The following is a 144,179-nucleotide window of genomic DNA, read 5'->3' on the forward strand; positions in this document are numbered from 1 at the left end:
GAAATGTAGAAAGGAGGGGCACTACAAAAGGGATTGTAAATCTAAAGCTCCTGATAAAGGAAAAGGATCTAATGATGCTCCTTTTGCAGAGGCAAAAACCACCTCAGATGAAGGTGGGGATGTGTACTTGGCTTCTTCAAGTACACATGTAGATCATGAGGCATGGTTGATTGACTCAGGTGCATCCTTTCACTTCATTCCCCATAGAGAGTGGTTCTGTAAGTATGAAAAATATGATGGTGGTGATGTCTTCTTAAGGGATGACAGGAAGGCTAGAATCATTGGTCGCAAAAAACTAAACTTGAAGTTGCAAGGTGAAAGGGTTAGAACACTTTTGGGTGTTTTTCATATCCTTGCATTAGCCAGAAATCTAATTTTTGTAAGCAAGATGGATGATGCAAGTGTAAAAATAGTGTTCGAGAAGGATACCTACAAGATGGTTCATGGGGCAATGGTAATGATGTGGGGAGTTCGAATTGGAACTCTGTACAAGCTACAAAGTAGCATTATTGTTAATGGGTGCAATAGTTCTGTGGTTCCTGAAAGTGGAGTAGAAAATCTAGTGGTCTCTAGAGAGAAGACCATGTTGTGGCATCAAAGGCTTGGACATATTGGAGAGAAGGGCCTTCGAATACTTCATGGTAAAGGTATGGTAGAAGGTATAAGTAATAGCTCTCTGGACTTTGGTTTCTGTGAAAAATGTGTATATGGGAAGCAGAATAGGGTGAGTTTCCCCTCTGGTGGTAAGAGGGCGAAACAGATATTAGAGCTTGTACACAGTGATGTGTTTGGACCTGTGAAGGTTCCATCACTGGGTAAGTCTATGTATTGTGTATCATTTATAGATGAATTCTCAAGGAATACATGGATATATTTCCTTAAGAAGAAATTTGAAGTCTTTGATAGGTTTAAAGAATTTAAGGCTATGGTGGAAAACCAGACAGAGAAGAAGATAAAGGTGTTGAGGATAGATAATAGTGGAGAGTTTTGAAGTAAGGAATTTGAATAATTCTATAAGAAGTGTGGTATAGCACGGCAGAAGACTACTCCATATACACCTCAGTAAAATGGACTTGCATAAAGAATGAACAAGACATTGATGGAAAGGGCAAGAAGAATGCTCAGTGGTGCCAGGTTATGATAGGAATTCTAGGCAGAGGTGGTCGAGACAACATGTTACCTAGTCAATAGATCACTTTCATCAATGTTGGAGGATAAGACTCCACAAGACGTATGGACTGGTAAGAAACCCTCTCTTTCACATCTGAGGATATTTGGATGTGATGCATATGTACATGTTCCAAAGGAGAAATGAACCAAGTTGGATAGTAAATCTGAAAGGTGCATCTTTATTGGGTATAAGGATGGTTTAAAGGGTTATAAGATTTGGAACCCAGTAAAAAGGAAGGTTGTGTACAACCGAGATGTGGTGTTCAGAGAGTTGAAATATGTTATTAAACATGAAGTCCAACCAAAGGAACCTGATAAGATAGAGTTTGAGCTAAAGGAAGAAGAATCAGACTCTACAACGGAGGACAAATCAGAAGATGAAGAGGCACAAACTTCGGGTGTGAGAAGACCTGTTTGAGAAAGAAGGTAGCCAAAAAGGTATAGTCCATCTACTTTCTATTCAAAATTTGCTTTATCTTTTACTGATGACAATCCTAGAACTGTGAAGGAATCAGTAGATTCAGAGGATGGAAAACTCTAGAAAGAGGCCATGGTTGATGAAATGGAATCTTTACACAAAAATGAGGCTTGGGATTTGGTGGAGTTTCCAGCTAGAAGGAAACCCATTGGCACCAAATGGGTGTTCAAGAAGAAGACAAATTCAGAAGGAAAGGTGGAGAAATACAAAGCTTGATTGTAAGAAAAAGGTTATTCCCAGGTGTCAAGAATTGATTTTGGTGATATTTTTTCTCATGTTGCCAAGGTAACTTCGGTTAGATTACTTTTATATGTTGCTGCTACTTTTGATTTTGAGGTAGAACAGATGGTTCTAAAGACAACATTTCTTCACGGGGATCTGGAAGAGGAGATCTACATGAAGCAACCTGAAGGCTTTGTGCTGAAGGCTAAGAAAGTACTGGTATGCAAGTTAAAGAAGTCTTTGTATGGGTTAAAACAGTCACCAAGGATGTGGCATCAGAAATTTGATACATTTATACGGGGACTTGGCTTCACCAGAAGCAGAGCAGATCACTGTGTGTATTTTAAATTAATTGGTGACCGTGTTATTTATTTGGTCTTGTATGTGGATGATATGTTGCTGGTTGGAAATGACAAAGAAATTATCCAGGATTTGAAGACCCATTTGTCCTCCAAATTCGACATGAAAGATCTTGGTGTTGCAAACTATATTTTGGGCATGGAAACTAAAAGAGATCGGACAAAGAGGAAGATCTAGTTAAACTAGAGGAAGTATGTCGAGACAATATTGCAAAGGTTTAATATGTAGGATAGTAAACATGTGAAGGTTCCTATTCTTGTAGGTGTAAAGTTATCTATTGAACAGTGTCCCAAGACAGAAGAAGAGGAAGAGGACATCTCCCGCATTCCATATGTAAGTGCAATTGGTAGCCTAATGTATGTGATGGTCTGTACTAGACCAGACATTGTGTTATGTTGCTATACCAATAGGAGTCATAGTTTTTGAATGGATGAGGTCAAATGTGTAATATGTACATACCTTTGCTTTCTGCAAATGTTTTCCATATTCAAAAGATCAAAAAAATTAAAAAATGTAAAGAGTGTGTGTCCTAAAAGGAAAATCAAAGGACAAAAAGAATGAAAAAGGTCAAAAAAGATGAAAAATGAACCCCAAGAAACAAAAAGACTATGAAAGTGTGCAAGTACAAATGCCACTACTATTAATTTCTAGCATAACAAATGATTGTGTGCAACTTTTTATTCATGCCACAATCCATGGTAATCAAATAGTTTAATCTTGGTTATTCCATGTTTTGAATTTCATGCTTAGAGATAGAGAATAAAGTCTAACCAAATTGTTTAATCTTGGAAGATAAGTAGATAGGTAGAGTGAATAAAAGGAGCTCAATAATTTAATCTGATCCCTTAGATGTAATAAGGATAGACTTAGATAAATTTCTATTGTAAAAGAAAAGAAAAATGTTTTGATAAGGGTTTGCTAGCTTAAGTGCACCCTAATAAAGAGTAGAAAAAATGATAGGATGAGTAGATGGGTAAGTAGTTGCATATTTGTAGATTTGGATGATTGATTAGATGAAGTCATAGAATTTACTTTCATTATCAAATTGCTAAAGTATGAATGATAATTGAGCATTTACACAAAGTCAAGTGATTAATTTCCCCATTCATTTTACCCTTAAGTTTACTAATTTCCCATAATCAAAGTCAAATGTACCTAAAACCTTAAGTTTAAAGGGATCAGAGCATTTCTCTAACTTCTGAAGGGATCGAACCCTTGGCCCAATAACTTATAGGTCCTAAGTACTAAAATCCCCTCATGAAAATTCACCCCCCTTCAATTCATTCATTTTCCCCTAAAAAATCCCTTTTCCTAAGGTAAAATCACTATTTTCTTAGGGAAAGTAGTCACCCCCAAGCAAACTCCTTTTCACTCAAACAACTCATAAAAACCATCTTACCATAAGTATTTTGTGTATATGAATAAAGTGTGCCAATCATGTGTTATACATTAAACTTATGGTAAAAATCCTTTTCTCCCTTTTCATATTAATTTATTAACCTTATTATCTAAGTCCCTATAGTACCCATTTTCCCTATATTTTATTAAACCCATATGTTAATATCCCGCCCCGAAGGTTGAAATATAAAATTTATTAATAAACTAATTAATGGGTTAATTAAGTCGATTAGCGACTAATTAATAACCATGACCCATCGCCGAATAAAAGAGGTTAATTAATCAATCAGTGATTAATTAATAATCTGTCCCCACCAATGAAATCATTCCCGACGTCATTAAACCATCATAATCTGAAACTAATTAATCCCTCCACACACTAAAACCCTGTCGGGCCCCTCCATTAAACCTCATATCAAATCATCGCCCCGGTCACCATGCAATCTCACCCCTGTTGATCCAACAGTCGATGCTCATATCGGGTGGCCTCCAAAGGGCGACCTTTACCTACCCAATATGGGTGGTTTTTCTATTCACCCCACCGCTACATGGTGCCCGATGAATGGCATTGGATGGCCTCCCCCCAAATCCACTTTATCCCAAAAGTGGTGCGATACGATCCCGCTTACCTCCTCCCACTAAATGACAAAATGTCACATCCCCCGCTTAATGCCAAGTTTCCTTTTCCCAGTGTACTCGCCAAAACCATTGAATTTACGAATAAAACTAAAAAACTCATTGTTTTTTGTTTTATCGTGAAAAAGACCGCTCAAACCTCCATGCAAGCACCAGAGTATGTGCAACTGTCAACCCACATCCAACTGCCAACTTGCTAAAGCTTCTAAAACTCCAAACCACCTTTCAGTCACGTATGCTTCCTACAAATAGTGCACAGTCACCATTACTCTGTTCAAGAGCCGAAACTAGGTATTTACCAAAATTCGCCAAGAAACCGTGTTTTATGTCCAAACCTGGACTCAATTCCTTCAAATTACTAAGTAATTTAGTAAGAAAATTTCCCAGCGACCCCAATACTCTGATTTGGACCCGTTTTTCCCAAATTTCACTGAAAAACCTTTGCCCCCATCCTTGAATCCATAAGAACCAAGGATTTCTACCCCAATTGCATAGAATGTCATGCCCATTTCTACTCCTCACAGGGATTTAGACCATCTTCCACTGGCAGATAAATATTTCTAGATTAAATATACCTCTATCCAAGAATCCCCTTTGAAACTATACTGCAGGTATAGAGACCAGTACCTGAACAATGCAGAATTCATAGGACTTTGGGAATCAGGTTTACCCAAATACCAGTTCCCCAGAGTTCATATCTTCCTAAAGATTATCCACTACTGCCATATGATCTATTGTCCCAACCAAAGGGAAGTAATAACCCCAAACCAGTTTGTATTGTTTACCATCACTACTGAGTCCATAAATCAAATGTTGCAGTTACAACCAAGCCAAAACCTGACCCCTCTTTCTGTTGGAGATTTACTTAATAGATTCCCTACACTCACCTCAATCAAACTTGCTAGGTTTTTCCAGACCTTCATTAGGGAAGAACAATACACTCCAAAGGATCCGCCCCCTTACATGTGGACTATTTTCTCTGATCTTGGCCGAGACATCATAGAAATGATATCTAGTGTGTTAGGCCAAACTACAAGTGAATTTTTTGATGAAATTATTGTAGCCTTTATGTCTATCTACTCTCCTGGGCAACCCCCAGCCATCATGTTTGACTTTGCTAAGTTCATTTATGATAAGATGCATGATCAATTCATGAGGATGGATAATGAAAGAGTGTTCAAATATTCCTTAGTTTTATATCATCTTTTCCTATATTATCAAGCTGAGAAATTCCTAATCACACTCCAAAAGCTTGATACCAGAGGCAACCCTAGATCGGTAGTCTTCTGGACTTCATTGATCCACCTATATGACCCTCAATATTCTTATACTGATTTCATAGATCTCTTTGTACAACCAGTGACAACTATGTTATTAGGAAGCCCTTCCCCCAGAATCAGTGTAGATATTAGGAGGGTCCTTCAGTTGTCAAAACAATATAGATTGGGGGATTGGTACTTGTACCAAAACCACACTAAAATCTGAATCTATGGATGTGAGCTAGCTCCCTACAAACTGCCCAGATACCTCCCTATGAGATTGTTTGATTTGGAGTACTACAAGAAAATGATCAATTCAGATGAGGTGCACTTTTTGAAGGCCAAGAAGAAAGCTCAACTTAGGATAAAGGATCAGCTTGTCCCCTTCATATGTAATAGTAGGGAAGCAGGAAAGGTAGCAGAGGAAATCCTCCAAAGACTAAGACTGAAACAAAGTTTTATCTGGAGATATGACCCTTTATACTTCATTTGCAATAGGAGATAGAAGAACAAATTATCTCCTTACATCTACCATAGAATTCCTGAAATTAAACAGTATGTTAATCAACTTGAATGGGTGGAAAACACTTTGGTAGAACGAGATAGCATAGAGGTTTTTGTTGATAATGTATTGATTGATTTAGATAGAATACTTGATGATGGTTCATTTGTACAGGTGCCATGAGAGTCCGAACCTCAAAGGGAATCATAGGGACACAGTGGGAAAACAGTAGAAGAAGGACCATCAAAGTAGCCAGAAGCATCAGACTAGCTAGAGGAATCAAAATAGCCAGATATTTCAGAATAACTTGCTCAAGCAGAACATACCATGAGCAATCCTCCCATTTTGCAGACTCCTCTAAATGAGGAGAGGAATCACAAAAGAGATATAGAGGAGGTCACTCCTAGTAGACCTGTTGCCCAAACTTATGTCAAGAGGCAAAGGTTAAATCCATTTTCCGAATAGGAATTTACTAAAGAAATAGTAGGAACTACAGGTGTAGAAAGCAGACATACCACTCCCTCAGGAGGTACATGAACCTTCCACCTCATAGGCTCAAATGCTAGAAACGCAATAGAGCGTGGAATTATCCCCCTTTAGAGCTCCAACTGACCAAAGTGAAGACATTAGAGAGAAATATAAAGAAATAAAGGCAAGGAATGAGATATTGAAGGCCCAAAGTTATGCATATTACCTAAATATGGCTCCAACTAATCAGACAAGGCTAATGTTAGCCTTTGATGTGAAAGAAGGAAAAATGTAGATGACTATTATGAAGCCAACTACACAACAACCCAGGTCAATTACAGACTATTTGAAAATAGACTGAAGTATTGGCAAAGGATATCCATCCTATTGACCAAATAGAATTACATAAGCAGAGTGGGGAAATGGTTTATTCCACCTTGACCAATAAGGCAATTGCAGCACACCAACTTCAAAATTCGTTGAATAATATATTAGCGAAATTCTAGTTATAGAAGGCCTCTTCACAGGCCAAAGGTACCAGAATAAAGTCCCTAGAGGACTTATTCATAGAACTAGGCCATGATCCCAAAGATGTGAAAGCTGCAGAAAAGCTTATTAAGAAGAAAAATGATGATATAGCTGCACTGAAAAAGAAGCTCAAGATTCCTCTTTTGCACCATCCTCAGACAGCCAAAGTATTGGAAACTCAGAAGGAGGAAGAGCTTATGCACTTAGTCCTTAAGCTGAATGAATAATTAAAATAAAAAAAGAAAGAACTGGATAATTTGATACAGTCAAAACATAGTGAGTTGGCCACTGCTCCTCAGACTGTAATTCCTACAATTTCTACAACAATACCCTCCACATTGGCTGCTGTGTTAGCACCAACAGTGCCACCGGCTACTGCTCTGCTAGTTATTGGTACATCAAGCAGAGGGACATCAATAGAAAAGGCAACTAAATTGGTAAAAGTCATGGAGGAGACGACCATCCAGGCTACTGAGCTCAAGAAACTTAGAGAACAAGTGTCAAGTTTGGAAACTGATTGTAAACTTGCACAGATACAGCAAAAAGAAGAAGCTCAAAAGAATCAAAGAATGGGAGAGAGAATAAAAGTCCTTGAAAAGGACTTGACACTGCAACAAACACTTGGAGACATGAAGCAAATTTTTTGGACCAACATCATTTATTCCATCAATGATGTTTGGCCATCTATTTAGGTTATTTTTTAATAGATTGAACTAGTAAAAGTGGCTACAAAAGAAATCCGTAAAACAATGGAAGAATTGGAAGATAAGCATGAAGAAGCCAACCAATTAATAACATTCCAAAATAGTAGAAACAGGTATCAACTTGATGAGTTGGAAATAGAAGATAGAACAGGAACAATTATAGAAATCAAGAAGGTTGTCACCAAGAGAAACTTTATGCTAAACCTTGAGAAAAAATGCCAGAGTATCCAAGCAAACATTGATATATTTATGACAAAGTATGGTATTTTGAGAGAAAAAAGACTTCCCAGTCCTATGGTAATACATGATAAGCTGATGACTCAAGATGATTATATTGAGAGGCTTAACAAGCTGGCCAAAACCCAAGCTAGTACTTCAGGGGTAAAATCTTTGCCCACTGGAAAGGTATTATATGATAGTCTTGAACATCTATTTTTCATAGAACATGAGGTAAAGCACTTGTTTACCAGTAGGCCAAATTTTTCTAAGTATACAGAAGCTGACGAGATATATAGGAAAATGATAAGGATGAAATTACCTGACAGTGAATGATGGAAAAAACTGATAGATTTACTATGAAGTTATTGAAGTAAATCTATGTGGTAAAACATTGTTGCCAGGTAAAACAGGTAAGACAGAGTCAAAGCGTAATAGGTAAAGAGTATCAATAGGTAGAATACATAAAGTGAATCTAGCACACAAGTATCCAGCAACTGAAAGAGCCAAATCTGAATTACAACATCCAACACAATCACAATAAAAGGGACAACAAGAAGACAGTTCTCCATTTGTCTCTATCTTCGTTCTTGAAGATATTTTTGGTTTCCTAGAATAATTATCATATTGTTATGAGATATTTGGTAACAATTCTTTTATAAATACTTCACAAAATGAAGTAATTAGGGTGGATTAAAATACATTTCTGTAGACATTTTATATTGATCTAAAGAGCTATTGTACTCAAGACTAGACTAGTTTTGCTAGATATGAAATAAAGCTAAGGGCATTTCACTGGATTCCTGTGCACAGTTGGAACAAATAAGTATTATCTCTTCATGTTTAAATATTTTTTTCTCTTAATGTTATGAATATTCATATGTGCCTCTTATAAAATCTGTAAAGTAAACAAGGAATGATATCTCATAATTAGCTTAAATGCTCTATGTTTTAACTGTTTACTTTCTATATGTTTTCTACTAAACTATCTTGGTATGGGAATTCTTAATTGCTCCCTTACTTCCGTAGTTTACCCCCACTTTTTTCCATAATAAAGGATTCTTCATTGTCATTTGATACTGATCATCCTTCCTTTCTTCATCTTAATCCTGGTTAAGGATTATTCAATGCCCTTTGCCCTAGTTAAGACTACTTCATCCATTTGAACCTGCAGATTTTCTTTTTGTTGTGCTCGTCTACCTTGTGGACTCCTACCTTAGTGATTGATCAGATCCAGTTAGGCCTCTCTTGATTGAGTCCATAGCCCAATGGCCTGAATACTTGCTTTGCCCATCTGTCTTCTTAACTCCACCACCCAATCAAAACAAAACACCAAGAGAATCAATAACTAGCCTAAAATCCTACCCAAAAAAAGGTTAAATTATAAAGAGAGAGCCCTCTCTGGAATTAGGTTGGCTAGAACCTAAATCTAAAAGATTAGTTTTGTGGTTACCTCAGACTATTCCTTGTTTGATAACTTCTAGGGAAAATATCTGAGTGATAACATAGTGGCGACCATACTGGGGACTCAAACCCCCAGTCTTAATAAACCTTTGAGAAATTCAAATTTTTATTTTTAAGCATATTAAAGGGTTTATTAGAAGTTATTTCAAAAATACATAAAATAAAATAATTAGAAAAAGCTCAAAATATGGCTTCAGGGAGAACTCACTATACCAGGGCCAACCTTGATCCAAATCCTCCCCCTGTATTTGACAATCCCAACATTATTCCAAGAATAATCAGAAGAAAAGAAAGTTCGGTAATCCGAAGACCTTTATTCAGATCCAATTCATGCCCTATTGAGTGGTTTTTCTTAGAATACCTCCCTTTTGATGACTATTTTGACAATTCCCTATTTAGAACAAAGTCTGAGGGTGAACCTGAGGACACAGTTCTAGATCTGGAATTCACAGCTAAACTTGAATTCCACAGTGCAAGCTTGTCAATTGATCGGTACCTTCTGAATTCCCCTCAATCATTCCTTACTTCTGATAGAATCCCTGAACTTTCTGAAACTACTTCGACTTCTTTTAGATCACCATTGTTTCCCCACACTTCTGAAGATCATCCCTCATCTCCATTCATACCTTCACTCCCCCATCAACCTATCACTACCCTTCAAACACCCATTACCCCTGCTACCCCAACTCCTCCTATCGTCCCAAATCCCCCTGTTACCCCAACTCCTGTTCTCAATGCTGTCCAACTTAGAGCTATGGCACTCAGATATGTCCCCCTTATGATGCCTTCTCCTCAAGCTGTCTTACCAGCAGATTATTAGAGTAAAATTACCTTATTTGATGGCACTAGAACTTACACTACATAGCAACACACAAACAAAATGACAGATTATTTCGAACTACATGAAATTGACATAGGATATGTCCAAATGAGAATTTTGGCCCAAAGTCTAGCTGGAGAAGTGAGAACATGGTTTATATCTTTGCCTCCTAAGAGTATAGATAGTTTAGAACCTTTTTACCAAAAATGTTTACATAGGTGGGAGAAGAAAAAGAACCATCTTCAAATTCTTTCTGAATATGAAAATCTTAAGAGGGGACCAAATGAAACCGTTCAAGACTACTGCACTAGGTTTAACAATGTATATAATGCGATACCACTTGACCTTAGACCTCCACCTAGCTTAGCCCTAATTAAGTTTCCAGATGGATTTGACACAGATATGGTTTTTCAACTTAGAGAAAGGAATCCCCCTACACTAGAAGACATGCAAAGTGTTGCAGTTAGTGTAGAAGCTAATCTGCTATCTAAAAGAGCTAGGGTTAGAAACAAGAGAAAAACACCCTTGAAAGATGAAACTTCGCCCTTTGATCAAAAAATGGATGCTTTAGCTAAAGGAATGGAAAAATTTAAGGACAAAATAGAAAAAATTGAAAGGAAACCTCACCGGGATAGCCAACAGGCACCTCCATTAAGGAATTTGAACTTTTGGAAGAACCAAAGCCATAACGCTGGTAAAAATGGGCATGATCAGAACATTAGACCACCTTTCCAAGAGAATTATGCTGAAACCTCCCATCAAGAAGACCCTGAGCTAGACACCTGAATCAACTTAATGGGGTTAGATGAAGAAGAAAGTATTTTTCTGACTCAGGATGACCAAGAATTATACATGCTTCAACAATTGCAAACCCAAACTGAAGAATCTTTCAATTAAAAGCAAAGGTATTACTCTGATATTTTCAAAGTGCATAAATAGTATAATTTGAGGAGAAAAAATAACACTGATGTTCCAAACCAAAACAAGAAAGCAATACCTAATCAGCCTAAGAAGGTAAAAGCTACAAATCAGAAACCTCCAATTACAAAAACTCTGCAAATCCTTTCTAGACCAAGTCAAAATCCTCCTAGTCCTATCATTGAAGATGTAACCAACAACCAACCTTCTAATGAGAAACCTTCCACTTCAGTTCCCCTCAAGGAAATAGTGGAACAATCTCCAGAAATTGTATTAGAAAATCCAATTAAAAAGACTCCAAACAATGAAAAAGAAGGACAAACTACTCAGAACCCTGTTGCTAGGACTTCTGTTGGAAATAATACTGAGAGGGGGGGTGAATCAGTATTATCAGATCAATCAAACTTTTTCAATGCTCAGAAACATATACGCTACTTCAGTTAAGTGAACCAGCGTGTACACGCTACTGTGACTAAATAAAACAGCGTATAAGAAGAAATCTTATAATTTAGTTAGATTAATCTTCAGTTAAGTGCATCAGGACATTATTCACCACATTAACAGTAAAGAGGTGCAGTATAACAGAACAGATCAAAAGCCACACACATGAACACCAAGATATAAGGTGGAAACCCAATGTGGGTGAAAACCACCTGCTGCAAGTCGTCTCTATCTTTCTTTGATATAAAACTTCAGTTTACAATCTTTTTGTACTGGTGCAGCCTTATACCAGTACGCAGGCTACAACCTGCAGAAGGCTACAACCTTCTCTCGTTCTCCAAACTTCCTTGGAAGGGAGCTCCAACCCCCTTTTGCTCTTGTACTAGCTAAGATACTAGTACGTAGGTGCTGGCCTACAATCTTCTTTCCTTCAGGTACCACTTTTCATACATTTTCAGACTGGATATTCCTGAAGCACAACATTACAATCTGAAGACTACAATTCATTCACCTTTCACAACAGATCATTGAAGCATAAAACAACCAAACTTTGAATCACTGAACCACTGAACCCTGTCAATCACCAGTTACCAGAACACAGAGCAGACTACAGAACTCTGCAATAACAGTCAGACCCAACTGTAGACCCAAAATCAAGCTTCAAAAGATATACGCTACTTCAATGAGCAAAACCCGCGTATACACGCGCTTTTACCGAAGCCAACCTGCGTACAGATCTAAAAATAAACTCTCTCAATTTGCAGCTGTACCAGACATCAGTTAGACCCAGAACATAGCATTGCGACAGTATGCAGATCTAGAAATACGCATAATCAACCATATCATGATAGTGCATTTCAAACCATTAGATCCCAATCTATCCTTAGATCTAGTCTTCCATCAACCGATGTGATCTCTCCTTGGCTTAGATCAAGCAACCCAGAACCTGCATGTCAGATCTCTTTCTTTTTCAGATATTCAAGCCTTCTCAAAAGATGATTTTGCCTAATGATATTCTTCTCCTTATATAGCCTTAGGCCTTGCTCAATACCAAGAGCCAAAACCATAGAAATCCAAAACCATCAACTTCAGAACTAGAGATCTACACGACTGTCGAGGTACTTTGGTCCAAAGACATGGGCACAAGTACCGAGGACTAACTACCATGGACCAAAAGGAAACTTCCCGACATATACGCATTTTTCTGTTCATGCATCTGCATGTATACGCGACTTATTATATAGCTCTCCTGCGTATACGCGACTTAGTATGCATATCACCAGCGTGTATACGCAACTCTGACTTAATTAACCTGCGTATATGAGATTTCTTCTTCATTATGTAGACTGAACGGAGATCTGTCATCAAAGAGAGTTGCCATCAAGGACAACACCTGTATCATAGCGCCATACCTGAGCCAAAATGCCAACAATCTCCCCCTTTGGACTTGATGGCAACCTTCAGATCCTTAGAATCATTCTCCCCCTTTGTCATCAAGGGCAAAGGGCTGTGCTCCCCCTGAGAACATGCTGATACCTCTGCTTGGCTGTGCTGAAACATGCTCCCCCTGACTGTAGGCAAGATCTGCAAAAGATGTTCTTCAACAAGAACCAAGACTTATACACCATAAGGGACCTTTCTATCACAAAAAGACTCAATACATACATCCATACTCCCTACATCAGAAACAATCAATTATATTACATCATTCATCCCAGGCATAGTGGGGAAACCAACATAGGCCGTTACATGACCTTGACATCATAAAAGAGATATGACATAGAGACAACAGATCTAGACCAAGACTTATGAAAGTCACCAGCAGCATCTGAGAAACATCTTTTTAGATCAGCAACCAGGATTTCTTTCTGAGCTCCTTCTCCTGAACCCAACAACCAAAACATCTGAATGCCAACAATGCTTTATGAGACTTTTAAGCTGCTCCCCCTGAACCTGTGCCTGCTGCACCCCCTGAAACTGTGCCTGAAGAATTCTGACATACCCATTGCTGTTCAGGACTCCAGAGATTGCCCTTGCTGTCCAGAACTTCATATACGCGATTTCTCCTGCATGAAACTGCGTATGTACGCGGATATACTTTCTGCAACAAGCGTCCAACATACACGTGACTTCCTTTTACGTAACCTGCGTATATACGCGGATATCCCTTCCGTAACCTGCGTATACCAACTTTTCTGTAGAATAAACAAACTTCAACAGCAGGATGAAGCATCAACTACTCCCAGCTTTTGTCTGAGATATTCAAAAGTTTCCCTGGGCAGTGGTTTTGTGAGAATATCAGCAACTTGTTCCTTAGAAGGAACATACTCCAACTTGACCTTCTGCTCAAGCACTTGTTCCCAAAGAAAATGGTACTTGATTGGTATGTGCTTGGTCTTTGAGTGCATGACTGGATTCTTTGAAATGCTGATTGCACTTGTATTATCACATAAGATAGAGACAGGTGGAGTGCAAGTGATTTGAAAGTCCTGCAAGGTCTGCATCATCCAAAGAAGTTGTGTGCAACAAGATGCTGCAGCCACATATTCTGCTTCAGCTGTAGATAAGGCAATCGAACTCTGTTTCTTGCTGAACCAAGATACTAATCTGGAACCCATGAAGAAAGCACCACCACTTGTGCTTTTCCTATCATCCACACTTCCAGCCCAATCTGCATCTGTGTAAGCATGAAGAGTGAGATCTGTATTTCTAGGATACCATAAGCCATAGTTTTGGGTCCCTTGAAGATATTTGAAGATTCTTTTGACTGCTTGAAGATGAGTTTCCTTTGGGTTGGCTTGAAATCTTCCGACCATTCCTACTGCATGTGTAATATCTGGTCGAGTACCTGTCAAATAAAGCAAACTCCCAATCATGGATCTATAAGTGGGTTGGTGAACTGCTGCTGATTCATCATTTGCACTGAGGCTGCATCCTGTAACCATGGGTGTACATACTGGCTTTGACTCTTCCATGCCATACTTCTTCAAGATCTGCTTGAGGTATTTGGTTTGAGACAAGAAGATACCTCCTTCATTTTGTTGGATTTGCAATCCAAGAAAATATGTCAATTCTCCAAGAAGTGACATTTCGAATTCTTTCTGCATAACCAAGGCAAAGTTTTGACTCATAGTCTCTTCATTGCTGCCAAAAATAATATCATCTACATAAACAACAAGAATTAGCAATTTGTTATTTTCAACTTTTATATAGAGATTGCTATCTGCTGATCCTTTTGAAAAGCCTTGTTGGTGAAGATATTTGTCCAACAGATAGTACCAAGCCCTTGGAGCTTGTTTGAGTCCATAGAGAGCCTTTTTCAATCTGCATACAAGGTTTGGATCATTCCCAAGAATGAAGCCATCTGGCTGCTCAATATATACTTCTTCTTCTAAGTCTCCATTCAGGAAGGCTGATTTCACGTCCATTTGAAATACCTTGAAGTTTTGAAAGCTTGAGAGAGCAAGGAACATTCGGATGGCCTCAAGTCTTGCCACAGGAGCAAAGGTCTCTTCAAAATCTATTCCTTCTTGCTGTGCATACCCTTTACAAACAAGTCTGGCCTTGTTTCTAATTACTTCTCCATTTTCATTTAATTTATTCTTGAAGACCCATTTTGTTCGAATTACATTCTTATCTTTTGGTCTAGGAACTAATTCCCAAGTGTTGTTCTTTTCGATTTGCTCAAGTTCTTCATCCATTGCTTTGACCCAACATTCATCTTTGCATGCCTCTTTCACATTTTGTGGTTCAGTGGAGGAGAGTAATGCCAAGTAGCTTGAAGCTTCTGCAAGTGTCCTTCTTGTTTGTACTCCTGCTTCTTTCTGCCCCATAATCTGAGTTTCTGGATGATTCTTTTGAACATATCTGGATGGAGTCTTCTCTTCTATTCTTGTCTGCTCCTCTGGTTCTTCTTGAGATTCTTCTTCTTCTTGAGGTTCTTCTTCTTCATCATTCCGCCTTTGAGAGTAGCCTTCATCTTCTTCAATGTCTTCATGATGAACTTGCCTAGGAATATATCCCTTCTCATCAACCACTACATCAATACTGTCAACAATTCTGCCAAGTCTTTTATTGTAGCACTTGTATGCTTTGCTATGCAGAGAATAACCAAGAAGAATGCCCTCATCTGCTCTTGGTTCAAGTTTGCCAAGTTGCTCATCAGTATTCTTAATATAACATTTGCTCCCAAAGATTTTGAAGTGCTTCACGGAAGGAGTTTTACCACTCCAAAGCTCATGAGGTGTTTGAGTGCTGTTTACTCGGACATTTGTTTTGTTAAGAATAATAACAACAGCATGTGCAACTTCACCCCAGAAGGTTGCAGGAGTACCTGATTCATCGAGCATAGCACGAGCCATTTTTTGGATAGTTCTGTTCATTCTTTCCACAACCCCATTTTGCTGAGGAGTTCTAGCTGTAGAGAATTCTCTTCTTATCCCATGTTCGTCACAGAAATCGAAAAATTCATTTGAGGTGAACTCCCCACCTCTGTCAGATCTGAGGCACTTAATTTTGTGTCCTGATTCATTTTCAACCAATGCTTTGAAGGATTTGAATTTTTCGAATGCTTCATCTTTGTGCTTCATAAGCCCTAACCAAACAAACCTTGAGAAATCATCAATGAATAATATCAGATATTCTTCTCCTCGAGGTGTCCTTTTCCTAAATGGACCACATACATCTGTATGAACTAGCTCAAGAGGCAAGCTAGCTGATCCTTCCTTCTCTGGAAAGTTAGTTCTGGTTTGCTTTCCAAACTGACAAGATTTGCATATGGTGTTGTCTGGAATTTTGATATCTGGAAGATCGCGAACTGCCTGATATTTGCATGCTTTCCTTATTTGTGAGAAGCTTAGATGTCCCAACCTTCGATGCCATAACTAGTGCTCTTCATCCTTGCTAAGATAGCATTGTTGTTGTCCTTCTTCAAATATGTACAGATTATTTGGAGTTCTTTTGCCTTTGAGAACTGTTTTACCTGTATCAAGATCACGAACAAGACATCCATTCGATCTGAAAATAACCTCGGTTTTTTGATCACACATCTGGCTGACACTTAGTAGATTATGCTTCAATCCATCAACATACAAAACATTTCCAGCCTTGACCTTTTCTTTCAAAGGAGCAATACCTTTTCCTTTTATAGTTGCAGGAGTATCATTTCCAAAAGAAACTTTCTTTCCCTTTTCTAAAGTAGAATAAGATTCAAGTTTTTCTTTATCACCTGTCATATGTTTCGAACATCCACTGTCAATGTACCATAGATTTTCCTGTCCTTCTGCATAAAATGCTATCCCACATCTTTCTGTTTGAGGTTCCTTTATTCTCCATGTTTTGGTGCTTGTGGCTTGTTCCTTTTTCTCCTGAAACCTGCTCCTGCATTCAGAGTCTTTATGACCAAAATTATTGCAAATAGAACATTCAACTTCATTTTCAAGAACCGAAAAGTTGTTATAGGTCCTTTTTGTAATCCCTGTCATACTTCTTTGTTTTTGAGCTTCCCTAGTCATGATTGTTTTATATGCAACACATTGAGCTGCTTTGTGACCAAAGTTATGGCAAGAAAAGCATTGTCCATTGAAGAAGCTTCTGCGGTTATTGAATCTACCAGCCAACTGATTGTAATTTCTATTTTCATCTATTCTTGAGCCAAACTGAGAAGATTTTACCTGTGGTTGGTTGTAGCTTTTGTTCACCCTTAAGAAGGATTGTCCCTGATAGTTTCTGTTTGTAATTCGTCCCTGCTTTACCTGATTATCTTCATTGTTCTTCTGCTCATTTCTTCTTGCTGCATCAAGATAACCTTTTGAGGTGGATGCTTGAGAGGTTTCTCCATTATAGCCCAAACCTGTCTTGTTTAGAGGAGACCGCTGCACATTGATAATCTCATCCAAAGTCTCAGATCCTTTGACAAACTTAAGATTAATAGCTTTTGTTTTCTCAATTTCTTTTCTGAGACCAACAATTTCACCTTCTAGTTTTTCAAGATGTTTTTCCTTTTCATCAATTTGAAATTGCAAAGTATCAATGATCACATTCTTTTCTTCTATGCATCTCTTGAGTCTAGTAATTTCATTATAGAGATTATCCACATCTACAGCATCCTCATAATCATCATCTTCAAATGCCATTAACAGCTTATATTTATTACCTTGTTCATCTTCATCACTGTTTGATAAGCCATCACTATCTTCATGGGTGTAGTAGCTTTTCTTATTTGCACTTTGTTTCTTGTTCCATCTAGCAGGTTCTTTTCCTTTATCCTTATAAGGACATTTTGCAGCATAATGACCTACTCTTCCACAAGCAAAGCATTTGAAAGGTAGCTTACCTCTGAACCTTCCAGAACCCCTTTGAAGATTTCTGACAAAATTTGATTCTTCTTCCTCTTCTTCTGGAACATGGCTTGCTTCATAGTAATCTTCTTTTCCTGATGCCTTAAAAGCAGCTTCCCTTCTGTCTGATGGACCTCCCTTTCTCATTTCATAAGCAGTTAGAATTCCATGTAGCTGAGACATAGTGAGAACACGGAGATTTTCTTTTTCTTCTATTGCAGATACTTTAGATTCAAACTTGGGGGATAATGATCTTAGAATCTTTTGAACTACTATAGTCTCTTTTATTTCTTCACCCAAATTTTTCATACAATTAACAATCTCATCTACCCGAAGAAAATAATTAGCCACACTTTCATCATTATACATCTTGAGAGTCTCATATTGAATCCTGAGAGTTTGAAGTTTAGCTTGTTTTACCTGTTCATCTCCTTCATAGCTAGTGATCATTTTGTCCCATATCTCTTTTGCTGATTTGAAGTGCATGACCTTCATGAATTCTGTTTGGGATATACTTCCTAATAGAGTACTGACTGCTTTTGCATTTGTTTCATACTGCTTTTTCTCAGCTGGATCTGTAGGAGTAGCTGAAGGAAAAGCATAGCCTGTTTCTACAATGTTCCAAACTTCTGTACCAAGAGATTGAAGATATGCAGTAACTCTTACCTTCCAATAATTGAAATTTGTCCCATCAAAAATCGGTGGCCTGATTGATGCTTCTTTCTCGTAGTTGCTCATGATGAATGATCTACCTTCAAGCGATCAAGCTTCTCTGAAGGACCTGCTCTGATACCAATTGTTGGAAATAATACTGAGAGGGGAGGTGAATCAGTATTATCAGATCAATCAAACTTTTTCAATGCTCAGAAACATATACGCTACTTCAGTTAAGTGAACCAGCGTGTACACGCTACTGTGACTAAATAAAACAGCGTATAAGAAGAAAGCTTATAATTTAGTTAGATTAATCTTCAGTTAAGTGCATCAGGACATTATTCACCACATTAACAGTAAAGAGGTGCAGTATAACAGAACAGATCAAAAGCCACACACATGAACACCAAGATATAAGGTGGAAACCCAATGTGGGTGAAAACCACCTGCTGCAAGTCGTCTCTATCTTTCTTTGATATAAAACTTCAGTTTACAATCTTTTTGTACTGGTGCAGCCTTATACCAGTACGCAGGCTACAACTTGCAGAAGGCTACAACCTTCTCTCGTTCTCCAAACTTCCTTGGAAGGGAGCTCCAACCCCCTTTTGCTCTTGTACTAGCTAAGATACTAGTACGTAGGTGCTGGCCTACAATCTTCTTTCCTTCAGGTACCACTTTTCATACATTTTCAGACTGGATATTCCTGAAGCACAACATTACAATCTGAAGACTACAATTCATTCACCTTTCACAACAGATCATTAAAGCATAAAACAACCAAACTTTGAATCACTGAACCACTGAACCCTGTCAATCACCAGTTACCAGAACACAGAGCAGACTACAGAACTCTGCAATAACAGTCAGACCCAACTGTAGACCCAAAATCAAGCTTCAAAAGATATACGCTACTTCAATGAGCAAAACCCGCGTATACACGCGCTTTTACCGAAGCCAACCTGCGTACAGATCTAAAAATAAACTCTCTCAATTTGCAGCTGTACCAGACATCAGTTAGACCCAGAACATAGCATTGCGACAGTATGCAGATCTAGAAATACGCATAATCAACCATATCATGATAGTGCATTTCAAACCATTAGATCCCAATCTATCCTTAGATCTAGTCTTCCATCAACCGATGTGATCTCTCCTTGGCTTAGATCAAGCAACCCAGAACCTGCATGTCAGATCTCTTTCTTTTTCAGATATTCAAGCCTTCTCAAAAGATGATTTTGCCTAATGATATTCTTCTCCTTATATAGCCTTAGGCCTTGCTCAATACCAAGAGCCAAAACCATAGAAATCCAAAACCATCAACTTCAGAACTAGAGATCTACACGACTGTCGAGGTACTTTGGTCCAAAGACATGGGCACAAGTACCGAGGACTAACTACCATGGACCAAAAGGAAACTTCCCGACATATACGCATTTTTCTGTTCATGCATCTGCGTGTATACGCGACTTATTATATAGCTCTCCTGCGTATACGCGACTTAGTATGCATATCACCAGCGTGTATACGCAACTCTGACTTAATTAACCTGCGTATATGAGATTTCTTCTTCATTATGTAGACTGAACGGAGATCTGTCATCAAAGAGAGTTGCCATCAAGGACAACACCTGTATCATAGCGCCATACCTGAGCCAAAATGCCAACAACTTCAAATGTTCAAACAGAAAAATCCCCTCTGCCTTTCAATTTGGGAGTATAGGTGGCCAAACTTAAAATCTCAGTTCCTTTAACAAAACGAGTTAAACATGAAACTTACAGATCTCAAATAAGCAAATCTTTAAAATTTGTTGAAAATGAAGACTCTATTAACCTATTTGATGATCAACCTGAGTTAATTTTTAACCCTAATTTGTTAATGGAAAAATATCTAAACCATGTTCTCACTTCTCCAGCATTATGTAGAGTCGAGCTTCACACAACCTTATGCCTAAATCCATTATGGATAAGCTAAACGTGGATATCACTAGTCCCTACAAAGACCTATTTTCCTTCGATTCAAGCCAAGTTAAGTGCCTAGGACTTATAAAAGACCTGTGTGTTTGCCTAGTGCAGTACCCTGCTAAGACCATTATAATGGACATATTTGTTGCTGATATACCACCTAATTATGGTATGTTGTTGTCTAGATCTTGGGGTGCTAAACTCTAGGGATCTCTGCAACTTGACATGTCGTATGCTACAATTTCAATCTTTGGACATCCTAAGAAACTGTATAGAGAGACTTTGATGAAGTATGCAGTTAGTACACAACAGAGGCCTCAAAACTTTCCTATATATTCAATGCATTCTGATAATGCTTCTTTCATTCTTTATAATGTTGAATCTAACCAAGAAAATACTTCAAACAACATTATAGCAGAACCAAAAGAAATTACAGTAACAGAAGAGAATCAAAGTGTCCAAATTCATGAAATTTCAGATAATAAAGACGACCTAGATACTTTAGTCAAAAAATATTTCATTCCCCCAGAGTGAAAATTATGAGCATGAAATCCTATGGCATCTTGAATTCGATGGGTTAGTAAACAAACTAGCTGCATGTGCAGGAGTATGGATTTACGACCTAGAAAATGATCACTCTGAGGGTCATGCCTACATATTGAACATTAAATGTACAAACAACATGGCAGAATATGAAGCACTTATGTTAGGTTTGAAATTGGTCAAAAGGTTAGGAGCCATAAGAGTCTTTATTATAGGAGATCCTAAGTTGGTAATAAAACAAATTAACATTGTTTATATGACTAGGTATCCTAGGTTAGGATTTTATAGAGGAACAATTGTAGAAATACTAAATACTTTTTTAGAAACCAAGCTTGTTGTTATTCCAAGAAAACAGAATATGAAAGCTCATAGTTTAGCGATGTTTGCTAGTACTTGCAAGTTTCCATTTCAGCCCAACCATCAGTACACTGTTGAGGTTAGGCATAGACCTGGTATTCCTAACAACTTAAAGAACTGGCAAGTGTTCGATAATGATCAACAAATTAACAATTTTCTAACTTTAGATGATGAATTTGTAAATAGCAACATAGACACAGTCATGACATTAGATTTTGATTGCACTAATGAAGTAGATATTAACAAAGTAGAAGATTAAAAGATAGATAATTTCTATTCCTTAAAGTTTACAAAATATGATATTCGAAACCTAAAACAACTGGAAATTGATGAAGAAATCAATGAAGAATCTGAGGTCATCAATCTAAAAGATAATTTTTTGCCCAAGGGATTAACTCTTTTGGAGGACTTATTTGATTCAAACGATGTTCCTTAAAAACCTAAAATGGAACCCTTGAAATCAAACATTGAAGAATGTAACATAGGCTCTGAAGAAGATCCCAAAATGATAAAACTTTCAAATTCTTTACCTCCCAATGAAAAAGAGAAATACATAGAAATGCTAAAGGAATTCCAAGATGTTTTTGCTTGGAATTATGAGGACCTTAAGTCCTATGATACCAATATAATACAACACACCATCCCATTAAAATAAAACCAGAAGGATTTTAGGCAAAAGCTTAGAAGAATTAACCCTATTTTATTGCCTTCTATCGAAAAGGAGATCAAAAGAATGTATGAAGCTAAGATTATCGCACCAATTAGATTCTCAGATTGGGTTTCTAATTTGGTACCTATAAGAAAGAAAACTGGCGAAATTAGACTGTGTGTGGACCTTAGAAATTTAAGTAAAGTGCCACTCAAGGATAACTACCCTCTTCCTAAAATGGACCACATATTACAGAGGGTAGTAGGTTCAGCCATAATCTCACTGCTAGATGGGTTTTCTGGCTATAACTAGATCCTAGTCCACCTATATGATCAGGAAAAAACTGCATTTACCACTCCATGGGACAGTTTCATGTATGTGAAAATTCCTTTTGGGTTAAAAAACACACGGCCACCTTTCAAAGAGCAATGGACATAGCCTTTGCTAAGGAAATCCACAACTTCATGGTAATATACCTAGACGATATCACAACATTCTCTAAATCAGATCAACAACATCTGGATCATCTTAGGCAGGTTTTCACCAAGTGTACGAAGAATGGAATTTCCATGAATCCTAAAAATCTTTATTTAGGCTAGAAGAGGGAAAACTAATAGGCCACATAATCTCCAAAGATGGTATCCAGATTGACCCAACCCGAATTGAAGCCATTTTGGAGATACCACATCCTAGGAACATTAGAGAACTATAAGCATTTTTAGGTAAAATAAACTTTTTGAGAAGATTTATCTCTAACTTAGTTGAACTAATTAGATTACTAAACAACATGTTAAAGAAAGATTCGACTATTAAATGGACTCTAGAGGCTAAAAAGTCATTTGAAGATATAAAAATAGCCTTAACACAAAAATCAGTCCTCATTATTCCAATGTTTGATAGGGATTTCATCATTTTTTCTTTTGCCTCAGAACATACAATTGTTGCAATCCTACTGCAGAACAATGATCAGGGTTTTGAACAACCAATAGCCTTCTTTAGTAAAGCCTTGAGAGATGCACCTTTAAAGTATAATATAATGGAAACTTTTGCTCTAATTAAAGCTATTAAAGATTTCAAAGTTTATATCTTGTACTCTCATATAGTATCTTATGTTCCCAATGCTATAGTCACAGACATTCTAACACAGGATGGACCAGATGGAAAGAGAGGGAAGTGGATAACTACCATATTAGAGTATGATTTAGAAATTAAACCTGCAAAATTGATCAAAGGCCAAGGTTTAGGCAAGCTCATGGTTGAGTCAAACTGTGAGGCCCTAGACATAAATTTCATTGTAGAATTGGATAACGAAGAGGAGATGGCGACTCCACAGATCAGCCAGGCCTTTATAGACTCACCATGGTATGATGACATTATATACATTCTACAAAATCTTCAAGCTCCTCCTGAGTTGTCCAGAACTAAGAGTAGGTTCATAAAAATGAAATCTTTGAAGTTTTGCATAATTGACAATGCTTTATTTTGGAAAAATCATGAAGGCATCCTTCTTAATTGTTTGTTAACAAAAGAATATGACAAAATATTACAAGAGTTTCATGCAGGTGACTATGGGGGGACATCTCTACTAGAAGAACACAAATGATAAAATATTAAGAGTTGGATTTTACTGGCCCACTCTGTTTTCTGATGTGAAAAAAATTGTAACCTCATGCCACAAATGTAAGATTTTTGAAGGAAAAAGAAAACTATTGCCATTACCTTTGAAACCTATATCTACCAAAACACCATTTCAATAGTGGGGTCTTGACTTCGTTGGTGAAATTCAGCCCCCTTCCTCTGCCCAACATAGATGGATATTGACTGCCACTGATTATTTTACAAAATTTATAGAAGCCATACCCTCAAGAAAAGCCACTGATACTATCATAATAGGTTTCCTTGAGGCTAACATTCTGTCCAGATTTGGTTTCCCTACCAAGATCATCACAGAAAATGCAACAGCCTTTAAATAAAAAAGGATGATTTATTTTTGCAACAGATATCATATAACCCTTGGTCATTCCACTGCCTACTATCCCCAAGGAAATGGACTAGCAGAATCTTCCAACAAAAGCTTAGTGAATATCATCAAAAAATTGTTGGAAGATAACAAGAAAATTTGGAATAAGAAGCTAGTAAATGCCTTGTGGGCAGATAGACTGACTACTAAGAAATCCATTGGTACCAATCCTTACCAGCTAGTTAATGGAATGGAGGTTTTCTTCCCATCTTCCTTGGGAACACCAGTACTGGATTTCTCCAAGGAGCACGGGTTGAGCCAAATGACATTCAAAGGAGGATAAACCAGACAGTTCACTTGCTGCAGACCAAGGAAGAAGTGTATATTAGATCCCAAATTATGCAGGAGAGAATAAAAAAGGCTTTTAACGAAAGAACCAAGGCAAAATATTTCTATCTAGGAGATAAAGTTTTGAAATGGGACTCAAGAAGGGAGGAAAAAGGTAAACATGGGAAGTTTGACTTCCTATGGAAAGGCCCTTACATTATTTATGCTTTTAGAGGTAATAATGCTTATTTTCTCAAAGAATTGGATGGTGCAGAAGTAGGAGGACCAGTTAATGGTTGAGTGTTAAAGCACTACATAGATCCCAGTCAATGATTTCACTAATCACGTGTACATATTATATCCTTCACAATGTTTAGTGTTGATTGGATGGTAAACTTTTGAGTTGAAGCCCGAAGAGAAGGCCCTAAGCTTCAAAATTTTCACCGTCATAAATATCAATAGAGCAGCAAAGTAAAAAGGGAAAGTTGCAGAGTAAAACACAATAATTCAAAAGGCCATCGATCTACTAGTTCTTGACATTTCACCAAGAAATGCCATCCCCAAGAGGAGCCATTGTTATGTTCCTATACCAATAGGAGTCATAATGTTTGAATGGATAAGGTCAAATCTGTAATATGTACATACCTTTTCTTTCTGCAAATGTTTTCCATATTCAAAAAATCAAAAAAATAAGAAAAATGTAAAGAAAGTATGTCCTAAAAGAAAAATCAAAGCACAAAAGGAATGAAAAAGGTAAAAAATGATGAAAAATTAACCCCAATAAACAAAAAGACCATGAAAGTGTGCAAGTACAAATGCCACTACTATTTACTTTCCAACATAATAAATGATTGTGTGCAACTTGTTATTCATGCCACAATCCATGGTAATAAAATAGTTTAATCTTGGTTATTCCATGTTTTGAATTTCATGCTTAGAGATAGAGAATAAAATTTGACCAAATTGTTTAATCTTGGCAGATAAGTAGATAGGCATAGTGAATAAAAGGAGCTCAACAGTTTAATCTGAGCCCTTAGATGTAATAAGGATAGACTTAGATAGATTTCTAATGTAAAAGAAAAGAAAAATGTTTTGATAAGGGTTTTCCAGCTTAAGTGCACCCTAATAATGAGTAGAAAAAATGATAGGATGAGTAGATGGGTAAGTAGTTGCATGGTTGTAGAATTGTGATGATTGATTAGATAAAGTCATATCATTTACTTTCATCATCAAATTGCTAAAGTATGGATGATAATTGAGCATTTACACAAAGTCAAGTGATTAATTTCCCCATTCATTTTACCCCTAGTTTTACTGATTTCCCATAAGCAAAGTCAAAAGTACCTAAAAACTTAAGTTAAAGGGGCTCAGATCATTTCTCTGACTTCAGGAGGGACTGGACCCTTGGCCTAATAACTTATAGGTCCTAAGTAATAAAATCCCCTCATGAAAATTCACCCCCCTTCAATTCATTCATTGTCCCCTCAAAAATCCCTTTTCCTAAGGTAAAATCACTATTTTCCTAGGGAAAGTAATCACCCCCAAGCAAACCCCTTTTCACTCAAACAACTCATAAAAACCATCTTACCCTAAGTATTTTGTGTATATGAATAAAGTGCGCCAATCATGTGTTATACATTAAACTTATGGTAAAAATCATTTCCACCCTTTTCATATTAATTTATTAACCTTATTATCTAAGTCCCTATAATACCCCTTTTCCCATATATTTTATTAAACACATATGTTAATATCCCGCCCCGAAGGTTGAAATATAAACTTTATTAATAAAATAATTAATGGCTTAATTAAGTCGATCAACGATTAATTAATAACCATGACCCACCGCTAAATAAAAGAGGTTAATTAATCAATCAGTGATTAAATAATTATCTGTCCCTGCCAATGAAATCATTCCTGACGTTATGAAACCTTCATAATCCGCAATTAATTAATCCCTCCACGCATTAAAACCCAATCGGGCCCCTCCATTAAACCTCATATCAAATCATCATCCCAATCATTGTGCGATCTAACCCATGTTGATCCAACGGTCGACGCTCATATCGGGTGGCCTCCGAAGGCCGACCTTTACTCGCTCGATATGGGTGGTTTTACTATTCACCCTGTTGCTACATGGTGCCCGATGAATGGCATCAGGTGGCCTCCCCCGAAAACCACTTTATCCCAAAAGTGGTGTGATACAATATCGCTTACCGCCTCCCGCTAAATGACAAAATGTCACATCCCTCTCTTAACGCCAAGTGTCCTTTTCCCAGTGTACCTGCCAAAACCGTTGACTTTACGAATAAAACTAAAAAACTCATTGATTTTTTTTTATCATTGAAAAGACTACTTATATGTCCATGCAACAACCAGAGCATGTGCAACCGTCAACCCACGTCCAACTGCCGACTTACTGAAGCTGCTAAAACTCCAGACCACCTTTCAGTAACGTGCACTTCTTGCAAACAGTGCACAGTGACCATTACTCCGTTCAAGAGCCGAAACCAGGTATTTACCCAAATTTGCCAAGAAACCTTGTTTTATTCCCAAACTTGAACTCAATTGCTTCAAATTACTAAGTAATTCAGTAATAAAATTGCCCATTGACCCCAAATACTCTGAGTTGGACTAGCTTTTCCCAAATTTCACTGAAAAACCTTTGCCCCCATCCTTGAATCCACAAGAACCAAGGATTTCTGCCCCAATTGCATTGAATGTCATGCCCATTTCTACTCTTCATAGGGATTTAGACCATCTTCCGCTAGCAGATAAAGATTTCCAGATTAAATATATCTCTGTCTAAGAATACCCTTTGAAACTATACTGCAAGTATAGAGACCAATACCTGAACCATGCAGACTTCATAGGACTTTGGGAATCAGGTTTACCCAAATACGAGTTCCCCAGAGTCCATAATTTCCTGGAGATTATTCACTACTACCATATGAACTATAATCCCAGCCAAAGGGAAATAATGACCCCAGACCAATCTGTATTGTTTACCATCATTGTTGAGTCCATAAATAAAATGTTGTAGTTACAACCAAGCCAAAACCTGACCCCTCTTTCTATTGGAGATTTACTTAATAGATTCCCTACACTCAACTTAATCAAACTTACTAGGTTTTTCCAGACCTTCATTAGGGAAGAACAAAATACACCAAAGGATCTGCCCCCTTACATGTGGACTATTTTCTCTTATCTTGGTCGAGACATCATAAAAATGATATCCAGTGTGTTAGGCCAAACCACAAGTGAATTTGTTGATGAAATTATTGTAGCCTTTATGTCTATCTACTCTCCTGGGCAGCCCCTAGATATCATGTTTGACTTTGCTAAGTTCATTGTTGATAAGATTCATGATCAATTCATGAGGATGGATAATGAAAGAGCGTTCAAATATTCCTTAGTTTTATATCATCTTTTCATGTATTATCAAGCTGACAAATTCCCAATCGCACTCCAGAATCTTGATACCAGAGGCAACCCTAGATCGGTAATCTTCTGGACTTTATTGTTCCACCTATATGAATCTCAATATTCTTATACTAATTTCATAGATCTCTTTGTACAACTAGTGACGACTATGTTATTAGGAAGCCCTCCCACTAGAATCAGTGCAGATATCAGGAGTGTCCTTCAGTTTTCAAAACAATATAGAGTGGGGGATTGATGCTTGTACCAAAACCACACTGAAATCTGAATCTATGGATGTGAGCTGGCTCCCTACAAACTGCCCAGATACCTCCCTATGAGATTTTTTTCTCTCGAGTACTACAGGAAAATGATCAATTCAAATGAAGTGCACTTTTTGAAGGCCAAGAAGAAAGCTCAACTTAGGATAAAGGATTAGCTTGGCCCATTCATATGTAACATTAGGGAAGCACGAAAGGTAGCAGAGGAAATCCTCCAAAATCTGAGACTGAAACAAAGTTTTATCTGGAGATATGACCCTTTAGACTTCATTTGCAATAGGAGACAAAAGAAAAAATTATCTCCTTAAATCCACCACAGAATTCTTGAAATTGAACAATATGTTGATCAACTTGAATGTGTGGAAATCACTTTGGTAGACCGAGATAGCACAAAGGTTTTTGTTGATAATGTATTGATTGATTTAGAAAGAATACTTGATGAAGATTCATTTGTACAGGTTTTAGGAGAGCCCCAATCTCAAATAGAATCACAGTGACACAGTGGGAAAATAGTAGAAGAAGGACCATCTATAGTGGCACTATCAACTACAGAGGCATAATACATGGCAGCCACTCATGCAAGCAAGGAAGCAGTTTGGTTGTAGATATTGTGTTCAAATATGGGGTTAGTACAGGGAGCTATAAGGATAGACTGTGATAGCCAAAGTGTAATTTTATTGGAAAAGAACCTTGCATATCATTCAAAGACAAAGCACAATGATGTTCAATATCACTTTGTGAGGGATATGATAGAAGACAAAAAGGTGTTGCTAGTAAAGGTGGACACTTTGAAGAATAGCAAATGCATTGACAAAATCTATGAGCTCTGAGAAGTTCTCTTGGTGTAGAGAAACAATGAGTGTTACAAGGCTAGATAAATGACTAAGATCTTTTGTGGCACCTTGTGGAAAGAAAAAAACAAGTGGGAGAATGTTGGGTTGTGTTATATTCTTTCCACGACTAGCCCACGTAGTTAACTGGGGACTTAGAAGGGGGGTGAAGCCCCCCCTTCGTTGCACTAATTGCGTAGTGAGGTGAGTCATAGGGGGTTTGAGTGGTGAAGGAAACCACACTTTATAGGGTTCGAGGTAGCGCCCCGGAAAATTTTGGTTTTGGACCCTACGTTAGGTTGGGCATACCTATATATGGTTTTGTGCATGATTTTCGCACATGGTTTTGGATATGATGGTTTTTGGTCCATGGTTTTGGACGCGATGGTTTTTGGTCCATGGTATTGGATGCTTCGGCATGTATAAATATGTATTATAACATTGAAAGGAACATAATGAAAAATCAAGCTGGTAGTCTCGGTTTTCGGATCCAAGGGAAAATCTTTTTGTATATGTGTTTTATGTGTTATACTCTCACATTGTATATTTTCTATGTTTTAGAATTGGTATGTAGGTAATTTCTGTACGGGATTAAAACCTACACCTACTAGTAATGAAGAAACATCAAAGATGAAAAACTATACTATGAAAACCTTAAGCTTGCAAGCTAAACTACCATTCCCAATTTGAAACACTGTGATCTGGATAAATATTATGTTGTGTTCAACTAAGAAGGTACAAAGGGGATTATGTGTACCGATGGGGTAAGTGGGGAAGCCAAAGTAATATGCATGATGAATCACTAATCCCTGAAGGACCAAGGTCCTTCACTAAAATGAACCAAGATAGAGAAGCTGGTATTCAACTAATGTGTTGCTAAGTGTTGTAGCCGCTGCAAAAACCTCAAAAATTTTGGCCTACACTTAAATTTCAAAGCCTACTTTGGATCCTATCATCAATAGTTCCTTAGTCACTTACTGGTAAGCTGATGATCTCAAGCTCCACTCTTCGATCTTAAGAGCCATTCAAGCTATTATCTTTATATAGTATGTGTCATCTTTGGGCATCGAGATTATCGCTTGTGATGCAAAGGGAAGTTTGTTTTGCTTCAAGGGGAAATATTTGCGAGAATGGGTTATCTTCACCACATAGACATGTTTCGCACTCATCTCTCTTGCACAAGTGTCTCCTTATCCTCTTAAATTCTATCATCAGAGTCGCACTTGGCATAAGCTGCCATAAAGGTTGTTACATTAAGAAAAGTATTTATTTTACCTATTCTCGATGGTCTATGTTCTATCACTAAGTGCTCAAGGGTGTGATCATAGTCAATTTCTATCACTATTCACATTGGTTCCACTGATCCCACACTTAGCCAAATTCTTGAGTTTCCCTAACAACCTAGCCTCATCCAACTTTCCTAAACTATGCACTTCACATCTGCAACTCTCAATCATTTCCCTTGCCTACTAGAACTGCAGAATGCATAGAAATCCTAGCCTCCCTTAGCATCTAAAACTACGCAATGGCTTCCTCCAATGCCCTTCCCTCAGCTGGAACCCACTGTCTCCAAAAAATATGCAATTTTGTCCTTCAAGAATCTTAGTTGCCCAGTCTACCTTGCATCCTGAAACTGCACAGATGTGTCCTCCCAAGGCCTCAACTCGTATTAGTCACCACCCGCTGAAAATACGTAGGTGTGTCCTCCTAGGGACTTATCCCACAACAGTCACTACCTGCTTAAACTGCAAATTTGTGTCTCTTAGTGGCCACGAAGAAGGATGACATGCTAGTTGACTCTCGAGGAGCCAAAGAGAAAAATAAGCAGACCAAGGAACCCAAGGTATGATAGAAGATCAAGACCGCATGAAGACTCCATTTGATGCATAACTGTTATGAAACCAGCTCAAGAAAAGATAGATCAACGCCTTAGAACTCAGCCTCTTCGAGGGGGCAACCTCCTTTACATTACATAAATGAACAATTTTTGGATGATTCAAATGACAAAACCTCCTTTCTATATATAGGAGTCTAAGGAGTCATAGTATAACCTAGCCGACCTAACAATAATAATATAAAGCCACAAAAATAACAATAGAGGAATTCTATGGGGCACAGTAATAACAATATGGGGATAATAGGGGCACCACAATATTAATAAGGGGTACAACTACAATAGTAATGGGGTAATCACTAGTATTATAGGGACCCAAAAATAACCCTTTGGAGAGTAGGTATTGAAAATGAAACACATCATTTGAAATACTCCTCCTAGAGTAACATGAAGGTCTGCTTATCATTTTCATATCATTATGTCTTCAATGACATGCATGGTTGCAAGCAATGAAAGTCATTCCACGTGTTTCCTCTAAGTGTCTTGCTCCCTTTCGCTTGTTGGATCAATTATATTCTTTTGGCATGTTTTCTTGTTATGTCATGTTTGTGAACCTTTCTAGTGACCTTGAAGGTTGGTCCTTGTGTATACAAGTTGTCCTAGACATGTAAACACCTATCATACTCATACACAATGTTTTAAGCACTATTGTAAAAGTGTCATCACGGTCGTCCCAAGGTCTCTCTCAAGTGTTGCACTTGTCGCTTTTAGTTCTAGAAATTATCACAGAGGGTGTTTCCTTGTCTTGTTGATCTGATGGTCTATGTTGTCGTTTCACTTAAGTATGCTAAGTGTGAAATAACAATGTCAAGTTCCTCATAAATTCACTTGCCTCCCACACTTAGGAATTTTCTTGAAAATCCTCTTGACCAGAGAACTCTCTTTCACCACCCCCCATTTGAGTTGAACACTGCGCAGTTTTAGCCCTCAGTAATGTTTCTCTACTGCGTGGAACTACGCAATGCACAGAGACTGTCCCCCAAGGTAGTTGCATTGTGCAATTCCAGAGCTCAACATACAACCTTCCTTCGTAGAATTGTGTGGAGACTTCCTCAAGCCTGACCTAAACTGCACATTTCATAAGATTAGTCATCAAGCCTCCTCCCTACCTACTAGAACCCCACAAGACTTCTTTGCCTCCCATAACCATGCGTAGGTGTCCCCTAGTGTCCTCCCTCATTCGGGATGCACTGATCCCAAAAATTGCATAGATCTATCCTCTCTAGTCCCTATATTACCCAGTCCTTCCTTCCCTCATAAAAATGCATAGACATGCCCCCTAGGGTCTCATCTTGTAGCTTCCACTGATGATCTCAACTGCTTAATCCTGCCTCCCAATGGCCTCTACGCAATTTTTCCCAGTAGTGAAGAATATGCTCATGAGTTCCTTAGCCAAGCCTGAGCTATGCTCTACATAGTCTCAATGACCAATCTCCCTGCATGTTACCTGGAACTGTGAAATGTGCAGTTGTTGGGTCCTCTTCCCAGCCTGTCATCCATCTCGAGCCCAATCCATGGATTACAATGCATCATATTAGACTAGCAGGTTTTAGATTTGATGTTATCTTGTCCTGAGTGAATTACAAAAATAGGTACATTGTTAGATCATGGCGATACCATGAAGAAGGAGAAGGATGGGAAAACATGCTAGAAGACTCACTTACAACTGGATGGACAAAGAAGCTTATCAAGTACAAGCAAAGAGAGCACATGCATGCAACCACTTCCTAAGATGAAAGATCAGTTAATACCCTGCATCAACAAGCTATGCAAAGGTGAAGAGAAAGCACATCCAAGAGCACATCTATCATACATCAGTAACATCAGATTGACATCACCACCTCAACAAGATATTCATGTCAGTAGTGTCATGTCAAGTCGTGTCATGAGTTGTCAAAGGCCACACCAATATTCTGGGCCATGTCTATTGTAAATCAAGTGTAATGTAAAGTGGAATTCCAATGGACACACATGAATATGAAGAGTCATTTCACTTGAAAAGTCATAGGAAGTTGAATAGTCATGGGGTTAGTTGAAGAGTCACAAGGGTCAATTGTCACCCTTTGTTATATATCCCCCCTCATTATATTAGAAAAGGACCTTTCACCTTGGCTCCTCCCATGAAGCATAGAGAGTTTGAAGTTAGTTCTTTGAGGAATGAGGAGTGGCTCCAATGTCCCACTACCAGGGCTAGTGATGTATGATGTACATATATGTCTTGGAAATTTTTCTTAATATAGAAGCATGCTTAGGCCAACATGTTTTCATGCATGTGTTGTGGATGTTTGTAAGACTATTCTTTCGGCATTTGTAATTCATGTTTGTTTGACATGTAATAATATAGTTGAACTATTTTGGTTGTTTTAGTACTTACCTTGTTGGAAATGTGTTGTATTGGTTATCACTATTGTCTCATCCTTGTAGACTACTCCACAGGATACTAGACAAAACTTCCTCCCTTACTGGATATAATGACTGTCACATCCATTATGGACTACTCCCCTAAACACTGGACGAATCTTTCCTGGTACTTTGGTTCTAACAATTGTTGCATCCACTATGGAATATTTCATTGGATGTTGGACAGACCTTCCTGGTTTGCATGTGCCTTTTACTGGGTGGTACTATTACCTGTCACTTAGAGGCTCACTTTTATCCCCCCGCATTAGAGTATGATAACCTTGACACAGTTACATTACACACTCACTAGGCACATTTAGCTTGTTGTTTGAAGATACCAGTGTAACACTCTCATGTGTTGAAAGATAGAGCCAATGAAGATCTCTAAGTATATGGAAACAAGGCCTTTATATTGGATGGGACTCCTACACCAAACATTGTGAGGTCTAGTTGGGACTTCATATCGGGGAGATCCCCTTGGTTGAGAGATTTCCAACATTGTCAATAGGATATTATGCAAGTGTAGTAGCTGAAGTAGCACTAGAAGATGGAGACATACTTCATGAATACATGCTCAAGGATATTTCAATACTAATTGAAAGTCTCATGTCATGGGAAGAAAGCACAAGTGAATATGTGATAGAAACTCTGGAGGAATCACTAGCAAAAGATATAAGAAATGAATATTGCATGGATGACACATGTACACTTCTAAGTGATTTTTTTTTAATTGTATGAAGATTTAAATTTCTTGGAGGAGATGATAGAAATCCCAAGACTACATATTTATCTTGCAAAAGAAGAGTTAGAGAAAAATGAAATTGTGCTAAAAAGAATGAGGAGAGGACTAGAAAATGTGATCATTGGATTGATAAGAGTTTTATAACTCTTCTAACACAAGAGGATATACAATAGCCTATGAGTAACAATAGTGAAATTTAGTCAGAGATAGAGGTTGAGAAAATGATTGATGAATTGTGGAAGTTGATGAGGAAGACATCCAGGAGAAGAAATAAGAGACCAAGGAGGGCCCACAAAAAGGAAGTGAAACTCATTGAAGAACTTTACATAAATAACGAATATGGGTAGTGATAGCATAAATTTTGGAAGCTTGGGAATTTAAAGGAAATATAGCATGAGGAAGGCATAAAAAAAACTAAATTTTGGGATCCAAGAGGATTTTCATCAGCATATGAAAGCACATGGTCAGGAGACCATGAATTGTTTTCACCTTGGGTGTATGATTCATGAGAATATTACCTCCAAGTCAAACTACATTTTGACTAATCCTATAGGTCTTTCAATTACCAAGGGAGTGGGTTCAATTAATTGAGTGTAATTGTTTAATTATTTATATTTACTATGTTTTTAAGGAAATTTAGAGAAATATTTTGTAAATAGTGTTGAAAAATGCAGCAAGAAATTCTCAATTTTAATTTTTCCTTGATTAAATTGGGAAAGTTTGAAATTCTAGATCAACAGACAACTCGGATGAGTTAAATAAGGTGACATGGTTTTTGTCACTCAATTATCTCAGTTAATTCAAGTTAAGGGCACAAAGTTCAGTTGTTTGTAATGATTCCTAAATTTTAGGAGCCTAGGATGAGTTAATTTTAGTTGTAATAGTTAAAATAGTTCTAATTGTTAATAGAACTAGTTGGTGGTATATTAAGTAGTAGGGCATTAGTCTAACTCATATATCATCTAGTTACCTGATCAATCAGCTAATAATTATCTCATGCATGAAAATAATTTGAATTTCCCAGTTGTGGTGGAGTTTCTAAGGAAGTTACCCAACAGTTGTAAACTTGTTGCATGTACAAGTGTTGCATGAGGGAAGGTGGACCATCCTTGGGAATTGCACAATAAATTTGATGAATTTCTTAATTAATATGGGGCTAATTCCTCAAGGAATAGCACAAGGAAATAGGAGCTCAAGCAAAGGCGGAAATTGATTGAGTCTGCGTCTGAGGCCTTAAGTGAGTAGAGAGATAGGTAATGAACTTGTAGGGTGTGTTTAGTTGAGAAAATAAATTGTAATACATCTCTATTCATTTGACTAATGCAAGCAAGCATTGGTATTTTTAGCATATTTCTTTCCCCAAATAAAAACACTTTTTGCATGTGTGTTATTTCTTCTTGCATGTCTACGATTTTTTCTCTAAATTTTGAATTAATGTTCACAAAGCAGTAGAGTAGGTTTGTGTCTTGTGATTTTGATTAAAACTTCATGAGAAATTGCAAATGTACAGCCTACTTTCTACATGGTATTAGAGCAGGACTCATATTGCAGCAGGAAATTCGAATTTTTTTCTCAGAGGTTCGAATTTGAGGATCAGTGTAGCAAGATTTATTCAGCATTGAGAAGATTACCTTCAATGGAATAAGGCTAGAGTATGCCTTGGAAGGAACCTCAAATTTTTTTGCATGGAAGGATCGCATGGAGTTAGTATTGGATGATAATGTATTTCTTGAATATGCGAGGACAAATATTCCATGACCACCAACGGATAATATCCAGGACCTTGCACAAGTGGAAGAAAAATGTAGCCAAGTTGAGGAGAATAATATTGGAGGGAGAACGGGATCATATTGTCTCAAATATACATGATGTTCGGTAAAATTTACTCGGGATAGAGTCAAAGTTGACTAGGATAAATAGTAGTGGTTTTGGGGCACATGGTATAGTGTACCCATGGTATTACTGCCCATGGTATTTGATGTAATGTAGCCTTTAAAAGGTTTGGAGGACTTCATTGCAAATTAGGCTAGGGAGGTGAACAGTGAAGGCTAACTTGGCTAGGTTGGCCAGGGTTTTGGCCAAGGATAATGAAATTTCATTATGGATGGTTTTCCCTAGAGTTGGGGTTTTTCCTGAGGAAACATATTTTGTGCATTGTGTATTTTTTATTATTGTTGTTGTTTTTATTAATTTCTCTCTCTGTAAATAAGTTAATCTCTCCGATAATTTTTCTTCATTTGGTATCAAATCCATGATATAGGGTTTAGGCTTTAGATGGATGCCTTTGTAGCCAAGGTTAATTTGGAATCTCTAACGAGCTTTATTTTGATAATGTCTTTGAGTTTGAAGTTGTGAACGTGGAATACAAATTTAATGGTCGAAATTAGTGGATTTATCGTCTTTATGGCATATCAAAGCATGATGCAATAGAGCTGTGATAGTGCAGGTTTTCAGAGTATTTAAGGATTACACCTAGTGGGGTATAGAATAGGATGGATTTGTAGTTCCTAAGAAGTTTCTACACCTGTTAGAAGCAGATTGTAGTAATATTGGTCACGACAACTAAAATTGTGTTGTGTATCAATGTAACTCAGAAGGATGTGGGGGATATCATCTCTAATAGAGAGAGATTGGCCTAACAAGGATTTTTTCAAGGTAGATGTTGCAACCCATGGGTGTAGGAGGACTCAAGAAGGTGATCACCATGACCTGATCTGGCGGAAAGCTAGATGAGTGCGAGGCTTTAGGAAGGTGAGTGTGTGACTAAGCAATAACTAGAGAATGATTTCAAATTCTAGTGTTCTACACAGTGTTAGATATATCGTAAACCAACATGATGGATTTCACCATGACCAACTATTTTTGTGTGGTTTTGACCAGTGTTCAGGTTACCGGTTGAATGCGAATGTCATGAAAATTTTGCAACGAACAATGGATCAGATGCACAGAGGTTGTCGATGTGATTAATAGTGAACAAGGGAGGAATGATATGTATAGTCCATGAAGTAGCTAAGGGAATTTAATGGGGAAATATGTAAGATTTGTGTTGGGGCACTTCTATATGTGTAGTCCTTTAGCACTACTGGTTGTGCGGCCAACTGAAATTCAATATGTAGAGATGTGGAAAAGTGAACCACTTGAGTGTGTGTCACTATTGGTGGTGCAGCCAACTAAAATTAGATATGAAAAGATGTGGAAATATGAACCACTTGAGTGTGTGGCATGGATCTATCGTGTGAACATTTACTATGTGGCTTGGGGCATGGAGCTCAATATCGTCAGGCAAAATCTAGTTCCAAGGTCATTAAGAAAAGAAACTTCCAAGATTTGATTCCCAAGGAGTGGAGTATTAGGTTTTGCAAGTGGGATTCTTAAAATAATTGATGACCCACTAATGTGCACTCGTAAATTGTATAGAAGTGGAGTGTGAGGGCCGATTTGAATTTTTCATTTAATTCTAAGTTCCATTTAAATTCAGACCATAAGTTCTTGTCTGGTCTGTAGTTTGTTCTGAAATTTCTTCAAGTTTTTGACTTGAGGCTATGATTGTGAGTATGTCTAGTGTGGTAGATGATAATTCTATAGTGATGTTTGATGGGAATTCAAGCAGTTTCATATAAGTTCTCACGATTTTGTGTCTGTGGAGATTAAAGAGGCTCAAATTGTAGAGTAATCACAATGAGAGAGCATAGGTCATAATAGTAGTGTCAATAAAAAAATTAAAATTAATGGAGTCAAATTTCATGTAAATGGGCATATATATGTAAGATCTCATAAGGAATGTGTACCCCTAGGTAAATCATCGGTAAAGTTTGGGTTAGACCTAGGTGATAGTGGGGATGTTGGGTTAACAATACCTCGGGAAAAAACTTTGAGAGGGGTTAGGGCTAGAGTGAGCAGGGTTGTCTCACTTAGCTGTTTTGGCTGGATTTAGTCAAGGAACCCCAAGTCAAGTTTAAGGGTGGATTATTAGGTAAAATTTACTCAGGATAGAGTCAAAGTTGACCAGAGTGAATAGTAGTGGTTTTTGGGAACATGGTATAATGTACCCATGGTATTATTGCCCATGGTATTTCATGTAATGTAGCCTTTAAAAGGTTGGGATGACTTCATTACAAAGTAGGCCAGTGAGCTAAGCAGTGAAGGTTCACTTGGTCAAGTTGGCTAGGGTTTTGGAAAAGGATAATTAAATTTCATTATGGCGGGTTTTCCCTGGAGTTGGAGTTTTTCCCTAGGAAAAATATTTTGTACATTGTGTATGTTTTATTATTGTTGTTGTGTTTATTAATTTCTCTCTGGGTAAATAAGTTAACATCTTCATTTTTTCTTCACATGAAAAAGAAACTCCATTCGTGATGTGGAAAGCGCTGACGAATTTTTTGGAGAATAGTAGTGACCACAGGAAGCTAGTGCTCAAGGATAAACTCTAAAGTATCAAGATGCAAAAGAATGACACTATACTGCAATATCTGAGCAGGTTCACACAATGTCCTGATGAACTTGGTGGGGTCAATGTTACTATCCCTAAAGATGAATTGGTAATCCTAGCCCTTTTAGGCCTTCCCAAGAGATGGAATATCTATCAAGATTCAGTGAATGGGAGGGAGAAGTTACCAAATTTGGAACACTTATGGTCTGATTTGGTATTGGAGAAAATAAGGCGAAATACGAGAGATGGGACCTCATCCAAAGAAGAGGAAGAGGAATTTTCTCTAGTCAACAAAGGAATTAAGGCCAAGACAAAGAATTCCCAAGGTGAGGCTGAATCTAGACAAGAGGGAAAGAAGAAAGATTTTTCCAAAATTAAATGCTTCAATTGTCATGAGTTCAAGAACTATGCTACTAAGTGTCCACACAAAAAGTCTAGCAAGAAGGATTCTACAATGGAAACGATAGTTGAAGATTTTTCCTCATAGTTTGAGTTAGATTTCACCCTTACTGCATGCCTGGCCAGCACTGTGATGGCAAGTGTGTGGTTCTTGGATTTGGGTGCCTCATTCCATATGACTAGGTATAGAGAGTTTTTCAATGACTTGGAGGAGAAAAATATTGAGATGAATATTGAGTTTGGGGATGAAGGAAGGTACAACATGATTGGGATTGTACAATCACCTTTTAGAGGGATTTGGGCTACCCTCTCAGGCTCAATGATGTCATGTTTGTTCTGGGCCTAAGGAGAAGTCTCATCTCTCTTTCGGTTTTGGAAGACCGTTTTTATGATGTGATCTTGAACAAAGGAAAGGAATTCCTGAGACACATATCCATGGGACATGTGAAGTAGATCAGGGTTTGAGTCAAGAACCTGTATTCCCTTGAGGTAGAAGATGCATGCACAACCTTGAGGAGCACGACATGGATTGAAGATATGGTGGTTGATAGTGAGCATGATTTACCTCTCAAATTCACCTTAGAATGAGCCTCAAGAAGTTGTGGAGCAACCAAAAATGGAAAGGAAAATAGGAGGCAAAGTGGAGACATCCACTCAATCATATGCTTACAAAGGAGGGAAATTTAAATCTAAGTGGGAAGAGATAGGACATGCATCCATACCTCTAGGTGTAAGGTGGGGTGATGTGAAGCCCTAGTTTGATAATTAAGAAATTTGCGCAGGGTCCATTGAGGTGTTCTCCTCATGGATCATTAGCTTGCTACATGGTCCCACAATATTTAGTAGCTTGAGGATCAGTGTCAGTCATATACTAAGGAGTGCAAAGGAGTATTGAAAGCAGAGCAGGAGGCGTAGTGGCAGAGTCAACAACATCATAATTTTCCCAGTAGACAATTATAGACACAATGTTGAAATATGGCAACAAGAATATTCCAATTTAATTTGTCCTTTAATTAAAATCGAATTTAGTCTTAACAACTACTTGGAAATAGTTAATTAATTCATTTTGAATTAATTAGTGGAGAAATTCAAGTTAGAGGTATTTCTGAAGTCATGCAAGATTTATCACTTAAATTAATGAGATAAGATTGAGTTATATTTGAGTTGTAATTAGTTAACTCAGTTTACTGATTTAAGTCCAGTTAAATTAGTTCCAAACTATTTGAGGAACTAATGGTGAGTTAACAGTCAGTTGATGCATTCATGCACTCAACTAGTGCTACTCTAGTTAACAGAAGATTCCCTCATCAAAAACTCATGCATGTCTATTTTGAGAAAGATCCAATTGAGACTAAAGTCAAAGACAATGTACTATTAGTTGCATGTGTGTTCCTTATAAATAAAACTCATGCATGAAGTCAAGGATCATTCCTTGAGGATTGTGCAGTTCTGACAGTGTGTGAGAGAGTGTTCCACTTGGTTGAAGAAGAAGCATCCCAGAGGAACAACGCAAGGAAATAGGAGCTTGGAGGGTAGAGAGGAAGGCTGGAGAGTAGCCAAGACTGACTATGAGCATCAGTGAGGATTGTACTAAGAGCTGGCTAGCTATGAGAGCTAAGGTTTTGTATAATTCCTATGTATTTCCACCTTGTATGATAATACAGATAGTGTGGGGTTTTTCGCTGAGGCTTTCCCCAAAGTATTTTCATGTGTATTGTGCAATTGATTCTTCTTCTTTTGGTTATATTGTTCAACTTGATCTTTAAGCTTACACAAATTGATAGTAGAAGTATGTTATAGTATTTTTCTTTGATTTATATTGCATTATCAGGTTAACCTGCCATCAAATTTTGTACATGGTATCAGAGGTGGATCTGTAGAAATTTTCTACATGGTATCAATGTTGTGAATAGTATAATGAGAAGAGAATTCAAAGTTTGAAGTTTAGGGTTGCAGGTGCAAATCAAATTCATATCATACTTCAAGGTTGGCCAATGGCATTCTATGGCTTGAGACTTGAGTATGCCTTGGAAGGTAGCTCGAATTACATAGCATGGAAAGATAGAATGGAGGTTGTATTAGAAGACAATGGCTTGAAGGAATTCATTGATCAAGAAATCCCAAAGCCAACTTCAACTAATGCACAAGAGTTTTCTGAGTGGAAGAATTGTGTGGTGAAGGCGAGACAGATCATCCTTGAGGGAGTTTGAGACCATATTGTCTCGAGTCTCCATGGGAAGCATACTGCATTTTCAATGTGGAAGACACTGAAGAACCTATACCAGAACAATAGAGATCAAAGTAAATTGGCACTCAAGGATAAGCTTCGAAGAATCAAGATGAAGAAGGGCGATACTATTTCCACATATCTAAACAAGCTCACCACTTGTAGAGATGAGCTTGTGAGTGTGGGAATAACTACTGCCGATCATGATATGGTGAGCCTCGCTCTCCTTGGCCTTCCAAAGAGTTGGAATAGTTACCAGGGCTCTATGAATGGAAGGGAGAAACTGCCGGATTGGGAACGACTATGGTCATATCTTATGCAGGAGGAGATCAGGAGGAGCACACAAGATGGTTCTTCATCCAAGAATGATGATGAAGAAAATCTGGCCTTAGCAAGTAAGGCAAGGAAATGGAAGGGGAAGGCTTCCGATTTCAAATCGAACTATTCTCATGGAGGGAAGAAGGGTGACATGTCTAAAGTAAGATGCTTTAATTGTCACAAGATGGGGCATTATGCGACTAATTTCCCATTCGAATAAGTCCAATAAGGGATCCTTAGAAGGATCAGAAGGTGAGGCATTAGCCTCTCAGTTCGAAATGGACTTTACAATCATTGCATGCATGGTGTCATCGATGATGGGTTGTCTCTAGTATCTTGATAGTGGAGCCTCATTCCACATGACCGGTGATAAAAATTTATTCAATGTCTTGGAGGAGAAAAACCTCAAGATGCACATAGATATGGGTGATGATGGAAGGCATAGTGTTTCCGGAGTGGGCATGGTTGCTTTTCAGAGCTCCTATCACCTTGACATATGTGAAGTGTGTGCCTGGAATGAAGAAGAATTTACTATTGGTCACAATGTTGGAGGATAAAGGCTACGATGTCATCTTTAGTGAATGAAAGGCGTTCCTAAGACACATAGCCATGCATTAGACCAAAAGGATAGGGATTCGGGTGAAGAATCTCTATAAACTAGAGGTAGATGATTGTGTAGCATTGAGTACGAAAGCAGAATTGGTACAAAGCCAAGACATTGGTGAGTTGTGGCAAAGGTGGTTGGGCCATTTGCATCATGGGGATTTGAAGATAATGTAGCAGATATCTACAAGGCTTCCCAAAGGTAAACTTGAGCAAGTTGACACATGCAAATGTTGTACCTTGGGAAAGTACACCAAGTCTTCCTTTCATGATCGAGACAATCGAGCAGAGGCTATCTTAGAGTGAATTCATACTGATTTGTGTGGACACTCTTGACAGCATCCATAGCGAAGCAAAGGTATTATGTGATTTTAATTGATGAATATTCTCATAAATGTTGGATTTATTAAAGGTATTATGTGATTTTAATTGATGAATATTCTTGTAAATTCTGGATTTATTTCATGCAAAATAAGGACCACACCTTCACAAAGTTTTGTAAGTTCAAAGCTTTGGTCAAGAAAGATTCAGGGAAGAGTATCATTGCCTTGAGAAGCGACAACGGTGGAGAATATGTCTCTCAAGAGTTTAAGGACTTTAGTGCAGTGGAAGGAATTAAATGAGAGTTGACGATACCTCATAACCCACAACAGAATGGGGTGGCCGAGAGGAATAACATAACTATTGTAGGGGCAGCACATGAAATGTTGCATGACCAAGGCCTACCACTTCACTTGTGGGCTGAGGCATGCAACAAAACAGTCTATTTGTAGAATATAAGCTTGCATCACGTACTTGGGATGAAGACACTAGAGGAAGCTTTCTTCGATAAGAGACTCGATTTGGGTCACTTTAGGATCTTTGGCTCATCAGTATATTTCCATGTGACAAAGGATGCATGGAAGAAGCTTGAGCCGACAGTAGAGTTGGGGATATTTGTGGGGTACACTAATACACCTCACAACTATCATCTGTACTTGCCTACTAGTTGGATGATAGTGGTTCACAGATATCTCATTTTTTATGAGGAGAAGGCCATGCAAGTTTCCTTTGAGAGGGAGCTCCAACTACAGGCTATGGAGGAACTATTGGTTCCTAAGGACAAGGAGCCTCAGACTGATGCAGAGCAATTGGATGTAGAGGTTCCAGGAGTGGAGACATCCACTCAAGCAGAGTCTTCCAGAGATGGATGGAAGCACACAAGAGAAGCTAACAGATTGTTGGAGGATGCGAGAGAGAATGTGGGAGCACCATCTTCTCAGCATAGACAGAGAAGGTCACATGAGAGGTACACTGGATACATGGCCCTTGTTGGGGAATGCATTGAGACCGAGCCATGTTCCTTTGAGGAAGTAGTGCAATAGCCAATTTGGGTTGATTCTATGGTGGAGGAGTATGATTCCATAGTTCATAACAGTGTTTTGGATGTGGTTCCAAGACTAGAGAACAGGTCAGTTGTGAGTTCCCATTGGATTTACAAGGTAAAGCAAGCTGCTAATGATGGGAGGATCATGTTGCTACAGTATGTTTCGATAGAGGAGAAGGATGATGACATTTTGACAAAGGCATTGTCAAAGTGTAAATTCGAGTTGTCTAAGTAGAAATCTGCATTAGGTTAAAAATATACACAGTCTGCACATAGAGCAGCAGCTGAGCCAAAAAGTCTCCAACCCTTTGCTAATTCGACCTCTTGCTCTATATAAAGAATTTACAATTAGGATTCCATCATCCATCATCAAGAGAATTCGAATTTTCCATCAGTGACACCTATTCTAACCATAAAACCAACCATTAATTAGAACTAGCTGTTAACTAGGAGTGCTAGTGACCTAATACAACTAGGAGTGTAACTCCTTATTATGATTACAACAAACTTCTCTAAAAATTTAAAACATTATTTGACACCTAACACTCCATGAAGTCGAATTTGATGAAGCCTCCCACGTGGTCACCCAACTGCTGATGACAAACCCTAGAAATTAGGGAACATGTTTCCCTATTTTTAGGTTTAGATCCTTGAAAATTGCAGAGCCTTTATCTCTTCATCCATGACACATTTTACGAAACTGAAGGAGGTTTTTGTAGCCCATATTGTCTAAAACAACAACCTCTCCTGGTTTTTTAAAACATTCCTCCAGCTGTTCAGAATCTGTCCTTGAAAAACACGTGTCAAACAGGTAACTGTCCCTTGCTCTGTTCTGGCTGAAAAATAGGTCTTGGGACAGAGGTCATAACTTCTCGTAAAAATGTATTTGGAACAACTGAAGGAGGTTTTTGTGAACCAATCTGTGATTAACAAAAATCTCTCTTGGTTTTTTGAAACATCTTTTCTACCGCCCAGAATGAGTCTTTGAAAAACAGGTGTAAAACAGAAGATGAAAAACTGCACCTACAACAGTTTCGTAGCGCAACTTTGGTCCTTCATTTCTCCCAGATCATAATGTATTTGAAGAAAGTAGAAGAGGTTTTTGTACTTTAGTATCTTAGAAATGAAAACCTCTTTCAATTTTCAGAGATGAGTTTTCAACTGCTCAGAAACGCTTCTATAAGTTGACTAGTAAAAACAGGGAAACAAAACTCCTACTTTTTAGAGTTTCATTCTTATGTTCATCTTCGAATCCTTCTGTTGATCATGCTGTCTCTTTAACCACATGAAATACATTAAATAAACCATATACCCTACTCAAATACTTGTGCTAAGACAAAAATTCTTTAATGGTGCCTGGAGCATTATGAATCAATACTAACTATGAGATAATGACCATTTTCATAACATAGAGTTTAGAGTTCATGAATGTCCTTCCTGTCCTTGTTTTTCCTTTGCTTGATGTTTATACCTTGTAAGTAATCCCTTTCAGCTGCCCATCCTAAAAAATATATCCTTTTGTCTTACAAAAATGATCCATCAAATCACAATATGCAGCTACAGCAGTTTCGTAGCGCGCTACAAAACTGCTGTGCATTAGGCATCACTTACAGCAGTTTCGTAGCGCGCTACGAAACTACTGTGTAATTTCAAAACACAGCTTTAAGACCAAAATTTAACCTTTTTGAGTCCTTCTTTTTCTTGAAATGGCTTTCTCCACATGTCATGAAGCTTGTTCAAAACTGAATATAATAAACACCATTCTTCAAGGAAAACTTTCAAAATGTAATCTATATCAAAATTTAGGATTACCTTACATGCCTTGCTTGAGCCTTCAAATAACTCTGATGTATGCTGACCCTGAGTTTGCCAAGTGCTTCTTATGCATGAAAGAAGTATGAGAATAACCAAGACCAATTCTCCCTTACCTTACCCTTTTCCTTTGAAATCTTTTCAGTGATAACAGTGGCTCCACTTGGGATAGTGTGCCCTTGTGGTACACTAAGAACTCGTAGGTCCAGTGCTTTGTCCATTTTATGAAAAACATAGATTTGCTTAACGAGCATTCCTTTCCAACTTCTGGGGCTTCACCGCGGGCTTAAACTTGATGATCATTGTGAGATAAAGAAATCTACCACTACTAAAAAAAAATGCTCAGTCAACCTTGAGCTTATTTGAATTTTCCTACCTACCTACCCTATTAGCTGCATTCTCCAATTGTAGCTCAAGGAACTTGAAACTTCCAATGAAGCCAATCATCAATCTGATCTAAAACTTGGATCTCCTTACTGTGCTTGAAGCATAAATAAACCAGATACTGAAATAACCAAGGAAGCATGAGGTGTAACTGTTCTTCAAGATGAACATACAATTGGAAGCCTGAACAGTAAATATTTTCCATGTAGTCAGCTATAGGGTCAAAAAACACATGGTTAGTTTGATGATTCTCATAACATTCTATATCTTCAAACAACTGATCCTCAGCCACACCAAATTTATTTCATATGTTATCCAACTGCCTTTCTAAATGATGCCCACAAACAATGTAATTTTCTTCATTATAAAGATCATTCTTTGATGCAAGCTGCTGCAAGGAATCACAAAAATGAACAACCTTTTCCTCCGCCTGAAGGTCATAGAACATTTCCTCCAGTATTTCTTCTTGCTGTGTGTAATCATTTTCATCTTCATTATGATTCGAAGACTGAGAAGTTTGCTGCATCTCTACATCAATCTCAGAAGATGTAATATGATTTTCATAAGTAAACCCCTGCTGATCTTCATGCTGCATTTCATGAGATGTTATACTTTCTTCTTGGTGCTGAAATGCATTGTTATGAAGAGCCTCTAAAATTTCTTCATCCATAAATTCATCATCATCATAACAATCTTCCAAGTACTGAATAAGACTTAAAGAATGTCTACAACAATCTTTGAGCAACAATAAGGAAGGATGAAATTCTTTATACATGTCATAGAACACATCATGGAAATCAACAAGAGAATATAATGAACCATTTTCCAAACTTTTATACCAAGACCATGCTTTTCCTTCTAAAGTGGTCATAAACATCCTCATGAGACAATCCTCAGGAAAGTGAACCTTAAGACTGCGTACATGCATATGAAACCTAACCAAATGAAGAGCAGCATTGTCTTTCTTTTCATCTTTGAATATCGGAAGATCCTCTAACCAATCAACCTTTGGCATAGGATTTGGAAAACCAGGGATATGAGACTGATTCATAGGAGCATACCTGGCATTCATTCTTGTAGTGGAATTCATCTTGAAACTTCATCAAGCTACTGATCTTCTAGCAGTGGAGTCACCTTCCAATTTCTTATTCAATGTGTGGAGTCACCAAGGTAGTTTTGCAGCCTAAAAAACCTTCTAAGCTCCTGCTACCTTCAGAAGTTCAGCTTCATGATTTCGGGAATGAATAATCTTTGGACTCCCGGCAGACGCACCAAAATGTTATCTCAAAATCAGGCCCTGGAAGGTTGCAGACCAGGAAGACTTCAAGTAACTATTTCAAACCTACTTTAGGCTGAGGCTTAGCCTCCTCAGCCTGAGAGGGCTCTCTCAAAGGGTTAATGATTTAGATTAAAGATATGAATAGATGGCTAACTCTATGGTTTGTAATTGTATATGTTTATAGGTTGAAAGATGAAGGCTGGCTACCATTGGGCTATGGAGTCAAAGTATGTTTCAGTACCACAACAAGATCAGCTTAACATGAAGTCAGGGCATTCAGCATTTGAATATTGAGAACCTACACTCATATGGAACCACACAGTTTATAGATGCATACAGGAAATCAGAGCACATTCAGTGAATTCTGAGTGATTATACATCCATACCACTGTAAACAAAACTAAGGAAAGGACAACACACATTCTGAATATAAGAAATCCTTCATGAATCCTGAGTAGTGAAGCCAAAGCATTCTACCTAGCATGGAAGTCAAGGCATTATAGAGTTCGAGTGTAGAAATGACAATACAAAACAGTGAAACATAGTAAGTTTATCTATGAAGGAAGTCAGAGCATCAGTGATGAGTTCTGAGTATCATAAGTAAACACCACTGCAATGTAAGTATTGGAAGATGCCATCATAACAAGAACATACAAGAAATCTTCATGAATCTTGAGTTGTCTAAGTAGAAATCTGCATTAGGTTAAAAATATACACAGTCTGCACATAGAGCAGCAGCTGAGCCAAAAAGTCTCCAACCCTTTGCTAATTCGACCTCTTGCTCTATATAAAGCATTTACAATTAGGATTCCATCATCCCTCATCAAGATAATTCGAATTTGCCATCAGTGACACCTATTCTAACCATAAAACCAACCATTAATTAGAACTAGCTGTTAACTAGGAGTGCTAGTGACCTAATACAACTAGGAGTGTAACTCCTTATTATGATTACAAAAAACTTATCTAAACATTTAAAACATTATTTGACACCTAACACTCCATGAAGTCGAATTTGATGAAGCCTCCCACGTGGTCACCCAACTGCTGATGACAAACCTTAGAAATTAGGGAACATGTTTCCCTATTTTTAGGTTTAGATCCTTGAAAATTTCAGAGCCTTTATCTCTTCATCCATGACACATTTTACAAAACTGAAGGAGTTTTTTGTAGCCCATGTTTTCTAGAACAAAAACCTCTCCTGGTTTTTTAAAACATTCCTCCAGCTGTTCAGAATCTATCCTTGAAAAACACGTGTCAAACAGGTAACTGTCCCTTGCTCTGTTCTGGCTGAAAAATAGGTCTTGGGACAGAGGTCATAACTTCTCCTACGAAATGTATTTAGAAAACCTGAAGGAGTTTTTTGTGAAACAATCCGTGCTTAACAAAAACCTCTCTTGGTTTTTTGAAACATCTTTTCTACCGCCCAGAATGAGTCTTTGAAAAACAGGTGTAAAACAGGAGATGAAAAATTGCACCTACAGCAGTTTCATAGCGCAACTTTGGTCCTTCATTTCTCCCAGATAATAATGGATTTGAAGAAAGTAGAAGAGGTTTTTGTACTTTAGTATCTTAGAAATGAAAACCTCTTTCAATTTTCAGATATGAGTTTTCAACTGCTCAGAAACTCTTCTAGAAGTTGACTAGTAAAAACAGGGAAACAAAACTCCTCCTTTTTAGAGTTTCATTCTTATGTTCATCTTCGAATCCTTCTGCTGACCATGCTGTCTCTTTAACCACATGAAATGCATTAAATCAACCATATACCCTGCTCAAATACTTGTGCTAAGACAAAAATTCTTTAATGGCGCCTGGAGCATTATGAATCAATACTAACTATGAGATAATGACCATTTTCATAACATAGAGTTTAGAGTTCATGAATGTCCTTCCTGTCCTTGTTTTGCCTTTGCTTGATGTTTATACCTTGTAAGTAATCCCTTTCAGCTGCCCATCCTCAAAAAGATATCCTTTTGTCTTACAAAAATGATCCATCAAATCACAATATGCAGCTACAGCAGTTTCGTAGCGCGCTACAAAACTGTTGTGCATTAGGCATCACTTACAGCAGTTTCGTAGCGCGCTACGAAACTGCTGTGTAATTTCAAAACACAGCTTTAAGACCAAAATTTAACCTTTTTGAGTCTTTCTTTTTCTTGAAATGGCTTTCTCCACATGTCAGGAAGCTTGTTCAAAACTGAATATAATAAACACCATTCTTCAAGGAAAACTTTCAAAATGTAATCTATATCAAAATTTAGGATTACCTTACATGCCTTGCTTGAGCCTTCAAAGAACTCTGATGTATGCTGACCCTGAGTTTGCCAAGTGCTTCTTATGCAAGAAAGGAGTATGAGAATAACCAAGACCAATTCTCCTTTACCTTACCCTTTTCCTTTGAAATCTTTTCAGTGATAACAGAAGACATTGAAGGAGCTCTACCAGAATAGTAGCGACCAAATGAAATTGTTGCTCAAGGATAAGATTCGAAGAATAAATATGGAGAAGGGTGATACTATTTCCACATATCTAAACAAGCTCACCACCTATATAGATGAGCTTGGCAATGTGGGAATAACTACTGCCGATGATGATATGGTGAGCCTCGCTCTCCTTGGCCTTACAAAGAGTTGGAATAGCTACTAGGACTCTGTGAATGGAAGAGAGAAACTGTTGGATTGGGAATGACTGTGGTCAGATCTTATTGAGGAGGAGATCGGGAGGAGCACACAAGATGGTTCTTCATCCAACAATGATGATGAAGAAAATCTGGCATAAGAAAGTAAGGCAAGGAAAGGGAAAGGAAGGCTTCCCATTCCAAATTGAATTATTCTCATGGAAGGAAGAAGGGTGACATGTCTAAAGTGAGAAGCTTTAATTTTCATGAGATGGGACATTATGTGACTAAATGCCCATTGAAGAAGTCCAAGAAGGGATCCTCGAAAGGATTAGATGGCGAGGCATTAGCCTCTCAGTTTGAAATGGAATTTACCCTCATCGCATGCATGGTGTCATCGATGATGGGTTGTGTATGATATCTTGATAGTGGATCCTCATTCCACATGACTGGTGATAAAAAGTTATTCAGTGCCTTGGAGGATAAATACCTCAAGATGCACATAGAGATGGGTGACAATGGAAGGGATAGTGTTTCAGGAGTGGGCAACGTTTCTTTTAAGAGGGAGTATGGAGCTCCTATCACCTTGACAGATGTGAAGTATGTGCCTAGACTGAAGAATAAATTGGTATCGGTCATGATGTTAGAGGACAAAGGATACGATGTTGTCTTCAGTAAAGGAAAGGAATTCCTAAGACACATAGGCACGGGTCAGACCAAGAGGATAAGGATTCAAGTAAATAATCTCTATACACTAGAGGTAGATGATTGTATAGCATTGAGTACGAAAGTAGAATTGGTGCAAAGCCAAGACATTGGTGAGTTATGGCACAGGAAGTTGGGCCATTTTCATCACGGGGTTTTGAAGATAATGCAACAAATATCTATAGGACTTCCCAAAGGTAAACTTGAGCAAGTTGACACATGAAAAGTTTGTACCTTAGGAAAGTACACCAAGTCTTCCTTTGATGATCAAGATAGTCCAGCAAAGGCTATTTTAGAGTGAGTTCATCCGGATGTGTGTCGACCATTCTTGATGGCATCCATAGTGAAGCAAATGTATTATGTGATTTTCATTGATGACTATTCTCGTAAATGCTGGATTTATTTCATGCAGAACAATGACCAAACTTTCACAAAGTTTTGTGAGCTCAAAGCTTTGGTTGAGAAAGTGTTAGGGAAGAAGATCAAGGCCTTGAAAAGCGACAATGGTGGAGAATATGTCTCTGAGGATTTTAAGGACTTTTGTATAGTGGAAGGAATTAAACAAGAGTTGACGACACCTCATAACCCATAGCAGAATGGGGTGGATGAGAGGAAGAACATAACTATTGTAGGGGCAGCACGGGCAATGCTGCATGACCAAGGCCTACCACTTCACTTGTGGGCTGAGGCATGCAACACAACGGTCTATTTGTAGAATAGAAGCCTACATCACATACATGGGATGAAGACACTAGAGGAAGATTTCTCCAGTAAGAGACCAGATGTTGGTCACTTCAGGATCTTTGGCTCATCAGTATATTGCCATGTGACAAAGGATGCACGGAAGAAGATTGAGCCGACATTAGAGTTGGGGATACTTGTGGGGTACACTAATAAACCTCACAACTATTGGGTGTACTTGCTTACTAGTTAGAGGACAATGGTTCACAGAGATCTCAAGTTTGATGAGCAGAAGGCCATGCGAGTTTCCCTTGAGAGGGAGCTCCTACTACAAGCTGTGGAGGAACTATTGGTTCTTAAGGATGAGGAGCCTCAGACTGATGCAGATCAGTAGCATGCAGAGGTTCCAGGAGTGGAGACATCCACTCAAGCAGAGTCTTCTAGAGATGGATGGAAGAACACAAGAGAAGCTAACAGATTGTTGAAGGATGCGAGAGATAATGTGGGAGCACCATCTTCTCAGCGCAGATAGAGGAGGTCACCTAAGAGGTACACTGGATACATGGCCCTTGCTAGGGAACGTGTTGAGACCGAGCCATCTTCCTTTGATGAAGCAGTGCAATAGCCAATTTGGGTTGATGCTATGGTGGAGGAGTATGACTCCATTGTTCGTAACAATGTTTGGGACGTGGTTCCGAGACCAGAGAACAAGTCATTTATGAGTTCCTGTTGGTTTTACAAGGTAAAGCAAGCTGCTAATGGTAGTGTGGAGAAGCATAAGGCAAGATTTGTTGCCCATGGCTTTCCATAGGTTGAGGGGATTGACTATGATGAGACTTTTGCACCTGTCACAAGGTACTTATCTATTATATCGATGTTGGCACTATTAGCATAGATGGGTTGGAAGATCCATCAGATGGATGTGAAGACTGCTTTCCTCAATGGCGAGATTGAGGAAGAGGTGTACATAGAGTAGCCGGAAGGTTTTGATACCTTCGATCGTAAGTCACATGTGTGTTGACTCAAGAGAGAGTTGTATGGGCTGAAGCAAGCACCTCATGCTTGGTACACCAGGATAGACAACTACTTCACTGGGTTGGGCTTCACTAGGAGTGAAGCGGATGTGAACCTATAAAACATCTTCGTGAAAGGTAAGTTGTTGATCATTGTAATTTATGTTGATGATCTCATAATGACTATTGACTATTAGTTGATAATGTCTTGCAAGGAGGACTTTGCAAGCGAATTTGAGATGAAAGACATGGGTCTCATGCATTACTTCCTTGGCATGGAAGTGTGGCAAAAGGATGGGGAGTTGTTTGTGTCTCAGGGCAAGTATGCGAGCAAGGTACTCAAGAGATTCCACATGGAGAAGTGCAAGCCCATGCAAACTCCTCTAGCAGGTAAGTGCAGGAAGGAGGATGCTACTTCAGGAGAAGTAGTGGAAGCTACTCTGTACAGGTATCTTGTGGCTTAACTGATGTACTTAGTGAACACATGACTAGATTTGTGCTATGTGATGAACTAGCTGAATCAAGCGATGGTTCATCCTACCAAGATGTTTTGGAAGGCGGAAAGTCATGTATTGAGATACCTCAGAGGCACATCTTAGTATGGATTATGGTAGAGACGGACAGAGGGAGTGAAGCTACAGGGCTTCACTAATGTAGATTGGGTAGGAAATCCATCAAATCGGAAGAGCACATCAGGAGGGATTTTCAACCTTGGGTCAGCGGCAGTTTCTTGGTACAGTAGGAAACAAAGGTCAGTTTCACTCAGCTCGGTAGAGGCAGAATACATGGTTGCAAGTCAGGAAGCATGTGAGGCCATCTGGATCTGGAAAATCCTAGTTAGTTTGTTTGATTAGAGGATGGATCCAACTATGATCTATTGTGATAATCAGAGTTATATCAAACTCTCTAAGAATCTAGTATTTCATGATAGGTCCAAGCATATTGACATCCAGTATCATCATCTCAGACACTGTGTAGCGAGGAGTATCATGTTGTTGTAGTATATTTTGACAAAGGAGCAAGAAGCTGACATTTTGACAAAGGCATTTTCAAAGTGTAAATTTGAGTTCCATAGAGATAGGATTGGGATCATAGATAATCCATTTCTTGTATAGAGGGAGTGTTGAAATGTGGCAACAAGAATATTCCAATTATTTTTGTCCTTGAATTAAATTGTGAATTAAAATCGAATTTAGTCTTAAAAACTACTTGGAAATAATTGATTAATTCATTTTGAGTTAATTAGTTAGAGAAATTCAAGTTAGAAGTCTTTCTGAAGTCATGCAACAATTATCCCTTAAATTAAGGAGATAAGATTGAGTTATATTTGAGCTATAATTAGTTAACTCAACTTACTGAGTTAAGTGTAGTTAAATTAGTTCCAAATTGTTTGAGGAACTAATGGTGAGTTAACAGTTAGTTGATGCATGCATGCACTCAACTAGTGCTACTCCAGTTAACTGAAGATTCCCTCATCAAAAACTCATGCATGTCTATTCTAAGGAAGACCGGGTTGATATTAAAGACAATGACAATGTACTATTAGTTTCATGTGTTTTCTTATAAAGAAAACCCATGCATGCAATCAAAGAATGATTCCTTGAGGATTGCACAGTTCTGACAACGTGTGAGATCAGAGTGTTCCACTTGGTTGAATGTGAATCATCCCAGATGAACATCGGAACGAAATAGGATCTTGGAGGGTAGAGAGGAAAGCTAGAGAGCAGCCAAGATTGCATGTGAGCACCTGTGAGGATTGTACTGAGAGCTAGCTAGCTATGAGAGCTAAGGCTTTGTATAATTCCTATGTATTTCCACCTTGTATGATAATACAGATAGTGGGGATTTTAGTTGAGGCTTTCCCGAAAGTATTTTCATGTGTATTGTGTGATTGATTCTTCTTCTTCTGGTTATATTATTCCTCTCGATCTTTGAGCTTCTGCAAATTGATAGTAGAAGTAGGTTATAGTATTTTGCTTTGATTTATATTGCATTATCGAGTTAACATGCACTAGATTTTCTACAAGTTATAGTATTCTTCTTTGATTTATATTGCATTATCGGGTTAACCTACATTAGATTTTGTACACACAATTGATACAATTTTATTTTTTTATGCTTTCGATTTGTAGATATTGCAGTAGAAAAATCAACAGTGAGAGCTGTTGCATGAAATAAATTCCACAAGTGCAAGATAGGGGTGGTTGACAATCCATTTCTTGTTGACAGGGAGTGTTGAAAAATGTAGCAAGAAATTCTTGATTTTAATTATGCCTCAATTAAATTGGGAAAATTCAAAATTCCACATCAACAAATAACTTGGATGAGTTAAAAAAGGTGACATGGTTGTTGTCACTGAGTTAGCTGAGCTAATTCAAGTTAATGGCATGAAGTTCAATTATATTTAGTGATTCTTAAATTTTAGGAGCCTAGGTTGAGTTAATTTATGTTGTAACCAGTTAAACTAGTTCTAATTGTTAATAGAACTAGTTGGTGGTCAGTTAAGTAGTAGGACATCAGTCTAACTCATATATAATCTAGTTAACTGATCAATCAGATAATAATTATCTCATGCATGCAAAGAATACAAATTGCCTAGTTGTGGTGGAGTTTCCAATGCAGTTAACCAGTAGCTGTAAACTAGTTGAGTGTACAAGTGTTGCATGAGGTCAGGTGGACCATCCTTGGGAATTGCACGATCAATTTGAGGCATTTCATAATTAATAGGGGCCTAATTCCTCAAGTAACAATGTAAGGAAATAAGAGCTCAATTAGAAGGAGAAATTGAGTGAGTCTAGGTCACAGGTCTTCAGGGAGCAAAGAGATAGCTTATGAACTTGCAGAGTGTGTGCAGTTGAGCAAAGAAATTGTAATACATCTCTATTCATTTGATTAATGCAACAAACATTGGGTTTTTTAGCATATTTCTTTCCCCAGATAAAAAAATTTGTTACATGTGTGTTGTTTCTTCTTTCATATCTGAGATTTTTGTTCTAAGTTTTGAATTAATGTCCACATAGCAGCAGAGTATATTTGTGTCTTGTGATTTTGATTAAAACTTCATGAGCAGTTACAAATAACAACCTAATTTCTATAAATAGGATTGAGATTGCAATTAGAACTACTTCTTAGAAGAGGTTTCAAGAATGATGAATGAGTTAGATATTTCCTAGGATTGGTTAGATCTATTGAGGAATAGTTGGACTTAGAGGATCCTAGAATAGGGGTTTGTTAAGAATTTTGTGGATCTGAACTGATTTTAGTTCAAAATCCTCTTTTATATAATTATATAAAATAAGAATGAAATGGATGTAGAAGAAAAATAAAAGAGGAATATTGAGAGGGATAGAAGAGTGAGGCAAAATATGGCCACAATTCCAAAAGGGGATATTTAATGTAAATCATGCTAAGAAAAGGACTTCTATAGTCTTCTACAAAGCATGCATTATTAATATAGGAAAAATTATTTTTGAGTGTAAAAGGATTGTGTAAATTCTTTGTTAGTATGCAAATTTGAACCCATTGTATTATGTTAGATATAAGTGTGAATTAAGAGAGTTGTAGGTGTAGTTAAAGCTTAGGAGGAAGCATGCAGTGGAGAAGTAGCACAAGAATGTTAGATAGGCATTGATCATTGATCCAACTTTGTAATCATTGATCCAAGATTTTGTGCAAATAAAAAGGGTGTAGAAGAAGCAATTCGAGGGTGTTGAACTTTGAAGAGAAAAAGAGAAATTGAGAACATTTGTGATCCAGGTCCGGGTGTGACAAAGGACCCTTCCAAGACCTTTTACTTTCGTGATGTGTTAAATTTAATTTTTAAAAGAACATTAATGAATACATCTGCATACTATAAGGAAGAGGAACACGCTAATCATCAACATATGAAATAACAAGACATTGATAACGGAGTTCGTCTAGGATGGACTACGTCTCCGAGCCCCGGTTTCAAGATGGTGTAGGCCGCTGCATTAAGTTCTATCAATAGTGATGATATACATAAGATATGATGTTGCGATCATACAAGGAAAATTCCCTCACATAGGAGTGACGCCATGAGATGTTCCACTACAGGAACTCTCAGTCAAAAGACTCCTATCAGTATGACACAAAAACTCATGCACGATGAACATCCTACCAACATGGCATAAAAGAGATTTTAATGCAAAAATGCATGGCGACACATGAGAATCCCATCAACATACAACAAAGGGATCTAAAACATGACAAATCATGACAAAAAGTACGTCACAGAGACGATTCCATGTCACATCAAGCATGAATAATAAAAATGAGTAAGAAACAGGGTCCCACATCAAACATCAATCAAGGACCTATGCAACACAATGCATAGCCAAATAAGTACATGAACACTGCATATACCTCATAACCAAGGGCAATTTGAAGAAGCGGATGTCAAACTGCCAAAGCTGCTCGAACCATCGATCTCACAGCATCAATAACATGACTGCTCACACATGGATGTTGACACATGATTTCCACTTAGAAAAGTCGCTGAATAATAGAATAAGAGAATGAGAAATCTGAATGCACCATCAGATTTGTGGCATCAAAAAGTGCAATATCGATTGTCCAAAATCTGAATTTTGAGAAGTTGAGAATCTAGGGCTCAAGGAATCTTTTAGATTCCCCCTAGATTCCTCAAAGATTTTTCTCCACGGGTGGACTAGAAATATGCAACTCCACAGGCGAATCTAGCTTCGCCATTGCGATCAGTGTGGAAAACAGTGAAAAACAAGTATAAACTTGACTATATTCTGACATGGAGAAAATTTACCTCCTCAAGAAAATTGAAAGGATCATGGTTCTGCTCCCTCTTTTTGCAGCAATCATGGTTCCACCCTCATACTGAAAATGGCCAAAAAATGTAGAGCTCTGATGAAGAAATGAACAACGCCATTGCATTTGTGGCATTGATAGGTGTTGAATCCATATAAAATTTGTCAAATTCTGACAAAGTGGAAATTTGGCCCTCCTACAAAATTCATGGTTCCACCTGCATTAAAAATTAATTTGTCTCGATTTTTGTGCCCGCTCCTAGTTCCTCCTCTCTGCCCTCTTGCCTATAGAAATGTCGAGTTAATATAATTTTTCTGGGCGGATTTACCAATGAGTTAGTTGGCTGAGTTGGTTTATGATCCATTTATTAAGGAGGAGGTCAAGTGGTCAAATCCCAACTCCTCTCTTTTTTTAACCACGAAACCATACCAACATTTCAATTTTTTATAGTCACATTAATGGTGGATGGGGTTGGGTTTGCGTTGGGTGACCCGCCCCTTAACCTCCCCTGGTTGATTGAGTGGGAGCCATCGTATTTAATGGGGTGAGTGTGCGTTTTTTTTGTTGTACATGGTATAAAAGGGAGTGTATGATTATGAGGCCGCTCAGTGGGCTGGCCCATGTCACCATGTAGGTTCAAATCCCACTGGCCTATCCTTTTAATGGTACTTAGGTTGGTTGGGGGTGGTGGGGTTGGTGGCCCCCACCCCCTTTTAATATATTTTTTTGTTCTAAAAAAATTAAGGTGCCATTTAAGAAAATTTGAATTTAGGTGTAGGAGTGATTTTAGCGACCTCACAATGTCGGAAGCTGGTGGTTGGAAAAAGTCCAAATTGTGGCCTCCTTAAGCCTACCCAATCATCAAAAGTCAACCCAACTTTGACTACTTCTAACTTTTGGATACGAACTCGGATTGACGAACCGTTCACACCATCGTGATCAGGACGACAAGATCTACACTCTGGTCCTAGTTCGAGCATAAACCAAACACTTTGACTTTTGAGCTTTCTTCAGTCATCTCTATCCTGTGTGTGTCTCTGGAGCCACCTCGATCAATCCTCCCCACAAAGGAGCTTTTGGTCCTCCAAATGCATGAAAAATAATCTGCAACTTCTCTTTACCTTGTCTGCATCACAAGCATCCTGAAAGGTCTTGCTTCCATCTCCTTCACCTTTGTTCTTTGGAGCCTGAAGCGATGAGCCGATAGTTGCAACCTTTGCAACCTATCATACATTGTTTTGAAAATTACATGCTTGACTTTCATGACCAAATAGTGACCCAAGCATCCCATACTTGCCATGATTTTATAACACCTACTCGACAGTCAAGTTTACATCAAAATGGAAAAGTGATGGAAACATGGCATCACTTTTAGAGTTTAAATTGAAACTCAAAATAAGACCAAACATCTTGCTAAACAAGTGATGGAAAACACATCATCACTTTACATTTTAAAATGCAACAAATAATATAAAAAATTACGACCATGAAATGAAAACATGTCTAGAAACCATTTTTCACTTATCAATGTGAATGGGTTGCCTCCTTGTGGTGATTTTGCTTGTCGAACAATTGCTTCACCTGGTTCACGCACTGTCGCTTTGTATTTAAGGCACTACTCTAGATGGAGCCTTCAGCAATTGGCTCTTGGATGGCCATTTCTGTCGCAATGACTGCAATACATCTTCTTTCTCCATATCTTCTTAACCTGTTTCTTTTCATGTTGTTGAGAGGGTCTTTCAAGCCTCATCTTTTTGTGTGCTACCATTCTTTTCCAACACTTGGAAAATTATTGTTATTTAATCCACAAAAGGTGCATGTTTTTCGATGCCATGTTTTACGTTCATTATTAACAACATGATCATAATCGAAATGAACATTCGAAGATTGAAAGTGGTTATACCTTCCCTTGTTGTCTCTGGTGTAAGTATGGCGATAAGAGCTTGCCTTAGCTCTTTCCTTGCAATGGGCACTGTCGTGGGATGATGGGGATATGTTACCATCATTCTCTTTCCTCAACTATTTCAACGATGTCTTGGACGACTCTGACACCTTCGAACACTCTCCTTTAGTGTATCTCGAGCCTACAAATCGATGTTCGTGCAAAACCTCCAAAGGTTGAGTTATGCCTTGGTTATTAACACCAAGTTCTTCTTTCTCCTCGTGCCTCATCCTTGTAAGGAGCCTCAAGTATGTCCCTGTAATTGGGATCTCCAAATCTCCAATATAACTCATACTATGTGAAGATGAAATCGAAAGGAAATCAACATCTTTTACCTCCTCTCTCGATTTGTAAAGAACTGATGAAGGTTTCTCATCATTCGCTATTGGTGGTTTGCTAACTATCCTGGCGCATTCCCCAACTTCCTTTCTAACATACCCAAGTCCTATCTGATGAGTTAATTCCTCTACTTTGATGGGATTGACAATGCCTTGGCCATTAATGCCCAAGCCTTTCCCTTCATACCCCAATTTCTTCAATAGTTTGGAGCCAATTCTTGTGGTATGATTTTTGAAAACTGCAAAATCATTATTAGGAAACATACATGAGGACGGAGAACTATCATTTACCTCACACGAGTCACGTTGCAGCTTTTCAAAGGCCTCATCCTTTTCTTTCAGGTGTCATAGCAAACTTTATTTTTCCTCTTTCTCTTCATGAAGATGCATCTTCAATTCAGCGTTCTCTGTTTGAAGATTATGTTTGTTTTGCTTTAGTTCTTCCATGGCCTCTTCCATGGCTTGCAACTAAAGTTACAATCGCTCGTTTTCCTCCGTCTCTTTCTATAGGGTTTATACATTATTTCCACTCTTTTGTAATGTTGAGCATGGTCTCGCACATCGCTTTTTCATCCTCTTTCACTACATGTTCCATTATTCACACTGAATTCACATCAAAGCAAAGACCGCTCTAATACCACTTGATCCAGGTCCGAGTGTGACGAAGGACCCTTCCAAGACCTTTTACTTTTGTGATGTGTTAAATTTCATTTTTAAAAGAAAATTAATGAATACATCTGCATATTATAAGGAAAAAGAACATTTCAATCATCAACACATGAAATAACAAGACGTTTATAACGGATTTTGTCTAGGAGGGACTACGTCTCCGGGCCCCAGTGTCAAGATGGTGTAGGCTTCTGAATTAAGTGTTGTCAATAGTGATGACGTACACAAGAGATGATGTCGTGATCATACAAGGAAAATTCCCTCACGCAAGAGTGGCGCCATGAGATGTTCCACTACAAGAACTCTCAGTTAAAAGACTCCTATTAGTATGACACAAAAACTCATGCACGATGAACATCCCACCAACATGGCATAAAAGGGATCTCAATGTAAACATTCATGGCAACACATGAGAATCCCATCAACATACACCAAAGGGATCTCAAAACATGACAAATCATGACAACAAGTACATCACATAGATGATTCCACATCACATCAAGCATGAATCATAAAAATGAGTAAGAAACAGGGTCCCACATCAAATATCAATCAAGGACCTATGAAGCACAATGCATAGCAAAAGAAGTACATGAACATACGTGACAACCAAGGGCCATCTAAAGAAGTGGATGTCAAACTACTGAAGTTTCTCGGACCATCGATCTCACGACATCAATCGCGACTGCTTGCACATGGATGTTGACACCTACATTCCACTTAGAAAAGTGGCTGAAAAATAGAATGAGAGAATGAGAAGTATGAATGCACCATCAAATTTGTGGCATCGAAAAGTGCAATATTGACTGTCCAAAATCTGAATTCTGAGAAGTTGAGAATCTGGGGCTTGAGGAATCTTTTAGATTCCCCTAAGATTCCTCAAAGATTTTTCTCTATGGGTGGACTGGAAATCTGGAGCTCCAAAGGTGAATCTAGCTTCGCCATTGTGATCCCTATGGAAAATCGTGAAAAATGAGTATAAACTTGACTATATTCTGACATGGAGAAAAATTACCTCCTCAGGAAAATTGCAAGGATCATGGTTTCGCTCCCTCTTTTTGCAGCGATCATGGTTCCACCCTCATACTGAAAATGGCTGGAAAATGTAGAACTCTGATGAAGAAACGAACAATGCCATTGTGTTTTTGGCGTCGAGAGGTGCTGGAACCATATAAAATTTGTCAAATTCTGACAAAGTGGAAATTTGGCCCTCCTGCAAAATTCATGGTTCCACTTGCATTAAAAATTAATTCATCTCGATTTGTGTGCCCACTCCTGGTTCCTCCTCTTTTCCCCATGCTTGAGGAAATATTGGGTTAATATAATTTTTCTGGGTGGATTTACTAATGAGTTAGTTGGCGGAGTTGGTTTATGATTCATTTATTAAGGAGGAGGTCAGGGGGTTAAATCCCAACTCCTCTCTTTTTTTAACCACGAAATCATACCCGCATTTCAAATTTTTACAGTCACATTAATGGTGGATGGGTTAGGGTCCGCCTTGGGTGGCCCGCCCCTTAACCTCCACCAGTTGATTGAGTGGGAGCCCTTGTATTTAAAGGGGTGAGTGTGCAATTTTTCTGTTGTGCATGGTATAAAAGGGAGTGTGTGATTATGAGGCCACTTGGTGGGCCGACACACATGGCCGGAAGGGTTCAACTCCCACTGGCCTCTCCTTTTAATGGTACATAGGTTGGTTGGGGGTGGTGAGGTTGGTTGCCCCCACCCTCTTTTAATATATATTTTTTGTTTTAAAAACAATAAGGTGCCATTTAAAAAAAAATGAATTTAGCGGTAGGAGTGATTTTAATGACCCCACAATTTCATTCAGAATTTGGCCTAGGTTGGATGGAATCTGGTGGCTGGAAAGAGTCCAAATTGTGGCCTCCTTAAGCCTGCCCAGTCATCAAAAGTCAACCCAATTTTGCCTGCTTTTAACTTTCACATACGGACTCGGATTGATGAACCGTTCACACCACCGTGATTAGGATGACAAGATCTATGTTTCGGTCCTAGTTTAAGCATAATCCAAACACTCTAACTTTTGAGCTTTCCTGAGTCCTCCTTGTCCTGTGTGTGTCTCTGCAGTCACCTGGATCAATCCTCTCCATTGAGGAGCTTTTGGTCCTCCAAAAGCATGAAAAATAATCTACAACTTCTCTGTACCTTGTATGCATCACAAGCATCTTGAAAGGTCTCACTTCCATCTCCTTCACCTTTGTTCTTGGAGCCTGAAGCGAGGAGCCGACACTTGCAACCTCTGCAACCTGTCATACATTTTTTTGAAAATTACATTCTTGAATTTCATGACCAACTAACGACCCAAGCATCCCATATTTGACACAAGTTTATAACACCTACTCGACGCTCAAGTTTACATCAAAATGGAAACAATACCTCAGCTTTGAAAACAAGGCCAACATATCATTGTTGCTTCAACAAGTGATGAAAACACTTCATCATTGCAACACATGATTTTACAAAAAAAACAAGGCCAACACTATTTTTTGCTTTCGATAAGTGATGGAAACATGACATCACTTTTAGAGTTCAAACTGCAACTCAAAATAAGACTAGACATCATTGTTGTTGAACAAGTGATGGAAAATAGATCATCACTTTTACATTTTAAAATTTAACAAATGATTTTCAAAAGGATGACCATGAAATGACAACATGTCTAGAAACCATTTTTCACTTGTCAATGTGAATGTGTTGCCTCCTTGTGGTGATTTTGCTTGTCGAACAACTGCTTCACCCGGTTCATGCACTGATGCTTTGTCTTTAAGGCACTGCTTTGGATGGAGGCTCTAGCAAGTGCCTCTTTGATGGTCATTTCTATTGCAATGACTACAATACATCTTCTTTCTCCATATCTTCTTAACCTATTTCTTTTCATGCTATTGAGAGGGTCTTTCACGCCTCATCCTTTTGTGTGTTTCCATTCTTTTCCAACACTTAGAAAATGTATGGTTATTTGATCCACAAAAGGTGCATGCTTTTCGATGCCATATTTTACGTTCATTATTAATGACATGATCATAATCGAAATGAACATTCGAAGATCAAAAGTGGTTATACCTTCCCTTGCTGTCTGTGGTGTAAGTATGGTGATAAGAGCTTGCCTTAGCTCTTTCCCTACAATGGGCACTACCATGGGATGATGGGGATGTGTTCTCATCATTCTCTTTCCTTGATGATTTCAATGATGTCTTGGACAACTCTGAAACCTTCGAGCACTCTCCTTTAGTGTATCTCGAGCTTGCAAATTGATGTTCGTGCAAAACCTCCAAAGGTTGAGTTATGCCTTATTTATTAACACCAAGTTCTTCTTTCTCCTCATGCCTCATCCTTGTAAGGAGCCTCATGTTTTTCCCTGTAATTAGGATCTCCAAATCTCCAATAGAACTCATACTATGTTAAGACAAAATTGAAAGGAAATCAACATATTTTACCTCCTCTTTTTATTTGGAAAGAACTGATGAGGGTTTCTCATCATCTGTTGTTGGTGGTTCGCTAACTGTCGTGGCACATTCCCCAACTTCCTTTCTGACATACCCAAGTCCTGTGTGATGGGGTAATTCCTCTACTTTGATGGAATTAATAATGCCTTTGCCATTAACACCCAAGCCTTTTCCTTCATACCCAATTTTCTTCAACAGTTTGGAGCCAATTCCTATGGTATGAATTTCGAAAACAGCGAAATCATTATCAGAAAACATACATGAAGATCGAGAACTACCTTTTACCTCACATGGGTCATGCTGCAGCTTTTCAAAGGCCTCATCCTTTGCCTGCAGTTGTCATAGCAAACTTTGTTTTTCCTCTTTCTCTTCATGTAGATGCATCTTCAATTCAACGTTCTCTGTTTGAAAATTATGTTTGTTTTGATTCAGTTCTTCAATGGCCTCTTCCATGGCTTGCAACTGAAGCCGCAATCGCTCCTTTTCCTCTATCTCTTTTTGTATAGTTTCATACATTATTCCACTCTTTTGGAAATGTTGATCATGGTCTTATACATCACTTTTTCATCCTCTGTCACTGCACGTTCCATTATTCACACTGCAATTGACATCAACGAAAAGACTGCTCTGATACCACTTGATCTAAGTCCGGGTGTGACAAAGGACCCTTCCAATACCTCCGACTTTTTTGATGTGTTAAATTTCATTTTTAAAAGAAAATTAAATAATACATATGCATACTGTAAGGAAGAGGAACATGTCAATCATCAACACGTGAAATAACAAGATGTTGATAACGAAGTTCATCCAGGAGGGACTATGTCTCCGGGCCCCGTGTCAAGATGGTGCAGGCCATTGCATTAAGTGTTATTGATAGTGATGATGTACACAAGAGATGATGTCGTGATCATACAAGAAAAATTCCCTCATGCAAGAGTGGCGCCCATGAGATGTTCCACTACAGGAACTCTCAATCAAAATACTCCTATCAGTATGACACAAAAACTCATGCACGATGAACATCCCGCCAACATGGCATAAAAGGGATCTCAATGCAAACATGCATGGCGACACATGAGAATCCCATCAACATACAACAAAAGTATCTCAAAACAAGATGAATCATGAAAACAAGTACATCACAGAGATGATTTCGTGCCACATCAAGCAGGAATCATAAAAATGAGTAAGAAACAGGGTCCAACATCAAGCATCAATCAAGGCCCTGTGCAACAAAATGCATAGAAAAAGATGTACATGAACACTGCATATACCTCACAACCAAGGGCCATCTGAAGAAGCAGATGTCAAACTGCTGAAACTGCTTGGACCATCAATCTCATGGCATCAATCGCATGACTACTCGCACATGGATGTTGACACCTGCATTTCACTTAGAAAAGTGGCTGAAGAATAGAATGAGCGAATGAGAAATCTAAATGCACCATCAGATTTGTGACTTCGAACAGTGAAAAATCGACTGTCCAAAGTCTGAATTCTGAGAAGTTGACAATCTGGGGCTCAAGGAATCTTTTAGATTCCCCCTAGATTCCTCAAAGATTCTGCTCCATGAGTGCACTGGAAATCTGCAACTCAAAAGGTGAATTTGGCTTTGCCATTGCAATCCCTGTGGAAAACTGTGAAAAATGAGTATAAACTTGACTATATTCCAACATGGAGAAAAATTACCTCCTTAGAAAACTTGCAAGGATCATGGTTCTGCTCCCTCTTTTTGCAGCGATCATTGTTCCACCCTCATACTAAAAATGGCCAAAAAGTGCAAAACTTTGATGAAGAAATGGAGAGTTCCATTGTGTTCGTGGTGTCGAGAGGTGCTAAATCCATATAAAATTTGTCAAATTCTGACAAAGTGGAAATTTGGCCCTGCTACAAAATTCATGGTTCCACCTACATTAAAAATTAATTAAAAATTAATTCGTCTCGATTTGTGTGCCTGCTCCTAGTTCCTCCTCTTTGCCTCCATGCCTGAAGAAATGTCCATTTATTATAATTTTTCTAGGTGGATTTACCAATGAGTTTTTTGGTTGAGTTGGTTTATGATCCATTTATTAAGGAGGAGGTCAAGTGGTCAAATCCCAGCTGCTCTCTTTTCTTAACCATGAAATCATACCTGCATTTCAAATTTTTATAGTCACATTAATGGTGGATGGGGTCAGGTCCACCTTGGGTGGCCCGGCCCCTTAACCGCCATTGGTTTATTGAGTGGGAGCCCTCATATTTAATGGGTTGAGTGTGCATTTTTTTTTGTTGTGTATGGTATAAAAGCTAGTGTATGATTATGAGGCCGCTCGGTGGGCTGGCCCATGTGGCTGAGCGTGTTCAACTCCCACCTACCTCTTCTTTTAATGGTACGTAGGTTGGTTGGGGGTGGTGGCCTCCACCCCCTTTTAATATTTTTTTTTGTTTTAAAAACAATAAGGTGATATTTTAAAAAATTCGAATTTAGTGGTAGGAGTGATTTTAATGACCCCACATTTTTTCTCAGAATGTAGCCCAGGTTGCCTGAAATTTGGTCGCCGGAAAAAGTCAAAATTGTGGCCTCCTTAAACCTGCCTAGTCATCAAAATTCAACCCAACTTTGACTACTTCTAACTTTCACATACAGACTCGGAATGATGAATTGCTCACACCACTATGATCAGGATGACGAGATCTACGCTGTGGTCCTGGTTCAAGCATAATCCAAACATTTTGACTTTTGAGCTTTCCTGAGTCCTCCTTCTCCTTTGTGTGTCTGGAGCCACTTGGATCAATTTGTATAACCTTTGGAAATACAACTAATATTGTGTCTTATGCAGTTTCCTCTAGCAGAGAGAGTCGAAAGAGAAGGGGAAAGAAAGTTTAAATCAATTCAAGAAGACAAAGAGGCTCTTGACATCTGGAGTCATATTAAAGTTTGAACTATGTATATCAATGATATACATATTATTGGTAGGGAAAAGAATGCTAGACAGATTAGTGATTTCAATTGGAAATCTATAGGGACAATCTCCACAACGTAACTTGTGATAAACACAAACCTTCCAAAGGCTCTGTTATCACTTAAGAATTCTAATTTTAAAACCGCTCACATTAGTTTGATGGTAAAAAATTCAGTGCTAGTCTAGTCTTGAGTTTTGTTTGCCTTAGAGTCTGAGTCTAAGGAGTCCACTATGCATCCTCATTCACCACCAGTCTCATAATTTACACAATTTCCATGTGTCAACTTTGTTCAAAGGTTATTATGTGCTACAAAGCTCTTTAGGTGATTTCGTAGCGCATAAGTCAGTTTTAGGTGTTTTCGCAGCGCAACATGTTTCATGTAAAGTTCATAGCGCAGAAACCTCGGTTTAGGTGATTTCGTAGCGGAAAACACCGATTTTGCACTAACTGCGCTACGAAATGGGGAATTCGTGCTGATCCATAACACATCTCACCCCAGCTGTCATATTTTCTGCAAGAATTTTACGGGGATAACATGTGCAAGGTCTTACATGTCGGTCTTGACACGTGTTCTGTAGCCTTCAAATTTGATTCTTGCCTGTACTATTCAAATCGAGATTTCCATCCAAAACCAAATTTGAAAATTCTCTATTAAGACCGAAACTTCTGATTCTGGTTTCGATTTGTGATCAATCTGGCAGTATGACTTCTGGGAAGAATGGGCTCTTGTCACCTTCCTTTGTTTCTAATTTGCAAATTGTCTTGAAAAACAGAAAGATAGAAAAAACCCCCAAAGGTGAAGGCGTTTCTAGCGGTAGTAAGTGACATCACAGCTCTTGTCGCTCTCAGATTCGTGGTTCACAACCATGATAATCTCTTCGTTGCTGCCGAAGCAACACATGTTGTGGGCATCTCTGTCTTGATCTACAAGCTCTTCAAGGAACGGAACTGTGCAGGCTTATCACTTAAATCTCAGGAGCTTACTGCTATATTCTTAGCAGTGAGGGTGTACTGCAGTTTTGTTATGGAATATGATATACACGCAGTGCTTGATTGTGCAACATTAGTCACCACTTTGTGGGTGATTTACATGATACGTTTCAAGTTGAAGGCAACACATGATGAAGATTTGGATAATTTTCCGATATATTATGTGGTGATTCCATGTGCAGTACTTGCCCTTTTTATCCATCCATCAACATCCCATAATATTGTAAACAGGATACTTTGGGCCTTTTGTGTTTACCTTGAAGCTGTTGCAGTTTTACCCCAGCTTCGCGTGATGCAAAATACAAAGATAGTTGAACCATTCACAGCCCATTATGTGTTTGCATTGGGTATTGCAAGGTTTTTCAGCTGTGCACATTGGGTACTCTAGGTTTTGAATAGCCGTGGCTACTTGTTTTACATTGGGCCATGGCTTGTGGCCGTCCATGGTACTTTTGTCAGAGATTGTTCAGACTTTTATTTTGGCAGACTTTTGCTACTACTATGTTCAAAGTGTTGTAGGAGGGCAACTTGTGCTGCGGCTTCCTTCAGGAGTGGTGTGATTTCAATCTAATGGCTCCGCTGAAGTTTCTATGGAACTGGTGTATGCTTTGGATCTGGTGCCAAAATGTGCTTTTCCGCAAAAGCAATTACTTCTTGCAGCAATTGACATAGCGGATGCAGGCTCAAAATCAGGAGGTTATGTAGTATACTCAACTTGCTCAATTACAGTTGCAGAGAAAACAAAAATGACCAGGGATCATAATGGATTTCGAAAATTGTTTATAGTATTAACAAAGGCAGGAAAACTTTTGGCTCTTCACTCTGGAGATGGTCGCATTGTATGGTCACAGTTGCTCCCTGCTTTCCGGAAAACAGAAGAATGCCAAGCTCCTTCTGTGTTGAAGGTCCTTCCTTGGCGGATCCCTCACCAGCATGCTTTAGATGAGAGTCCAGCTGTTCTGATAATAGGGAAATGTGGTCTAGGACATGATGAGACAGGGATTCTTTCATTTGTAGATTCTCACAGTGGCAAAGAACTTGAATCTTATAGGCTTTCCTATCCCATATCTCAAGTGATTCCTCTGCCAATGACAGATTCAACTGAGCAACGGCTACATCTTTTTGTTGATAACAATGCAAGGGCACACTTGTTTCCTAGAACCAATGAAGCACTGACTATGTTTCTTAAACAGATGTCAAATATCTACTTATATTTTGTTGATATAGAAAAAGGATCAATCCAAGGTTATGGTATCAACAATCAGGACATGTCAGATATGGTGTTTAAGGATTATTGCTTCAAAACTAGAGAACTGTGGTCTGTATTGTTTCCTTCTGAATTGGAGAAAATTGTTGCCACTGTCACAAAAATGACAGCTTGGAGGAGGTTTTTATCTTCACACATGGCAAAGGTAGACAACACATCAAAGACGTGGCAGTTTGCTTCATTTTGGGGTAATTTAAAGATAAAGGATATACTTCATTGGATCCGGACATATTAAGGCAGACTAAAGACCGATACACAGGGACAGTTTCATATATTTCAGGGTATTGGAAAGGATGTGGCATTAAAGATCAAACATGGAGCTTTGAACATCCGTTACAGCCAAACTAAAGGGGAGCAGATGTTAAAGAACGAGGTTCATTTAATTAAAAAGCCATCATGCATGTGATATGGAGTTAGAGTCATAGTTAATTTAGAACTCTTAAAAAGCTCCAGCCAGCACTTTATTGTATTTATTAGTTAGTTAAATAGGTGATAGTTGTCATTAGAGGTAGTTATCGAATTCCCCTCATGTTGGAGGAGGAATCTCGATCAGTTAGAATAAGAATTCTATATATAGCTGAAACAGAAATGTAATGGGGGTTGGGAAATTTTATAACAGAGCATTGTTTTGGCTTATGTAAAGACAGAGTTTCAGTAATATAATTTGGCTGCTTTGCTTCTCAGGATTCATGAAGGATTTCTATGTTCAAAATGTGTGATTTTATCCTTTCCTTAATGTCTTTTACAGTTGCATATATGTATAATCACTCAAAATTCACTGGTTGTGCTCTGATTTCCTGTATGCATTTATGAGCTGTGGTTCCATATGTGTTATGTTCTGAATACTCAAATGCTGAATGCCCTGACTTCTATGTAAAGGCAATATCATTGTTTACTAAGGTGTTGTTGACTCCATAGGCCCAATGGAAACTTGTTTAATGTTTTTCCAGCATCCATATTTATCATAGATATATCACAAAGAGTTAGCCATCTTATCTTAAGTAAAAATCATTAACCCATTTAGAGAGAGCCCTCTCAGGTTGAGGAGGCTAAGCCTCAACCTAAAGTAGGTCTGAAATAGTTACTTGAAGTCTTCCTGGTCAGCAGCCTTCCAGGGCTTGATTTTGAGATAACAGGCTCATCGATCTAGAGACTATTTTGATAAATTAGTAACTCGATATTATATCATCAAAGCTATAAATAGTCAATGTCAAATGTCAATTATACTGGAAGTAGTTCACTAAATGGTTTCATAGTATTGGTTGCAACATGTGCACCAAGTTTGTTCCATCAGCCAGCTAGAGAATAAATTTGTGGGATCTTTAGATAATACACAAGATGAAATATAATCTCCTTTGGATTCATTAGGGTCCCTTTATCACAACAAACAGATCACTCATAGTTATATTTTCATGATCATTTGTAGAGTAATTGTGGGGCTCATACTACTAGTTTATATTCATTTTCTCAGGCTGTAGCTCCATGTCCAGGGAACCTCTTACTGGACCTGCATGTGATAGAATAGAAAAAAAATAAAATAAAATTCATAAAGTTATCATAAACTATTTTTATATTGTTGAAATTTGTTCATCTTGTTAACAAACATCTAAAGATACTTCATCTGTGGCAATGAATTGTTTTATTTATTTTTTGGTTGATAATCCAAAAACACCAGGTTGAGGAATCCAAATATTTTTTTCAAGGATGACAGCCTACTGGATGACACATTTGTTCTAGGGTGATGTCATATTACTTATTTAATTAATGCAGAGTGAAGGATGGAATCTGTGTGAGAGTCAGATTTCTTAGATTTCAAGCCTTAAAGATGGTTGAAAAAATGGAAAGCTTGAACCTTCCCAAGATGCTTATATGTTCCTTGCATTCAATGGAGGGCCTCAAGTTGCCTCGTATTTACTTGGTGAAATAACACTGGTAAAATGGTTTGGTGAATCCGATACCATCAACTGCTAGTCATAGTGCCTAATGAACAAATATGGAATATTTTAATGTGGAAAAATATTGGTAAAACAAGTTGCAAAGTTGACCAAATTTGGAGGAAAATTGGCAGACATAGTAAAAGAGTAGTTAGCAGGTTTTTAGGGAGTATTCAATAGTTTCATATTTCCAAGGAGGAAAATCAACAACCAGTCAATTTATTTCCATATTTTAGGGCATAAATGATTTAGAGGAGCAAGATTAGAATTTGAAAATTATTGGATTTGCAATATGAATTATAATGTTGTCTCACATAGGTGGCAGTCTAGATTTAGCCCAGTTTCAATGGCACAAATTATATAATCCATTTCAGATTCGAATGCACTCAATGATATGATATCCAGTTCATCATATTTGTGAAGAGGGATTAATAAACAGTATAATTAGATCCCAATTTCAGGGGAATTGTTCCATATTTTTTGTAACAAGCCAATGATTATTTTATTTTTAGTTTATTTTCAAGGATTTGATTCTTAGAGGTTAGGTAACAATTGTAAGATTTGGTTTTCCCATATATTGTTTCAATTTAATGGACAAGGGTTGGATTTTGATGCCAAAACCCCGCCATTTTTGTAAATACTTCTATTGTAGAATTTTTAATTGAAATATTATGACTTTAGTTTCATGAAAAAAAATTGTTTCTCATGTATGTTTTTCCCTATGATTCATAATATGTTTATGCATATGTTCAAGGTAACATAGGAGCTAGGGAAAGGCTAGGTTTGAGTATCAACCTCTGTGACAACCAACTACAAGTTATCATCATTAGGGAGACTAGCTAATTGAACAATCTATTTAAAACAACTCCTCTACATCATTTAATTGTTGCCTTCTATCATCTCTTGAATGTATATTTGTTTGGCTGTAGAAATATTCTACATGCATGTACTATATTTGGTTGATTAAGTATTAAGTATGAATTTTTAATTATCATATATTCTCTTCTATTCCACTACCAAACTCTTTAAAGCTATGTTATTATGGCGGAATTGGATGTTTGACTCTGACCAATTTCCATCAAGAGAGTGCTTTATTTCTGAGCATAGATTGGATACTCATCAACGACCACCTACAATAAATAATAGATCTAGTCATTGTGCTTCATAATTTGTTGTCTATTAAAAATGAACAACTATAAAAAAAGCCTTGTAATATTGAGGGAGATCCCTCTTGTTCAAGGGCCAGCTTAAACCTAAAGACTGGACGAGTTGGTTTCTTGACGTAGTTTTGGGGCCAAGAATTTCCTTCGAGAAGCAAATACAACATTTGGCATTGTTTCCAAGGATGCAAAGTAATGAAGAAATATTTCCCCAAAGAATGATTAAGACTAGATATATTTCTCACTAGTGAACAATGAGTAGAAATTAACTATTAGTTGTAATTCCTTTACCTGATGGCTCCACATTGTTTATATGGTGATTAAATTGGCTTACAAATTCCACTAGTTCTAGATGTCAGATTCCTTTACAGATGTGCTTGTGTAAGGCTCAGTGTGGTTGGAGTCAGTGATATTTTTTTCTTCCTCTTAAGGAAAATGACTATGCAGTCTTCATAGTTCTTCAATATTTTATGTCTCATCAACTTACTGACCTTCACTAGTAAGTATCAACATCTCATGGAATTTAATGCTCAGAGTGTATATTATTGTCAGATTTTTAGTTGCATGCAAGGTGGCCTATCAATTAATCCAATGCTTACATGCTCGCACTAGAAGCATGATTACACTTGATAGTGTACAATTTCAATTCAGTTTAGTAATGGTGTCTGACTAGATAAGTTTGTTTTCATAGAATATCATGTGCATTTTTTCTTTAGCAATTTTCAGTTTTCATATTTCAGTGTGAGTTAGTCTCTGGATTAGTGCAGGGAGTATGGTTTCAGATTTGCAAGTCATAGGTTACATATTTCAATATACAAGTTGCAACTTTAAGTCAAATATTTTTATGGCGGCAAGAATCCATGCCCAACATATTCAAGGCATAGGTCTATAGGTTATCTACATCCCACAGGGGGAAGTAGTCCCTAATTGGAGCCGATGTTGTAAAATTTTCTTGTCCAACAAATGTTTCAAAAAAATTCAAATTTTGCCATCTTCTTTTCTCACTAAATTGTGGAGCATATACAAATCCATTAAGGCAAATGAGTCTTATACAAGTTCTCAAAGTTATTTTGTGTTAATAAAAGTTTTTAATTTTAAATAAATTTAAAATTTATAGAAATATTATATATATTTTTATAAATTTTATTCTTTTATTATTAAAAAAAAAAAACTTTTATTAAAAATTGTTTAGACCTATGGCCCAATCTCTGAGTCCATGTTATATATTCCTATCAATAACAAGAAGTCACAAACAAATTCAAAGGCTCCACTTTTAACAATTTCTAGTGCTAAGCCACAACAAAGGAGCCCACAAGGAGCAATATAAAGTACTACATGAGTTGGAAGTGTTCATGTAAACATGAACATGTAAAGTAGTGTATAGGGTTTCATGTTAGCAATTTGGGATATCTTTTGATGCTGAAAACTTAAAAATGAAAGTCTCGATTCACAAGGTGACAAAACATAGCCAACACACAGCTAAATTGCCTCCAATTTTTAACATTAGAAATGAGCGTGTGGAGATTGAAGGCTAAAATTTAATTTTTGACCCCTACATTATTCAACGTTTGATGCAAAGGGGGTGGGAGGGATAAACACATAGAATCATTTCACACATAGTCAAGCTTGCAAAGGCCTTGTCTAAGTGATCTGAAAATGGTGCACTTAGGTTTCTTGTCTAGCTTACAAGAAGCTCCCCACTTCCAAAGCTTATTTATTACCATGCCTTATTGATTAACCAATGCAGAATTGATAATATGTGCTTGAAGATAAGGTGTATGCTGGTATTTATTTTAAAATGTTTATGTACTTTAAAATCTATTGTTTATGTTGATATAACACATACATATAACAGTAAACAATGCAACAGTGAAAACAAACACATAAAACAACAATTTAATGAGGAGTTCACCCAAAACTCTTGGGTTACATCTCCTTGAGCTCTAGTAAACTCAACTAAGCTCTCTAGGATTATGGCAGCAATATTTTTACAAGCTCTCTAGCTCAACTCAACGGTTTACACAGAAACAATGAGTTTAGAATGTCATTCGATCCCCAGCTCTAAAGCTCTCGGCCTTCTTTCTCTGGCTTTAGCTCTTAGGCTCTCGCGCTGGCTCTAGCTCTTCGGCTCTGGCTATCTTGAGCTCTCTTTCTCGGGCTCTATGTGCCTCTGTGATCCTCTTGTCCTCCAAGAAATCCCCGACAACCTTCCAATGACCTTTCTACAGTTTTGTTGCCTGTCATTCACACTCTCAGGCTTTCTAGCCCCTTCAGCTATCTACGTTGTCTGCTTAAGCCTCTCCATTATTCTCTCAGACCCATCAATGCCTCTATCTCTGTCATTGAATGGCTTTTAAGCCTATCAGCACTTGTTTGATCGTTTCAGCTCTCAGGCTCTCTGGCTCCCAGTCACTATCTCTTCATCTTCCTTCTGGAGAATTTAACAATCATTTCTAACATCCCAAGGTATGGTGCCCACCTATTTTGCAACAAAAAAGGTTACTGGCGCATTTAAATCCCAAATATATCATTTCTCTATTTACATAGAGAAATACACTAGAAACGCTGAAAAATCCGCATCAACGCCTTTTATCGGACTTGAAAATCTCTTAAATCTACTTTATAACTCCTATCAGGTCTGCCTTTATGTCGTTTATTGCATCCCCACCGTTTTTATTGGAGATCTAGATCCAACACTGGTGGTTCATTTCGGGCGGCTCTTTCGTACGGGGGTTAACCACCCGATAAGGGTGGTTTTCTCGCTCCAGGGCCTAGACATGTGGCAGCCAATATATGGGCTCGGGTGAAGCCCGACCAAAACCATTTACCACCCACGACCCACCCGAAATCTTGCATGTTTTGTGATTTCCTTTGTATTTCGAAAATACATTAAAACATTACAAAATCCCGTAAAACGGCCCATATCAGACTTGAAACAATATATATTTTCAGTCACAAACCCTTTCAGGTCTAGTTTTCATCGCATCAGTGCTTCCCTTCGTATTTCGTTTAATAAACAAAATACACGAAAATACATAGAAACTTTCATTTGATGGATCTCAAATTACATCGAATATCGTTTATAACCCTGTTGGGTCTGAATGTATATCGCGAGTCACGAATGTATCGGCCCCCCGCTCCATGGTGTTGCTACGATGTGATTTTGCAATGCGACTTGCCACAATCGAATATCGCATGAGCCCCAGTTTTTTCCATATGGCATGGCCTATGCGAACATGATCTGTTGATGCCAATATCGGCAATCGGGATATCACTCGGCCCGGGGTCCCACCTCTGCCTCATGGCATCACCGATTGTGATCCACTGATATTGGCGATTGCAATATCAATGGCCTGATCCCACCTTTATGTTATGTTGGGTTGTGTTATATTCTTTCCACGACTAACCCACATAGTGAACCAGGGGGTTAGAGGGGGGGCGGAGCCCCCCCTTTGTTGCGCCGATTGCGCAGCGGGGGGTCATAGGGGGGGCGGCAACCCCCGCTGTCCAGGGGGTTTGAGGGGGGTGAGTAGCCCCCTTCTACGACGTCCGGGGCAGTGCCCTGGGAAAAATTATTTTTTGGACCCTATATTAGGTTGGGCGAACCTACCTATGGTTTTCGGTCCTTGGTTTTGGACGCGATGGTTTTCGGTCCATGGTATTGGATGCTTCGACATGTATAAATATGCATTGTAACATTGAAAGGAATATCATGAAAAATCAAGCTGGTAGTCCCGGTTATGGGATCCAAGGGAAAATCTCTATGTATATGTGTTTTATGTGTTATGCTCTCGCATTGTTTATTTTTCTGTGATTTATAATTCGTATGTAGGTAATTTCTATACGGGGTTAAAACCTACATTTGGTATCAGAGCTGTTTTGGCTTCAAGGGGACGCCTTTGTTGCTGAGGGGTTTCTCTTGGGCCTGTGGTAGGCCCTGTTCAGTGGGAGATCTGTGAGATCGATCCTGGTGGTGAAAGAAGATGGCGAGCAGCGGAAAGATAGAGATTGAGAAGTTCAATGGTCAGAGTTTTGAGTTGTGGAAACTCAATATGGAGGATCTGTTGGTGGATAAAGATCAGTGGATCATGGTAGATCCAGGTACTAAACCAACGGGAGTGACCGATGAAGAATGGAAGAAGTTGGATAGGAATGCAAAGAGCAAAATACGATTTTGTGTTTCAGATTCAGTATTGTTGAATGTATCAGGGGAAGCTACGGCGAAGACTTTGTGGGACAAGTTAGGGACTTTGTACCAATGTAAGTCTCTGGTGAATAAGCTGTTCCAGTGGAAAAAGCCGTATAACCAGAGGATGAAAGATGGAGACTCGGTGACAGAGCATCTGAACACATTTAATACTGTGGTAAGTCAGTTAGCGTCTGTTGATATTAAAATTTCAGATGAAGATAAGTGAATCAGTTTGTTGTGTTCTCTACCAGATTCGTGGGATAGTCTGGTTATTGCAATAGGTAGCAATGCAACCACTTTGTAGTTTGATGAAATAGTCTTAGCCTTGCTAACGGAGGAGATGAGACGGAAAAATATGGAGAGCCAGAATGGTGATGCCTTGTCTGTACGAGGACGGTCCCAGAATAGAAACAAAAATAAGTCATCGAGTGGGAGATCTAAAGATCGATTCTACTTGATTTCTTTCTTTTGCCCGTTACATGCTATGTCCTTGGGTTTCCCACCGGAAATCCATCATGGTCGGATCACCATCAAGTTCAAAGCAACATTGAATATGATCGCACTGGTTTTGTCCTGCCTCTCGGCTATACCTCACTAAATCGCACTTCTTTTGGAATGAATACCGGTCTGCATAGGAACAACACAACTCCCAATGACCAGTAGAGTAAGCCATCCGCTATTCCACTAATGACCAGAGAGCCTTCACTGCTTTTACGGAGCTACGCCGAAACCTGGGGGTGGTCCGACAGGTCTTAATTCCGTATGTGAAACCTGCTCTACTAAAGGAAGAGTTAGCTCAGCTATCGACATTTTCAAGCAGTCATGGTATTTCCCCAGATAACTACTCTATGACTATCTTATTCAAATAGCAGTACTCTGGGTTCTCTTCCAAGGCGCCTCCCCTTGATGAATGCTCCAGAACTGCCCCATCCTAATAGCAGTAATTGGAGTTATCTCTCTCTAGGCGTCTCTCCTCGATGAATGCTCTCTTACTGCCTCACCCTCATAACAGTACTTAGGGTTCTATCCCCCAATGTATCCCCTCGGTGAATGCTGAATGACTATCCCACCCCAATAGCAGTACTCAGGGTTCTCTTCTCTCCTTGGTGAATGCTGAATGACTATCCCACCCCAATCGCAGTCCGGCAGGCCTGGTTTCGGTGTGTTCGTTTCATAGAATGACTAATGACCGGGGCCCAAAGGTCTGGATTCGATGTGTTTCCTTAGTGAGTGTGTTCGTGGCTAGCCCGAGTGTGGTCCAAAGATCTGGATCCATGATGTGAGTTCGAGGGCTCTTTCCTCTCCTGTTAGTCGAGCGGCCTTACTAACTAGCAGAGTGGCTGATCACCCAAGGTAATGATTCACCCTCGGTAATGCAAGCTCAGGAAAGTGGGTGAGCAAAGCAGGGAGAGCCAGCCTTCCTCTCTTTTCTGCTTCCCCCCCCTATTAGAATTAGAAAGACACCCTATTATGATTTACCCGAGGTTTGGAATGTGGTAATGATTTGAGGGGGCTTGGAAGGAAAGAAAGTGCCCGGGAGTCAGGCTTGCCAAAGAGAGAGACTGCTAATGGTGGTAATCTTAGAGAGAGAACCCAACCATATGACTGAAAATTTCACACTTAGGAGAGCCTTGTTGGACGGGCTTCGATAACCAGACCTCTTCGTACTTGGTACGGCACTTAGAACTGGACGAGAAATCGATGGCGGCCCCTACCACACAGATGGACCCGCATCTGACAAAGGATGCGTAAGCAGGCTCGACTGTTAAGGACCGGAGGCGCTCGACCATAGGGAGAGGACCCTCACCATATGAATAGTGAGTGACTCCGTCCCTTTAGGGGGCTCGACTGATAAGGAGAGGAGAGGACAATTGAGGATGCGCTTTAAGGCTCGACCATAAGCCCACCACCCAAGCCCACCCCTACTCAGCATTTTCTCTTGGCGGAGGTTTTTCAAGATTCCCCTCCGGTCCTTTTGGTCGAGCACCTAAAGGTGATAGTGGCTAGTCGAGCCTACTTACGCATCCTCTCCCTATGGTCGAGCACCTAAAGGTTCAATTTACTTATTGGGTCGGCGGGCTATGGTCGAGCCTGCTTACGCATCCTTAACAGTCGAGTACCTAAAGGTCCTATGGTCGAGCACCTAAAGGTTCAATTTACTTATTGGGTGGGGGGGCTATGGTCGAGCCTCATTACGCATCCTCTCCTCTCCCTCTCCTTAAAGGTCCAGTCGAGCACCTAAAGGTCCTCTCCTTAACAGTCGAGCCTGCTTACGCATCCTTATCAGTCGAGCACCTAAAGGTGATGGCGGCCTTAACAGTCGAGCTTGCTTACGCATCCTTATGGTCGAGCACCTAAAGGTCCTTATATTGAGAGCCCTGCCAGGGGCACCCTCTCCTTAACAGTCGAGCATGCTTACGCACCCTACTGGAAGTATTTCTATTTCATTGCTTTTACCTTCTTGATAGGAGGCCTGTGAACGATTTGAAAAGAAAGAAGGGAGGGGGATTAGATTTAGAGATAGAGATACTTGTATTTACGAATCTATCGGGGGTTGAATCACAAGACAAACACACACCCAAAACTGTTCTCTTTGCTCAAATCCACCTCTCCTTATATTGAGAGCCCTGCCGGGGGCACCCTCTCCTTAACAGTCGAGCATGCTTACGCACCCTAAAGGCGTACAGAAAGCAAGAAAGTTTCAGTGTCCAGAAAGCAAGCGGAAGAGCAGAGCGTAGCGGTTACAGCCAAGCTAAGGCGTACAGAAAGTGGAGCGTGAATATTGACCATAACGAATATTACATACGTTATAACACCGATAAGATTGTGTTAGTTGAGAAGCTGGAACTGGCTCTGCCCTTGCTACCTCTGCTGGATAAGCCGCTAGTACTGCTGACACTACTGGATAAGCTTATGCTTGTGCTGGAGGATCCATATATGCTCCATACACCCTAGCTTCTTTCTTTGCTACTAGATAGACTACTGCTGGATATGCTGAAACAAGGAACACTTAGGTTACTTTACTTTTTGCTGCTCTAGCTGCCTCTGAATCTATTACTACAGTATATGGCACGATATCTTGTTAGGAGGCTTACTCCGCTGCTATGGCTTATGTAGATGTGTCCTTTGCCTAGACTTAGACTGATGGGTGGGAACAATTCATCATCAATTGGATCTGCCTATGCCCTGATTACCTTTGCTTTTGCTGCTGGATTAGAATCTACTTAATCAACTGCTGAAGAAGCTACTGGGTAAACTGCAGAATCAACAGAATCAACTTAGGGTATAGATCTTATCTAACCAGACCATAAGGGATGACCAGAAGGGACGCTGCGGGCATTGAATTTCCTCCACCTACCGGCTCCTTTCGCTGGTGGATCAACAGAATCAACAGAATGAACTGCTGCTAGTAGGGATGCTTTCTCTGCTGCTGGTAGGAAGGAATGCTGCTGGCAAGCTCGCTTGGGTTAGATTGCTTTATTGGCTTTGCTTATTAGATGGCGGCTTTATTGCTTTTTCTTGCTTCAGACTAGGTGGGTAGGAAACTAATTGAAGAAGGAGGTGCCAGTGCCTTTGCCATAGGTGCTGCTTGCTTATTTATATCGAGAGAATCTATATGGATTGATGGATTGATGGATTGCTAAGCGAGATGCTTACTTTGCTGCTGCTCACTTAGATGCATTTGGATCTGCTACTGATGGATCGATCATATGCCGCTACCTCTACCTCCGTTGCCCTTGCTTCGAGGTATTTTGACTTATAGGGCTTGATTTTTGAGCTAGTGGTGCTGAACCTAGTTAGCTAGTTGTGCTGGATAGAGAAAGTTATGGACCAGGAACTGCTCCTGGGTATCGATCTGGTAATTGAATTTGAAGGTATGCCGCTGGAATTGGGGATGAAACCATATATGGACATAGTTCTGGACTGAACAAACGAGGTAGAGATACCACCTATGCTATATTTACCCTTTACCGTAAGTACCACAGCCGAGTGCTGCAGCAAAGCCTGGTCCCAGTGTAGGTGCTTATGAAAGAAAGGAAATAACACACCCAGCTGCTCAGTATACTGCTAAGTACTGGATCGTATGGACCAGGAACTGGATCTTCTCTAGCTGCTTATAGATGATTTGCTCTAGGTGCTCTAGGTGCTATAGGCGCTATAGGTGCTGCTAGCTATGGGGCAGACAATTCAATATTGAGATGGGATATTATACTATGGAGGTACATCTTGTTTACATGCTGGCTTAGATGCTTAAAGAAATGGTTATGCTGCTGGTAGCTAAGCAACTGGATCCACTCGGGAAACTAATAGAGAAACTGATACTGAAATTGGTCAAGCCGATGAGTACTTTGCTACCTCTGCTCCTGGCTATAGATTAGCTTGCTAGAGATTGGCTTATACTGCTTTATAATGCTTCGGGATCGAGACATGGAAGGGATAAGTAGGTGGATATTTGTGATACACCGATGCTAAAGAAAGGTGCTTATGGTTGTTTTGGTGAAAGGGAACTTGGCGCTGGGGATTCGAACCCCGCGAACTGATCTTACCTTAAAAGGTGTGCATCAGAGTTAGACCATAATCGTGATAAGGTTATAACAACAGTGTGCCGGAAAATTCTGATAGATATCTTGTAAGTTATCCCATTCTCATCTACCAGGTGCTAACTAAGCAATGAAAGCGAGTGTCTTCAGCAATGAGGATTATTTATGGATAGACAGTGGTTCCAGCGGGGGGGTCAGGGAGAAATCGCATTGGGTCTTTTAGTGAGGGAGAACCCGCATTCAATGGGTCTTCGGGGGAAACACTGCATGAAATGGATCTTCCAGGGAGAGAAGAAGTGCATTGGGTGGGCTTTATAGCTGGGCTGGATGGGATAGATAGCTGGGTGAGCCGGCTTTGGATAGATGGATGGGCTGGGTGGCATTGCTGCGATTGCTGGCTTGCTTTATGGGGAATGGCAGGAGGGATGGGTCTTCGAGATAGAACGATCCAACCCGATGAGGTCTCTATTACCCGCTGCCCTGCCTGCTAGACGTGGTGGCCTAACTCGTTTCAAACCTAAAGCTGCAAAACCTAATCAACCCTCTCAGTTAGCTCTCTCTTACCTGCATAGCCAGCCTGATGCACTCAACTTACCTGCATCCACACCACCTCCCTCATTCTTCATTAAAGAAAAGAAAAGCTAAGTAGCCAAGGAAAGTGACTCACCCTCATTCTTCATGAACGGAAGAGATTTCTTATTTGAAGAGAAGAGCGAAGAAATCTTTCTCTCTTTTCTTTTTCCCCAATCTTTCTTCTCTCTCTCTAGCTAGGAAATCACTCTCATTATATATGTCATTACGGCAGCAAATGAAAAAGACAAGAAGAAATCTCCTCTTCCTTCCTGCTATCATAAAAAGATTGTATAAGACCACCCTGTCCTACCGGCTGAAGACAGGCAGGAAATGAAAAGTATAATCCATGCACTTTAGCGAATAAAGGCACTTACTGGACCCAGCACTTGACCCAGCATAAAGCGAGCCTGAACCGGATAAGCAAGGTAGGACCAGACGTCAAAGCTTGGGCCGAGACTGCCTCGCTAATAAAAGAGAAAGAGGCTGTGACTCTGATCCCCTCTGATTCGCATGGCTCAGCTTGACCAGTTGATGAACCAGCAATTGAAGTTGATCCCACAGAGGCAGTGGTTTTACCCGTTAGAGATCAGGATCCAGATCCTATAGTAGGCTAGGGATAGTTACAGCCCACTAGCTTAGGAGGTTCCCCAACCAACCAACCAGCTAGCCAGGATTACCAGCCCATAGTCATTAGGATTACCACCTATGATTCGGTCTAATCAGTCAAGAAGTAGGGTAGGTATGCTTGCTTGTAGGTTAGGCAGATCAGCCCATCAGACTATAATTAGACCCCAACTAGAGGTACTTGGGCCGGCAAGAACTCATCTACAGGGTCAGGTTAATCCCAGCCTGGAACTACTATTCCTACGGGGAGCTTTTCTCCAGCCAGACACTCTATACCGGAAACGAAATAAGATACTACGGGATGCCTATTTAGTGGAACCTAAGTCTCTACGGGGAGCTAAGCAGCCGGCACACAAAGTACAGGTTTAGGTAATCCCGGCAAGCACCAACTCGTCCAGGATCAAGTAGTATCCCAGCCTTAGGATCACTACCTACAACTCGTACGGGTTACCTCACAATGATCTAGCCTGAAACAATATTGTACACGGGGATAAGGTCCCGGAGGGGCTTGCGCTTCCTAGTGCAAGGAGACAGCACCAAATGTACAGGTAGCTTTTCAGGAAGGAGCCGGCACCTATACTTGCATGAGGTGGGTGGTCCAAACCTAAACTACCACATGCTCATATATAACTACCACCATTTCACCGGGCTATCAATTAGGAGGGAATGAGTCAAACAACCAAGCTACTTAGCTTTTCTTTTCTTTAATGAAGAATGAGGGAGGTGGTCTGGATGCAGGTAAGTTGAGTGCATCAGGCTGGCTATTGGGCTCTTTCTCTCTTTTCTTTCGGTAACTAGGTAGCCTTGAGCAATATATAAACCCCCCCAAAGAAATAAATATCATTATATATGTCATTGGTGGAGAGATAGAGTCTTCTTGGAAGGGGGGGGCTACTTGGCTTGGATACTTTTATAACAGGCTTGGTTGGGCTTTGTTATGTACCTAGGGGGGATAATATGGGGTACCAAGGGAGGTACCCAAGGTAATAATGTAATAATGGGATGGGCCATAGTAATAAATAAGGTGGTTAACCCATGTCATGTAAGGGACCACAAGTAGTTAATAATAATGTAATGGGCCCATGGTATTAGTTGATGGTATGAGGGAACCATGGTAATGACCCATGGTATTGTATGTATGAGGCCTATATAGAGGCTAGAGACTCCACATGGAGAGATATGAAGATGAAGAGAAGTATTATTGTATGAACAAGCATATGGCTTGTGGAGTGCTCTCCTTCCTTAAGGAGTGAATGTATGGTGTTGCCCTACCTTAAGGGTTTTGATCAATAAAGAATATTTTCTATCTATTTCTCTCTTATTGTTTCTGGGTTTATTCCCATTATCATATTATTTCTGGGTTAGATCTACAACAAGTGGTATCAGAGCTACAACAAGTGGTATCAGAGCTATATTTCCATATCAGATCTATAATATTTCTGGGTTAGATCTACAACAATTTGCATCAGATCTACAACAAGTGGTATCAGAGCTACAACAAGTGGTATCATAGCACTTTCTTGGGCACAAAAGTGGAGATTTTTTTTTTTATTTTTGCAGGGTTTCGGGGGCGACGACTTTGCAGGTCAGATCTGTATGTTTTGGTGCAAGATCTGTAGAAAATAATTGTAGATCTGTATTCCTTGTGCAAAAATAGCCAATTTCAAAAAAAAAAAAATCGGTTGAATCGGAGTCCGGATGAAGGAGATATCGCTGATTTAAAAATCAGTGGGGTTGCAGACAATTTTTAGGGCAGCGAGTTTTGCGGTGCAGATCTAGACGTCTTGGTACAAGGTCTGCAAAATCTAATTGAAGATCGGGATTCTTTGGGAAAAAATACCCAACTTCAAAAAAAAAATCAGCCAAATCGGAGTCCGGATGAGGGAGATATCGTTGATTTAAAATCAGCTCTTTTTGTAGAAATTTTGGGTGACGGCGGGAGAGTAGCAGCGCAGATCTAGAATTCTAGTGTCTGAATCAGGATTTCTATCACATGGGTAGATGCAGAATGGTTGTTCCATTTCCAAAAATAGGTTATAATAGAGATTCTGAGCAATATTGACGAAACTGTAACAATTTCAAATTTTTGCCAAGTAAGTGAATTTTTTTTTCAAAACCCTCTTCATGGCTTCTAGCAAGGTTATGATATTTACAGGAAAAGATGATGGTCCTACTATTGAAGAATACATAAAAGAACAGAAGTGGGTATGGAAAAACCATTGGAAATGGTGGGTAGTGGCGCAATTTGAAGATGAGGCAACCACATGGTGGGGATTACTTAACCAAAAGAAGTGTTTGAACCTGCCCGATGAAGAATTTGAAAAATTACTTTTAGACAGATGGTCTCATGCTAGGGTGAAACATGTGGGTCTATTTCCTACTGGTATATCCTTATTACAAGTTCATGGATTGATTCAGAAGGAGAAAATCATTGTGTCTATAAATCCTAGTTGCAAACAAAATCTTATAAGTATTAATTTGGCAAAAAGATTGCAAGTTCCAGCAAAACACATTGAAACTGCACAGATTGATAATGAAGATGTTCAAGTGTATAAGGATTTGAAGATTTCTATGGATAAGTATGTGCTTCATGGTGATTTTTATGCTTCAGATATGGATAACATGGATGTTGTTTTGGGATACTCTTGGATGGAATCCGTGGGTACTATCAATATTAATGTGCAGAAGAAATTCTTGAAGCTATGGTATAAAAAGAAGAAAATTACATTACAGGATATTTCCATCCATAAACAGGTAGAGCACATGGAGGCTGAAGCAGAAGATGTTCAAGGGACTGACATATCAGATGATGAACCTTAGATGATCGACAATCCAACACAAACAGAGGCTGCAGAAGAAAAGGTTACAGGTGATGATACATCAGAGGAGGGTTCAGTGGTTGAAGTCATATTGAAAAAGAAGACACCACAACAGGCACCACCGCAGGGTGAAGTAAAGAAACAACCATCGTGGGTTAAAACTACAACATATCATCACCCACATCACCCAGCGAGACAACCATCAAGATGGAAACCAAGTCGTCACATGACGGATCGTGAGGAGAGAGGATCCACCCACTGCACATCAACACAGAAGAGCTGCCACGGTCAACTTCCATCTCAAGCGAGCGAGGCACCAGCGAGATCAAGGGTTCACCTTTCTCTTGGATGGCTAGATGCACGTGCATGGTATCAGTGGACTACTCTCTTGAGTAGATCTTATTATTTATGTTCTTCCCATGTTTCGGGGACGAAACATGTTTAGGGGGGTGGAATGTTATGTACCTAGGGGGGATAATATGGGGTACCAAGGGAGGTACCCAAGGTAATAATGTAATAATGGGATGGGCCATAGTAATAAATAAGGTGGTTAACCCATGTCATGTAAGGGACCACAAGTAGTTAATAATAATGTAAGGGGCCCATGGTATTAGTTGATGGTATAAGGAAACCATGGTAATGGTACATGGTATTGTATGTATGAGGCCTATATAAAGGCTAGAGACTCCACATGGAGGATATGAACATGAAGAGAAGTATTATTGTATGAACAGGCATATGGCTTGTGGAGTGCTCTCCTTCCTTAAGGAGTGAATGTATGGTGTTGCCCTACCTTAAGGGTTTTGATCAATAAAGAAGATTTTCTATCTATTTCTCTCTTATTGTTTCTGGGTTTATTTCCATTATCATATTATTTCTGGGTTAGATCTACAACAAGTGGTATCAGCCATGTTTCGGGGACGAAACATGTTTAGGGGGGTGGAATGTTATGTACCTAGGGGGGATAACATGGTGTACCAAGGGAGGTACCCAAGGTAATAATGTAATAATGGGATGGGCCATAGTAATAAATAAGGTGGTTAACCCATGTCATGTAAGGGACCACAAGTAGTTAATAATAATGTAATGGGCCCATGGTATTAGTTGATGGTATGAGGGAACCATGGTAATGACCCATGGTATTGTATGTATGAGGCCTATATAGAGGCTAGAGACTCCACATGGAGAGATATGAAGATGAAGAGAAGTATTATTGTATGAACAAGCATATGGCTTGTGGAGTGTTCTCCTTCCTTAAGGAGTGAATGTATGGTGTTGCCCTACCATAAGGGTTTTGATAATAAAGTGAAGCATTTCTATCTATTTCTATCTTGTTATTTCTTGGGTTTAGTCTATTATCATAATATATTTGGATTAGAGCTACAACAAGTGGTATCAGAGCTATATTTCCATATCAGATCTATAATATTTCTGGGTTAGATCTACAACAATTTGCATCAGATCTACAACAAGTGGTATCAGAGCTACAACAGTCTTAGCTCCCCGGCTGGGCTGGACGCAGTCATTGTCAGAGGATCCATAGCCAATAGTCGATCAGTACCAGGAGGTGGTATTCGCCAGTGGTCGTTGATAGACAGTCTCACCCACAGGAGGTGCTCATTGCCAGTGGTCGCCGAGTGGGAGGACAAGGGGATGTCGAAGAAGGACAAGTAGAAAGACAAGACAATTTCTTTATTTTATAAACTTTCCACCCCGGGAAGTAAGGCAGCCAGCATTGGATTGGGAAGATGGAAGAACCCCAGTTGCCAACAGGCGAGGTTGAGCCAAGTTCCCCATCATAGCTAGACAGAAGTTCCCCTTCAATGGCCGATAGGAAGGAGAAGGAGAAGGAGTTCACTGATCGATACAACGAACAAGATTTAGTATATTACCATTTGACCCTCGTTCCCACCAGAGGGAGGATATTGAGCCATGTCTTTTTTTTCCGTTATACAATCATTTCCAATAGCATGTTTGGCGCTGATTAGCCTGCTTTACGCATAGCTGCTGGCTCCTTTGCGCGTAGCTACTGGACATGGCTCTCGATCCCCAATGAAAGGATCCACTACAAAGGACTCTGCCACTGCATAACTATGGATCTTTATATGTATCCGAATTTGAAACCTCCCCACCAGCAGGCCACGGCTCTCCAATAGGCTCTGTGCCTCAATCTACGGGGTCTCGATCTCGATCCGGAAGGGGTATGTATGGCCTGTGCCTTCGCTCTACCCGCCTATGCCCCTGTAGTCTCTGCTATTGGTGGATCTCGATTTCGATCTCTAGCCGGGAGGTCCAAGTGGATATTTTCTCTAAACTGATGCTTTCACTCGGCCAACGAGGTAAACTACTCGATCTGGATCTGCTCTTGCCTCTGTGTCCTTTGCCTATACTGATGGTGGGTGAACTTCAATGGATTAGGAATCCTTCCTTTGTGTACTATTGGATGTCTGACATAGCTATGGTTTTGTTGATCGAGAGCCCAGGAGGGAGTCTTGTTCTCCAATTCATGTTGGAAACCCAGTTCTAGGGGCATAACTGGAAGCAACATGGATGGTAATAACATAAAGTCCAGGAACACGGACAAATGCCAGAACAGGGGTTTCAGAACCAATAAGGGATGCTGGTAATTCTTTCTTGTTTTTTTCTTTGAATTACACTTGTCTTTATTTATTTATGGGCAACAAGACCTGCCTGAGTAGAGCTCCGGACCAGTCTTTATGGATGGAAAGTATATTATTCCCCACCCTTAAATCAGTCTAACGGTTGCATGAAGTGTATAATTACTATCTACTTTCTTTCTTTACTTTAGAGAGTTAGCAGAAAGCCCTAATTCAATATACCTTTTGTATACTTACGGCCTTGTGACGAAGGTGGGGTGGGCGAGTAAGTGACGTTGGCTTCTCTGTATCATTCAATGGCCTCTCAGATACCTACCATACCTGGGTGGGGCTCCTTTGTATTCTTATATAGGCTGCTTTCTCCTCTAACGAGAAACTATTCACCCCTCACGAGCAGAGGTTAGATTTGGTTAATCTCGAAATGATCTACTTGGAATGATCGAAATGATCAAGTTATTGGTAAAACCTCCTAAATCTCCAGGAAAACCTGTAAAGGTGGTGTGCTGGAAATGCGGAAAGGAAGGGCACTTCAAAAGGGACTGTAAATCTAAAGCTCCTGATAAAGGAAAGGGATCTGATGATGCTCCTTCTACAGAGGTGAAAACCACCTCAGATGAAGGTGGGGATGTGTACTTGGATTCTTTAAGTACAAATGTAGATCATGAGGCATGGTTGATTGAATCAGGTGCATCTTTTCACTTCACTCCCCATAGAGAGTGGTTCTGTGAGTATGAGAAATATGATGGTGGTGATGTCTTCTTAGGAGATGATAGGAAGGCTAGAATATTGGTCGTGAAAAAGTAAAGTTTAAGTTGCAAGGTGGAAGGGTTAGAACACTTCTGGGTGCTCTGCATATTCCTGCATTGGCCAGAAATCTAATTTCTGTAAGCAAGTTGGATGATGCAGGTGTAAAAATAATGTTCGAGAAGGATACCTGCAAGATGGTTCAGGGAGCACTGGTATTGATGCGGGGAGTTCAGACTCGAACTCTGTACAAGCTGCAAGGTAGCACTGTTGTTGATGGATGAAACAATTCTGTGGTTCTTGAAAGTGGAGCTGAAAATCTAGTGGTCTCTGGAGAGAAGACCATGCTGTGGCATCAAAGGCTTGGACATATTGGAGAGAAGGGTCTTTGAATACTTCATGGTAAAGGTATGGTAGAAGGTATGAGTAATAGCTCTCTGGATTTTTATTTCTGTGAAAATTGTGTATATGGGAAGTAGAATCGGGTGAGTTTCCCCTCTGCTGGTAAGAGGGCGAAACAGATATTAGAGCTTGTGCACAGTGATGTGTTTCGACCTGTGAAGGTTCCATCACTGGGTAAGTCTGTTTACTATGTATCATTTATAGATGACTTCTCAAGGAATACATGGATATATTTCCTTAAGAAGAAATCTGAAGTATTTGACAGGTTTAAAGAATTTAAGGCCCTAGTGCAAAATCACACAGAGAAGAAGATAAAGGTTTTGAAGACAGATAATGGTGGAGAGTTTTGTAGCAAGGAATTTGAAGAATTTTGTAAGAAGTGTGGTATAGCACGACAGAAGACTACTCCATATACACCTCAGCAAAATGGAGTCGCAGAAAGGATGAACAAGACATTGATGGAAAGGGCAAGAAGCATGCTCAGTGGTGCCGGGTTAGGACATGAATTCTGGGCAGAGGTGGTGGATACTGCATGTTACTTGGTCAATAGTTCACCCTCATCAGCGTTGGAGGATAAGACTCCACAAGAAGTATGGATTGGTAAGAAACCCTCTCTTTCACATCTGAGGGTATTTGGATGTGATGCATATGTACATGTTCCAAGGGAGAAACGAACCAAGTTGGATAGTAAATTTGAAAAGTGCATCTTTATTGGGTATAAGTATGGTTTAAAGGGTTATAAGCTTTGGAACTCAGTCACACGGAAGGTTATGTATAGCCAAGATGTGGTGTTCAGAGAGGTAAAATATGTTATTAAACATGAAGTCCAACCAAAGGAACTTGAGAAGATAGAGTTTGAGCTAAAGGAGGAAGAATCAAACTCTGCAGCAGAGGAGGAATCAGAAGATGAAGAGCCACAAACTCTAGTTGTGAGAAGATCAGTTCGAGAAATAAGGCAACCAGAAAGGTATAGTCCTTCTGCTTTCTGTTCAAATTTTGCTTTGTCTGTTACTGATGATGATCCCAGAACTGTGAAGGAAGCAGTAGATTCAGAGGATGGAAAACTCTGGAAAGAGGCCATGATTGATGAAATGGCATCTTTGCACAAAAATGAGGCTTTGGATCTGGTGGAGTTGCCGGCCAAAGGAAACCCATTGGAAGCAAATGGGTGTTTAAAAAGAAGACAAATGCAGAAGGGAAGGTGGAGAAATACAAAGCTCGGTTGGTAGCAAAAGGTTATTCCCAGGTGCCGGGAATTGATTTTGGTGATATTTTTTCTCCTGTTGCCAAGGTAACTTCTATTAGGTTAATTTTATATGTTGCTGCTTCTTTTGATTTTGAGGTAGAATAGATGGATGTGAAGACAGCATTTCTTCACGAGGATTTGGAAGAGGAAATCTACATGAAGCAACCTGAAGGTTTTGTGGTGAAGGGTAAGAAAGAACTGGTATGCAAGTTAAAGAAGTCTTTGTATGGGTTAAAACAATCACCAAGGATGTGGTATTAGAAATTTGATACATTTATATGGGGACTCGGCTTCAACAAAAGCAAAGCAGATCACTATGTGTATTTTAAATTAATTGGTGACCGTGTTATTTATATGTTCTTGTATGTGAATGATATGTTACTAGTTGGAAATGACAAAGAAATTATCCAGGACTTGAAGACCCAATTTTCCTCCAAATTCGACATGAAAGATCTTGGTGTTGCAAACTATATTTTGGGCATGGAAATTAAAAGAGATCGGCAAAGAGGAAGCTCTGGTTAAACCAGAGGAAGTATGTCGAGACAATATTGCAGAGGTTTAATATGCAGGATAGTAAATCGGTGAAGGTTCCTATTCCTGTAGGTGTGAGGTTATCTGCTGAATAGTGTCCCAAGACACAAGAAGAGGAAGAGGACATGTCCCGTGTTCCATATGCGAGTGCAGTCGGTAGCCTGATGTATGGAATGTTCTGTACTAGACCAGACATTGCACATGCAGTGGGAGTATTGAGCAGGTTTATGTCAAAACCATGGAAGGAGAACTGGACATCAGTGAAGCAGGTTTTCAGGTATTTGTGTGGCACTAGTGATTATGGTTTGTGCTACCAAGGAAGACCAGGATTGTACAGAGTGTTGGATATTCGTGGCTTTGTTGATGCAGACTGGGCTGGACATCTGGATCAGAGAAGATCTACAAGTGGGTATGTGTTTAACCTATTTGGAGGTGCAGTCAGTTGGATGAGTAAGAAACAATCTGTAGTGGCACTATCAACTACAGAGGCAGAATACATGGCAACCACTCATGCAAGCAAGGAAGCAGTTTGGTTGCAGAGATTGTGTTCAAGTATGGGGTTAGTACAGGGAGCTATAAAAATAGACTGTGACAGCCAAAGTGAAATTTTCTTGCAAAGAACCCTGCTTATCATTCAAAGACAAAGCACATTGATGTTGAGTATCAGTTTCTGAGGGATATGATAAAAGACAAAAAGGTGTTGCTGGTAAAGGTGGACACTTTGAAGAATACTGCAGATGCATTGACAAAATATGTGAGCTCTGAGAAGTTCTCTTGGTATAGAGAAACAATGGGCATTTCAGGGCTAGAAAAATGACTAAGCTCTCATGTGGCCCCCTGTCGAAAGAAAACAACAAGTGGGAGATTGTTGGGTTGTGTTATATTCATTCCACGACTAACCCACGTAGTGAACCGGGGAGTTAGAGGGGGGGCGGAGCCCCCCCTTCGTTACGTCGATTATGCAACGGGGGGGTCATAGGGGGACGGCAGCCCCCACTGTTCGGGGGATTTGAGGGGGGCGGGTAGCCTCCCTCTATGGGGTCCGGGGCAGTGCCCCGGGAAAAAATATTTTTTGGACCCTATATTAGGTTGGGCGAACCTACCTATGGTTTTCGATCCTTGGTTTTGGACGCGATGGTTTTCGGTCCATGGTATTGGATGCTTCGGCATGTATAAATATGTATTGTGACATTGAAAGAAATATAATGAAAAATCAAGCTAGTAGTCCCGGTTTTGGGATCTAGGGGAAAATCTCTGTGTATATGTGTTTTATGTGTTATGCTCTCGCATTGTCTATTTTTCTGTGATTTAGAATTCGTATGCAGGTAATTTCTGTACGGGGTTAAAACCTACATGTTATATGTGCATGTGCCTTCCTCCAACCCGATTTGTCGAGGATCGGCAATCGGGGGTGCTTCCCCTTTTCACTTAAATCCACTCTTTTGCCTCCCTCTGATGCAATTTTCTTCATAAAGCCTTTTAGGCCATTTTTAAAGGATTTTGCCTCTTTTTCTAAGGAACAAACGACATCTTTTTTTAGTGATAACTTCTACAGCCTAAGTCCATTTTTTCCCATTCAATTTGCTGTAGATTGTGAAGGAAAGGATCTCTGCAATGGGGCTATTTCCAGTAACTTCCTTGGACTTTCATTTTCCTCAGTGAGGAACACTCAGAATTAGGAGTCTATCCAAAATCTATGTTGGATCATGCCTTCCCACTAAAAGAACTTTTGGTCTCCAAAATACTGATATACTGCTCTGAACAGTAAATGTGAGTGACTCACCCTCTTCTTTCAACCTCCCTACACTTGCCTTGCATAGTGCCTCCTGAACCAAAGTTTCTGACCACTTCCCTTCTGGATGGGTTGGTCTTCCCGGGAAGAACTATCTTCCTCCTTGCCTTCCTACAGAACTCCTGTTGAAATGGTTATAGAAGGTAGTTTGAGCTTCTCTGCCTTGATCATTGATCCAAGGTGGCTCAAACAAATGTGAAGTACATCTGCTCCACAAAACTTTCATTTGTACCTGTTTGACACGCTGTCAACAACAATTGTTAACAACAATGGGAATACAGACAACAGCTAGATGGACTAACTCCTGCTTCATTGAAAGAAATAGATTTCACATCTTATGAATTCCTCCATGTCTTACATCTGCATACAAATGATGGACTAGGTCACAAGCCTACAAAACATGCCTTTAAAACAAATGACCCTTCAAGTCAAGCATGTAGAAAAATACCATAAGTACTCTTTTCAAAAGATGAAACAATTCATTATTATCTCCATCTTAGAGACCAAGTTAACTTCTCCCAAGTAAACATTGCATCACATGCATTTCAAAGCAATCAACCCTACAAGTTAATTATACATACATGTTGAAAACAAGGAAAACATCGACATCCCTGTGTCCATACACATCATGCTCATGCATGCATTTCATCCTTCAAATTTCACTTAAGTACACTGTACTTTCGAAGATGAAATTAAATATAATGTTGCAACAATAAAGTGAGTCTCCTACTCAATCGTTTTTCCATTCACCTTCTTGTTAGCAACCTGCAACTTGCATCTCATCATCAAAGAAATGCAAATATACGCATCAATAGACATGCAAACTTAATTGGATAAGAACACTAACCATTTCTTACCAATCCATTTCAAATGTCCTTCTTTTGTCTGCACATCAGTGTCGACATGTGAATCATACTGAGACACATCATTCATGGAAATGTCCTTTCTATTTCTGCCATCTTCTCTTTCCACCTTCTTCAGATTTTGTGGAAGCATTTCTAGATTCAGAGTCCAACACCTTTTAGCAAGATGCCATTGCTTATGGCAGTAAGTGCAACACATGTGCATCCTCTTGACAGCATGGTTTGCCTTGTCCAATTGACCTTTGGCTTTTTGCTTCTTTTCCTTCAAAATTTTTCTGTATGTGGTCATTCTCTTCCAACATCTACAAACATGATGGTTATCCAAACCACAAAAGGAATATGATTAGAACCAGATTTATACTTGCCTCCTTCACCTTTATTGCCTTCATGAGGAGGTGTAGCAAATGAAGAAGTGGCTCCCTTTGGAACACCATCAATCTCTTCAAGGCTGTTAGAGTTTCCACAACTCTCTGGTTCTGGTGTGTGCTTCTGAACACCTGCATCCTGAAATTGACTTTCCAAGCTATGGCATCCCTCCTGAATACAATCTTCACACTCTTGAGGTGGAGGACATGAAATGAAACTGCTTCTTGGGACTGTTTCAATGGCCTTCATGGCAGCTTTAGAACTTTTTCCATAAGACTCTCCATAGCCAAGACCCAAATACTTAGGCCTTTCCTCAACCATTATTGGTTCAACAATACCTTGTGCATAATTTCCCAAGCCCTTTCCTTCATAGCCCATCTTGGACATTAGCTTGGAACCTATGCCTCTAGTATGTTTTTCAAAAGAACCAATATAAGCATGCTTAGAATAATTTGAAGACAAACTGGAATGGTTTACCTCTTCTTCAAGCTAATACTTGACCAAGGCTTCTTTGGCAACAAAGAGCTGTGACTCCAACTCATGCATCCTCTTCAGGTTCATATTTGCAATATGAAGTTTCCTATCCATTTCCTGTAGTCTATCAGAAATCAATTGCTTCTCTTCCTTCATGGAATTCATCTACTCTCTAAGTATGTTGCTCTTCCTTCCATCCTCATACATCTCTCTCACATTTTCCATCATGATGGACAAGTCTTGATTCAAGTATCCATCATAGAGTCTTGTGATGAGGAAGGAATTTGAGGATTCACTTGTAGAAGTTCTCATTATACAAATGAACAAAAGAACTTCAAACAAGATTAATAAAGAGCTTATTTAAGCAAACGTTTGCAACAAACCTCTTGTGCTTCATGGATTGCTTTGAGGTCCTTTTGGGTAGCATAATTCCTTTAGCCCTTCTTCCTTCTTGTACATCTTGGACTGACCTATCAAATAGATTTCCCTTCACTTCTACAAACTCAAGCAAAAGTCAGTCTGCAACAAGCATACCATCAATCAGATAATCAATCCTTGACTACCCAAAACACCTTTTAGACAAGAAATATTTTCTCTGTCAATCAAGCATTCTGATATAACCTTCTTTGAAGGTGGGTTTAATCAAACTTAGGCTCCGATACCACCTGATCTGAAAATGGGGCACTTAGGTTTCTTGTCTAGCTTACAAGAACCTCTCCCACTTCCAAAGCTTATTTATTCCCAAGTCTTACTGATTAACCAATGCGAAATTGATAATATGTGCTTGAAGATAAGATGTATGCAGCAATTTATTTTAAACTATTTATGTACTTTAAAATCTGTTTTTTATGCTAATATAACACATACGTATAATAGTAAAGAATGTAATAGTGAAAACAAATACATAAAACAACAATTTAATGAGGAGTTCACCCAAAACTCTTGGGCTACATCTCCTTGAGCTCTAGTCAACTCGACTAAGCTCTCTGTATTATGGAAGCAATATTTTTACAAACTCTCTGGCTCAACTCCATGGTTTACATAGAAAAAATGAGTTTAGAATTCCATTCAGTCCCCAACTCTGAATCTCTCGACCTTCTTGCTCTGGCTTTGGCTCTTAGGCTCTCGCGCTAGCTCCAAGTCTTCGGCTCTAGCTACCTTGAGCTCTCTTTCTCGGCCTCTACGTGCCTCTGTGATCCGCTTGACCTCCAAGCGATCCTGGATAACCTTCCAATGACCTTTCTATAGCTTTCCTGCCTATCATTCATAGTCATAGGCTTTTTGGCCCCTTCAGCTGTCTACACTGCCTGCTTATGCCTCTCCATCATGCTCTCAGACTCAGCAACGCCTCTGTCTCTGTCATTGAACGACTTTTAAGCCTATCGGTGCTTGTCTTCTCATTTCAGCTCTCGTGCTTTTTGGCTCATGGTTGATGTCCCTTGATCTTCCTTCTGGATCATTTAACAATCATTGCTAATGTCCCAAGGTATGGTGACCACTTGTTTTACAACGAAAAGGGCCACTGGTGTGTTGAAATCCCAAAGATATCATTTCTCTATTTACACAGAGAAACACACTGAAAACACACAAAAATCTACATAAACACCTTTTATCGAACTTGAAAATCCCTTAAATCCACTTTATAACTCCTATTAGGTTTGCCTTTTTGTCGTTTATCGCATCCCCACCATTGATATGGGAGATCTAGATCCAACAGCGGTGGTTCATTTCAGGCAGCTCTTTCATACAGAGGTTAACCACCCGATAAGGGTGGTTTTCTCACTCCGGGGCCTGGACACATGGCAACCAATGTATGGGCTCAGGGAGAGCTCGGCCAAAACCATTTACTGCCCACAGCCCATCCGAAATCCTACCTGTTTTGTGATTTCCTTTATATTTTGAAAATAAATTAAAACATTGCAAAATCTCATAAAACGGCCCATATCAGACTTGAAACAATATATATTTTCATTCACAAACCTTTTCGGTATCACATCAGTGCTTCCCTTTGTATTTTGTTTAATAAATGAAATACGCAAAAATAGATAGAAACTGCCATTTAATGTATCTCAAATTACATTGAATATCGTTCATAACTCCGTCGGGTCTGGATGTATATCGCAAGTCACGTATGTATTGGTCCCCCACTACGTGGTGTTTCTCTGATGCAATTTTGTGATGTGACTTGTCGCAATCGCATATTTCATGAGCCCCAGGGTCTGTCCATATGGTGTGGCCTATGCTGACATGATCCACTGACGCCGATATCTGCGGTCGCGATATCGCTCAGCCCAGGGTCCTGCCTTTGCTTCATGGCATCACTGATTGTGATCCGCTCATATCGGTGATTGCAATATCGGTGGCTCGGTCCCGCCTTTATGTTATATTTGCATGTGCCTTCCTCTGACCTGATTTGTTGGGGATTGGCAATTGTGGGTGCTTCCCCTTTTCACTTAAATTCACTCTTTTCCCTTCCTTCGATGCGATTTTCTTCATAAAGCCTTTTAGGCCATTTTTAAAGGATCTTGCCTCCTTTTCTAAGAAACAAAGGGCATATTATTTGAGCGATAACTTATGCATCCTAAGTCCATTTTTTCCCATTCAATTTGCAACAAATTCTGAAGGAAAGGATCTCTGCAGTGGGGTTATTTCCAGGAACTTCCTTGGACTTTCATTTTCCTCAGTGAGGAACACTTTGACTTAGGAGTCTATCCAAAATCTATTTTGGATCATTGAGGTACTGAATGAGATTCATCAATAATCGTTTGTTGTTTCACAAGACAACGTCATTATGATATGCATCACTACCAACACTTGAGTCTATTGTTAATTCATTTCCCATCAAGAATCATAGGAACCCTAAGAAAAATGAAAATGAAAATGATGAAGTAGCATAGTTCTTGCAAAAACATTTTCCCTACAGAATATAAGAAAAGAGAAAGTTGAAGAGAAAAAGATAGAAAGAGAAAATTTGTATAGACTTTGCAAATGTATCTAATATTGTGCGTGATGTAGTTTCCCATTGTAGAGGGAGTTGAAAGACAAGGGGTAAGAAATGTTAAAATATATTCAAGAAGGAAAAGATGCTCTTGACATCTGAAGTCATATCAAAGTTTGAAATATTATATGCCTCATTTCATGGAGTTTTTATTTGATAGTTCAAAATACTCTTAACTTTTCTCTTGCTTTAGTTCATGAAGTTTGTGTCCCTCCCAAGGCTCTTCTGTGTTTGAACTCCTAATGTAATCTTCGCTTTAATGAATTACATATGGTGTTGGTTGATTTAAGTGTACATATTTTTCTTTACAAATATGTCACAATTGTCTTCAAGTGATGATAAATGACTAGAGCATAATCTAGGGAAGTTTGCCTCAGTGAGTAAGAACGTAATGAGTTATGCAGAATCAAAGGTTGATGCCAATGACACTTCCCTGTGGAAAGCACTATATGATTCATGAAATATTCTTATCATTGAGATACATAGCATTGTTATGGAAAATAAAGCTAGAAATATTAGTGATTTTAATGGGAAATCTGTAGCGACATGTTGGCTTAGGGGGTCCTGACCTAGGTTTAGATTTAGTTGCGCCAACCAACAAACCCATACACTACTGGCCCTTTCAGCAAAAACCCATGTACCATAGGCTATAGTCTCACCTAAAGCAGTATGGGGGGATGCAAGAACCAAGTTTCGGCATCCAGATACTAGTGTGATTTCCTTTAGTGCCTCATATCTGCCTTCATAGATTGATACACTCCTAGGGCACCCTGCTACAACTCTGTCAAAATGGTCTTTAGACCTTCATGAAGGTCTACGATCAGTATTTGCAGACCTTTAACATGCAATCCGTTTACTTACCTGCAATAGAGAGAAGTCCTATATTGGGTTTCACGTAGTTATACTTAGGTTATTAGTAAACATTAGAGTCTTCACGAAAATAATTAAACATGCATTGCGTACATCATTAACAGAGATTCAACAAAATCGCACAACATTTAATCAATAATCTAGAAAACACATTATTCATAGACAACATATAGCATTAACAGAGATAAAACATATGTACACAAGATTTCTTCGACAACTATCTTTATTGATCTTCAATTCATGATTACAGACTCAAAACTACCCTACGTACTCAGCTCCAGGGGTCCGCGCACTCAGTTGCGAACTCTACTTAGGCCTTTTTGCACTCAAATGCACAGCGTTTCTTCTCCTATCTAGCCTACTTCTATTCGCTATCACTTCTCTTCTATTAACCCATTACTTATCAATCTCTTAACATGCCTTAGACTCTCTAAGACACACCTATTTATAGCCTTTTTCATACAATGCCATGGTCTGTGGAGCATAGGTGGATCTCAAAACTGACTCAAAATTTACATAAAACAAGGTGACTCCTACTCATCTACGCGCACCGTATCCAGAAATTACAGAGAGTTTACATTAATTACAAAATTGTACCAAAAATTAGGCTATCTTAAACCCAAAACTGACCCAAGGGACCCCATCCCAACAGGCCCCCAACACAAATATCATGGCTCACACTCGAGTCACTCGGTTGGCGTTGTGATCTTACTGTGAAGATTCCCTAGCTCCAGCTGGATTACTACAACCTCGAGAGCGCTTTACATTGCTTCCTACTTGACTTCCTCAACCAATTGTTTTGTAGCTGGTGCTTCGACTGCCAGCCTCATTGTCTGTTGTGTATGCTGCAACCCTTTAAGCTTATCCTAGATGGTAGTTGTGATTTGATAAGATTCCTCTAACCATGGCTACAACCTGGCCTTTAGCAAGGCCTCCTTCTTCTGCAACTCCTCTACCTGCATTAGGAGCTTGTTTCCCTCCTGTAATTTAGCAAGTCGCTGCACTGGTGCTATGGAGCACACAGTTACCCTGATTTCATCGTATTACCACTGCAACTCCCTTACTTTTGTATTTAGTGTCTACATGTTCAGATCCTCCTGCAGGTTGGTCACTAACTCCATTACTTGCTCGAAAAATGTCGTACGGTCAGCGACTGTGGCATCTAGGGTGTCCATTCCTTCCTTTATCATGCCACTGTGCTGCTGCTAGACCTTAGGCAGAGTCGTAAGCTGCAAATTTAACTGTAGCTCTGTAATGTTCATGTTGAGCTCAAACGCAACTCACCCAACTTCGGCTTTAGCCTCGCGCACACCAGCGACTAGTTTTCTGATCTTTAATTCTAGCTGTGCATCCTCTAGGATGTGAAATTCATGAACTGACTTACATGCCTCCACTACTACTGACTCCAGTCATGAACTATGTACCTGTAGAGTTTGCTTTTCCTTCATAACCTGTGTCTTTTCAGCGAACAATTGCTGATTATTGACTTTAATTTCACTGACAGCACTGAGTGCTCACTTTTCCCTGATCCAAAGCTCTTCCATGACTCCCTGAAGTAATGCATGTAGTGACTCAAGTGATATCGCAGCAAGGTTCAATCCCATTTTTTTGAATTTGTCAAGGAGTGCACGTTGTTCATCAATTTCGATGCAGACTAACGTTCAAGAAATGAGAAGAATCTCACATCTTGCGGCCAGGCCATCTCCGTGACTGTACCTTTCCCTTTGCCAAAGTTATTTGTGTGCCACTCGCTTTCCCAACATCTTCTTGGATCTTGGATTCTTGTAGCTGCAACTCTCAGAGATCCTTTTGAATGCCCCACAATGTCTACATGTACTGCTACTCAAACTTATGGAGCACTTATGTTGTGGTGTCCCTGACTTTATCATCGATCTCATCAAGACCAATTTCTGTTAATACCATGGGATCAACCTCTATTTTATGAGCTTTTTGATTTTTCCACATTCCACCTTGCTGCTCCAAGTCACGCCTTTTCAAAATGAAGGAGGTGCACTGCCCTTCCTCACTTCCACCACCTTTTCCCGAAATCTCTTCTATCTCTGTATCCATCGAAGGTGACTTGTCACCTTTCTGGGACTCGCGCTGGTCTTTGTCCACCTATTCCTTATCAAGGCATTCCTGCTCAACATGAGCCTTCTCTTCAGCTTCCTTCTTTTTCTGCACAACCAGGTTATGTGCAACTTGCTTAGCTTCCTCCTTCCTTTTCTGTGTAGTATAACTTTCTGCACCCGTGCTCGGTCTAGTAGCTAAGTCTGAACGGGTGTGCAATTCTATAAGCCATCTTGCTACCACCTCCTACACATCTGTTTCTATCATTAAATATGGCAATTCATGCCATTTCTATGTTGGACCCTTTCGCGCTTAGATGTACACTCAGTGGAAGTTAGCCTTAAACGTCTCATAGGTTGATAGCTGCATGAACAAGGTTGGGGAAAACCTTAGACACTGATTGATGGCCATGCAGAGAATCGTTTCCATAAGGACCCAAAATATCTTTGTTTCTATAATTCGTAAGGGATCCTTTGTAGGCCATAAGGAAGCGAATTGCACTACCACCAAAAATTCTTCCTTAAAAGAAGGAAATAGGCTGTCCTTCGACAATTCCCACACAACAAGCACAATTGACTTGAGAATAACCAAGCATAGTGAAACGGCTTCGTTTCATCCTGGGACTCTCGGCAGTTTGCTAGGAACTCCTGACAGAGATATTGTGACCAATTAAACTATACACCCTTCGTGCACTGTGCAGCCAAGGAAACTACTGACGCTAGAATTTCATCCACATGGTGTTTCCTCATCACCTTCCTTACTAAAATTTGGGCAGCCAATTGAACTGTCAGATCTGTTATAGACATAATTGAATACCCTCACGACTTCTTCACAAGGTCGTAATCTCTCTTCATTCTTTCTACAAGGTCTTTCTCCCCAGTCTTTCCTCCAAATTCCTTAGCTAGGTTCAGACCTTCGTATCATAGGTGTGTGATTCTATGAACTATCATTTCTGTGATGGGCATAGGCCCTCCTAGCCATACGCAGCAATCGTGCACCAATGTGAGAAGCTGGCGCACATAGATTGTGTTAATGGGGGTGAGACGATAATGTGGCACTCATAGCAAATCGAGAAACCTTGATTGGTTGACACTGCAAACCCATTCCTTTGTTTCCAGTAGTGTAACACCTATTTGTTCATAATAAACCCTCCTCATATATTTTTCCATCACCAAGTGTGGGAACTTAGCGTGATCTGCGAGGTCCTAATCCTCCATTTTTAACAGTGGGATCCACGCGAGCCACAGACCTTCAAAAGGAACTTGCTCAAGTAGCAAGGGAGTGGAAGTGGTGAACTTCTCATAATCAGGTTCCTTCGTGGCCTTTTTTTTTTCCCTTCCTCAGAGGATATAATCAGGGAGCCTTGTTATGGGCTCCGCTCCTTCATCGTCAATGTCTTCTATTCCTTGGCCTGCTTCCACCTCCAAGTCAACTACTTTCGCTGGTTGCTTATCTTTTTTATGCGTTTCTGTCGCGGTATGCTTTCTTGGGGAGGCATGTACCTACACCAGATTTTTCTTCTTTTCCTTTACTGCAGGTTGCTTCTCTTTCATGGCAGTTTGTTTGTCTTTTTCCATGGCCTATTTTTCCTTGGGTGACCTTGAAGCTGTGGGCACCGTAGACGTAGCTTCTACACTTGATACTTTTGGTCTTGGAGTGTCGGATACAACTACTTTCAAACTCATGGCTTCGACAAGGTTGGTGGCAGTCATTCTCTCCATAAAAAACTCATAGGATTTAGGAGAAATGTTTGTGTGTGAGAGGAATTCTTCCCAAAACGCTGGCTCATAGGCGATAGACAGTGAAATTCATACCAATTTTGAGAGCACAAATTGTTCTCTGTTGAACCGGCATGTGTAATTTATAGGGAGTTTTGAATTCAAATCTGACTGTTCCTCCCAATTTCTGATAATAAATGTTGTTTTTGCGGAAAATATTCAAATATTTTCACCTTAAATGCCTCCACCATGCTCCATTTAACCATATTCTAGCCATCAAGTCATCAACAATGAGTCCAACGGCCACTTTTCTCCTATGCTGCATGGCACCTATCTCCATGGCATAACTTCCTGGATTGCATCTCTGGCATTGTCTGTGCAACCTGCTTGCTCTATTGTCCTCTAAACCTGACAGTGTAGGTTATAATCCTGCACTCCCTTGCAACTGCCTAGAGCACTAAGAATATCCTACTGTCATATAGTCATTGTGCGGGATCCCCTATCTACAAATTCAATCGGCTCACATTCACTCTTCCCAGAAAGGGTTCCCCATTCAGCTTCATGAGCTCAACTGTGCCTCCATCTGTAATTTCTTTGATAATATATGGCCCTAGCCAAGGCATCTGGAATTTCCCTGGAAACATAGTGAATTCACTATCATACAATAAGATAAGATCATTTATTTTGAACATTTGAAGCTTGCTGTGGTGATTGTGCCATGCTTTTTCATGTTCCTTCTGTACTTGTTGATGAAATCCTACAGAAAATCAATTCTCTTCAAGCTCCATCAGCTGCGCAAGCTGTTCCTCCAAGGCCTCGCGATCTGCCATACCTGTCAGAGCTATTATGCACAGACTAGGCACAATATACTCCATCAATATTACAACTTTGACCCCATATACCAATCCGAACTGTGTTTTCCCTGTCAGCTTCTTACAAGTAGTTATATAAGCCCATAGTACCACAGGCACACACACATCCCAATCATTTCATTGCACTTTGCAGATCTTTGTCAGTCCATTCTCCAAAATCGTATTAAAGGCTTTAATAGTTCCATTGGCCTATGGGTGATACAATGTACTCTTCTGATGGTAAACATGGAATTATTTAGTCGAGGCATTGATCATTTCATTTAGAAAGTGCATACCTCTATCACTCATCAACACTTTCGAGCAGCCAAATCTGGTTAAGGCATATTCAAACAAAAGATTTATTGGCATAGCCCCTGTACAATCCTTAACTAGCTGTGCTTCCACCCATCTAGTTATATATTCCGTCACAGTGATGATATAGCACACACCTGTTTTCTTCCCTAGGGGCTGAATTGGCCTAACAAAATTAATTGCCCATTTTTCGAATGGCTGCAAAGATACTTGAGGATTAAATGGCAATTCATCCCTTCATGATGGTTTGCCCATTCTATGACATGCATCGCATGCCTTACAATATGCCTTGGAATCCTTGTGCAGTGTTGGCCACCATAGACCTGTGTGCAAAATATTTTGTATAGTTGCCTTGCCTGCACAATGACCTCCTGCAGCTCCCCTATGAGCTTCAGCAAGAATTATATCCCTCTAAAAATCTGGCACATATCTTTGCAATATTTCTTCTACACCCATCTTATATAGATGTCCTGCAATAGCTGAAAAATCTGCTACGTGCACTACTAGTTCCTCTTTTTCTAATTAATATACCCTTTCAGTGCCACCCTCGTAGTTAAGAAATGAATAATGTCTGCAAAATGATTATCTTCTATGTGCACTGCAAAAGAGCTACGCATCTGTCAACCCTTCCTCTAGATTAGTAGGTTCCTCGCCTGTCTCGATCAATGACAAATGGTCATGTCCTGCATTTAACCTCCCTGGCTTCATAATTACTTCAAATTCATACTCCTCAAATAGTAGAAACCATCTGCAGATCTGCCCCCCCAACACAAGCTTATTGAACAAGTATTTCAAGGTAGAATGATCTGTGTACATCTTGAAATGTCCTCCTAATAGATAATGCCTGAACTTATGTAGTGCATACACCATGGCCAATCCTTCACGCTCAGTCATTGAATAATTCTTCTCGGCCTTCGATAATTTACTACTCACGAAGGCTATAGGATGGTCCATTTCCCCTTCACCGTCCTGTGTTAACACTGTACCCAACACAATGCAAGAGGCATCCACATGTATGTGAAACTCCTTTTCCAATCAGGGAATACTAAGATCGGCACTGTGACCATCTTTTCTTTCGATACATCTAAGTTACGCTGACATTCTTGATCCCAGTAGAATGTTGCGTCCTTCTTCAGCAGATTTTCCATGGGTGCAGTAATATGAGCATATGCTTTGATAAATTTTCTATAGTATCTCATATGTTGCAGTGTTGCTTGCAACTACTTAACGCTCCTCGGGGACTCCAAGTTTACTATCACTACAATCTTTCCAGGGTCCACCATCAATCCTTACTTGCACACCATGTGACCCAGCAAGATCCCAAAGGGAACATGGAATATGCATTTCTTCAAATTTAGCGCAATCTGGTATCTGCAACACATATCCAACATCAAGTGCAGACTTGGTACATGTCGCTTTACCAATTTGAACACTGTCCAATCATCAAAGTATACTTCCAGGAACTTATGAATAAACTCCTTGAACGCTGCTATGACTACGTGGGAAAATATCACAGGTGCATTCTTAAGTCCAAATGGAATCACAGTGTATTGAAAACAACCCCACTCCATTGCGAAGGTCATTTTTCTCTTATCCTCCGGCATGATCTTAATCTGATGATATCCAAAGACCCCATCAGTAATAGAATAGGCCTCCGTCCCTCCCACATTGTCTAACACTTCATCTGTAAATGGCGTTAGGAATGGGTCATGGACACACGCATCATTAAGCTTCTGCAGGTCTACGAAAATCCTTATCTCACCATTTTGTTTCGTCTCCTGAAATGCCATCGAGCTCACCCAATTAAATTCTTCAACTAATTCTATGATTACTATTTCCAACATCTTATCAATCTCTAGGCGAACCTTTTCCTTGTATTTTGGATGAAGGCGATACGACCTCTATTTAATAAGCTTCACGTCTGGCTTCAGGGTGATCTTAATAGTGCCCAAATTGCTAGCTATACCATTCAGATCTGAGAACTTGGTAGGGAAGAAGTCCTGATATTCACGGAGTAACTCAGTAGATTTATCCACGGTAGTGTTGTCCCAGTAATCTCCAATCTTTGTGAACTTTGGTTCTGCTTCAGTACCAATTTTTACATGCTTTGTTTTCAACAACGTGGTGATATCTGGACTTTCTATTTATGGGCCTTAAACTTCGTGATGCCTTTCTCCCTTCGGAATATTAGTTTTTCTTGGATCTTCATCTTCCTCTTCAGTGGTCACATTATAGCATTCCAACGCATGGCACAACTAGGTGCTCCAATCTGGTTGGGTCCACTCCATAGGTTCTTATGGCGTTCTGAAGATAACCACCTTAATTTCTTGTAGTGCTTCATCAATGCTTGCAAAGCCATCTTCAAAGTTGAAGGTTAATAAGAATCCTTCCTTCAATATATGCCACTTTGAGGTGCCATGGCGGAACTTCATTTCCAAATACCAGTTCATGGGAATTGTATCTAAACTATGGAAAAATATGTGTACCCACTCTGGCTGTAGTTTTTCCCCCATGCTTTAGTCCATTTCGCTAGGTGATCACATAGATCATCCTTCCCATTATATTTATCAGTCAGTCGAGTGTTAGGATGCGCAAATTGTAATCTCATCATTCTTCTGTAATCTCGCCATCCATCAAAACTATCTTTATGCATACCCCACGATTGTGCAGGCGTAGAGTGTAGTGCAAAATCTAATGCTTGGCAGTGATGATCCTCAAGGACTTTGCGCTCAAATGCATCCAAAAGCTTATCTATGTCAATAAAACCATCCTAATATTGTAATTTCCTTACCTCCAATGAAACACAGTGCAACAACTTTGTCATCATATTGCATCGTGGTGTGGATACTTCATGAAAACAATTCTACCAATGTTCGAACTCTTCTTCTGAATTAGAGTTGTAGGAACTCTCCTGGTCCCATGCAATACATCCATCTACCATCGAGTTGATTTATTCCTAGTCTCACATTGTTATTTTGTAAATTTAATCCAGTTCGTCCTCACTTTCTTCATAATTGTGGATTGGTTTAGTATATCACACCCCTTCTACAAGTTACAAAGGCACTACAACCTGAAGTGATTCCCTTTCAAATGACATTGTCCTTTTCTTCAAATTGATGGCCCTATTCATATAAATTTCCCAGTCAATACCCAGGAGTGCAAGGTATGGATTACTATCATCGATGATGTCTATAACCTCAATGTCGGACATCGCACTCGTGCCTTCTATATCAACTATTACTACATATGATCGTCACATAGGGATGATTTTATGCTGGTTTACCAGTCTAAGATGAATCAGAGACCATTGCATTGCAAGTCTCCCCATTCTTTCCCATGTCTATTTTGGTAATACGTTCACATCAGACCCCATATCCAAGATGACCTGGTCCATCTCATAATCACCTATACGTGCGGTGAGCCTCATCTCGCACCCTATTCCTGCCTTATGTTTGCCAATTTTTCTAATCACCTGATGTCCATTAGGGACCTTCTCTTTGCTAGCGCATTTGTTTATTAATTCCTGTAGGCCTTCCACAACTTTTCTATTGCACAACAACTTTATACAGGTCTCCAAAAATGTAGTAAGCACAAAGGAGTAAACCTCTGCAAGTGCATTGGTTTCTTGCACCTTGTCCTGACTTCCTGAGGTGGACACCCTAGTGAAGCTTTTCTTGGCCTCCATAAATTCTTCCTTCGCACAATTCAGATCAAAAACCACTTCATTCTTTGGGGCGTTGCGGAGCCATCCATCCTCTTTAGGTTGTTTACCCTTATCATCGTCGATCGTTATTCCACTTTTTAGCACTATATTTGTGCTTTGATCTTCCTTGCAGGTCTCAACTCTCATCATCTGTAAGTTCTGCATATGCTACTACGATTGCACTTTCTTCTCTTGCATTTTATCTATTAGCACTGGGCACTCTTCTATAGAATAGTCAAACTGGCTGCAGTATTGACATGAGGGGCATGTCTGATTTTGAAATTCTCGCACATAGTGCCCTCACTATCTGCATTTGTAGCAGATGACCTGACCATGGCCTCTACTAGGCCCTCCTCCTCCTCTGTCCCATCCTCGTCCTTAATAACCTCCACACGCTCCTCTGGTGCCTTGATCTAGAGGCCGAGTTCTGCCTACATCTGGTATGTAGGTGTTCATTCCATCATCAAATCATTGTTGTGACAGTGGCACTCATCATCGCCCACCAATTTGAAGAAGTTACAGAAAAACTATTGGGTGTCTGGATTCTTTTGAAGTAAATAATAATTATTCGTTGGATGTTCTCCAGCAACTTGACGAATAGCACCATAGTGCAACCCACACGCTCAGCCCCACTGGATATTTTGGCTTTAGGGGAATGGGTCCCCTTCCTGTAATATAATTCGAGTACACAAGACAATTGTCTTTATTGTGACCCTGGCTCTTGCAACTAAGACACAAGACTTCCACGCACACCTATGGTTTAGTCTCCTTGTCTTTCTTCAAGCTCTATAGTTCTAGTGTAAGTGCTATCACTGAGAGTGGATCTTCTATGCCCCCAAGTTCGCATCCTGAACAGGTGTTGTGTGCAACCTCATCACGATTTCCTAGGATTCTACCTGTGTTCCTATCATTTGTTGTGATAAAGAAATTCTCAGGTGGGGCAGAAGTGAAGCTATAAACCATTCACGATGTTGGCTATTTGTGAGCTGCATGTTAGCTTCCCAAATATGAAACTTCAATCTTTGATCTAATTCCCAAGGCATCTCATGGACCCTCATGATAATTTCCCTGAATCCAATCATAGACTGTGAGTCAAACTTAGGCTTACTAAATTGCTTTTTCAAATCCGCCTTAGTCTCTGCTAGCATGCAAGAGGATTATCATAACAATACTTAATATACCAAGTTACCACGTGATCCTATAGATCGATAACCAATTGTGCCTTCTTTATATTATGATTAGTAATCTGTTGTGTTATCCATACAACATTCGGAACAAACCAGAACTTCTTTGTGTCTTCACTCCTAACTCCCTTGAAAATCAGCAGCTTCAATGTGTTTGCCATGTTGAATGGTCATGGTGGAGGTGGAGGTGTTGGTGAAGGTGTATGTATTGGAGGTCGAGGTGGAGGCAGAGTGGATGGATGATGTGTCCACAGAAAACCCTATGTTATCACATGGACAACACTTCGCGGTGAAGTCTACACCGCTCCTTCGTCTTCGCTTGAAGTTAACAAAATATATTCCTGACCTAATCTTTCTCGATCTCTATAGAGTCTTCTACTACGCATTACTCTAAACATCAAGGCAATGGCATAACCCTTTTTTTACATAACATTATTTTAATCCAAGTATTGAAAGATCTTAAATACTTACCTCATGGTCCTTTGAAAAATTGTTGCTCTACTTCGCTACAGCTGACTGATGTATCAAATGCAAATTCTATAAAAAATCCTCCCAGAATACTATCGAGCCAATGATCAACAACCTACGCAATCTTGTTGATAGAGGCTTCTAACCGTCGCACTAGTTCTGGAGTCCACTCTATAAGATTATCGAGCTTCCACCTTCCTTGGCTATATGTTAGTTTAGCCAACCATTCGTACAAATCAATGGGGAAGGTGCAGAAGAATATCTCGTGTATTTCTATCTACAAATAACTATTCAACCACTCTTCCTTTGATAGGTGTAGATTCCAGTTTTCCTGCACCGCGAACTCGTGAATCTTCCAATCCAACCACTTTTCAATTTCTTTCTTGGTCAGATTCGAGTGATGGGACATCACACATCTCTTTTAAGAATATCCTAGTCTAAACAATAGAACCATTTGTTTGCTTAGGGGTTCCTGACCTAGGTTTAGAGTTAGTTACACCAACCAACAAATCCCTACAGTACTGGCCCTTTCAACAGCAACCCATGTAATGCAGGCTGTAGTCTCACCCGAAGCAGTATGGGGGGATGCAAGAACCAAGTTTTTGCATCCAGAGACTAGTGTGATGTCTTTAGTGCCTCAGATCTACCTTCATGCAGATCAATACACTCTTAGGGCACCCTGTTGCAACTCTATCAAAATGGCCTTTAGACCTTTTCGAAGGTCTACAATCAATCTTTGTGAGGCTTTAACAATCAATCTATCTAGTTATGTGCATCATAGAGCAGTCCTAAATTAGGGTTCATGCATATTTACTTAATTTGTTAGTAAACATTAGAGAATTCATCAGAGTCTTCACAAAATTACTTAAACATGAATTGTTTACATCATTAATAGAGATTCAAAAAATCGCGCAACATTCAATCAATAATCCATAAAACACATTATTCATAGACAACAAATAGCATTATCGGAAACAAAGATAAAACAAGTGTACACAATAATTCTTCGAAAACTGTATTTATTAATCTTCAGTTCAGTATTACAGACTCAAAACTACCCTGTGCACTCATTGGCAGGGGTCCGTGCACTCAGCTATGAACTCTACCTAGGCATCTACACACTGAGTTGCAGAGCCCTTATTCTCCTATCTGACCCACTTCTCTTCACTATCAATTCTCTTCTATTGACCCATTTCTTATCAATATCTTAACATGCCTTAGACTCTTTAATACATGCCTATTTATAGTCTTTTTCATACAATTCCATGGTCCATGGACCATGGGTGGATCTCAAAACTGACTCAAACTTTACATAAAACAAGGGGCTAAACACCTTTGACTCCTACTCATCTATGCACTCCGCATCCACAAATCACAAACACTTTACATAAGTTACAAAAATGTACCAAAAAGTCGGTTCTTTTAACCCCAAAACTGACCGAGGGGGCCCCAACCCAACAAGACAATCTCCACAATGAAACTTGTTATAAATGTAGAGCTTCAAGAGGCTCATTGATTTAGAGACTAGTTTGAGAGAGAGGTAAATCAATATTATATCATAAAATATGTAAATAGTCAAAGTCGATTGTCAATTCTATTGGAAGTAGTTCACTAAATGGTTTCATATGGTCAATATTGGTTGCAACGTGTGTGCCAAGTTTGTTCCACCAGCCAACTATCGAGAATCAATCTGTGGGCTATTGAGATAATACACAAGATGAAATGTCATCTCCTTTGGACTCATTAGAGGTCCTTTCTCACAACAAACAAATCACTCATGGTTATATTTTCATGATCAATTGTATAGTAATCGTGGGGCTAATACTGCTAGTTTATATTCATTTTCTTGTGTTGTAGCTCCATATCCAAGGAACCATTTACTAGGCCTGCATGTGATAGAATAACAAAAACAAAAATAAAAAAACACAGATTTACCATAAATGTTTTATTATTGGTAAAATGTGTTCCCCTTGTCAAAAAACATCTAAAGATACTTCATCTATAGCAATGAATTGATTTTATTTATTTTTTGATTGATAATCCAGAAACACCAGGTTAAGGACTCCAAATATTTTTTTCAATGGTGACACCCTACTGGATGACACATTTGTTCTAGGGTGATGTTGTATTAATTATTTAATTTATGCAGAGAGAAGGATGGAATATGTGTGAGAGTCAGATTGCTTAGAGTTCAATCCTAAAAGATGGATCAAATAATGACAAGCTTGAACCTCCACAAAATGCTTATATGTTCCTTGTATTCAATGGAGGGCCTTACATTGCCTCAGATTTGTTTGGTGAAATAGCAATGGTAAAATGGTTTGGTGAAGTCACGACCATAAAGTACCAATAACAGTGCCTAATGAACAAATATGGAATGTTTTTATTTGGAAAAATATTGGTAAAATAGGTGGTAGAGTTGACCTGATTTAGATTCGCAGGCATAGAAAAGAGCAGTTAGCAAGTTTTCAGGAAGTATTCAACAGATTCAGATTTCCAAGGAGGAGAATAAACAACTAATCAACTTATTTGTAGATTTTAGGGTAGAAATTATTTGAAGGATGAATATTAGCATTTGAAAATGATTGGATTTGCAATATGAATTATCATGTTGCCTCACATAGGTGGCAATCCAAATTCAGCCAAGTTTCAAAGGCATTTATTATACAATCCATTTTAGATTCGAACACACTTAATGACGAGATAGAAAATTCAATAGATTTTGGCACAATATCATTAATCAAAGAATCTAATCCATATTTGAAGGAGAAGGATTAATCAACAGTATATTAAATCACAATTTCAAGGGGACTATTCCCCGTTTTCTATAACAAGATAGTGATTATTTTATTTTTATTTGTTTTTCAAGGATTTGATTCCTAAAGATTATGTAACAACTGTAATATTTGGTTTTCCTATACATTGTTTCAATTTCAATGTAGAAGGGTTGGCTTTTGATGCCAAAATATTGCCATTTTTGTAAAGAATTCTATTGCATAATTTTTAATTGAAGTATTTTGACTTTAGTTTCATGACATAATTTGTTTATCAGGTATGTTTTTCCCCATGATGTCATAATTTGTTTCTACATATGTTCAATGTAATATAGGAGCTAGGGCAAGGCTAGGTTTGAGTATCAACCTCCCTGACAGTCCACTGCAAAATTATCATCATTATGGAGACAAGCTAATTGAATAGTCTTTTTAAAACAACTCCCCTGCATCATTTAATTGTTTCCATTTGTTATTTATTGGATGCATATTTTTTTGGCTGTAGAAATCTTCTACACGCATCTAATATATCTGGTTGATTAAGTATCCATTATGAATTTTAAATTATCATATATTCTCTTCTATTCCTCTACCAATACCTTTAAATCTGTGTTATTATGTCAGAACTGGACATTAGCACTTTGTTCAATTTTAAGCAAGAGAGGGCTTTATTTGTGAGAAATAATATATCTAGCCGTTGTGCTTCATAGGTTTCTTTCCAGTGACAATTAACAACGTTAAAAAAAACCTCGTAATATTTAAGGATCCCCCCTAGTTCAAGGTCCAACTTGAACATAAAGACTAGTCAACTTGGTTTCTCAGTGCAGTTTCACAACCAAGAAATGCCTTCAAGAAACAAATACAATAGGATCATTAAACAAAATACCATACAATCTGCCTTAATTTTTCTCGTTTTGGTCAACATCTAGTAAAATTATTATCCAATGATATAAAATTTTGTCTTGTTAGATTTGTGTCTTAATCTTCCAATTTTCATTAAATACAATTTGTGTTAACCTTTTATTTTGATTTTTATTTATTCAATTATATAATTGCTTCACTATAAAAAGAAAGTTCAAGGTGGCAGTCATCTTCTCATAACGTATACTTACAAGATTTCCTTTTTTAATGACTCAAGTGATTCTAGCGCATCATTAGAAAGGAAATGGATTTAAAATTTATCAACAATCTTAAATGCTAACCCAAGTTCAATATGATAAAATTACATCTATTACAAGTCATGATGTATTTATTTGTTAACAAATAAGAGATAAAAGAAAACAAGGGTAACCTACTATGCATATACTCCTTTTGTTTGCAAGAATGAAGGAAAAAAATACCTTAAAATTCATTGAACATATTAATGGTCCATACAACTATCATAATTCTCTCTAATTGACCTCAACCTAAAGCCTGGATATAAATACCACCCAGTTATTAAAAACTATTAAATAAGGTTCATTATTTGGAGCCTGTGATATAGAGAATATTCATTTATTTGAAAATTTAAATTAAAAATCCATCTATTAATATGTTCAATCACTATTATATCTATAAAAACTCTGTAACAATATTAAATACTAGAAAATTGGAAACAAAGGAAAAATACAAAATTCCTGAAATATAAATATTGGTGAAAACAATTGTTTGCAATTTTGATATATTTACATTATTACTATTAGATAAATGCACACATTTTATGACTTGAAAAGATTATCACAATACTAGATTTCCCAGCTAAACAACAAAAGGATAAGTTATCATAGATTATCTTCAGGATTTAATAGAGGAATTTTCTATTTAAAATATAAAAATAGTAGGGTAAATGACAACACCCTTTGGAAAGTCTCACTCTTCATTCAAGATTAAAAAAGGCAAACCCAATTGCAATGTTTTGTCTATGTCTGGAACATACGTCATCAATCAGAAAGATCCTCCCCTCAAGAAGGTACAATTCATTTAGAAATTAATAAGGTATTCCTCATTGATATCTAAACAAGAAGTTGAACTCTATATACATTATTTATGTTGGCTACAATTTGAGGGAATTTCAATCAAATAGAATGGTAGAAAATCATTTGCTTTTATTCTATGTATGAAGTAATATTTCCAAAACAGAGAAGATAAATAAGGGGCCAAACATATGAAGTAGCATCTTCAGAACAAAGAAGACAAATAAGGGGCCAAATAGGGGAGGAAGAGGTGGCTTAATAAAGGCTGCAGTTGGATCCCTTAGGATTTCATTCTCATATATAATCATTTCTCATTCTTGTAATCCACATCCTGCATAAAATTGGTTTCAACCACGTACCTCGCTTTCTTCAATTTCCCAATCAATTCCCGTAGCTTTGAGAATATCTCTTTTTTTTGTGGATGTGACCTATCTCCTACAACAAATACACTTATGTGATCCTTAAATTCATTCCAAATGCATATGGGTTCCTTCTTCACTGCATTGTCATTCATCATTCTTATCATTTGTCTTGCATGATTCCATTTTCCAATTGCTGCAGGGACATTTTACTACAAAACACACGATCGTCCATAATGTGGTTCCAACTCAAGAATGTGTTTTTTCTCATATTTTCAATTTATATATCATCATGGAATTTGGAAGAAGTAAGAAATATTTGCCACACCAAAACACAATGTTGAAATGGCATTTCACTGGTAAGATCCATTGCCTCTTCCAACCTTCCAACATGAAAAACAATATCCACCATGCTATCATAGTGTTCCAATGACGCTAGGATAGTGCATGTGCTAAAAATACTTGAAAATATGAGCTAGTTTGGGTTCATGTTTGTCTATAGCATCTGACAAAATTATTTTGAGGCCTCTTCATTGTGTCCATTTTGGGCATATCTTGTGATCAATGCAGTCCTTGAAATCCTACCTCGTACATGCATTGCATTAAACTTTTGGTGAGCATCATCTATACTCCCACATTCGGCATACATGTCAACCACAATATTACCCACACATTTGTATAATTAAAACCTGGATTTTATAATTTTGGCATGTATCTGTTTTTCATATTCCACAATAAGTAAATTATACAAATTGTGATGTAGATTAAAAACTACTCATAAAATCTAATAAATTACAAGACTCAAAGCTACTATACTACTCTATAGAATAAAATTAACAACCTATAACACAAATAATAGACATGCAAGAAGAAACATCATACATGCACAAAGATTTATCTAGGGGAAAGTAGATGCTCAAAATCGCTTCCTGGTTGTATTTCATTAATCAAAGCATGGAGATGAATACATATGCTTGCTCAAGCCTAGGCACAACTTTCAAGTGGATAATCTACCTCTCTGTGTGATTGAATGACCTTAGTCAACAGTTTTCAAGTCCTCCAAGCTCCTATTTCCGTTTTTTGTTCATTGAGGAAATTAGCCCCTATTATTTAGGAAATTCCCTCAATTGGATTACGCAATTCCTCTAGGATCATCCTCTGACTACATGCACCACTTGTACACATTTGAATAGTCTAGAATTGATAGTACACTGCCTTGGAACCTCCATCTCCACTGGGTAACTCAAATTCTCTACATCCAACATTTATTTTGGGCTAATTAATCAGTTAACTGGATGATCATTGAGTGCGACTGAAATCACACAACACAACTTGACCTTCCATTAGTTCCCCCAACAATTAGAACTATTTTAATCTGAAATAACTCAATTTAACTGAAATAGATTGCAATAAATTAGAAATCAACCATACTGAAGTGATCTCAAGCTTCCCCAAATCAAATTAACTGAGCTGAGTAACAAGTGTTATGTGACCTATTAGGTCCCTATACTACTGGTGTAACCCCTTACTATTATTAGTGAAACCCCCTTATTGAATTATTGTGCCCATATAGTCTCCATGTTGTTATTATTATGCCTCATAGAAGCCCACTATTGTTATTATTGTGCTCCTACAATATTATTGTTATGTAGGCTCTAATTATATTGGGAACCCTTAGACTCCTACATATGGAAAGGAGGTCTTGTCATTTATATCATCCAAGAATTGTTCATTTGCGTAACATAAAGGAGGTTTCCCCTTGAAGAGGATAATTTTGAAGTCGTTTATCTATATTTTCTATCTTTTTGTGAGATGGTTTCTTAACATTTGGTATCAGAGCTTTGGATTCTAGGGTTTTGCTGCTCCAAACAGGTCATCGTGGCATTTTCGCTATAACTTTTTCGCTAAAGTTTTAGAAGTAAAAAAAAAAACATTTTGAACAAAAATCATTCTGAACCTTGAATCTGAATTTTAGAACTTGTCTCGCTGTATTTTCGGAGATATGATCTAAGGAAGTTATAGTTTTTGCAAGCTCTAAAATTCCATCTCAAACAAGTTATCATGGAATTTTCACTATAAATTTTTTTCTACAAAGGTTCAGACTCTAAAATTAAAACTCGTTTGAGCCAAAATATTGGTGAAGTTCAAGCCCAGTTTTCAAATCTTGTTTCTCTATATTTTTAGAGATACAGTCCAAGAAATTTAGGGTTTTTGTAAGCTCCCGAATTACATCCCAAAGATGTGACCTTGGTAAAATCATCATAACTTTCTCACTAAGGATTAGATTGAAATTTCGTGAGACATTATAGAAAGAGGACGTGATGTAATTTTTTTTGTATTGTTTTCTGTTCCTGTTAGGATTCCAAGAAACTCTCCTAGGTTGTAGCTCGGAGATGCCTGGTAACATATAAAGTTAATTGTTATTACAGGTTTAATGGAAGGAATGATGGTTTAGCTCAAGCCAGATAACCATTTCTACTTTGTTTCACTTCAGACATGCATGAACACCCCCAAACTACAAGGCTTTAGACCACCAATTGCTCACAGTTTGAGGTATTAGGTGAATATGGAGAATACTAACCACACCAGCAGATGCACAAGACCATGTGATGGCCAGCTGTAACTAGTAAAGAAGTCTGTAAATCTATTCTACTAATGCAAAGATAGGATGACAGCTCTCCTGCATTAGATAGAAAGAAACCTGGGCCACCTATTCAATGATGCATAAAATATTCTAACACAGAGATAGGATGACAACTATCTAGTGTTAAACCTCAAAGATCAAAGACATAGCATATCAGGCACAGCTTAAAACAGAGGGAAAATGGAAAGTGAGCAGTTAACAACAAAATAAGCTTGTATTAGCTGAAAATGAAGACGAGACACTACAAGTGACAAAATATCTACAATCTCTAGAAGTTGAACTTTACATCAAATGCCAACCTTTATCACATCTTGTTTCTGGGTATTTATAGATTTACATTTCAGGGGAATTTGGCCGCTTAGGTATGGAGGGGTCATAATTGACCACCCACCACATCTAACTACCCGATGAAGTCTCTGAACGTGTTTGCTTGCTTCAGTGGATAGATCTGATTTGTTTAGGTGCTGTGCTATCCCTTTAGACGATTGGAATGCTCGTACCAGTGGAGTCCATGATTGATAAATTCAGTTACAAGATCGTGCTTGTCCTTTTCTCCCTTTGCCATGCTTTCTATTTAATATGGTTGTTGGGGGGGTCTGACAGTGACTTATGATGGCAGAAGTGGTCATTTCTTTCTTCGGGCAAGCAGAATGGTGGAGGACTCGGAATGCAGGGGCAAATAGTCAATCAAGATGAGAATGAAGGATGATCGTCAAATCAAGGAAATGAACAGCGGAGATGTCTCGATGGAAGCTATAGACCGAGGTTAGAGCAAGGTGAATTGATGCTGTCAGATCTTCAGCGGATAGATCGGACGGTCATTAGCCTAAGGAGTTGCGTGGTCATTTAATGGGCGCAGGTGGTTTGGATGGGTGGTAATGGTATTCATCGCACCACTTTCGAGCATGCAGCTGTAAAAGCCTGAGATTGCGTGATTCCATTCAGTGATCGACACGTAGCATCGGATGAGAGAGAAAAACTTCTCTCATCGTGTGCTATCGCTCGATTGAGTTGCGGGTGCAGAAAGAGCAAAAAGCGTCGGATCATGGTAGAGAAGGATTTGACGGTGGAGAGTAATCGAACATGTTACTTTATTGGGCACGATGTGGGTTGTTAGATTGGTGGGGGTTAATCAACAGTGGGAAAGAGGCGCGATGGGTTTATCAGTGTGTGAGGTCATATGGGTGTGTTTCTATGATGGGATTGGGGTTTTCACTTGAGGCTAAAGTAAAAAGGGGCTTATTTTGCAGGGTTTAGCAGCAAAATAGAGGAATGGAGGGAAAAGAGAAAGTAGGATAGAAAAGAAATAAGGGAAAAAAAGACCGAATATGAAACCTATTTCAGCACAACCAAATAGACTAGATCTCTTCTATCCTTAGAAAATCAACATTGCATAGCAGAGCTAATAGGTCTAAAGGTCGAAACAGTGACACGTGGCACTTCATACAATTTCTCTCTACTGAAAATGTATATAATCAAGCCATCTTGGGACATTGGGCATATGTCTTTCTTGGAGAATCCAATTTCGATCAAACTAGTGGCATTGGAAAGAGGGCAGAGAGGGCTACTACATGTTGAAATTTTAGACCTTGGAGATTCAAAATTTCAGAGATACAACAGATTCAAGATCGAGTTGCTAAAAGCAAGAAAAAAAATTACTCGAATCAAGAAAATAGAAACACCTAGTAACAAAAATTGGATGGATGATTTGAATAATGTGATCGAAGTTAAGAAAAATAGTTTTTTATGTGCCATGGAAGCAGATTTCAATAAAGGAATGGAATAATTGAAGAAATAAATGGAAGGTTTGAAGGAAGGTGGGTCAAAAATGCTACAAGAAAGGCCTCCTAATGACAAAAACGTAGTAGAGGAGACTCATGATGAGAAAAAAAAAATGTGAATCATGATTTCATAGAATCTAAAATTGGATTGAAGAGCCACCATATTCTAAAGATTGATATGAGGAAGTTTGATGGCAAGGATCCCATAAAATGGATACTACAGATGGAGAAATATTTTGATCTACATGATGTGCAAATGTTACAAAAGGTATGTGTTGCATCTTTATATTTAGAACCGAATAAATTTTTATGGTATAAGGGGATTTGTTCTCAAAAACCACTTGTCACGTGGTCAATTTTCATGAAGGAAATGGTAGCACATTATGAGGATACAAAGAGAAACACCATTTTTAGCCAATTGATAAATCTCAAACAAAGGGGTTCAATGATGGAGCATATTGAGGACTTCCAAAAATTAAATATAAGGTTAAAAGTTATTCTAGAGCAGCATAAGATTGATGTGTTCATAGGGACTTTAAAGGATAGCATCCAACGTGAGGTTGAACTTTGTTAACCTAATTCATTGGAGAAGGCATTCAGGTTGGTAAGAAAATGGAAAGAAAGATTATGGCAACAAGGAATCCTATCACTCACAACTATAAAGATGGAAGTGTTATTTCTCCTAGCCTTTCATCACCTACAAGGTTGACACCACAACAATTGGAAGAAAAAAGAGAAAAAGGGATTTCTTACAATTGTGATAGAAAATACACTAAAGGTCATAAGTGTGCTGAGAAGAAATTAATTTACATAGATGAGGAAGAGGAGCAAGAAAAGGAACAAGAAATGTCAAAAGAAAAGGATATACACTAGGAACCAATCCCAGAGAAAGAAGCAATGAATCTAACCATATCTTGTAATGCATTGACAAGAATTACCACTCCTCAAACTCTCAAGATAGAAGGGCATATCAAGAAGAAAAAGTTAATAGTGTTGATTGATTCAGGTAGTGCCCATAATTTTATTCATTGTAAAATAGCCAAGGAATTGAATTGCTTCCTATATCCAACACAAGAGCGTCAAGTAATGGTTGCAAATGGAGGAACCACAAATTTCTCTGGAAGGTGTCATAATATCAAGCTATCCATGGGATAATATGTCTTGAATAGTCCAATGCTTTCCATTCTAATGGTTGGTGTAGATGTTGTACTAGGAGTCCAATGGCTATAATCTTTGGCTACGATAGCTTTTAACTTTCAAGAAATTTTCTTGAAATTTTTTGGGGAAGGAAAGGAAGTTGAATGAATGGCTATTAAAGGGAAACCAAGAAATATAATCAATTCTAACATCATCATAAAGCTTCTAGAGAAAGAACAACAGGGTGTAATTGCACAATTATGTTCACTAGAGGTTTTCACATCAAAATCGTCTATTTCAACATATCTCCAAAATGTTTTGGACAATCATTCCAAGGTATTTGAGACTCCCAAAGGCCTTCACCTATTCATGATTATGATAATGCTATTCATTTGATTTCAAGGGGTGTTCCCCCAAACATTAGGCCTTATAGATATCCATATACCCAAAAGAGAGAAATTGAATGTATGGTTGCATAAATTCTAGAGATTGGTATAATTCAACCTAGTCAAAGTTTTTTCTTTGCTCCAATGGTATTGTTACACAGGAACGATGGATCATGGTGCATGTGTATGAATTATAGGGAGTTCAACAAGCTTACTAATAAAGATAAATTTCTCATTCCTTTTGTCATGTGGAAAGAGTCAATTTTGCGGACAAAACCGACCTCCCTAGAAGCTAAGGCTTTCTAGTGACAAACAAGACAATCAAGCACTATCTTTCCCTAAATATGCATTTAAAACACAAGCAACCAGGTGTTTAAAGCATACCTTTAGTCCAACGTTGTTTGTAGCAGCCAAGCCTCTCCGATCCAGATGAGCTCCTCCTTCTCTTGGAAACCTGCATTCACTAACAAGCAAACGATTACATAGCACCTGAATAACTCATATAATAAAACATATTCATCATAAAGACCAAGGAGTATATGAAACAAATTATATATAACAACTTGTTGAGAAAAATGAACTTAATTGTATTAATTGGAAACAAAAGAAACCATTACAACCAGTGCCTTGGTGTTGTGCAGGTCCCTCCCAGGGTCCAGCAAGAGTTCTCCTTTACTTTGATCAGCTCACCCACTTCCAAATGAAGCTAAGAAAGGATGGGAATCTCTCCTCTCAAGCTCTATAAGGGAGTCCTAATTTTAGCAGCATCTACCCTTAGGAATGTTCAGCTTTCAACCTCCCCTCCCTCTGGCCCAATGCCTGTATTTATAATTCTTTGGAGGAAGTTAATCAGGTCCACCATCAATGGGATAAGCCCCTCTTTCAATGGGATAGCTCCCCTCTTGATGGGATAAGTTCCTCTTTCATAGGGATGCATGAACCATCTAGAGGCGCTCAATACACGTCAAACCATCTTCTAGAATGCTCTAGAATCGACCACAAGTAACTTTTTTGAAGTAAAACTTGCGCCTTTTGACCTTTACACGAGTACGCACCCACCCCTTTACAGACAGAGCGTACAAGTACGCAGGTATTGTGAACTTGAGGTGCGTACACGCAGGTAAGGTTAAGAGAAACTGCGTAACTAGAGTTAATTGACTTTTTAAGGACTTTCTCTCTTTCTTGGGGTTTGACATGAGGAGCAGAGGTATAAGACTTGCCAAGGAGGATAGTATGACAGTTGATGGAGCCATACCGACTGTAAATAGTCATGGTGACAAATTTTAGTGTAACAGATTGCCCCCTAAAGTGTGAAGCCTGTAGTAGATTAGGGTTTCATATCATCTAGGAAGGGTGAAGTACTTTATCATTTCAAGGATTATCTTGTGGAAAACCCAGTCGTAACCTGCAAATATTCAACACAAAATACATATATGAGATCATATCATCGCTGAGGTAGGCATTCCCATACTCAGATTGAAAACTTTAACTAACAAACTAACTACTGCTCTGATATAGGAATGATTTCACAGTACATCATAATCATAGACTCATGTAGACACAGTATGGATGCAACCATATGTTTATGATTAGTCTACTATATAATGAATACAAAACTCCTCGCAGCCTGGATGGTGGAAACTAGATCCAGGGTCTTCATTTCTACTTCCCGAAATAGTACGATTCTATCCATGCGAATAAATGAGTTTATGTCGAACATGGTAGAAACCACTTGATTACCAGTCGATGATGTAAACTGTTAACAAGTGTGAGAGAGAACCAGTGATGTCAATGGTTCTCAAAGTACCCAGTACAATCCATGAGATGTGAATGAATGTGTTGATGTCGAACATATCACAGAATCCTTCGATCGAAATTCAATGATGTAAACCGTCGTCAAAGGCGAGAAACCTACCATTGATGCATGCAGATTTCAAGGTACTGATGATTTCTAGGTCATCTTTCTAGATAATGTGTTGATGTCGATAGAAAGCGACCCGTTGCAGGCAAGCCGACAACACGAAATCATAGATCAAGTTGAAGAAATGTAGTTGTAAGGACTGACTCAGGGATGTTCAAAATGGATGACAGGTATTTTGCAGATGGATGGTTTATTTGCAGTGACCTCTTGAACACATAACGACACGACAGATGGCTTGGCGACAATTGACCCAAAGTTAATACCCGGAAATAGCTGAAAATTTTCAATGTGGTTTGATCAACTGTCAGGCAAAGGATTTCCCAACCCAGGTGAATGAAAAGTGTCGTGTTCAAGAGTGGTGATAAGGTTTTTCTGAAATAAAGGATAACAAATAGGCTCATTTTTCTCTCTTTTCCCCCACCATTTCTCGCAAGTACCTCTTTATATTTTACAAGCTTGAGGAGGATAACATTTGCTTGATTATAAGCTCATCCTTCGGATGAGTCCAACTTAGTTTAGATTCAAACCCTAAGAAGGAGTGGTCTGTTCCTGTTTGTAATCTAACAGGTCCTTTACTGTGAAATTTTAACGAGTCCAGTATAGGAGAAACTCGGTGTTTTTCAATTTTAGAGAGTCTGAAAAAACTTAAGAAGACTCCAGGGTTGACCTTTTTCGTAAATTTGTGTCTCTCAAGCCCGAAAAAGTATAAAATAATACTTGAGAGAACCGCTTGATCTTTACAACCAAGGAGTACTTTCATGATTAGTGTCTTTGACCTGAAAAGTAAAAAGCGATCAAGGAAACGTCGTTTTATTTCCAATATCAAATTTGAAACGACAAAAATCTGGCAATCTTTTCATGTTTTTACGGTCAGAAAAGGGCTATAAGAGGACCGTCTTTTAATTCTATTTTAACGAGTGTAAAAGAAATGCTCGGCAATCTTTTCATGTTTTAGGAGTCAGAAAAGGGCTTAAAGATGACTCTGATGTTTTTGTTTGTAAAAAATGACAATTTTCCCTGAAAATCCTTTTATCCTGCACAAAAACCAACACATTACTCATACCTGTTTAAGATAGATAAAAATACTTTGAAAAATACCTTTTCATGGTGAAAAATAAACAAATTTACCATTTACTTACCCAAAAAACCTATAAAAAGGGCTTTTACCAATTCATTTTTACCATTTTACTGTTGAGGAGAGAAAAAGGGCTTTTGGCAAGAAACTTCCCATGGACATTGCGGAGAATCCGACCGTCGAAATCGAACGCCGTCTCTTTCAGGTATTCTACAATATCCTCCTCTTCATTTTCATCCATTTAGAATTTGTTTTTAGGCCCTAGATGTCATTTTTTGGAGGCTTTGGGGTTTCAAGATCCGCCTTTCGGGGTACGCAGGTGCCACACTAGGGACCCACGTACCCCAACATTTTCTCAGTTGGGAAAATGCCGGGCGTACGCATCTTGCCTTAAGGGAACCTGCGTACACACGCTCTGTTCCTAAAGGCGAGGTGCGTACTCCGCGCAAAGGGTTTACAAACCCCAAATTCTCCAAATTGGACCAACAATTTTTGATTTCATGGATTCTAATGGATGTTTTCTGGTGTGTAGATTGCCCACCATGATTGGCACGAGAGAGAGCAGGAAGATGTTGATTTGGCTGCCATTAATCATCAACTGTCCATTGATGCTTTGAAGGCATGCGACATTTACAAATACTAGGCCATGCCTGGCATGAGGGCCCATGTGCGCTTTCTAGAGTGGCTAGTAGAGAGATGGAATGTTCAGGACCAGTGCTTTTATATTGGAGGGCACCAGCTCGAGATAGAGCTTGCAGATATATACTTTCTCACTGGTTTGCCCAAGAGAGGCGAACACTTGACTCTATTCGAGACTAGGCCGGGTGGCTAGTCCATCGCTAGTCTCCGACTAGAGTGGTGTAACACTCAGTCTCAGGAGAAGGGGATAGAGATCAAAACTATATCCCGCCTTGAACTTATGGTGATTGCTTTTATAGTTACCAGACTTTGCGGGGCTGCCGCTTTACACATTGTCACTGGATCCCAGATGCGGATGGCGATTGATTGCTATCGAGGCACCATTTTCAACTGGTGTGATGCTGTGTTGGCCAATTTAAAGGGCCAACTGACTAGGGCCAAAAACGGACAGCTAAAGACTTTTGGTTATGGGCCTTTAGTTGTGAGTTTTGGCTTAGAGAGGGTTCCGATGCTGATCCCACAGCAGCTCACTGTTGAGGCTAGGCTTCCCCAAGAGCCCAAATTGATGCGATGGGTTGCAGTTATGGCCCGTCATCCTGATGAGGGAACGGAGGTTGTCCGATTTACTCCGGAGTACTTTCACTAGTTAGAGGACCAGGTCTTTTCTATACAGGATTTTCCTTATGCCGGAGTGGATTTTCGTGGAGATCCGGACATGGTTCTTCCACCGTGAGAACAATGGGATGATACAGGTATTTCATTTTCACAAGTTTTTTAAATTATCTACATTTTTTGTTTGTTTTTATATCGTCTCAAAACTGATAGTAAAAATTTTCGAAATTCAGATGTAGGCCCACGTCGTCTAGCCAATATCCAGCCTTTCGAGAGGAGACTACCGGTTGCAGTGGCACCGGCCCCATGGGACGAGGCCACAGAGACCTTAGCTGAGTTGGAAAAAGACCTAGATCGTCTAACGGCAGATATACCAGAGACTACTATAGATGATATTCCTATCAGGCTTCAGCGCTATGTAGTCGGGGTCCCAGGACCTTTTAGGAGGTTCTTGTGTAGGGTGGCCCGTGCAGTGGTATCATATAGAGATCATCACTAGTGATTGGATGGTCATTTTTGTAGACACATGTGACATTTTGGTTTTTTGTACTTATCATTTTTTCCAATCATAAGGTGTTTCTCAACCTATGATCGAAGACGATGTATTTTTTGACACACTGCTATCTATATATATCATTATTACCAGCTTATCTTGTTAAACATGTGTGATGAAATGTTTTTAAATTTACATGTATGATTATTGCAAATGTCTATTTAACATTCGAGAAGCAATTGCATCTGCTAATGTATTTAAAGACCTTGGAATATGCTGATATTCAATGTAATCAAATTCACGTTCCAAGAGACGCACTCTCAAAAATAACCTTAATAACACTGGATTTCTAATGGCATACACTCTATTAAGCTGTAATACAACGAGTTCAAAATCTAACCTCACTCTCAAACTCCGAATCCCAAATGAAATAGATTCAGACAATAACTCAATCACTGCACTGTACTCGGCAATGTTGTTTGTTGTTTGACCAAGGCTCACCCCATGCATAGAAACTAACTCGTCAGAGGGTGAATAGATAACCCAAGTTGCGTAAGAGATATTCCGTGTACTACGACAAGCACCATCAACAAATCCAATGTATGTTTGGAGAGGCATCAACATCTGCAAACATCAAGGGTAAAACCAAGATAAGCAGAATAACGACGAAAAACACACTCTCTAAGCTAAGCACACTGTCTAAACTAACAAACACACCAGCTAGAAAGAAAAACTAACCTAACTAAAAATTCTCCATACCCATCATTTAAGCATAATACCTCTTTAGGTAAAGTCCATTTCTGGGTTTACCCAAAGAGTCCTCGTCAAAGTCTACCAGCTCATAGGCCCCTTTTGCTAGCTTTCGCTTGACAATATAGGGCCCATGCCACATAGGAACGAATTTTCCAGCACCTAATTTATCATTAACTTGATCATATAATAGCACTAGGTCTCCTTCTGAAAAATTCCGAGGGGTCACATTTCAATCATACTAAGCTTTCATACGTTTTGCGTGAGTCTCGATCGCCAATGCAGCATCACGTCGAGTCTCATCTAATTGAGCTAAGTATAATAAACGCTTCTCCTCTTCGGAAGTAGCTGGAAGTAATTCGATGGCCATTTGAAGTGACGGGATTTTGCATTCAATGGGTAGCACAGCTTCCAAACCATAAACTAGTTGGAAAGGAGTGAACCCTGTTGATGTTTTCACTGAGGTTAGGTATGCCCAAAGCGCTGAAAAAACATGTTGTGCCAATTAGACCGATGAATACCAATGATTCGTCGGATCATGATAACTAAAACTTTGTTGATGGACTCAACCAAACCATTCGCTTGTGGATAATAAGGAGTTGAGCTATCATGATGCAAACGAAGCTGGCCTGTAAGTTCTGTCATCATAACGTTTCGAAAATGGTGCCCATGGTCAGTGATTATCGCTTGTGGGACACCAAACCTAGCAATAATGTGATTAACTACGAAAATTGCAGTTGTCTTGCCGTCTGCCTCGAATGTAGGCATCGCCTCGGCCCACTTAGTAAAATAATCTACCGCAAGGATGATATACGCATGCCCCCCGGCCGAGTGAGGGTTACATGTAATAAAATCAATAGCCCATTTGGCAAAAGGACCAACGACAATTATAGGGTGGAGAGGAGTAGGTGGAGCGCGCATCTTGCGATCAAACACTTGACAGTTGTGGCATTTCCGGACCGCAGTAATACAATCTTTAAACAAGGACGACCAGAAGTAGCCAGCGCGCAATATCTTTTGGGCTGTGGCATACCCAGACATATGACCACCACACACTCCAGAGTTACAGTCATTCATAACTCTTTCATCTTCCTCGTGAGTTAAGCAACGTCGAAAAACCAAGTCCGCCCCACGGCGATAAAGAGTATCTCCAATAATTTTGTACTGTTGGGACTAGAATCAAATTTTCCGATGTTCCAACTTTGAAACTTCGGGCCGAAAGGATTGGGTCTGGAGATAGACGATGATATCCCCATACCACAGATCTAAAGTGCTGATGAGAAACAAAGATTCATCCGCAATGGGCTCCTCTGCCACAGTTTCCGTGTCAGCACGCGGGAAGTCACACATTAACTCTGCAAAAACTAAAGATTTCTTAGACTTAGATTTTTCAAACTCCAAGTCAAACTCTTGCAGGATAACGATCCATTTAGAGTACTTGCCCCCTAGCAATTGTTTAGTCAAAATATAGATCATAGGGTTGCAATCCGAAATGACTGTAGTTTTACGGAGTAGAATGTAGTGACGAAAACGTTGGACAGCTTGAACGGCTGCCAATGCCAATTTCTCCACATGTGAATATTTGAGTTCAGTTGGATTTAATTTCCGACTAAGTAATATATCACATGTTCCGTTCCGAATTCGTCTTCCTGAACTAAGACCATCCCAATGGTGGAATGAGCAGTGGCGAGGTACAAAAAGCAATCCTGGTTGTAGTTGGGAGGATGCAGCAACGGTGCATGGGTCAACGCATGCTTGAGTGCATCAAAATATTTCTGAGCTATCTCATCCCAAGAGAATTGAGCGTTCTGTTTCAACAAACAGGTAAAACCCTTTGTAACCTCGGCGTAGTTAGGAATGAATCGTCGTAAAAAGTTTGCTTTCCCCTGCAAACTTTGGAGTTGGCGAAGACTCGAAGGAGGAGGCAATTTGATGATAGCTTCTACCTTCGAAGGATCGACGTGAATGCCGGCTTTCGAAACTACAAATCCCAGTAATCGACCCACTTCTATACAGAAGACACATTTGTGTGGGTTCAACCGAATTCGATAATGCCTACACCTCATGAAAATTGCTCGTAAATGGACAAGGTGATCAGCGCGATGTAATGAATGAGCGGGCAAATCATCGAGATACGGTTGCACAATGTGTTTGATGTCATGAAACGCATAAGACATCGCCCTTTGAAAAGTTGCTCCGGCATTCTAAAGCCCAAAAGGAAATTTGCAATAAGCAAATGTCCCCCATGGACAAATGAAAGCCGTTTTTGGTTGATCGGCAGGTAGAATATTGATTTGATTGTAACCAGAAAAACCGTCCATAAAGGAAAATATTTCATTGCCGGCACAATCGTCAATTATTTGAGCGATATAGGGTGTTGGGTAGTTGTCCTTTGGACAAGATCGATTAATGTCCCTATAGTTGATGCATATTCTTATTGTTCCCTATTTTTTGTTAACCGGAACAATATTAGATACCCAATCCATTAACGGGATCGGATAAATGAAACATGCTTTCAACAACTTCTCAACTTCTGCTTTAATTGCAGTCGCTTTTCGTGGGTGAATCTGACGCAAATGTTGCCAGACGACTTTAGCGTCCGGGTAAGTCTTGATCTCATGGACAACAATCGCGGGATCAATTCCTGGCATTTACCCATAGGACCAGGCAAACACGTTGTGGAATTCTTGAAATAGGGCCTTGTATGTCTGAATTTCGTCATCTGTACACGAGGCACCTATATGAATGTTCTCAACAATTCCAGGCTTGACTGAAATGTCAATGGGAATAGTGTGAGAGATGTTTCCCAAATTCAGCTCTGAATCAGGATGTTTCATTGGATTCTGAGCTTCTTTGACATATTCAGCTGTAAATATTGATGAGAGATCATTTTCAAAACGATCATCCTCAGGTAAAAACGAAGATCTGTGATGGAGATCTTCCCATGGTAAATCGTCTACACACAGGACTTCACGAAGTTGCTCGTCAGATGACACAACTTAGGGAAACGCTATTAACTCCGAGGTTGACGTGAAAAGTGATTCCTCACGGACCACATTCATTTGGTCGATTTTGGTTGAACGCGGGTTAGTAAAATACTGCACGGCTTCATAGGCAATTTCATATGGACTCAAAGGCATAGCATCACCAAATGAGTCTATCTCAGATTCAGAAGGAACGATCCAAGGATCGTTATAAACAATGGTGTCTGATGTAATCATATGAATATATGCAAATGAAGACAATGTGTTGATTGGAGGAAAAGGAAAAGTTCCTAGTAAACCGGCATCTTTAACTAATCCTACTCCAACATCCTTATAAGGGATAGTCGTTTTACCGACATGCTGAATACTCTCTGAAGAGGATGGGTCGGATGAAAGTTAAGCTAGCTGGTCTATTGTTACGATCTTGCCATTATGTGGAAACTTTATTACTCGAAAGACTGATGAAACGACCGCTGTCATAGCGTAAGACCAACTTCGACCCAAGAGAAGGTTGTAGTCTAGAGGGGCATCAACCACCTCCACATCTAGACTAACAGTTTTTCCTTCAACCCCTATAGGAAAATCCTATAGAATGCCAAAAGGATGAAACCCACAGCCATCAAAGGCCTTAAGAATTGTCGGGGATTGATTTAGTGAAGGAGAACCAAGCAATCTCGAACACTGTATCGACATAATACACGTGGAAGCTCCCTCATCAATTACAGTCCGATGAATAGGCCTGCTTTTGACTATCACTGGGATTTGGAAAGCCATTTGATGAGGAAAACACGGTGTACTATTTTCTAGATCAAAGATTATTAGATTCGGGTCCTGAATATCAACAACTCCTATAGCCGACAAAAGTAATTTGCATTGTCCTGGGCATGATTGCAGCACTTCCAAAGCCGACATTGCTGAGGGTGAAACAGCTAAGTCCTCAACAATGTTATAATTATGGGCCGCTCTCGCATGTGGATTGAAAGCAGACTTTCGAAGTATACCCTTGGCGGGCGGTTTGATTACTAAGTCCGGGTTAGGTTTCTCGATCTGTAGTGGATCGGAACCGGGGGCTGAGGTTGATGGATTAGAATGAGAAGATTCTGCTTCTTTGCCATCAACAGGACTTTTACTACCATAATCTTGCGATCGAGTCGCAATCCTTACATGAGACATCATCAATATGGGTTCTTCACTCGCACTCGAGGAAGAAACTATCATCTTACTCTCCTGCTTTGGAAATGGATCTTTCAAAACAGCAGGAGTTGGGGAACCTTTGACGATTTTCACAACCTCTGCCCGATGAGGGAAATCTCTTGTAAAATGATCCTCCTCACAAATAAGACAAGGATATCGAGGTTTGCATTTTTCGTCATTGGTTTCCGACTTTTTAGTTTTCTCCTTTGGAGTTTTGTCTGCTTTATTCTTCTTCTTGCCTTTCTTTTTCCCACCGGATTTTGATTTAGCTATAGATGACTCTACAACGTGAATATCAACAGAAACTTCAGCAGAAGAATCTCCTGTCAGGGAGTCTGGTAAGGTTATAATAGGAGAAGAACTCTTGGAAGACTTCTTCTTACTTTTAGTGTTCACCATACCAATCATGCCATCAGCAGCATGAGATCCCGAAGGAGCAGCAACGATTTGATTTGACTTAGGAAGATCTGGGATCTTTTCGTGTAACGTACTTGACTAAGTATAAACTAAGTCAAGGTACTGTGCTTGAGCAATCACTTGCTCCTCAGTAACTAATCCAACCTTAGCTATGTCTTCAGTAATCTTCAGTAACAATGATTTAACAAACCATTCAGCTAAGATCTGGTCCGGGATAAAAACTTTCACTAACCGCCTTCGACGTCTCCATTCATGAATATGATCGGAAATATATGTGGACGTCGATTGTTTTAATGAAGTTAGTAACTCCGTGCCATTATCATATTTGATCGGCAACTGAAAATGAGTTAAAAACGAGGTAGCTAACTGGCTAAAATTATAAAAAGAGGCCCGTGGTAACTCAATGTACCACTTGGCCGCAAGACCAATGAGAGTACGCTGGAAAAGACGTAAGCGGATCGAATCATCCGAGATGGAATTAGAGGCACACCAGAGGTGGTAAGTCATCACATGACTCGACGGGTCCTCTCCAGACTTACCTTCAAACTTGGGAATGTCACTGGGCAACTTATTTGGCATTGGCGGCCAAAACGGAAGATAATTTATTGGATCGTTCGTTAGGCGTGACAAGTCTGGTAAATCCAAAGTTGTGATAAACGGTAATTGTCGATTAGGATCCCTAAAACTCTGGGTCACGAGACCAGTCCCAGGAGGAGGATATCCAGGATAACTAGGAATGGGAATCGCATTTGGGATATTTTATCCTCCCGGGAAACTAGGATTAACCGCACCGTACTGGGGTTGTTGTGATTGTTGATAAGTGTACCCAGGATACGGTTGATACTGGTAAACTGGCTGCTGGACAGCAGGACCGTATTGGTACTGTCCCTGGTACGGTTGATAAGTGAATTGTGGTTGACTTGTGACGACCGTACTCAAACCAGGTTGTCCTACAGGCATCTGAACCGTAGTTTGAATCGTAGATCTAGACAATGGTAAAGATGTCTGAGGAGTAGATACAGAGACAGTAGAAACCGGAGCTGTCTATACTCCAGAAGTAAGTGGGGTAGATTGAACAGATGTTGCGGTAGTTACAACAGTCATTTGAGATGGAGTACTAGGTGCAATAGGCCCAGACTGAGAAACTACCGAAGGTACAAAAGTTTGAACATTAGACTGGACTGGTTGCTGGGGTGAACTAGAAACTAAGGGTTGTCCAGTTTGAGATGACAACTGTACACTCGGCTGCAATACCTGTTGAATTTGCGATGGATCCCACACTATGTTCATTCCGGGGTATTGACCCATCACAGGTTGAGGATGTTGAGATACATAACTGGATTGAGGGTAGGATTGATAATTGAAAGGTACATTTCCCGTACCTTGAACATAAGATTGACCTTGGGGTGGTTGGTAACCTTGACTCGAGTACTGACCTTGGGGTAGATACCCTTGAGGTATGTACTGATACTAGGGTTGACCTTGAGGTATAAATTGATATTGAGGTTGACCTTGGGGTACATATTGAGGCTGGGGTTGTCACACGGAATTTGTCAAGGGTGCGGACACGACTGACCTTCCTAGAAGTCTAAGACATTCTAATGACAAACAAGACAAAATGGAGTGATCTTTCTCTAAATACACCTTTTACAACATGAAAACTACAAGTGTTTAGGCTTACCTTATTCCAAAATGCTGTTGTTGAAGTCCGTTCTTGACGATCCGGATGAGCTCCTCCTTCAAGTCAATTCCTGCAACCACAAACAATCAAACAATTACCAAGCACTTGCATTTCATATAATAAAACATATATTCAACATGCAGACCAAGGAACACATGAAATAACTCATTAACACAAGCTATTGAGAAAAATAAACCAGTTTGTATTAATAACGAAACAAAGAAACTCTTACAACCTGGCCTTGGTGTTGTGCAAGTTCCTCCCAGGGTCCATCAAGGGTTTTCCTCTACTTTGACAAAGCTCACCCTCTTCCAAGTAGAATCAAGTAAAGACAATCTCTCCTTACAAAGGCTCTAATGGAAGACCTAAATCCTGCAGCATTTACCCAAAGAAAATGTATAGCTCCAACCTCTTCTCCTTCTGGCTCAATGCCTTTATTTATAGTGCTGTAAAGAGGTTATTCAGGTCCACTATCAATGGGATCATCCCCCTCTTTGGGTGGGATAGCTCCCTTATTGATGGGATAAGTTCCCTCTTAATAGAGATACATGAACCAACTGGAGGCGCATCCATTTCATCAAACCGACCTCTAGAATGTTCTAGAAGTAACCACAAGTAACTTTTTCAAGATAAAACTCGCGCATTTTGCCTTTTACAGAGGGACGCACCTGTCCCTTAACATACAGAGCGTCCATGGACGCAGATTTTGTGAACATGGTCAGCGTCCCCGCAGGTAAGGCTAGAGAGAACCTGCGACCCCAGAGATAAACATATTTTTTACAAGACTTTCTCTCTTCTTTGAGTTTGAGATGGATAACAGAGGCATAAGACTTGCCTAAGAGGGTAGCATGACTGTTGATTTGAGCCATACTAACTGTAAGTGGTCATGGTGACATTTTTTAGTGTAACAGATTGCCCCCTAAAGTGCGAAGCCTGGAATAGATTTAGGGTTTTGTAATTCTAGGAAGGGTGAAGCGCTTTATCATTTCAAGGATTGTCTTGTGGATGACCTGGTTGGAACCTGCAATTTTCAACACAAAATACATGTATAAGATTATATCATCACTGAGGTAGGCATTCCCATACTCAGATTCAAAACTTTAACTAATGGACTAACTACTCTGATACAGGAATGATCTTGCAGTACATCGTTTTTATAGACTTTTGTAGACACAGTATGGACGCAGCCATCTGTTTATGATTGGTCTACATAGATAATGAATACAAAACTCCTCGCAGCCTGGATGGTAGAAACTAGATCCAGGGTCTTCACTTCTACTTCCCGAATTGGTACGATTCTAGCCATGTGATTAAATGATTTGATGTCGAACATGTTAGAAACCACTTGATTACCAGTCGATGATGTAAACTGTTAACAAGCGTGAGAGAGACCACCAGTAATGTCAATGGTTCTCAAAGTACCAAGCACAACCCGTGAAATGTGAATAGATGTTTTGATGTCGAACACTTCACGGAATCCTTTGATCGAAAGTCAATGATGTAAACTGACGTCAAAGGCGAGAAACCTGCCATTGATGCATGCAGACTTCAAGGTACTGTCGATTCCTAAGTCATCTTTCTAGATAATGTGTCGATGTCGATAGAAAGCGACCCGTTGCAGGCAAGCCCGCAACACGAAATCATTGTTCAAGTTGAAGAAATGTTGCTGTAAGGACTGACTCAGGGATGGTCAAATGGATGACAAGTATTTTGCAGATGAAAGTTTTTGCTTGCAGACCTCTTGAACACATAACGACACGACAGATGGCTTGGTGACGAATAACTCAAAGTTAATCCCCGGAACCCGGTTAAAGACTTTCAAAGTGGTTTGATCAACTGTGAGGTAAAAGATTTCCCAACCCAGGTGAATGAAAAATGTCGTGTTCAAGAGTGGTAATAAAGTTTCTTTTGAGACAAAAGGTAACAAACAGGTTCATTCTTCTCTCTTTTCCCCCACCATTTCTGGCAAGTACCTCTTTATTTTTAACAAGCTTGAGGAGGATAACATATGCTTGATTATAAGCTCATCCTTCGGACGAGTCCAACCTAGTTTAAATTCGAACCCTAGGAAGGAGTGGTTCGTTCCTGTTTGTAATTGAACAGGTCCTCTACTGTAAAAGTTTAACGAGCCCAGTATAGGAGAAACTCGGCGTTTTTCAATTTTAGAGAGTCTGAAAAAACTAAAGGAGACTCCACGTTGAACTTTTTCGTATATTTGTGTCCCTCAAGCCCGAAAAAGTATAAAATAATACCTGGGGGAACCGCTTGATCTTGCGACCAAGGAGTACTTTCATAATAGTGTCGTTAACCTGAAAAGTAAAAAGCGATCAAGGACACGTCGTTTTATTTCCTTATCGAGTTTGAAACGACAAAAACCCGGCAATCTTTTCCTGATTTTGCGGTCAGAAAAGAGCTAAAAGGGGACCGTCTTTTAATTCCGTTTTAACGAGTGAAAAAGAAACACTCGGCGATCTTTTCATGTTTTAGGAGTCAGAAAAGGGCTTAAAAGATGACTCTGATATTTTTGTTTGTGAAAAATTACAATTTCCCTCGAAATCCCTTTGTCCTGCACAAAAGCAACACATTACTCATACCTGTTTAAAATAGGCAAAAATACATTCAAAAACATCTTTTCATGGTAAAAAATGAACTAATTCATCCAAAAAACCTATAAAAAGACCTTTTACCATGTCATTTTTACCGTTTCACTGTTGAGGTTGAAAAAGGAGCTTTTGACAAGAAACTTCCCGTGGTTGCTGCGGAAAATCTGACCGTCGGAATCGAACGCCGTCTCATCCAGGTATTTTACACATCCTACTCTGCATTTCTATCCATTTAGAATCAATTTTTAGGTCTTAGTTTTATTTTTTGGGGGGGTTTTTGGTTTTGGAATGCGCCTCTCGGCGGACGCAGGTGCCCTTCGGGTGACCTGCGTCCCCCGACTTTTTCTCATACGGGAAAACGGTCGGAAGACGCAGCCCGCCTTCAGGCCAGCTGCGTCCGGGCGCCCTGTGCTACAAAGCCGGGGTGCGTCCTCCGAGAAACGCGTATTTCAAAACCCCAACTCTCTCAAAAAACCACCAAAAATTCCCAAATCAATTTCTAATTGCTATTTTTGATATGCAGGGCATTAATCATGTTAGACTGGAGAGAAAGAGAGCATGTAGAGGAAGATGAAGCTGCAATAAATCATCAACCTTCCCTGGATGCCCTAAGAGCATGCGGATTATACAAATATTGGACCATACCGGGCATGAGGGGCCAGGTAAGATTCTTGGAATGGCTGGTTGAGCGATGGAACGTACAAGAACAATGCTTTTACATAGGAGGGCACCAGCTCGAGATAGAGCCCTCGGATGTATACTTTCTCACTGGCTTGCCAAACAGAGGTGAGCAACTCAGTCTTGCGGGGACTAGGCCGGGTGGCCAATCCCTTGATAGTCTCCGCGAGGATTGGTGCACACGTGGGGCTCACCATTCGAAAGGCATAGAGATAAAACACATCACTCTACCGGAACTCAAAGTCATAGCGTTCACGGTTACCAGAATTTGCGGCGCGGCCGCTTTACACATTGCTTCCGGATCCCAAATGCGGATGGCAATTGACTGTTACCAAGGCACCATTTTCAACTGGTGTGAAGCTGTGTCGGCTCATATGAAGAGCCAACTGACCAAGGCAAAGAACGGACGACTAAAGACTTTTGGATATGGGCCTATAGTCGTGAGCTTTGCCTTGGAGAGAATTCCAATGCTGATCCCTCAGCAACTCACTGTTGATATCTTGGGTCCTCGGCAGCCAAAGCTGATACGATGGGTTGCGGTGATGGCCCGGCATCCTGACGAGGGCGCGACAGTAGTTCGATTCTCAGATAGTTATTTTGACTGGTTAGAGGGTAGCATGACTGTTGATTTGAGCCATACTAACTGTAAGTGGTCATGGTGACATTTTTTAGTGTAACAGATTGCCCCCTAAAGTGCGAAGCCTGGAATAGATTTAGGTTTTGTAATTCAGGAAGGTGAACGCTTTATCATTTCAAGGATTTTCTTGTGGATGACCTGGTTGGAACCTGCAATTTTCAACACAAAATACATGTATAAGATTATATCAGTTTACTAATAGTAAAATTTTTTCAAAATGCAGATGTTGGTCCACAGCGTCCAGCCAACCTCCGGCCTTATGATAGACTACATCCAGCTGCACCGGTACCGGCCCCACAGGACGCGGCTGCAGACGTACTAGCTGAGTTGGAGCATGATCTAGAGCGTCTCACGGCAGATATACCTGAGACTACTATGGACGACATTCCTATCAGGCTTCAGCGTTTCGTAGTCGCGGTCCCTGGACCGTTTAGGAGATTTTTGCGTAAGGTAGCCCGCGCAGTGGTGTCGTACAGAGAGCACCACCAGTGATTGACTAGTCACTTTTGTAGTCACATGTGACATTTTTGACTTTTTGTACTATCATTTTGCCGATCATAAGGTGTTTTCAACCTATGATCGAAGACGATGTATATATTTTTTGACACACTTCTATCTATATATATATCACTATTACCGGCTTATCTTGTTTAACATGTATGATGAAATGTTTTTAAATTTACTTGCATGATTATTATAAATGTCTGTCCAACACTCGAGAAGCAATTGCATCTGCTAATGTATTCAAAGACCTTGGAATATGTTGATATTCAATGTAATCAAATTCACGTTCCAAGAGACGCACTCTCAAAAACAACCTTAATAACACAGGATTTCTAATGGCATAAACTCTATTAAGCTGTAATACAACAAGTTCAGAATCTAACCTCACTATCAAACGTCGAATTCCAAATGAAATAGATTCGGATAATAATTCAACCACTGCACTGTATTCTGCAATGTTATTCGTTGTTTGACCGAGGCTTACCCCATGCATAGAAACTAACTCGTCAGAGGGCGAATAGATAACCCAAGCTGCGGAAGAGATATTCCGTGTATTACGACAAGCACCATCAGCAAATCCAATGTATGTTTGGAGAGGCGTCGACATCTACAATATCAAGAGTAAAACCAAGATAAGCCAGAATAATGACGAAAAACCACACTCGCTAAGCTAAGCACACTGACTAAACTAACACACTTGCTAGCTAGAAAGGAAATCTAACCTATCTAAAAATTTCTCCATACCCATCATTTTAAGCATAATACCTCTTTAGGTAAAGTCCATTTCTGGGTTTACCCAAAGAGTCCCCATCAAAATCAACTAACTCATAAGCCCCTTTTGCTAGCTTTCGCTTTACAATGTAGGGCCCATGCCACATGGGAACGAATTTTCCGGCACCTAGCTTATCGTTAGCTTGATCATATAATAGTACTAGGTCTCCTTCCGAAAAACTTCGAGGGGTTACATTTTTATCGTACTGAGCTTTCATTCGTTTCGCGTGAGTCTCGATAGCTAAAGTAGCGTCACGTCGAGTCTCATCTAATTTAGCCAAGTATAATAACCGTTTCTCCTCTTCGGAAGTAGCTGGAAGTAATTCGACAGCCATTTGAAGTGATGGGATTTCGCATTCAATAGGTAACACAGCTTCTAAGCCATAAACTAGCTGGAAAGGGGTGAAACCTGTTGAATTTTTCACTGAAGTTCGATATGCCCATAGCGCCGAAAATAACATGTTATGCCAATTCGTTCGATGGATACCAATGATCCGTCGAATCATGATGACTAGAACTTTGTTGATTGACTCAACCAAACCGTTGGCTTGCGGATAATAAGGAGTAGAGCTATCGTGGCGCAAACCAAGCTGGCTTGTAAGCTCAGTCATCATGACGTTTCGAAAATGGCTCCCATGGTCAGTAATGATTGCTTGTGGGACACCAAACCTAGTTATGATATGATTGAATACGAAAACTGCAGCTGTCTTGCCGCTTGCGTCGAATGTAGGCATCGCCTCGGCCCATTTTGTAAAATAATCAACCGCGAGGATGATATACGCATGCCCCCCGGCCGAGTGAGGGTTACAAGTAATAAAGTCAATGCCCCATTTGGCGAATGGACCAGCGGCAATTATAGGGTGGAGAGGAGCAGGTGGAGCGCGCATCTTTCGATCAAACACTTGACAGTTGTGGCATGTTCTGACAGCAAGGATACAATCTTTAAACATAGACGGCCAGAAATAGCCAGCGCGCAACACCTTCTGAGCTGTGGCATACCCAGACATATGACCGCCACATGCTCCAGAGTGACAATCATTCAAAACTCTCTCAGCCTCTTCGTGAGTTAAACAACGTCGAAAAACTAAGTCTGCCCCCCGGCGATAAAGTGTATCTCCAATAATTCTGTATTGCTGGGATCGAAACCGAATTTTTCGACGGTCTTCCTTGGAAGCTTCAGGCCGAAAGGTTTGGGTTTGGAGATAGATGATTATATCCCCATACCACGGATCTAAAGTGCTAATAAGAAACAAAGATTCGTCCGCAATGGACTCCTCTGCCACAGTCTCTGTGTCAGCACTCGGGAAATCACACATCAATTCCGCAAAAACTAAAGATTTCTTAGACTTGGACTTCTCGAACTCCAAGTCGAACTCTTGCAGGATAACAATCCATTTAGAGTACTTGCCCCCTAGCAGTTGTTTTGTCAAAATATAAATCATAGGGTTGCAATCCGAAATAACTGTAGTCTTGCGGAGAAGAATGTAGTGACGAAAACGCTGGACAGCTTGAACGGCTGCCAGGGCCAATTTCTCCACATGCGAATATTTTAACTCAGTGGGATTTAAGGTTCTACTAAGATAATATATCACATGCTCTGCTTTGAATTCATCTTCTTGAACTAACACCATTCCAATGGTGGAATGCGAAGCTGCGAGGTATAAGAAGTAGTCCTGGTTGTAGTTGGGAGGATGCAATAACGGTGCATGGGTCAACGCGTGTTTTAATGCATCAAAAGATTGTTGGGCAATCTCGTCCCAAAAGAATTGTGCGTTCTGTTTCAACAACCGTGTAAAACCTTTAGTGACCTCGGCGTAGTTTGGGATGAATCGGCGTAAAAAGTTCGCTTTCCCTTGCAAACTTTGGAGTTGGCGCAAACTCGAAGGAGGAGGCAATTTGATGATAGCCTCGACTTTCGAGGGATCGACGCGAATGCCGGCTTTTGAAACAACAAATCCCAGCAATCGACCTGTTTCTATACAGAAAACACACTTGTGGGGATTCAACCGAATTCGATAATGCCTACACCTCATAAAGATTGCTCGTAGGTGGACAAGGTGATCAGCTCGATGTAAAGAATGAGCAGGCAAATCATCGAGATAGGGTTGCACAATGTGCTTGATGTCATGAAATGCATAAGACATCGCCCGTTGAAAAGTGGCCCCGGCATTCTTAAGTCCAAAAGGTAATTTGCAATAAGCAAATGTCCCCCATGGACAAATGAATGCCGTTTTTGGTTGGTCGGCAGGTAGAATATTGATTTGATTATAGCCTGAGAAACCATCCATGAAGGAAAACATCTCACTTCCGGCACAATCATCAATAATTTGATCGATATAAGGCGTAGGATAGTTGTCTTTTGGACAAGCTCGATTGATATCCCTATAGTCGATACAGATTCTTATTGTTCCTTGTTTTTTATTGACGGGAACAATATTCGATACCCAATCCGTTAACGGGATCGGATAAATGAAACCTGCTTTCAACAGCTTTTCGACTTCTGCTTTAATCGCAGCCGCTTTTCGAGGGTGAATCTGACGCAACCGTTGCCGAATGGGTTTAGCATCCGGGTAGGTTTTGATTTCATGAACAACAATGGCAGGATCAATTCCCGGCATTTCCTCGTAAGACCAGGCAAACACGTCGCGGAATTCTTGGAATAGGGCCTTGTAAGTTTGGATTTCTTCTTCAGTACATGCGGCACCTATATGAATGTTCTCCTCGATTCCGGGCTTCACTGAAATATCAATGGGAATAGTACGAGAAATATTCCCTAAATTCAGCTCTGAATCAGAATGTTTCGTTGGATCCTGAGCGTCTTTGACATATTCAGCGGTAAAGATAGATGAAAAATCATTTTCAAATGCATCATCCTTAGGTAAAAACGAAGATCTGTGATGGAGATCTTCCCATGGTAGATCATCTACACTTAGGATTTCGCGAAGTTGTTCGTCAGATGACACTTCTTCGGGAAACGTTATCCGTTCTAAGGGTGAGGTGAAAAGTGACTCTTCACTGACCACATTCATTTGGTTGGTTTCGGTTGAATGAAAGTCGGTAAAAGACATAAGAGCTTCATAAGCAATCTCATACGGACTCAACGGCATAACATCACCGAGTGAGTCTAGCTCAGAGTCAGATGGAACATACCAAGGATCATCATAAATAATGTTTTCTGACGTGATCATATGAATTGTTGCAAACGAAGGGTCTGCATTGAGTGGAGGGAGAGGAAAAGTTCCCAGTAAACCGGAATCCTTAACTAAACCTACACCAATGTCCCTATAAGGGATTGTCGTTTTACCAACATGCTGGATAGTTTCTGAAGAGGTTGGGTCGGATGAAAAGTATGTCAGCTGATCAATAGTCACGATCTTACCGTTATGTGGAAACTTAATGACTCTGAAGACCGATGAAACGACCGCTGTCATAGCATATGACCAACTTCGACCCAAAAGAAGGTTGTAGTCTAGAGGGGCATCAACCACTTCCACATCCAGACTAACGGTTTTACCTTCGACCCCTATAGGCAATTCTTGTAGAATACCAAACGGACGGAACCCACGGCCATCAAAGGCCTTAAGGATGGTGGGGGATTGGTTCAACGAAGGAGAACCAAGCGATCTCCAACATTGAATCGACATAATACACGTAGAAGCTCCCTCATCAATCACAGTCCGATGAATAGGCCTGTTTTTGACTATCACTGGAATTTGGAAAGCCATTTGATGGGGGAGACGCGGTGTACTATTTTCTAGATCAAAGATCATTAGGTTCGGGTCCTGAACATCGACAGCTCCGATAGCCGACAAAAGCAATTTTCGTTGCGCTGGACATGATTGCAGCACTTCGAGTGCCGACATTGCTGAAGGTGAAACAGCTAAGTCTTCAACAATGTTGTAATTCTGGGCTGCTCTCGCATGTGGATTGAAAGCAGACCTTCGAAGTACACCCTTGGCGGGCGGCTTAATCACTAAGTCTGGGTTAGGTTTTTCGATCTGTAGTGGATCGGAACCAGGAGCTGAGGTTGATGGGTTAGAGTGAGAAGATTCTGCTTCCTTACCATCAACAGGAGCCTTACTACCATAATCTTGCGATCGAGTCGCAATCCTGACATGAGACATCATCAAAATGGGTTCTTCACTGGCATTCGAAGAAGAACCTATCATCTTATTCTCCTGCTCTGGAAATGGATTTTTTAACACAGCAGGAGTGGGAGAACCTTTGACTATTTTCACTACCTCGGCCCGATGAGGGCAGTCTCTCGTAAAATGATCTTCTTCACAAATGAGACAAGGATATCGAGGTTTGCGTTTTTCGTCATTGGTTTCCGACTTTTCCGTTTTCTCCTTTGGAGCCTTGTCTGCTTTAGCCTTCTTCTTTCCTTTCTTCTTTCCACCGTTTTTTGATTTGGCCGTAGATGACTCTACAGCGTGAATGTCGGCGGTAAGTTCAGGAGGAGAAGACTCTCCTGTCGGAGAATCAGGCAAAGTGATAATTGGAGTATTGGAGGCCTTGGAAGACTTCTTCTTACTCTTCGTAGTCACGATACCAATCATACCATCAGCGGCATGAGATCCCGAAGGAGCAGCAGCGATTTGGTTTGACTTTGGAAGATCCGGAATTTTCTCGTGTAACGTACCCGACTGAGTGTAAACTAAGTCAAGGTATTGTGCCTGAGCAATGACTTGCTCCTCAGTAACTACTCCGGCCTTAGCTACATCTTCAGTAATTCTTGGTAATAATGATTTGACAAACCATTCAGCTAAGATTTGGTCCGGGATAAAAACTTTCACTAATCTTCTTCGACGTCTCCACTCATGGATGTGATCAGAAATGTACGTGGATGTCGATTGTTTTAGCGAAGTTAATAATTCTGTACCATTATCGTATCTGACTGGTAACTGAAAATGAGTTAAGAACGAGGTAGCTAACTGGCTAAAGTTGTAAAAAGAGGCCCGTGGTAACTCAATGTACCACTTGGCTGCGAGACCAATGAGTGTACGCTGGAAAAGACGTAAGCGGATGGAATCATCTGAGATGGAATTTGATGCACACCAGAGGTGGTAAGTCATCACGTGATTAGACGGATCCTCTCCAGACTTACCTTCGAACTTGGGTATATCGCTGGGCAACTTATTTGGCATTGGCGGCCAGAACTGAAGATATTGAATTGGATCGTTCGTTAGGCGCGTCAAGTCGGGTAAATCTAAAGTCGCAATAAACGGTAACTGCCGGTTAGGATCTCTAAAACTCTGAGTCACAATACCAGCCCCAGGAGGAGGATATCCAGGATAACTAGGAACAGGAGTCGCATTTGGGATATTATATCCTCCTGGAAAACCAGGATTAACCGGACCGTACTGGGGTTGCTGAGGTTGTTGATAAGTGTACCCAGGATACGGTTGATACTGGTAAACCGGTTGTTGGGCAGCTTGCCCAGGTTGATACTGTCCCTGGTACGGAGGTTGAACAAATTGAGGTTGAGTAGTAACAACCGTACTTGTACCAGGTTGGCCTGCAGGCATCTGGACTGTGGTTTGAACCGTGGGTCCAGACAACGGTACAGATGTCTGAGGAGTGGTTACAGGGACAGTAGAAACCGGAGCTGCCGATACTCCAGAAGTAAGCATGGTAGATGAAGCGGTAGTTGCTGCAGCCGTGTGAGGTGGAGTACCAGGTGCAATTGGCGGCTGAGTAACTACAGAAGTTACAGGGGTCTGAACACTTGACTGGACAGGTTGCGGTTGCTGGGGTGGACCAGGAACTGCAGGTTGTCCTGCTTGAGGTACCGACTGTATACTTGGTTGCGACATCTGTTGACCCTGTGACGGATCCCATGTTAACATTCCAGGGTATTGACTCGTAACAGGTTGAGGATACTGAGATCCATAGCCGTATTGAGGATAGGGTTGATAACTGTAAGGTGCAGTCCCATATGATTGCCCTTGAGGTGGTTGATAACCTTGACCAGGGTATTGACCCGTAGGTTGATAACCTTGAGGTAAATACGAGTACTGGGGTTGACCTTGACCTTGAGGTTGGTATCCTTGAGGTTGATACCCTTGGGGTTGATACCCTTGGGGTTGCCATCCTTGAGGTTGCCATCCTTGAGGTTGATATTGATACTGAGGTTGACTTTGGGGTACATATTGAGGCTGGGGTTGATACCCTTGGGGTTGATACCCTTGAGGTTGCCCCCCAGTCACGAATGAAGTACCTTGAGGTTGCCCCCCAGGCATTAACGAAGGTTGCCCCCCAGGCGGTAATTGGCCACCTTGAGGTTGGTTAATGGGAGTTGAACCTGACATCATATAAACGTCACCTATACTCAATGGTACATTACCACTGTTTCCAACTAATAACCCATGATCAATGGGTTGAGGAGATGCTCCCGCAAAGGTACCAGAAAGTGATTGATACCCAGTAGGAACAGAAGGACCGCCATGTAAAAATGATTCAGGACTTTGTGAAAACACAGATGACTGACCAGACATATTTACAGGAGAATGAATTCCTCTAGGTGGAATAGGAGTACGAGGTGTAGAAAAACCTACTGAGTTGTCTAAAAAATTGGTTAATGCAAGGTACCAAGATTCACTTCTAGGAGGACTGTAAAAGATGGATTCACGCTCCCTTAGATCAAGGGTAATTAGATCTTCAGAATCAGAAACGCCTATTTCTTCCTCTGGAACAAGTTCTTCTATAGAAATTAATCCAACAGGAAGATTTTCGGTGATAATTCTTTCTATTCTTGGTGAATCAGGAACACTAGGAGTTGGAGTAACAGGTTCGGAAATTTCAGGTTCTTCGCCTGTTTCACTGGCAGATGAAAAACTACCAGCAAGCTCGGAAACTGTAACAGCTTCGGGATTGTAACCTGTTTCTAATCTTTGGTAATCTGGATGGACTACCAAAGAAGATTCTCCTTCTTCAGGTGAACCTACTCTACTGCCACTAGGAGGAGTTACAAGGACCTTTAACCCTTCTAAATTACCTGGGTCGTCTCGAGGAGGGGATCCCCTAAGTCTACGGGATCTTCTCAACAATTCGGCCACAGAAACAACTTCAGGAGACTGGCCCGCAATTCGACGGGACCTTCTCGGTAATTCCGCCACAATTAAAGATTTTTAACTACAACACACGAAAACAAAGTAAAAATTTCAAATCAAACCACCTAAAGTCTTCTAAAGAAGCAAACAAATTTGAAGCACACGCCTAAATAATCTAGAGCGTCAAACCACACACAAACAGTAGTCTTCCGGACCAAAAGCGCTAGTTGGTGATTAGGCCCAACCTCGCAGGATTCAGTACAGAAATGGCGGGTGGAACAGTTACCCCGGCAACCTGCTTAATGAATAGACTGGACCAAGTTCCTCCACTTTAACCGTCTCGAAGTGAAGCGAACCCCCCAGAAAATCCAAGTGAGTATAACCGACGTCTGCTCCAGGTACAGTGGGACCTTCCCTCCACCGTCACCTTGGGTAGAATCCTAGATATTATGGCCACTAAGGTTACCAATCACAACAATTACACCTGGGGGAACAGTCTAAACTCCGACAGCACGCAAGGGCAGAGTAGCAAGCTCCAATCCCCTTACCGGCTCCTTGACAACAATCCAAGGTTTACCGATAAGTGACCCCTGGCTCCTCGACAATGGTTAATCCGAGGTTTACCGTTTGTAATACGTACTGCCTGGCGTCGTTCCCAACGAGGGAGGAATGATCCCCTCACTGGTTCGGACACGAGCTCGTGCTTCTCCTTTAAGAGGAGCTTTCCCAGAATGTAACTGAAACAATTGGATTTGTTCTACTCAAGATAGACTATCTGTTTGGTTTTGTAGTCTTGGAGAGTTAAGTACTCACCTACTCCAAGACCCTAGCCTAAGCTATGTTGGTGCTTCAGAGCCCTAGAAAAATAAAGATTACTAGATTGATTTTAATTTAAGCGTTACTTTTAAGGTTGTTTCTTAAGTCAAAAGGTGATGGAAGTGAAACCAGTGGTGTGTTGACTCGACTCGAAACCACTACAAAATGCACCTAGAATGATTTGTCCACTACTTTACTTTTTCGATGAATTGCTTAACTAAAAAGTTGAGAGAATGCAATCTTTATAAAAGCAACTTCTTAATTGAAGACAATCAAAGAAACAATTCGTTTTTCTTTTCCAAGCATAAAAACATAACCTCTCTTTACATGCACGAAAAAACTCTTTTCTTCTTTCAAAAACAAAAAGCTACTTGAAACAAGACTTTTTAAAGAAGATGTTTTTGTATTTTCTTTTAATAAAGCAAATAAATCTAATATAACCAAAAATCAATCTTAACAACTATTAAAATCTAAGAAAATCCACTCATAAGCAAACTAAAGGCAAATTTATTCTAAGCAATCTTAACGAGGCCAAAACTAACAATGATTATTTCTAAGGTGTTTTACTTGATCACAATCAAATCAAGGACTAGTTTATTGCAGAACCAAAAACTAGCCAAAACAAAACTCTAATCTTTTTGTTCTTTTTGTAAAATGGAAATCAATACTTTATAAACAAGCAATTCGAAATTTGACCCAAAACAACTCAAATGGCAAGTTGCTCACACAAGGAAACTTTACGACAGGCCCGACTTCTAAGAAGGTTGACTAACCAGAGAGATCTAAGGCTGGACAACTTTCTACTATCAAAGTCACTACAAAACCTATCCAAAAATCAAACCCTAGGTCTAAACTTCGTTGAAAACCACTAAAACACTCAAAGCTCACAAAACAAGTTCAGGTGAAAATTCTTGACAGGGTACTAAAGGATCTGGGCAGAAAACACTAAGGAAAATCAAAATCTAAAAGGAATTTAAAGCAAAAATGGAATTTTCTTAAGTTTTACAGGAAGACGCAGGCAACCCGTTGTCACAGGTGCGGCCCCGCTCTGTGCAAACGGAAACAGCGCGTCCAAAGACGCACTGTGCA

The 144,179-nt window shown here is 39.5% G+C and overlaps 1 protein-coding gene across 1 annotated transcript; it reads left to right on the top strand.

Annotated features, from left to right (window-relative positions):
* Positions 1-7,770: 7,770 nt before the first annotated feature.
* LOC149175373 (uncharacterized) lies at positions 7,771-67,537 on the top strand. Its single transcript, XM_089421122.1, has 3 exons — positions 7,771-8,106; positions 8,346-8,354; positions 66,708-67,537. The coding sequence occupies exons 1-3, from the start codon at positions 7,771-7,773 to the stop codon at positions 67,302-67,304; spliced, it is 942 nt and encodes a 313-aa protein (XP_089277248.1). The 3' UTR covers positions 67,305-67,537.
* Positions 67,538-144,179: the final 76,642 nt, after the last annotated feature.

Source organism: Pinus tabuliformis, chromosome 4_1 (assembly GCF_031772625.1).
Source record: "Pinus tabuliformis cultivar Carrire ecotype Pingquan chromosome 4_1, CPIR1, whole genome shotgun sequence".
In the NCBI taxonomy this organism is placed as follows: domain Eukaryota; kingdom Viridiplantae; phylum Streptophyta; class Pinopsida; order Pinales; family Pinaceae; genus Pinus; species Pinus tabuliformis.

What these genes read in the sequence shown, in the direction of transcription:
- LOC149175373 (XM_089421122.1), top strand. Translation starts at nt 7,771, where the DNA reads ATGGAAGAATTGGAAGATAAGCATGAAGAAGCCAACCAATTAATAACA.